Source organism: Leucoraja erinacea, chromosome 20 (assembly GCF_028641065.1).
Source record: "Leucoraja erinacea ecotype New England chromosome 20, Leri_hhj_1, whole genome shotgun sequence".
Taxonomy (NCBI): Eukaryota; Metazoa; Chordata; class Chondrichthyes; order Rajiformes; family Rajidae; genus Leucoraja; species Leucoraja erinaceus.
Window position 1 is genome coordinate 7,703,939 of NC_073396.1, and position 144,179 is coordinate 7,848,117.

Here is a 144,179-nt window from a genome sequence, read left to right on the forward strand (position 1 = left end):
ACAAAATGCTGGAGTAACTCAGCTGGACAGGCAGCATCTCTGGAGGGAAGCAATGGGTGACGTTTTGGGAGACCCTTCTTCAGTCCTACGTAAGGGGAGAGGGAGATACATAGATAAGGAAGTGTGAAGGCATGGCAACAGGGCAAAGGGAAAGCAGATCAAGGAGAATGTAGCATTGGTAATTGCCAGCTGGGAGAATGTAACGACAAAACAAACAGAGATAAAATATCGCCGGAGACAGTAAGACTGGTCGGAGAAGTGTGAAGGAGAGAGAGGGTTACATGAAGTTAGAGAATTCAATGTTCATATCACAAGGGTGTAAGCTGCCCAAGTGAAATAAGAGGTGCTGTTCCTCCAATTTGCGTTGGGCCTCACTCTGACAATGGAGGAGGCCCAGGACAGAAAGGTCAGTGTGGGAATGGGAGGGGGAGTTAATACTCATACCACTGGTTTGTAAGTTGCCCAAGAGAACTTCTGCAACTTCTTATCTCAACTCACCTCACCGGACGGGTAGCGCGCAGTGCAAATACGTTACCAGCAGCCACCTCCTCACCAGTAATTAATAGCGAGGACTAAGTAATGTCAGCATCGCCTACATCCTGCAAATGAAAGAGAAAAAAAACTTGAGAAGCAAAGGGCACCGTGCCCATAAAATAATGAGCAATTGGAATAAACTCCAATGAATCAGATGCCAAAATACTTGTATGAATGTTTGGGTAGGAATATTAATCACGGTGATGTGAATAAATGCAAGTCAAGATAATTCTCATCCAACACAATACTTCTACTGCGCCTCATATTTCACTTGGGCAGCTTACAACCCAGCAGTATGAGTATGGATATCTCTAACCCTTGCTTTCCCTCTCTCTCTGTCCCTCCCCACCCTAGTTCTTCGACTAGTTTCTCTGACCTCCTGATTAATTTTACTGTTTGTATGCCTCGTTGTCACCTTCCCCTCAGCCAACAGTGAACCATTCTACATGTCCTTGATCATCGTCTGCTTTGATCTGTCGTTTTCACACTGTACGTTCTCTTTGTACCCTTCCAGTCGCCCTCTCCCCCTGACTCTCAGCCTGAAGAAGGGTCTCGAGCCGAAACGTCACCCATTCCTTCTCTCCAGAGATGCTGCCTGACGCGCTGAGTTATTCCAGCAGTTTGTATCCATCTTTGGTGTAAACATCATCTTCAATTCCTTTCCACTGTTGGCAAATATCAAGCAATCATGGGATATGGGGAGAAGGCAGGAACGGGCTACTGATTTTAGATGATCAGCCATGATCATATTGAATGGCGGTGCTGGTTCGAAGGGCTGAATGGCCTACTCCTGCACCTATTTTTTTATGTTTCTATGTTTCTAGAGCAAAGTGACTGAAAGATGATCCGAAAAGTCAGGACAGAATTCCCGAGCATTAATGAGATTCATTTAGAAGTTTTGAAGGATGAGAGGAGACCTCATTGAAACACCTGGATAGAGTGGATGTGGAGAGGATGTTTCCACTAGTGCAAGAGTCTAGGACCAGAGGCCATAACCACAGAATATAAGGAAATACCTTTAGAAAGGAGATGAGGAGGAATTTCTTTAGTCAGAAGGTGGTGAACCTGTGGAATTCATTGCGACAGACGGCTGTGGAGGCCAAGTCGTCGGAGATTTTTAAGGCCGAGATTGACAGATTCTTGATTAGTAAGGGTCACAGCGGTTATGGGGAGGTTCAAATTTGCATTTATTGTCACTTAAGCAACTAGGGGACAGTGATATTTTAGTTACCATACAGCCATACTAAGTGAAAAGAACACTATACACACATAAAATAAAATGTAACATAAACATCCACCATAGTGGAATCAACATTGAGGGAGTGCAGCGTAGGTTTACAAGGTTAATTCCGGGAATGGCGGGACTGTCATATGCTGAGAGAATGGAGCAGCTGGGCTTGTGCACTCTGGAGTTTAGAAGGATGAGAGGGTTTCTCATTGAAACACATAAGATTGTTAAGGGCTTGGGCACGCTAGAGTCAGGAAACATGTTCCCGATGTTGGGGGAGTCCAGAACCAGGGGCCACAGTTTAAGAATAATGAGTAAGCCATTTAGAACAGAGACCAGGAAACACTTTTTCTCACAGAGAGTGGTGAGTCTGTGGAATTCTCTGCCTCAGAGGGCGGTGGAGGTGGGTTCTCTGGATGCTTTTAAGAGAGAGCTAGATAGGGCTCTTAAAAATAGGGGAGTCAGAGGATTTGGGGAGAAGGCAGGAACGGGATACTGATGGGGGATGGTCAGCCATGATCACATTGAATGGCGGTGCTAGCTCGAAGGGCTGAATGGCCTGCTCCTGCACCTATTGTCTATTGTCTATTGTCCTCTTTGCGTTCCCGTGTCCGTGGCGTTGGCAAACCTGCACTTGTCTGACTTGCAGGGTATCTGTGAATCGTTTCATTTGACGGCATGTGCCAGGTCAAAAACAAAATGCTTTGTACTCCTCTCTGATAAAAAAAAATTAATGCCTTACAGTTTTCTGCCAAGACTTGCAACATAGTGCTGGTGTAAAGGGAATACACTTGCAATGTATGTATGCTGTGTATTCTGATAACCGTTTTAAAAGGATAGGCTGATGAGTGTTTCATCAAACGCCAAGCTTCTGACAGCGCTAACAATGGACTTTTCTTTTCCAAAGTGTTGCTGCTAGATTTCTTTTCACAAGATTTTTGAAACTGGATTCTTTGTTGGAAGGTATATCTGAAAAAGTCTTGCCGTGCGTGTGTAAGAAGGAACTGCAGATGCTGGTTTACGCCGAAGATAGACACAATGAAACTGGAGTAACTCAGTGGGACTGGTAGCATCTCTGGAGAGAAGGAATGGATGTTGTTGCGGGTCGAGGCTTGAGTCTGCAGAAGGGTCTTGACCCAAAAACAAATCACCCATTCTTTCTCTCCAGAGATGCTGCCTGTCCTGCTGAGTTACCCCAGCATTTTAGAAACATAGAAAATAGGTGCAGGAGTAGACCATTCGGCCCTTCGAACCAGCACCGCCATTTAATTTGATCATGGCTGATCATCCAAAATCAGAGTGTGTGTGGGGTTTTAATGGAGCCACAGAGGAAGATGAACACAGGAGATAGACACAAAGTGCTGGAGTAACTCAGCGGGACAGGCAGCGTCTCTGGAGAAAAGGAATGGGTGAAGTTATGGGTTGAGACCCTTCGTCAGAATTTGAATAACTATATTTAGTCACTGGTAAACACACCGCCAAAACTCAACCCCGAATAAGTCAGAGATTTCACAATTATTTTAATGCACATTCCACCATTCCGTGGGCTGGAAGCTAACGTGTTCCATATACGTTTGCCATTGAGATCCTGAACTTGGTTCCCAGGGCATCCTTGCTGTAGGGGAAATGCCTGCAGCTTACCTGAAATGGCATGACTGAGGTAACTCAATCATGTTTGTAGTAGGTTGGTATCTTTCCACATCTACTGTAGATTTTTTTTAAACGTCGACAGTGTATCTTCATCCCAATCTGGCTGAGTCAACCTAGGTGGTACAGCAGTGGAGTTGCTGCCTTTCAGCACCAGAGACACAGGTTCGATCCCGGCAACGGGTGCTGTCTGGACGGCGTTTGTACGTTCTCCCCATGACCTGTGTGGGTTTTCTCCGGGTGTTCTGGTTTCCTCCCACTCTCCGCAGATGTACAGGTTTGTAGGTTAATTGGCTTCGGTTAAAAAATTGTAAATTGTCCCTGCCGTGCAGGATGGTGCTAGTGTGGGGGAATCGCAGATCAGTGCAGACTCGGTGGGCTGAAGGGCCTGTTTCAGCGCTGTATCTCTAAACTAAGCTTTGAACCCGTAAGGAGGTAAAGTTGCTGGAGTCTTCAAGGAGTTAAAATTACAATTATGAAGTTGCGACCCGTAGCATCGCCACCTCTCACCCCATCAATCCAATGTGCGCAATGTGTTACGTACCAATGTTTTACTCTGGTTAATAATTATACAGTCACATCAGGCACACACGTTACTATGGGTGGTGATGGTGGGTTACTCCATTGTACATGATAAACAATGTCGTCTGTAGAAGGGAAGGCACCGTCACCTCCCATATAAAGGGAGTGAAATATGGCACGGAAATGTCACTTTGCCCTTTGATTATTGCTTCTTTACACCACATTGTTTTGGCCACAAGGAAGGTGCCAACTCAATCACTGTCGAGCCCATTCACGTGTGTGGCTGGGGGTGGAAGGTCGGGTGCGGGTGAGTTGGGAGTAACCCGGCCATTCTTCCACGGCATAAAATTCCCAATAAAACTATTCCATTCACAAGGAAATAGCCATTGACGTCAAGGAACTCAGGATAAATGGATCTAAAGTTTGGAAACTTAGGCAGTTTAGTTTTGTTTAGTTTCGCGATACAGCGCGGAAACAGGCCCTTCGACCCACCGAGTCCACGCCGTCCAGCGATCCCCGCACACTAACACTATCCTGCACACACTAGCAACAATTTACATTTATACCAAGCCAATGAACTGACAAATCAGTATGTTTTTGGAGTGTGGGAGGAAAATTACGATCTTGGAGAAGACGTCAAGAGTCAAGAGTGTTTTATTGTCAAATGTCCTGGATGGGACAATGAAATTCTTACTTGCTGCAGCACAATACAATACGTGAATATGTAAACATAATACATAACGGGGGAAGAGAAAAAAAAAGATTCAATAAATAACAAATATTGTGCAATAATAATATAGTTTTTTGCAGTTCAGAGCTCAGAGTTTATTCATTGTTGTGTTTAATAGCCCGATGGCTGTGGGGAAGAAGCTGTTCCTGAACCTGGACATTACAGTTTTCAGGCTCCTGTACCTTCTTCCTGATGGCAATGGTGAAATGAGTGTGTGGCCAGGATGGTGTGGGTCTTTGATGATGTTGGCTGCCTTTTTGAGGCAGCGACTGCGATAGATCCCTTCGACGGTGGGGAGTTCAGAGCCGGTGATGGACTGGGCTGTGGTCACAACTTTCTGTAGTCTTTTCCGCTCCTGGACGTTCAAGTTCAAGTTGCCGAACCAGGCCACGATGCAACCAGTCAGAATGCAACATACACAGGTCACAGGGAGAACGTACAAACTCTGTACAGGTAGCACCTGTAGTCAAGAGGGCACGGGTCTCTGGCGCTGTAAGGCCGTAGCTCTACCGCTCCGCCACTGCGCCACTGGGCCACCCTATCTTATTTACTTAATTACCTTTACGTGATATTTACGTACATTCAGCTGAACATTATTATTTTTTAATTTCTTGTATTTTATCCGTGTGCATTGTGTATATAGGCCTGTTACGCTGCTGCGAGTAAGAATCACATTGTTCCACTGTCGGCGATTCAACACAAAAAAAAGACACAAAGTGTCTATTGGCGGCACGCACGGTGGCGCTGCGGCAGAGTTGCTGCCTTGCAGCGCCAGAGTCCCGGGTTCGATCCTGACTACGGGTGTGGTCTGCATGGAATTTGTACCTTCTCCCCGTGACTGTGTGGGTTTTCTCCAGGTGCTCCGGTTTCCTCCCGCAATCCAAAGACTTGCTGGTTTGTAGGTTAATTGGCTTCTGTAAAATTGTCCCCGGTGTATAGGACAGAACTAGTGTACGAGTGATCGTCGGTCAGCGTGGTTTTGGTGGCTGTATCTCTATCCAAAAAAAAAACAAAGGTCATCTTTTGCAGTTGCTTTTCATGAACCAGAGATATTCTACAACTCAATACTTCTTTCATGCAAGATGAACACTTCAGTCTGAAGAAGGGTCTCGACCCGAAACGTCACCCATTCCTTCTCTCCAGAGATGGTGCCTGTCCCGCTGAGTTACTCCAGCATTTTGTGTCCATCTGCGGTTTAAACCAGCATCTGCACTTCCTTCCGGCACAATTCTTTCATGGATGTTTATTAAAAAGATAAATATAGGTTTTATTCTTTGGGGGAAAAAAATGAGTTTCAATCAGTATATTTAATTTATAACAACTAGACTTTTAAAGGTTTAAAGTGGGGAATGTTATTAACATGTCAGATGTGAAATTGATAAACAGTCTTCACAATGCATCACCTTATAGGTATTCAGTCATTAGTATTCATATGAAGTTTGTCCTTTGTCCTTCCACTGAACAAGTTGCATCCTGTGATTAAATAAAATCGCTTGTCACTGAAACTAGGAGCTAACTAGAATATAAATTGAGGGAACGTGTACCGATTTATCAAATACATTTTCCTGCTTAAAGATTTGTTTTTGTCCAAAGTATATACCATTTTATAAGGTTTCTAGCTTCTTTACACGTATGGTTTATCAGGTCATAAAGGAGATAGGGATTAGGAGTAGAATTAGACCATTCGGCCCATCAAGTGTCTGGAGTGCAGAGACGGTTCACCAGACTGATTCCTGGGATGTCAGGACTGTCTTATGAAGAAAGACTGGATAGACTTGGTTTATACTCTCTAGAATTTAGAAGATTGAGAGGGGATCTTATAGAAACTTACAAAATTCTTAAGGGGTTGGACAGGCTAGATGCAGGAAGATTGTTCCCGATGTTGGGGAAGTCCAGGACCAGGGGTCACAGCTTAAGGATAAAGGGGAAATCCTTTAAAACCGAGATGAGAAGAACTTTTTTCATACAGAGAGTGGTGAATCTCTGGAACTCTCTGCCACAGAGGGTAGTTGAGGCCAGTTCATTGGCTATATTTAAGAGGGAGTTAGATGTGGTCCTTGTGGCTAAGGGGATCAGGGGGTATGGAGAGAAGGCAGGTACGGGATACTGAGTTGGATGATCAGCCATGATCATATTGAATGGCGGTGCAGGCTCGAAGGGCCGAATGGCCTACTCCTGCACCTAATTTCTATGTTTCTATGTTTCTATCAAGTCTATTCCGCCATTCAATCGTGGCTGATTTATTTCTCCCTCCCTCCCATTCGCCTGCCTCCTCCCCATAACCTCTGACACTCGTTCGTACTGATCAAGAATCTATCCATCTCTGCCTTCAAAATATCCACTGACTTGGCCTCCATAGCCTTCCGTGGCGAAGAATTCCAAAGAATTTATGATTTTTCTTTCTTAAGTGAACACCTCCCCTTATTCGGCAACACAACAACAATAACAACAGCTTGCATTTATTTATGTGGCACCTTTAACAAATTAAGACATTCCAAAGTGTTTCTCAAGAATGTTATCAAAATGTAATCTGACAGTGGTGGGCCATGGTGGGCAGATTGGAAACTAAAAACCCTCCTGGAGAGATGTAGAAAGGAGTTATGATTTAGTTGAGGGTTTGGAGCTCCTAAGGATTTAGTATTTCTTGATCAGTAGAGGTGCCAAAGGTTACAAGGGTGCAATGCAGGATAATGGGGTTGAGAGAGAAAGATAGATCAGCCACACGTTCATAGGTTAATAAGTTATCGGAGCAGAATGCGGCCATTCCGCCCATCAAGTCTACTCCACCATCCAATCACGGCTGGTCTATCTTTCCCCCTCAACCCAATTCTCCTGCCTTAGAAACATAGAAACATAGAAAATAGGTGCAGGAGGAGCCATTCGAGCCAGCACCGCCATTCATTGTGATCATGGCTGATCGTCCCATATCAATAACCCGTGCCGGCCTTCTCCCCGTATCCCTTGACTCCAGTAGCCCCTAGAGCTCTATCTAACTCTCTCTTAAATTCATCCAGTGATTTGGCCTCCACTGCCCCCTGTGGCAGGGTATTCCATAAATTCACATCTCTCTGGGTGAAAAAGATTTTGCTCACCTCAGTCTTAAATGACCTCCCCTTTATTCTTAGCCTGTGGCCCCTGGTAGATGGCATTCCCATAGCCACTGACACCGTCGCTAATCAAGAACCTATAAATCTCCACCGTAAAAATATCCATTGACTTGGCCACCACAGCCTTCTGTGGCAATCAGTACCACAGATTCACCACCCTCTGATTAAAGAAATTCCTCCTCATCTCTTTTCTAAACATATGTCCTTTTATTCTGAGGCTGTGACCTCTAGCCCTAGACTCTCCCACCAGTGGAAACATCCTCTCCACATTCCATGATTGAATGTCGGAAGTCAGTCGATGGGCTGGACGGCCTAATTCTTCTCCTATCCCTACTGAATAATAATATTTAATATGTAAAAGAATATGTTCCATTCTGTCTGTAGTTTGTTTGGTTGTTTGTTTGTTTGTCTTTTTGCACAAAGTCCGCGAGCATTTCCACTTTGTCATTTCACTGCACATCTCGTATGTGTATGTGACAAATAAACTTGACTTGACTTGACTTGAACACAATTTAGAGGGGGGGGGGGAATGAAATTCAGGAATCAAGTGAATCCCAAGCTGGAGAGTTATAGCCATAGCAAGACGTACAGCATGGAAATGCGGTGCAGGCTCGAAGGGCCGAATGGCCTACTCCTGCACCTAATTTCTATGTAATTTCTATGAAACAGGACCCCCGACCCAACTTGCCCACGCCAACCAAGATGCCCCATCTACACCAGTCCCACCTGGCCACATTTGGCCCATATCCCTCTAAGTCTTTCCTATCCACGAACCTGTCCAAATATTGTTATAGTTGATGCCTCAACTACCAGCTTATATCCGCCACCCTCTGTGCAAAAAAAGTTGTCCCTCGGGTACCGATTAAAATCTTTCTCCTCTCATCTTAAACTGATGTCCTTTGGTGTTTTGCCTCCCCTACTCTGTATAAAAAACGCTGAGCATTCATAAGAGTCCATCGAGGGTGTCAACCTTTGTTCAATGTGAAGTGCAGTGAGGTACTTAACAAAGTTAAAGGCACTATGTAAATACATTTGTTCCTGTCTATTGAAGAGCCCTGAATAAAACTATTTCAACGACAATGAACTATGGAAAACAAATAATTTGTATGAGTCATGGTGCAGTCTGTGGGAGTTTCATGCAAGATGTTGTTTGAATGGGAGGTCACATTTTAATTTAGTGCACAGAAAATATGAATATGTTGTCTGGCACATACTAATTAACAGATCGTGTAGGAAGGAACTATAGATGCTGGTTTACACCGAAGATAGACACAAAATGCTGGAGTAACTGTCCCGCTGAGTTAGTTCTCATCAACAAATCCTTGCTGAGTGCCTTGTCTTGCTTGGCTTGTACCTAATCTAGATTCAACACAATTAGAGGGGAAAACAAGGTCTCTTTTCAAACCACATATTACATAGAAAAGTGAGGTACAACAGTGGTGGAATTGCAGCCATATGGTGTCAGATACGTAAGTGGGATAACATAGAATTAATGTACGGGTGATTGTTGGTCAGCATGGACTCGATGGGCCGATGGGCCGATGGGCCCGTTTCCACTGTATCACTAAACTGTGCCAGGGGCAATTTACAGAAGCCAATTAACCTACAAACCCGTGCGCCTTTGGTGAGTGGGAGGAAACTGGAGCACCTGGAGAAAACCCACATGGTCACAATCTCCGTACAGACAGCACCCGTAGTCAGGATCGAACCAGGGTCTCTGGCTCAGTGAGGCAGCAACTCTACCGCTGCGCCGCCCCAATCTTCACCACTGGGTGGAAAGAAAGATCTCAGACCAGTGGCTAATGGTGATGGCGGACCGGAGAGCTGTATTTCTCTAAAGCACGGGACAGGTCTGGCTCCTGAGACTGACGCACCAGCAGCTTCGTCGACCGCCCTCTGCCACGACAGAGCACAGATCCACCGCGGCAACGAGAAAGGGAGACGTGGAAATGAGAAGATTCCCTCAAACTTCTGCGGTGAGAGTATACTGCCGACGGAACCGTTGCAGTTTGAACAACATGCCTTTTCATCATCTCTCAGTGTGGTCACATTACTGAATATGGAGCTTTATCAGAAGGAATTCCTGTGATATTCCTTCCACTGATTCACTGTTAATTAGGGCAACTCCCTGGAGAAAAATATTCCGGAATCAAAGAGTGGACAAGCCCAGCTTCCCCTCATCATGCATCACAAGATAAGCTTAGATCAATTTATTTTTGGAGTTTAGAGTTTATGGCATGAAAACGGGCCCTTTGGCCCATCGAGTCCACGCTAACTAGTTCTATGCTATCCCACTTTCTCATCCACTCCCTACACATGAGGGGCAATTTTCAGAGACCCTGCAAACCTGCAGGTCTTGGGGATGTGGAAGGAAACCTGGCCGTCTGGAGGTAACCCACACGGTCACAGGGGAGAACGTGCAAACTCCACACTGACAGTGCCCGAGTTCAGGATCGAACCCGGGTCCCTGGTGCTGTGAGGCAGGTGTCGCAGTGGTAGAGTCGCTGCCTCACAGTGCCCGGGTTCAATCCTGACTACAGATGCTGCCTGCACGGAGTTTGTACATTCTCCCCGTGACCTGCGTGGGTTTTCTCCGAGATCTCCGGTTTCCTCCCACACCGCAAAGACGTGCAGGTTTGTAGGTTAATTGGCTTGGCATCAATGTAAATTGCCCCGAGTGTGCGTAGGATAGTGTTAGTGTGCGGCGATCGGCGGTCGGTACGGACCCGTTGGGCCGACGGGATTGTCGCCTCTTTTCACTGCATCTCGAACCGAAACTAAAACCGTAGATAGACACAAAACGCCGGAGTAACTCAGCGGGACAGGCAGCATCTCTGGGGAGAAGGAACGGGTGACGTTTCGGGTCGAGACCCTTCTTCAGACCAAACTAAAACTTAAACCGTGCCTGATAGGATTCCTAATGCTTCTCCAGTAACATGCGTTTATCTGCAAACATCAGGCATTACGCATCATGCACGTACAAAAATAATATTGAAATCAAAGCTTCAATAACAACCATCATAAATTGGAAACTGAGGACATGTTGCTCGGATTTATTTCCTCGTTAAAATAGCACTGGTGAGATCAGGAGACTGACTGAGTTGTTTGATAACTGACTGCTCATTGTCTCCAGTCAATGCTAAGCAGGGAGGATATTTTGCACCGTTTAGTTGTTGATCAACTCCTTGAACGTTTGCTTCAGTGGTGACACCATTGGTAACACGCCATTGCTGGTAACGTTTTCTTTGATGTAAATGCCACCAGCAATTAGTCTTGCTCCAGACACAATGACGCTCGGCCAAGAAAACACACCAACGCCTCTACTCCGTCAGCAGCCAGCATAATCAAAGACTTGTCCCACCCCTGTGCAGGAAGGAACTACAGACGCTGGTTTACAAGGTCTTGAGGTCATTTGGGATAGGAGTATAATTAGGCTATTCGGCCCATCAAGTCTACTCTACCACTCAATCATGGCTGATCTGTCTCTCCCTCCTAACTCCGTTCTTCTGCCTTCTCCCCATAACCTCTGACACCTGCACACCTGCACTGAAGATAGACACAAACTGTTGGAGTAACTCAACGGGACAGGCAGCATCTCTGGAGAAAAGGAATAGGTGACATTTCGGATCAAGACCCTTCTTCTCCCTGCTCCCGTCTGGCAGAAGGTACAGTAGCATGAAAGTACGCACCACCAGACTCAGGAACAGCTTCTTCCCCTCTCTTATCAGGATTCTGAACGGTCCTTCCATACGTTTATTTACCTTTATCCCATTGCGGACATTGGACTTTATGGAACTGTTGCAATACAATGGTGAGCACTCTGTATCTTCCCCTTTCCTCTACCCATTCCACTTGAGTTTGATCTGACTGACAATAGACCACAGATAATAGGTGCAGGAGTAGGCCCTTCGACCCTTCGAGCCAGCACCGCCATTCAATGTGATCATGGCTGATCATCCCCAATCAGTACCCCGTTCCTGCCTTCTCCCCATATCCCTTGACTCCGCTATCTTTAAGAGTTCTATCTAACTCTCTCTTGAAAACATCCAGAGAATTGGCCTCCACTGCCCTCTGAGACAGAGAATTCCACAGATTCACAACTCTCTGTGTGAAAAAGTGTTTCCTCATCTCCGTTCTAGATGGCCTTACCCCTTATTCTTAAACTGTGGCCCCTGGTTCTGGACTCCCCCAACTGTATTTATAGGCAGTCTTAACTGTGTTTATATGCAGCATTATCTGACTGTTTGGAAAGCAGGCGAAACAAAGCCTTTGAACAAAAATGAACCTGAACTTAAACCAAAGGAGGCTCAGGAAATTTGGCATGTCTCCATTGACTCTTCACCCACGTACCATAGAAAGCATCATGGCTTGGTCTGGCACCTTGCTCTGTCCACGACCACAAAGAGCGTGCGATCCATCGCCTCCACCCATTGACTCCAGATCTCACGCTGCCTTGGGAAAGCAGCCAACACATTGAATGGCGGTGCTGGCTCGAAGGGCCGAATGGCCTATTCCTGCACCTATTGTCTATTGTCTAACACAATCAAGGATCGTTCTCACCCCAGTCATTCTCTCTTCAACCCTCTCTTTAGTTCAGTTTAGAGATACAGCGCGGAAACAGGCCCTTTGGCCCATCAAAATTAACCTACAAACCTGTATGACTGTGGAGTGTGGGAGGAAACCCAAAGATCTCGGAGTAAACCTTGGTTTTCTCCAGGTGGTCCGGTTTCCTCTTACACCCCAAAGTTGCAGCCTTACAGCGCCAGAGACCCGGCTTTGATCCTGACCATGACTGCTGTCTGTACGAAGTTTGTACGTTCTCTCTGTGACCTCGTGGGTTTTCTCCAGGTGCTCCGGTTTTCTCCCACACCCCAAAGATGTGCAGTTTGTAGGTTAACGGGCTTCTGTAAAATTAAAATTGTTCCCAGTGTGTAGGACAGAACTAGTTTATGGGGATCGCAGGTCGGTGTGGACTTGGTGGGCTGAAGGGCCTGTTTCCATGCTGTATCTCTAAACTAAACTAAACTAAAGGTACCTCACTCACTGTCTCAGGGAAAATCTGGGATCTGTGGAAGTGGCCAGGGTGCGACTCATCCTTGACTATGCTGGTGGCCTTGCCTGATAAAAACACGAGCGCAGTTGTTCCACGATACTGTGGTTAGTCAGTTCAGGTCAGTTTAGTTTTTGTCACGTGTGCCGAGGTGCAGTGAGAAGCTGTTGTTGCGTGCTCAACAGGTAGGAAGAAACTGCCCCTGAATCTGGAAGTGTGTGCGTTTTCACACTTCTGTACCTCTTGCCAGATGGGGGAGGGGAGATGAGGGGCTGGTCCTTGGTTATGCTGCCGGCTTCTTACTGGGAGGGTCACACATGAACACTTGTACGCTTGCTGTTGTGCATCATCCTGATTCCTTAGGGGCAGGGGCGGATTAACCATTAAGCAGACTAAGCACTAAGCATGTGCTTGGGGCACCAGGGCCAAAGGGGGCACCACAAAGTTGGGAAAAGGGTGAAAAGAAAAAAAAACGAATGAAGATTTGTAAAAAATTCCGTATCTCCACTTTTTATGTAACTGTTGAAAAGTTAGAAACGGAAATGAGGAGACGAAAGGTGTACACTGAAATAGCAACAGATTCTTTTCCTAATGCCACCTAACAAGGTGCTAATTCCCAATTATCAGAAAGTGAAAGGTACTCAAAGACTTGTCAGACACTCATTGATGCTTATCCAGATGACATGAACAACACTTTGTCTACAGAGTGGTGAATCTCTGGAAATCTCTGCCACAGAGGGTAGTTGAGGCCAGTTCATTGGCTATATTTAAGAGGGAGTTAGATGTGGCCCTTGTGGCTAAGGGGATCAGGGGGTATGGAGAGAAGGCAGGTACGGGATACTGAGTTGGATGATCAGCCATGATCATATTGAATGGCGGTGCAGGCTCGAAGGGCCGAATGGCCTACTCCTGCACCTAATTTCTATGTTTCTATGTTTCTAAAACAACCAAGAAAACATCTTTCCCTCACATGCAACTTTACAACACAATTACAGAAGACAAACTAGAGAGTGCCTTTCCAAATGTTGAAATTGCCTTAAGAATATTTTTAACATTACTGGTCACCAACTGCACAACAGAGAGGTCTTTCTCACAACTGAAACATATATAAAAAACCCAAATAGATCAGTTATGATTCAAGAAAGACTCGACTCACTGTGTATATTAATAATTCAAGCAGACATTCTGAGAAGTATTAATTTCGAGGATGTTATCAGCGATTTTGCGAAAATGAAATGTAGGAAAATGCCTTTCAGGTCATGAATATTGGAACTTTGATACATTTGACTTGTGAAATATTAAAATAGATGTTGTATTGCATTTTTGTAGAACTTTATGTAGCCCAAGCTTGGCTTAGTTTGTACAGTATATTGTGTTATCATATGAATACATTTTTGTACCGCTGCAACCTGCATTGTATATCTGGTCAGACATGTCAACAACTAAAATGGACTGGATCAGTGTGGAAAGGAGGGGGGCACCAAGATTGGTCAGTGCTTAGGGCACCAGTGAGCCTTAATCCACCCCTGCTTAGGGGGGTGGAGGAGGTGGGGTGGCGATCTGCAATGATGCTGTAAGGCACAAGAACTAGAAACGGTACGGCTCCAGGGTGTACATGATTTATCTGGTACAAGGCCTCCATAACCTTGTGGTGCAATGGATTTTCATTATTGCACCGTGCCAAATCCGCAAAGCTTTATTTCACTGGATTAATGACATTTTTATCCCTGTGACCAGTTGGGCGACTCATTGATAGCTCGAATAATATCAATGTCATTGATTTATTTCTAAGTTCCGTGAAATCAAACCAAGTTCAAAATCAGCTCCACACGACCACTTCCCTTACCCATTACGAGTAAAGTCTTTAAGACATAAGCTTCTGCAATTCTGGATATGGGTCTGTTCTTCATTTGATTGTACAGGGCAGCATGGTGTCACAGCGGTAGAGTTGCCGCCCTACAGCGCCCGAGGCCTGGGTTCGATCCTGACTACGGGGGCTTGTCTATACGGAGTTTGTACGTTCTCCCTGTGACCTGCGTGGGTTTTCTCCCCGTGCTCCGGTTTCCTCCCACGCTCCAAAGACGTGCAGGTTTGCAGGTTAATTGGCTCTGGTAAAATTGTAAATTGTCCCTAGTGTGTGTAGGGTGGTGCTAATGAACGGGGCGGTTGCTGGTCGGCGTAGACTCGGTGCGCCGAAGGGCCTGTTTCCTCGCTGTATCTCTAAAGTCGAAAGCTCAGTGATCGTAAAATTCCCATAATTTGCACCTCAATCACAATGCACTTTGATAATGAATGAGATGCCAAGAGTATGGTTCAATTTGCACTGAACCTGATGAGAAATGTATTTGCGATGGTATGGGAAGTGTCTCCGCCTTGCGGGAAACAACTCTTGGCTTTTGCACAAATTAAACTGGCACAGTAGCGCATCTGGTAGAGCTGCTGCCTCACAGTTTCAGAGATCCGTGTTTGATCTTGGCCTCGGATGCTGTCTGTGTGGTGTTTGCACGTTCCACCTGTGGCTTTCCTCCCTGCGCTCAGGTCTCCTCCTTCATTCCGAAGACGTACGGTTTTGCCATCGTAAATGGTCCCTTAAGTGTAGGTCGCAGATGTAACAGTGGGATAACTTAGAACTAAGGTGAATGGGTGATGAGTGGTTGCTGTGGGCATGGTGGGCCAAAGAGCCTATTTGCATGCTGTATCTCTAAATTAAACTAAACCAAACTAAACTGAACTGAATGGAACTGAATTAAACTAAAGATAGATACGAAAAGTTGGAGTCACGGGTCAGACAGCATCTCTGGAGAAAAGGCATAGGTAATGTTTTGGGTCGAGACCCTTCTGAAGGGTCTGAAGAAGGCTCTCGACCCGAAACCTATTCTTTCTCTCCAGAGATCTGTGTGACCCGCTGAGTTATTCCAGTTTTTTGTATCTGTCTCCGGTTTAAACCAGCATCTTGAATTCCCTCCCAAACGAAACTAAACTATACTACGCTGACTTTATGCACTCAGCCAGCAAAGTGCTCCCTTTTCCAGATCTGATGGACACTCTTCCTAAACAAATGGGACACTCCTTCCCTGCCACAGAACTCACTATTCTTTGAAACATACTTGGAGTTGTACCAAAGAAACTTCAAATATAAAACATTTCCACTGTTCTGTGACTAAATAGATCTCGGATGATGTTTGTTCATTGCGTAGATTGGGAAAGTGCTTTAATAAAAATGCTTGTTGCCTAACCAGTAAAATCACGGATAGATCAGTGTGTGCTTTCGCTATCTGATTCTATTGGAAAGTTGCCTGGAAAACCTCATTCCTGGCCTCCCAAGGCCCCATAATGTCCTCAAGGACAGATTACTTGTCCTGGTCCCATAGGGTTTTTTTAAAACCAATTTTAACACTTTCAATGTAAGCAAAGCTATAGCTGCGGACAAAATGTAATTCCGTTGTTTAAGGGAGAGTTCTATCCTACACACCAGGGACAGTTTACAGGAGCCAATTAACCTACAAACCTGCACATCTTTGGAATTCGTGGCCAAGTCAATGGATATTTTTAAGGCGGAGATTGACAGGTTCTTGATTAGTACGGGTGTCAAGGGTTATGGGGAGAAGGCAGGAGAATGGGGTTGAGAGGGAAAGATAGATCAGCCATGATTGGATGGAGGAGTAGACTCGATGGGCCGAATGGCCTAATTCTGCTTCTGTAACTTATGAACTTATGAATTGCAGATGATTTTTTACAAAAAAATTGCCTAATAGATTGATGTGGCCTCATCAAAACAAAAGTGGATATATATCTATTTTATATGAACCACTCTATGAACCACGAGGCATCGCGGTGTGGCAGCTGCTCCCTCACTGCGCCAGAGATGGAGATTCAATCCTGACCTCGGGTGCTTTCCATTTGGAGTTTGCACGTTTAAGCTGTGACCGCGTGGGTTTTCTCCAGGTTCTCCAGTTTCCTCCCAAATCCCAAACGTATGCAGGTTTAAAAAAATTTTTTTTTATTAGAAGTACAATCAGTTACAGTGGTACAAGCCACATATATCTTATTACATTTGTTGGACCCCTTCATTTTTTTAGCTTTAAGAAAGATAGATATAAAGGAAGTAAAGAAAGTGAGAAAGAGTTGAAAAAAAAGCCCATCAGAGAAAGAGTTAGAGAAGAAAGTTAAGACCCTGTAAAAGAAAGAGAGATAAACAATTGCTCTCTTATGAAAAACCACACAAAAAGGGATCTACCAACTTCATATTTTTTATCCCCCAATACCAGATCCTGGCACCGTTTATTTTTTAAATTACTGTTGCACCTTATACATGTAGTAAATCAATAAATGCAGACCACGTCTTTTGGAAGTGGTCTGCTTTGCCTGCAAGGAGGAGTCTCATATCTTCCAGGTGTAGTGTTTCGAACATATTTGAAATCCACATATTTATTGTTAGTATAGGAGCGTTCTTCCAGAATTAGAGTATAAACTTTTTTCCCCGTTATTAGCCCATATGCGGTCTTGTAGGTTAACTGGCCCCTGTAAAATGATCTGTGGAGGGAGTTGATGTGAAGGTGATCGATTGTCTGTGTGGACTCGATCAGCTTGAAGCGGCTGTTTCCATGTTTCATTCAATCAATCTATAAATGACGAGATAGAGTACACAAACATAATGGATTTAATTTGGGTGGAGAGGATGAAAGAGTGAAAGGACTGATCATCCAAAATAATTCACATTCTATCTTGGTATCTATGCTGGTACAGGGCACGATGGCGCGACTGTCTTACAGCGCCGGGTTCGATCCTGACCATGGGCGCAGTGTGTGCGGAATTTGTATGTCCTCCCTGCGACCAAGTGGGTTTTCTCCGGGTTCTCCGGTTTCCTCCCGCACTCCAAAGACGTACAGGTTAATTCGTAGGTTAATTGGCTTGGTGAAATTGTGCGGGGGTCGCTGATCGGCGCGGATTCGGTGGGCCGAAGGGCCTGGTTCCGCCCGGTATCTGTGTACAAAACTAATACTTCTGCTTCCACCATGAACTGATAAATATCAAGAGTCAAGTCAAGAGAGTTTATTGTCATGTGTCCCAGATAGGACAATGAAATTCTTGCTTGCTGCAGCACAACAGAATATTGTAGGCATAAATACAGAACAGATCAGTGTGTCCATATACCATAAATATATATATACGCACATGAATAAACAGAAAAAGTGCAATAGACTGTTATAGTTCATAGTTTGTTTGAAGTTGTGTTTAATAGTCTGATGGCTGTGGGGAAGCAGCTATTCCTGAACCTGGATGTTGCAGATTTCAGGCTCCTGTACCTTCTACCGGAAGGCAGCGGAGAGATGAGTGTGTAGCCAGGATGGTGTGGGTCCTTGATGATGTTGCCTTCCTTTTTGAGGCAGCGACTGCGATAGATCCCCTCGATGGTAAGGAGGTCAGAGCCGATGATGGACTGGGCAGTGTTTACAACTTTTTGCAGGCTTTCCGCTCCTGGGCGCTCAACCAAGCCACGATGCAACCGGTCAGCATGCTCTCTACTGTGCACCGGTAGAAGTTTGAGAGAGTCCTCCTTGACATACCGACTCTCCGTAATCTTCTCAGGAAGTAGAGGAGCTGATGTGCTTTCTTTATAATTGCATCAGTGTTCTGGGACCAGGAGAGATCTTCGGAAATATGCACGCCCAGGAATTTGAAGATCTTGACCCTTTCCACCATCGGCCCATTGATATAAACGGGACTGTGGGTCCCCATCCTTCCCCTTCCAAAGTCCACAATCAGTTCCTTGATTTTGCTGGTGTTGAGGGCCAGGTTATTGTGCTGGCACCATCTGGTCAATCGGTCAATCTCACTTCTGTACTCTGACTCATCCTCATCAGTGGCACGTCCCACAACAGTGGTGTTGTGTACCCATATACTAATCTTATGCGCCAATATACTATTGCCATTATATTTAGGTACTTTAAAGAGCAGCATTGAATTAGAAAAGAATATGTGTGTGTTTGGGGAAATTGTTTTTTCACACCAGGTACAAGTCTTCTTAGCAATGAATTAATTTGTGATGCTCTACAGCCTAGAAATGTAGTGATTGTTTTTGTAGCTGGTCCCAAAAATAGGCATTGACATTTTCAAGGTATTTGAAAGGAAAGAGGTAAGTGCTAAGTGGTGGCGGTGATTTTATTGCGGAGTGTCTCATTAGTTATTTAATTGAACGCACAACTTCGACAAAGGTTTCCAACACCCGCGGCTGATATCCGGGTGTTTCAATTCCTGGTAGCAATAATTCTACATTTTAGTTTTAATTGTAACACGGAAATGTCCACTTCCACCCACCAAGCCCATACTACTGCAGTTGTACAGGGTCTTGGTGAGACCACACCTGGAGTATTGCGTACAGTTTTGGTCTCCAAATCTGAGGAAGGATTATTGCCATAGAGGGAGTGCAGAGACGGTTCACCAGACTGATTCCTGGGATGTCAGGACTGTCTTATGAAGAAAGACTGGATAGACTTGGTTTATACTCTCTAGAATTTAGCAGATTGAGAGGGGATCTTATAGAAACGTACAAAATTCTTAAGGGGTTGGACAGGCTAGATGCAGGAAGATTGTTCCCGATGTTAGGGAAGTCCAGGACAAGGGGTCACAGCTTAAGGATAAGGGGGAAATTATTAAACCGAGATGAGAAGAACTTTTTTCACACAGAGAGTGGTGAATCTCTGGAACTCTCTGCCACAGAGGGTAGTTGAGGCCAGTTCATTGGCTATATTTAAGAGGGAGTTAGATGTGGCCCTTGTGGCTAAGGGGATCAGGGGGTATGGAGAGAAGGCAAGGTACGGGATACTGAGTTGGATGATCAGCCATGATCATATTGAATGGCGGTGCAGGCTCGAAGGGCCGAATGGCCTACTCCTGCACCTAATTTCTATGTTTCTATGTCTAACCACTGAACACAAGATCTACGTTATCCCAATTTCCCCTTCCATTGCCTTATGGGCCTGTCCCACTTACGGCAACTTTTTCGGCGACACCCGGCACCCGTCATAGGTCGTTGCAGGTCGCAGAAAATTTTCAACATGTTGAAAACCAGAACAAGGTACGACTCTTTGGGCGGCTACTCACGACCATACAGGCTTCTGCGAGCGACATGTCGCCAGGGTGTCGCCTGTATGGTCGTGAGTCGTCTCCTCAGTCGCCCAAAGAGTCGTAGCGTCTTTCTGGTCGCCGCTGGATTTTCAACATGTTGAACATTTTCGCCGACCTGCAACGACCTATGACGGGTGCCGGCAGTCTCTGAAAAAGTCACGTAAGTGGGACAGGCCCTTTACACTCTAGGGGCAATTTACTGAGGCCAATTAACCTACAACCCTGCATGTTTTTGGGAAGTGAGAGGAAGCCCATGTGGTCACAGGGCCGTCGTGCAAACTCCACACAGACAGCACCCGAGGTCAGGATCGAACCCGGGTCTCTCGTGTTGTGAGGCAGCGGCTTTACCAGCTGCGCCATTGAGCCACCTCAGATTCTATTTCACTTCAAATAAAATTGTTCACAAATGGAACGCTATTATTTGTAGACTGCCTTCCACTAATGTTTATACAATAAACTAGACGCCATCTCATCCTCGGTATTGATAATCTGTTCCACCGCGAATTATCCAAACAAAAGTTTGCTTCGGCCGAATTTATTATTTACGTGCAGGTTATGAGATTTATCTATGGTGTTCAAGATGGGCACGGGGGGGGGGTCAAGGAAAGAGCATTTAAGTCCCGGCCCCGTTCCCACCAATCTTTCCACCACCGCGCACAAGGACAAGAAGCGCAAGACGCAATTGTTTGCAGATGCCGGGACGTGTGTTCAGTTCAATTCTGAACGATTTCTAATCTTGAATGAAATGAAAGATATGAATGAAAGATATGCAAAAAAGTAATGATGAAAAAGGAAACAGGCCATTGTTAGCTGTTGCTGCCTGTCCCGCTGAGTGACTCCTAACACAATGAGCTAATTAGGGGTCTCGACCCAAAACGTCATGCAGTTCTTCCCTCCAGTGATGCTGCCTGCCCCACTGAGTTACTCCAGTATTTTGTGTCTATCTTCTGAGCTCACTACAGTCCCTTTCACGCCATTATCTCTTTCCTTATTCCCCTCTGCCCTGCCTTGTCTTTTCTCTCACCGCCTTGCTTCATGACCTCATGACGTCTTTCCGAAGCTCTGACTATGGAGAGGGTAAGCGGATAATTTGTCTTGATTCTCATTGCCGGCCCATCGCTTGCTCTGTTCTCCTCTGAGCTCTCCGCTGCTCCACGGCGCGCAGTGGCATATCCATGGGAACAGAGGCAAACCTGTCGCTGGGTAGCTGACACTGCTTGCAAGGAGAGCGGGAGGGACACAATTTACTAATGACCCCTTAGAGGGAGTACGTAGAGGGAGTACAATTCTTGCCGTAGAGGGAGTACGGAGAAGGTTCACCAGACTGATTCCTGGGGTGTCAGGACTTTCATATGAAGAAAGACTGGATAGACTCGGCTTGTACTCGCTAGAATTTAGAAGATTGAGGGGGGATCTTACAGAAACTTACAAAATTCTTAAGGGGTTGGACAGACTAGATGCAGGAAGATTGTTCCCGATGTTGGGGAAGTCCAGAACAAGGGGTCACAGTTTAAGGATAAGGGAGGAAATCTTTTAGGACCGAGATGAGAAAAACATTTTTCACACAGAGAGTAGTGAATCTGAGGAAATCTCTGCCACAGAAGGTAGTTGAGGCCAGTTCATTGGCTATATTTAAGAGGGAGTTAGATGTGGCCCTTGTGGCTAAAGGGATCAGGAGGTATGGAGAGAAGGCAGGTACAGGATACTGAGTTGGATGATCAGCCATGATCGTATTGAATGGCGGTGCAGGCTCGAAGGGCCGAATGGCCTACTCCTGCACCTATTTTCTATGTTTCTGTTTCCATTTGGGGGGGGGGGGGGGGGGGGGGGGGGGGGGGGAGAAGAAGAAAGGAAGAGGAGCCAGATAGCTGAGAAGGGGAGGAGGCAGTGAGGGCTACTGAAATTGGAGAAGTCAATGCTCATGCCGCTGGTGAATCGAGGAGACCAGAGGACATAGGTTTAAGGTGAAGGGGAAAATATTTAATAAGAACCAGGGGGATATTTTTCACGCAAAGGGTGGTGGTTTTATGGAACAAGCTGCCAGAGGATGTAGTTGACGAAGGGATTATCCCAACATCTAAGCAACAGTTAGACCGTTACATGGATATGACAGGATTAAAGGGATATGGACCAAACGCGGGCAGGTGGGACTAGTGTAGCTGGGACATATTGGCCGGTGTGGGCAAGTTGGGCTGAAGGGCCTGTTTCCACACTGTATCACTCTATGACTCCATGAAAAAGTTTAAAAAATATATATATTTTATTTATTAGAAGTAATGTACATTACAGCGATATAAGTCAAAAATAACATCATACATTTCCTGTACCACTTCTGATTTTAAACCTTAAAAAGAAGGAAAGTAGAGAGAGTTAAATAGGATAGTAAGTGCGTGAAAGAGTGATCGAGACAGACCCGTAGAAACGTAAAACGTGAAGAAGAGATAAAAAGAAAATCAAAGGAAAAATGGAGAAAAATAGAGAACAGAAGATAGAAGAAAGTAAAATAAGATAAAAGGGATCTACCTACTTCATATCTTTACCCACCCCTCACCAGGTCACTCTATGACTCCATGAAAAAGTTAACCCTCAGGTTCCTCTTAAATCTTTCCCCAATCACCATAGAAACATAGAAATTAGGTGCAGGAGTAGGCCATTCGGCCCTTCGAGCCTGCACCGCCATTCAATATGATCATGGCTGATCATCCAACTCAGTATCCCGTACCTGCCTTCTCTCCATACCCTCTGATCCCCTTGGCCACAAGGGCCACATCTAACTCCCTCTTAAATATAGCAAATGAACTGGCCTCAACTACCATAAACCTACATCCCTTTGGTTCCCAATTCCCTAACTCTGGGCAAGTGACTCCGCGCATCCACCCGATGTATTCCTCTCATGATTTTGTACACCATCTCTACAAGATCACCTTCATCCTCCTGCTCTCCAAGGAGGAGTGTGTGAGCCTGCTCCACCTCTCCCTGTAGCTCAGGACCTCAAGTCCTGGCAACCTCCTCTCTGCAAATCTTCTCTGCACCCTTTATCAAGTATCGCCACGTCATGATCGTTGTTCTCAGTTAGTACTTTCACGGTAATGACGGCAATGAACGACAGGCTGAAAAATCATCATTCAATCCGAATATTTGATTTGCCGTGAGTCTGCATCACAAGGAATTGATAAACTTATTAGCAACTTCTGCAACTATTTAACATTACCGTCCTGCTCTCAAAGATTACGGAGGGGTTAACTTAAGCACTTGTGATTTTGTGAAATATTTCCAATATGACAGCTTTATTAAAGATTTGTATCAATATCACCTCAAGCAAGACCAACAGAGAGATATACAGTTTTAATAACCCAGGCCAAATCGTTATTTTGTCATAATTTATATATTCAAACAATTTGCTTTCGTCCATCTGTAAAGATTTGCTAAATCATTTTATGAAGTGGTTTTATATACTTCCCATGAGAAGATGTCTTATAAACTGTGAGTAGTTGCAAAGTATATATCAGCAAATAAGGCAAGAAAAAACAAGATTTGGCCTTTAAAAATACTGTACAGTGCAGAATTCCTCAGCGTTTTGTTTTGTTTAGTTTAGCGATACAGCCCCTTTGGCCCACCGAGTCCACAACGACCAGCGATCCCTGCACATCAACACCGTCCTACACTAGGGACAATTTGTTCAAAACCAGTACGTCTTTGGATTGTGGGAGGAAACAGACATTCTCGGAGAAAACCCACGCAGGTCACTGGGAGAACGTACAAACTCTGTAAAGACAGCACCCGTGATCAGGATCGAACCGGGGTCTCTGGCCCAGTTTCATTCCACCAGGGAGGTCTTACCTTCCTCTACCTGCAACCTCCGGCAACCACCTTCAACTAGCATCGCAACCGGCTTTGACAAAAAAAATTACCGGTTTTTAAAACGGCAACCTATTTTTCGTCGAGGCCGGTTTTGAATTTTTTGAAATAATCGCCGGAACATAGATGAAGCGGAAACCACCTTCCACCATTAGGGAGACTGACAAAAACCTCCGGGAACGGCACGGAAACCTTGGGTGGGGCGCAAAGTCTGCAGAGGTTTCCGTTCAGGTTTCCTAAGTGGGACAGGGCGTTAAGGCTGCAACTCTACTGCTGTGCCACCGTGACCGCCCTCAGTAGAGGAGATGTATTGAAATACATCTCAGACAACAGACTGGTTCCACCAAGGTGCAGCACAGAACGCCACAAGAGATCCTTCTTCCCTGTGGCTATCAAACTGTACAACTCCTCCTCCTTCTGTCATAGGGTAGACTGACTCCCCTTCCCTCTCATTCATATCACTCCAGCATGGTCCAACATATGTATCCATGGAGAAATCAGAAGTTCTTTGCAAAATGGTTTGAACCCAACTTTAATCTTCCTATTCTCAATCTATCTGAGATCAAGACTAGGAAATGGACAGAGAATTGAGTGCACAAACTTCCTTTGAAGTGTCTAAGACATGTAACACAATGTAATGCAATACTTCTTATCTATGGAATGCAATGTGTATTCTAAATTTAAAATGGCGTTATTTGAAATTTGCTTTTGCCATCTAAACACTTTATTTTGTTTTTGAAATACTTCTACACCGAGCATGTCTGCATAATATTTAAGTATTAAGAATGCAAGTGGTTGCGAATAAAAGATTAATAATGGAGTCGTGGAATCACGGGGTCACTCGGCGTGGAAACAGGCCCTTCGGCCCAACTTGCCCATTGCCACCCAAGGTGCCCCACCTATGCTAGCCCCACCTGCCCACGTTCAGCTCATATCCCTCTCAACCTTTCATATCCATAAATGCTAGGTGGATGATTTTATTGAACAAAGTGATAGATTCATAAAGATACAGTGTGGAAACAAATCCCTCAGGCCAATGTGCCCATTCCGACCAACATTCCCCATCTACACTAGTCCCACCTGCCTGTATTTGCCTTTCATTTCACTGCACATCTCGTATGTGTATGTGACAAATAAACTTGACTTGACTTGGCCCAAATCCCTTGAACCCATCCTATCCATGTACCTGTCTAAATGTTTCATAAACATTGTGATAGTGCCTGTCGCAACTACCTCCTCCAGCAGCTCGTTCCATACACCCACCACCCTTTGTGTAAAAAAGTTACCCTTCAGGTTCCCAGTAAATATTTCCCTCCCACTCCTTACCTTAAACCTATGTCCTCTGGTTCTCGAATCTCGAAAATTACCTGAGGTATTCCTCTCATGTTTTTGTGCACCTCTGATAAGATCTATAATGCCCCTCATCCTCCTGCGCACCAAGGAATAGGAGGATGAGGGGTGATGTTAAAGAGGTGCACGCTCCGAGCCTGCTCAACCTCTCCCTGTAGCTCACTCCTGGCTACACCCTCGTGAATCTTCTCCGCACCGTGATGCCTAGTGTCTGCTGAGGTGTCGGATTCTACTGAAGAAAACAACACAGTTTAAGCAAATTAATCTTTTTATAGTTTACTACATCCAGTCGGGATTCACATTACAATTCTCTGCAACATTAGTTGAATGATTCACGAAAACGGCAAATCCAGTGTTATTGGAGGGTGACTCCCCAGCTGCCTATAAACCGTTATAATAAAAAGTAATAATAATAATTCTTACAGATTATATTACCTGGTGTGAAAACAGCACCACATTCAGAAGAAATTAATACAACATGGTTGGCATTACAAGAATGTTTTTTTACAAATTTATCATGGACATAACAATACAAAATGACCTACTTTGAAGTTATTGGTTTACTGGATACAAATGACATGATTTGATAATTTTGGTTTAATAACCAGTTCGTGAGTTAATAGACCAAACACCCTGTGGCTTATTCTATCTTTGCACATCATGGTGAACGATGCAGTGTTTTTTTACTTCATTCTCAAACACGAAAAAGCCATCGTTACTATCTCTCCGTAAATTACAAGGAATCACGAGAAGAAAAGGATTTAAAAAAAATGATTTTCACATCTGGCAGTGGAAATTTAATTAACGACAAGTGGCATAATTGCCAAGGTACTACTTTGATAAAAAATAATTAATAGTTACTCAATACCAGAATACATTCAGAAAAATCACTGCGAATTTCCAAAACTGAATCAAAACAAGCGGCCCGTCGCCTATTTAAGATAACATCCACTTGACAAAGTGTCCCAGTTATTCACTTGCTCTTCATGTTCTTTTCTTTTTGACGATATACTTCCTCTGTGAATGGCCTGACATTATAAGAAAGAAAAAGGGTTTCACATATTCTGATCAAATAGAGTAACAATAAGAATAAGGCATATAACTGAAAATACTGTTCTATAGCTCCAAATATTGAACGTGGCCAGATATTAATAGGTATGCATCTACGAGGTCAGATGCATGGTCATAAGATCATGTGATGGTAGCATTAGGCCATTCGGCCCATCAAGTCTACTCCACCATTCAACCATGGCTGATCTATCTCTCCCTCCCAACCCCTTTCTCCTGCCTCATCCCCATAACCTCTGGCACTTGTACGAATCAAGAATCTATCTGTCTATCTCTGCCTTAAAAATATCCACTGACGGCTTCCACAGCCTTCTGTGGCAAAGAATTCCACTGATTCACTGGCTTGAAGGTGGAGTTGCAGGTAGATGGGGTGGTGAAAAATGCTTTTGGCACATTGGCCTTCATCAGTGAGAGTATTGAGTAGAGAAGTTGGGAGGTCATGTTGCAGTTGTATAAGACTTTGGTGAGGCTGTATTTATAGTATTGTGTTCAGTTCTGGGCACCATGTTGTCAAGCTTGAATGGGTTCAGAAAAGATTTACGAGGATGTTGCCAGGGCTACAGGGACTGAGCTGTCGGGAGAGGTTGAGTAGGCCGGGAATCAATTCCTTGGAGTGCAGGAGGATGAGGGATGATCTTACAGAGGTGCATAAAATCATGTGAGGAATAGACTCACAGTGTCTCTTGCCCAGAGTAGATGAATCGAGGACCAGAGTACATAGGTTTAAGGAGAAATGATTTAATAGGAATCTGAGAGGTAATTTTTTCACACAAAGGGTGGTGGGTGTATGGAACAAGCTGCCAGAGAAGGTAGTTGAGGCAAGGACTCAAAACATTTAAGAAACAGTTAGATAGGTACATGGATGGGACAGGTTTGGAGGGATATGTACCAAACGCGGGATGGTGGGACTAGTGTAGCTGGTGCGGGCAAGTTGGGCCGAATGGCCTGTTTCCACACTGTTTCACTCAATGACTATAAATACATATATAAATGACTAAGATAGTGCCTGGTATGGATCAGCCATGATCAAATGGTGGAGCAGGCTCGATGGGCCGAATGGCCCAATTCTACTCCTATATCTTATGGTAGCATCCCTTGCCAGTTTTTTTGGCCTTCCATCACAGCGATGTGATGGATGTTTATGTAAATTATGTTGTGTCTTGGGTCTATTTGTTTGTGATGTATGGCTGCAGAAACGGCATTTCGTTTGGACCTCAAGGGGTCCAAATGACAATTAAATTGAATCTTGAAAAAGGCAAAATTCATTGAACAGGTGAAAAATCGTATTTCCCTCTCCCCTGATTCAGTCTGAAGAAGGGTCTCGACCCAAAACGTCACCCATCCCTTCTATCCAGAGACGCTGCCTGTCCTCGCTGAGTTACTCCAGCATTTTGTGTCTATCTTTGGAAAAACAATCATCACTTTTATAATACGATATCTCATGCCTTCACCAAAATTGGTTTTGAATTCATAGATTTTTTAAATTTCCATTTCTTTGACAAGTCTGAGCAGCGATGTATAACCATAGAATATAGAAGATGACACATTTTCTTTAGAATGCTTTTCCCTCTCCTTCTGCTGAAAGCAGTGGTTATTTTTGGAATCATGGTCCCTCTGTGAACTTTAAATAGATCTCTCTCAGACACTGGAGAAACTATTTTTCAATCTTGTGAGGATGTTTTCAGACAAAACGAGGGTCCAACTCTGACAACAAGGGAGTTGACCTGAGAAGATTAACTCCCAGAGTGCCGTCACAAAATAAAACTGCTACCTCACAGCGCCAGAGACCCGGGTTCGATCCTGACCTCGGGTGCTGTCTGTGTGGACCATGTGGGTTTCCTCTGGGTGCTCTAGCTTCCTTCCATATTCCAAAGACTTTAATTGACCTTTATAAGTTGCCCCTTGTGTGTAGAGTGCGGATGAGAAATTGTATTCAATTTATTGACTTTATCTCTTAAGAGACAACGAAATGGAAAAGTGGGGCAACATAGAGGTAGAATTAGGGGCGGCGCGGCGGTAAGGTTGCTGCCTTACAGCGCCAGAGACACTGGTTCGATCCTCACTACGGGCGCAGTCTGCACAGAGTTTGTCCGTTCTCCCTGTGACCGCGTAGGTCTTTTCCTGGTGCTCCGGGTCCCTCCCACACTCCACAGACGTTCAGGTTTGTAGGTTAATTGGATTCGGTAAAAATTGTAAATTGGCCCTGGCATGCAGGATAGTGATAGGGGTCGGCATGGACTCGGTGGGCCGAAGGGCCTGTTACCATTCTGTATCTCTTAACTAAACTAAACTAGTGTAAACTAGTGCAATCGACGGTCAGTGTGGACTTGGGTGAGCCATTGTCTATCTGTAAAACCTAACCAAAACACTCAGGAAAACTATAGTTTTCTAAATTTGTTTACATTGACCTGTTATATTTTTTAATGTCCACATTTTGGATATGTCTAAAAGAGCTAGTTAGATTGGGTAGGATAGCTGGTGATAGGTGGTCATGTTGAATAACTCCAACTAGAGTTAATACGTTGTCTCTTCTGTTCAACAAAATGTCGAAACAAAGAACTGCAGATGGTGGTTTACACCAAAGACAGACACAAAGTGCCGGAGGAACTCAAGGGGTCAGGCAGCAACTCTGGAGGAGAAAGATGGCTGACAATTTGGGCTGGATCCCTTCAAGGTCCCAACGAGAAATGCCAACTACCCTTTCTCTCCATAGATGGTGCCTGACCCCTTGAGTTCCTCCGGTACTTTGTGTCTAGCTTCCGTTAACAACACTCTGCAACGTAAAAGCTGAGATAATTGGAGTCCTAATGATAAGACAACAAGATAGACAATAGACAATAGGTGCGGGAGTAGGCCATTCGATCCAGCACCGCCATTCAATGTGATCATGGCTGATCATCCCCAATCAGCACTCCGTTCCTGCCTTATACGCATATCCCCTGACTCCACTATCTTTAAGAGCCCTATCTAGCTCTCCCTTGAAAGTATCCAGAGAACCGACCTCCACCGCCCTCTGAGGCAGAGAATTCCCCAGACTCACAACTTTTTAAATTGTGGGATCTCCAGGCACTTATGTGCTCTCATGCACAATAGAGGAGTGGGGGGGGGGGGGGGAACAAGGGCCCCCACGGGGCCGAAGAGGTGGAGCTGCCGCCTTTATCCTGTATCTGAACACTGTGGACAGCTCGATTGTAATCATGTACGGTCTTTCCGCTGACTGGATCGCACGCAACGAGAAAGATTTTCATCGTAACCTCGGTGCACGTGACAAATAAACAAAACTGGAGGGATATTTTGTTTAAGAAGGAACTGCAGATGCTGGAAAATTGAAGGTAGACAAAAATGTATTCATGTGTGTATATATATTTATATTATGGTATATGGACACACTTATCTGTTTTGTAGTAAATGCCTACTATGTTCTGTGTGCTGAAGCAAAGCAAGAATTGCATTGTCCTATACAGGGACACATGACAATAAACTCACTTGAACTTGAACTTGAAATGCTGGAGAAACTCAGCGGGTGAGGCAGCATCTGTGGAGCGAGGGAAATAGGCAACGTTTCGGGTCGAAACCTGAAGAAGGGTAATGACCCGAAACTTTGCCTATTTCCTTCGCTCCACACCCGCTGAGTTTCTCCAGCATTTTTGTCCAATAGAGGAATATTTCATTCAGTTGTACATTTGTAAATGGTCAGCTATGAAGATTCATTTAAAGTGGATGCTGTGATACATACCTTTCAAACAGGATTGCCACTTTGTACACAGCTGCTACCCAGGCAGTAAGGACCAGTCCAGTTGGACTAGCATTCCTGTTTATTGGCACAAGGGAAAATAACGTTAATCAAAAGGAATATATATGAATGCTGAATTCATCACCTTCAAAATCCCAATCGTTCTCTGAAAGTAAGTGGGTAATAAAAACGGTTTCCTAAAAACAGTTCAGCCATCCACCACTAAAACAGAGTAATTCATGAGACAACATCAGCCTTTTCACAGTTGACAAGCTTTTTCGTGTAGTTTAGTTTGGAGATACAGCGCGGAAACAGGGAGGAAACCGAAGATCTCGGAGAAAACCCACGCAGGTCACGGGGAGAACATACAAACTCCGTACAGACAGCACCCGTGGTCAGGATCGAACCCAGGTCTCCGGCGCTTCATTCGCTGTAAGGCAGCAACTCTACCGCTGCGCCACCATAAAAGTAATGGATATTACGTGATAAACCCTGATACAGGAAACATCCATTTTTACAAGCTATTTTAGCCACTTGCGGCTTGATCAATTTGTGTTTCAGAAATATTGCTGTTTTAAAATCTAAAATGCAAGAAGGATTTGCAAATTGGTTAGCTTAGTTTAGTTCAGGGATACAGCATTGAAACAGGCCCTTCGGCCCACTGAGTCCACGCCGACCAGCGATCCCCGCACATGAACACTATCCCACACACGCTAGGGCCAATTTACAATTTTACCAAAGCGGATTAACCTACAAACCTGTACGTCTGTGGAATGTGGGATGAAACCTGAGCACCTGGAGAAAACCCACACAGGTCACAGGGAGAACGTACCAACTCTTCCCAGCTGTTTTCAAGCAACTGAACCATCCAATCACCAACTGGAGAGCTGTCCTGACCCACCTTCTACCTCATTGGAGACCCTCGGACTACCTTTAATCGGACTTTACTTGACTTTATCTTCTTATTCCTTTTATCCGACACCTGTACACTGTGGACGGCTAGATTGTAATCACATATAGTCTTCGTTGACTGAACAGCATACAACAAAAAAGCTTTTGACTGTACCTTGAAGATGCTTAAGTAGGCACAGGGAAGATTAGCAAGCTCCACACTATCAGTACCAGGAGTCAGGATCAATCCCACATTAATTATAGTCAGAAATTGCAAAATGTGGGGAGGGGTGGCACGGTGGCACAGCGGTAGAGTTGCTGCCACAAGGGCCTGTCCCACTTAGGCGATTTTTAGGCGACTGCCGTCGCGACTGTCATAGTCATAGTCATAGCAGATCGCTGAAAAATCAGTGACTGGACACCCCTTCGACATAAAATTTGTAATAGAATCATTACTTTACCAACAAAAAAAAAAACGAAGTCAGCACCGTCGACAACCTATGTTAACCTGACGACAACTACGACAGCATCTACGTCAGGAGAAGTCAAGCTACGCTCATTGGCGTCAAACCCACTGTCCCTGACTTTCTCCGAATATTTTTGAACATGTTGAAAATCCAGCGGCGATCAGAAAGACGCTACGACTCTTTGGGTGACTGAGGGGACTACTCACGACCATGCAGGCGACACCCCGGCAACCATGTGGCTGGCGTCAGCCTAGTCGCCTTTAGACGCCTAAAATCGCTTGTGTGGGACAGGCCCTTTACAGCGCAAGAAACCCGGGTTCGACCCTGCCTGCAGGTGCTGCCTGTACGGAGTTTGTACGTTCTCTCCGTGACCTGCGTGGGTTTTCTCTGGGAGCTCCGGTTTCCTCTTGCAGGCCAAAGACCTTAATTTTTAATTTATTAGAAGCAAATGTAGCACAATCGGCATATAAAATGATACAGTTAATGGACAGCTTCAATTTTAACTTTTTAACTTAAAAATAGAGGAATAGAAAAGGGAAAGAGCAAGAGAGAGAAAAAGTGAGAGGTGCAAAGATAAGACCCCGAGTTGCGTAGCCAAAGAGTGGGTAAAAGAAAGAAAGAAAAGAAGAAAAAAAAGAAAAGAACATCTGTGTCATCTTGAGGAAATGCGATTCCTCCTAATGGATAAATCAGACCAATTCATAACGAGTTGGTCTCCATTCGTCGTTTTTTGGAATCATAGAAACAAGTGGTGACATACCTGCCTTTCATCCCCCCCCCCACCCACCTCACCCAACCCATAGTTGGATTTAAATCCAAAGTTATGCTGAGCCATACTACCGTTGTAAAAATTCGGTGAAGGTTGTCCATGTCTTGGTAGAATGATCTGCTTTTTCTGCCAAGACAAGTCTAATATTTTCAAGATGTAGTGTCTCGGACGTGTTTGAAGACGGAGAGGTTTGTAGGTTCATTGTCCCTAGTGTGTGTAGGATGTACGTGGCAATCGTGGGACGGCATGGAGTCGATGGGCTGAAGGGCCTGTTTCCGTGCAGTATCTCTAGACTAAACTAAACTAACAATGACCTGGCTCAGCATGGCAACCTGGACACACTGCAGCAGAGCCACTGTCGTGCCGCTGCCGATCGGAACGCCTGTTGATGTTTAGTAGAGAGTAGAGTGTTAATTTGTTCATGATATATGTATTTTTATTTCTATTTATTTTTACTACACACTGAATGGACACTGGTTGAGCAATGTTTTTTTGTTTCCTCTGGGTATGTGAGTACTCAGGAATATGACAATAAGGATATACAATGCAACCAAACCACAAAAACTGATTGTTTCGAACAGATTGTTTTTCAAATATTAATCTTAAGAAGTTATTAGAGACTGTTCGTTACCCATGAATATTCAATGTATGATAATTATTTGGAATGCCGGTCCAAGAAAACTAATTCCATCTCAAAAACACTGTGGTCTATTAGGTGGTTGGTACTCAATGTTTAATTATGTGTGTGGAGAATAGGGTGAATATGATGGGACAGACTGTAAAGTTCGCGAGCAGACTGGTGGGGATTTTTTTCACATCAGCACCAGGTTAAAATTGACAATTATCCTAGATAATGAGGATAATTAAAACACTAATTCATCACCACTTGTTCAGCTGACGAGGAGTGGAATAATATGTCTGCGTTCAGTTACAACTTCATTAACTCCACAGAGAACTGGAAGTACTGTCTGTGAAGCAGCCAGTATAAAATGAGACACACATACTCGACATCAAAGCACATCACGTTTAGAACAATAATGAACGATCAATAAAGATGCTGAGCAAAACACAACAAAATCAGCCTCAAATGATCAACCCAAATGACAATACCATTGATTTGGGATAAAATCCTTCACTGTGTCAAAAATACTTCAGCACATAAGATGATAAGGAGCAGAATTGGGCCAGTCTACCTATCAAGTCTACTCTGCCATTCAATCATGTCTGATCTATCTTGCCCTCTCAACTCCATTCTCCCGCCTTCTCCTGATAACCCTGACCCTGATCAATCAAGAATCGGTCAATCTTTGCCTTTCAAATGTCCATTGACTTGGCCTCCACAGTCATTTGTGGCAATGAATTCCAGTCCCCGACTAAAGAAATTCCTCCTCATCTCCTTTCTTAAGGAACGTCCTTTTATTCTGAGGCTTAGACTCTCCCACGACTGAATACATCCTCTCCACATCCACTCTATCCAAGCCAATCGCTATTCGGCAAGTTTCAATGAGGTACCCCCTCATCCTTCTAAACTCCACTGAGTAGAGACCCAGTGCCGTCAAACGCTCATCGTATGATAACCCACTCATTCCTGAGGACTAGCGATCCCCGCACACTAACACTATCCTACACACACTAGGAACAATTTACACATACACCAAGTCAACTAACCTACATACCCGTACGTCTTTGGAGTGTGGGAGGAAACCGAAGATCTCGGAGAAAACCCAGGCAGGTCACGGGGAGAACGTACAAACTCCTTAAAGACAGCACCCATGGTGGGGATCGAACTCGGGTCCCTGGTGCTGTGAGGCAGCAACTCTACCACTGCACCGCTGTGGGACAGGCAGCATCTCTGGAGAGAAGGAATGGGCGACGTTTCAGTCTGAAAAGGGGTCTCACGCCGAAACGTCACCCGTTCCTTCTCTCCAGAGATGCTGCCTGTTCCGATGAGTTACTCCAGCATTTTGTGCCTATCTTTGGTTTAAACCTGCATCTGCAGTTCCTTCCAACACACAGGTCTTCGAGGGAGTATGGGATGGAGCCTCACAGAATGAGGAACAAATTGGCTTCTTCTATGAATTTGCTCCAGAATGATATTGTTTTTCTCTGAGCGGCACAGTGGCACGGCGGTAGACCTGTGGCCTCACAGCGCCAGAGACCAGGGTTCAAAGCTGACCTTGGCCAACATGTCCCATCTACATGTCCCACCTGCCTGCATTTGACCCAAATCCCTCCAACCCATCCTATCCATGTGCCTGTGTAAATGTTACTTAAATATTGTGATAGCACCTGCTTCAAATATCTCCTCCGGCAGCTCGTTCCATACACCCTCCAACCTTTGTGTGAAAAAGTTACCCCTCAGGTTCCCATTAAATCTTTCTCCCCTCATCTTAAACCTATGTCCACGGGGTCTTGATTCGATTATTTTTGGCTTTTACACAATCTATCCCCCTGATGATTTTTGTACAGCTCTCTAAGATCATCCCTCATCCTCCTCCGCTCAAAGGAATAGAGTCCTAGCCTGCTCAACCTCTCCCTATAGCGCAGGCCCTTGAGTCCTGGCAACATCCTTGTAAATCTTCGCTGCACACTTTCCAGCTTGACAACATCTTTCCCATACCAGGGTGACCAAAACTGAACATAATACTCTCGAGTCTAGATCCTCTCCACCAAATGCTCTAAACATGGTCTCATCGACATCTTATACAACTGTAACATGGCCTCCCAGCTCCTATACTCTAAAAGATAGACGCAAACTATTCCTGGGATGTCAGCGGACAGGCTTATCCTGGAAAGGCTGACGATAGGGTCGAGACCCTACTCTCTAGAATTTAGGAGATTGAGAGAGGGATCTTATAGAAACTTACAAAATTCTTAAGGGGTTGGACAGGCTAGATGCAGGAAGATTGTTCCCGATGTTGGGGAAGTCCAGGACAAGGGGTCACAGCTTAAGGATAAGGGGGAAATCCTTTAAAACCGAGATGAGGAGAACTTTTTTCACACAGAGAGTGGTGAATCTCTGGAACTTTCTGCCACAGAGGGTAGTTGAGGCCAGTTCATTGGCTATATTTAAGAGGGAGTTAGATGTGGCCCTTGTGGCTAAGGGGATCAGGGGGTATGGAGAGAAGGCAGGTACGGGATACTGAGTTGGATGATCAGCCATGATCATATTAAATGGCGGTGCAGGCTCGAAGGGCCGAATGGCCTACTCCTGCACCTAATTTCTATGTTTCTATGTCTAAAATGCTGGAGTAACTCAGCGGGACAGGCGGCATTCCTGGAATGGCTGACGCTTCGGGTCGAGACCCTACTTCTGACTGAGAGTCAGGGGAGAGGGAGACTCGAGATATGGAAGGGGAAGGTGTGAAAACGACAGATCAAAGCAGACGATGCTCAAGGACATGTAGAACGGTTCATTGTTGGCTGAGGGGAAGGTGACATCGAGGCATACAAGTCAGAGTGAAACTGGTCAGAGAACTCGGGTGGGGGAGGGACGGAGAGAGAGGGAAAGCAAGGGTTACTTGGTTAGAGAAATCTAATTCATTCCGCTGGGTTGTAAGTTGCCCAAAGCGAAATATGAGGTGCTGTTCCTCCAATTGGCATGTGGCCTCACTCTGACAGTGGAGGAGGCCCAGGACAGAAAGGTCAGTGTGGGAATGGGAGGTGGAGTTAAAGTGTTTAGCAACCGGGAGATCAGGTAGGCCTAGGTGAAGGTGTTCAGCGAAACAGCAGACTTGTCAATGGATCTGAGACTTGAAGTTTGTATGTAATGCCCCTGTCCCACTTAGGAAACCTGAACTGAAACCTCTGGAGACTTTGCGCCCCTCCCAAGGTTTCCGTACGGTGGGGCGCAAACCTTGGGTGGGGCGCAAAGTCTCCAGAGGTTTCCGTTCAGGTTTCCTAAGTGGGACGGGGGCATTACTTGTCTATGTGAAGAATGGCAGGTTGATATCCTGCCCTGAATGATCTTGCTTTACAAGTCGGCAATGTTAAAGTAAAAAAATTATATAAATCTCTGCTTTTAAATGTGTGTTTTTGGGCAGACCATTTGAACAAGATATACTTTTTTGATGGCTTTGTTTTTAACGACCATACAAAGAGTCACGTACATCGGATCAATCTAATTTAACTAGACTGCAATCATTTGCAACTCTATTGACGTAAAGGTGACAGAGACCAGTGTCCCTGAGTTAACAGGGTACTGCTTCAATCTTCATGGATATTTTCAGTGCCTTCCCTCACAGTGAATTCTGCTGTGGGGGGACGTTTCTTGTTGATTTCTATAGTGTACTGTTCTGTGTCTTTTTCATTTTCCTTTTTCTTTTTTTTATTTTGTATGAATTTGTGACATTTAATCTATTCAATTAATTTGATCAATCTCTGTAAAGCACTTTGGTTCAAAGTGATTTTGTTTAAAAGTGCTATATATAAATATTATTATTATTATTATCATGGTAGTGATTTTTGGGAGTGATATATATAGTAGTGGAGTACAAGGATTCAATAACCTCAGCAACTGAAACAAGCAACTGTTGTACGGACTGGTCATTACTTTGACATTAAGAACAAATTTAGATCCAATTGATCATGTTAGTTTAGTTTAGAGATACAGCGCGGCAACAGGCCCTTTGGCCCATCGAGTCCGTGCCGACCAGCGATCCCCACACATTAACACTACCCTACACGCACTAGGGAGAAGTCAATTAACCTACAAACCTGCGCGTACTTGGAGTGTGGGAAGAAACCGAAGATCTTGGAGAAAACTCATGCAGGTCACGGAGAGAACACGCAAACTCCATACAGACAGAACCCGTAGTCGGGATTGAACCGGGATCTCTGTCGCTGTAAGGCAGTAGCCAGTGTCAGTGAGGGATATTGACCAGTGGGAATTCCAGTTGGGGACTGACATACGCTGGTGTGGAAAATGTGGTGGTGCATGCTCTAGATATTGAATGGTTCTTGATTAGGAAGTGTACCACGAGGATATAGGGGGAAGGCAGGAGAATAAATGGGGTTTGAGAGGGAAAGATAGATCAGCCATGATTGAAATGGCAGAGTGGACTCGATGGGCAGAATTGCCCGATTCTGATCCACTGTCTTATGGTTTTATGATGGTGTTTGTTAATTTTTCTGATATTTTTTTTAAATGGACAATCTTGTTGCCAAGTGACTACACAAATTCTCAAGTGCACAGGCCACAATATTCGCAGAATACCAGACCTCTGAAGCGCTGTTTTGATCTCTGATGCAGCTAGAGAGAACTAGGTGAAGCTACAATGCTTCCAGGAGCTGCCCGGTAGTGAGAGACTGCATGGAAATAGGCCCTTCAGTTGAAGTCCATCAGATCATCAAACAGCCATCTATACACCAATTCTATCATCTTTCATTTCATAGTCATGGAGGATGGAAACAGGCCCTTCAGTCTAAGATCTTCAGACCATCCTACAGCCGTCTTTGCACTAATTTCATATGTCATTTTAACAAGTGATAGAGTTTGGGAATAAGCCCTTCAATAAACAATAGACAATAGGTGCAAGAGTAGGCCATTCGGCCCTTCGAGCCAGCACCGCCATTCAATGTGATCATGGCTGATCATCCCCAATCAGTACCCCGTTCCTGCCTTCTCCCTATATCCCCTGACTCCACTATTTTTAAGAGCCCTACCTAGCTCTCTCTTGAAAGCATCCAGAGAACCAGCCTCCACCGCTCTCTGAGGCAGAGGATTCCACAGATTCACAACTCTCTGTGAGGAAAAGTGTTTCCTCGTCTCTGTTTTAATTGGCTTACTCCTTATTCTTAAATCTTAAAGCCCGTCTTTGCTGAATATCAGACAGCCATATTTACTAATTCCATGTATATTTTTTATTTTAAAGAGTTATAGAGCGTGAACAGGCCCTTCAGCCCGTCTATACTGAGTAACAAACAGACAACTTTACACTAATTTTACCATATTTCATTTTGTAGAGTCAGAAAACATGAAAACAGGCCCTTCAGCCCAACTCCAGACTATCCAACAGTCATCTTTACATGAATTCTCAATAGTGCTTTCTATGTCACCTGTGCAACTGCACAATGCAATTCATTTAGTTTAGTTTATTGTCTCATGCACCGGGGTGCAGTGAAAAGCTTTTGTTGCGTGCTAACCAGTCAGCTGTCATTCTAATATATTTCATTTCAAAGTGCCACAGAGCCTGGGAACAGGCCATCTCTACAGTCTAAAGTCTAAAGGTCCTTCAGTCCAACCAATAGAGTAGGCAAAGGACATTAGTTTAGTTTAGTTTAGAGATACAGCGCGGAATCAGGCCCTTTGGCCCACCGAGTCTGCACTGACCATAGAGGGGAGACCAGAACCAGGGGTCACAGTTTAAGTATAAGGGGTAAGCCATTTAGAATGGAGACGAGGAAACACGCTTTCTCACAGAGAGTTGTGAGTGTATGGAATTCTCTGCCTCAGAGAGCGGTGGAGGCGGGTTCTTTGGATACTTTCAAGAAAGAGCTAGATAGGGCTCTTAAAGATAGCACGGGGGATATGGGGAGTAGGCAGGAACGGGGTACTGATTGGGGATGATCAGCCATGATCACATGGCGATGCTGGCTCGAAGGGCCGAATGGCCTACTCCTGCACCTATTGCCTATTGTCTATTGACCAATGACCCCCCCCACATTAACACACACTAGAGACAATTTACACATATACCAAGCCAATTAATCTATAAACGTATATGCATTAGGAGTGTGAGAGGGAACTGAAAATTTCGGAGAAAGAGTCAATTGCAGGTCACGGGGGGAATGTCCGTACAGACAGCACCCATAGTCGAGAGCGAACCCGGGTCTCTGGCACTGCAAGCGCTGTAAAGCAGCAACTCTACCGCTGCGCCACCGTGCCGGATGGGGAGCAGTCAAAACAGCATCCATAACTTACCACAAGGTGATTTTACGGCAGATCTGAAGAAAAGTAAGAAATGAAATAGACTGGGGAGCAGAAAGCAAGAAACTGAGGGAATACATTGCGGATTTACATTTATATACTTACATGATAGCCCAGCCCAAGTAGATTAGCGTACTGCCCCAGTACATAGGGTTCTCCATAACGTTGAATGGAAATGTCAGCACCTTGGCTTCCATCAAAACTCCAAAGTAGTCTCCTGTGAAGAGTGTGGATATAATCAGTGCAATTCACTTCTTCACCACAGCCCTATCTAAATCCGGCCCGCTGTGGACCCACGACAGAGGGCCAGCCTGGTGGGCCCGGCAAGGGCAAAGGTGGGACACGGCGTGAGGGGGCCGCTGAGAACAATAGGGGACCCAGCATAGGGGTGTGGTGGGCCACAGATAACAAAGTGGGAATTGGGGGGGGGTCGCCAAGAAACAAAGGGAACCCAGCGTGGGGGGGGGGGGGGGGGGGGAGGAACAAAGGGGGAACAGGGGGGGAAGCCGGCGTCGGGGGGGGGGGGGGGGGGGGGGGAACAAAGGGGGGCCATAGGGGGGGGGGGGGGGGTGGAAAGCGGAGCGGGGCCCCGCTGCCATAGTCGGTGGCAGGCAGTAGATAGGACCTTTCGGTACATTTGCAATGTGCAGGAAGGAACTGCAGATGCCGGTTTAAACCGAAGATAAGACGCAAAATGCTGGAGCAACTCAGCGGGACAGGCAATGTTTCCGGAGAGAAGGTCTGAAGAAGGGTCTCGACCCGAAACGTCGCCCGCTCCTTCCCTCCGGAGATGCTGCCTGTCCCGCTGAGTTGGTCCGCCATTTTGTGTCTGTCTTCGGTACTTTTGTAACTTGGTCGGCGCCAACACGTGGCGATTCTTGTGTACTGGCGAGGTTGTACGCAGCACAAAACATTTCACTGTACCTAGGTACATGCGGCAATACTGCAGCATTCATTCATTCATTCATTCATCCATTCATTCAATCATTCATTCATTCATCCATCCATCCATTCATTCATTCAATCATTCATTCAAGTCCATATATAAAATGGTATAATTTAAAACTGCCATATCTAGTTTGTTTTATGTGCTGGTGTGAAAAAAATTATCACGAAACAGGACTTTCATTATGGTTGGGAAAGAAAACTCCCACATTAAACAAGTGATAAATACCAAGAAGCACTGTTTCAAAATACTTTGCTAAAATCAGCGAAATAATGTTGCAGCTTTTGTCACAATACGAACGTGGGCAAATATGACAGCTCATTTATCCACAACCAGCTCCCACAAAAATAAATGAGGTAAAAGAATCGGATGACGTGTCTGGTCGAGACCCTCTTTCAGATGAAAAAGGGTCTCGACCCGAAACGTCACCCATTCCGTCTCTCCAGAGATGCCGCCTGTCCCGCTGAGTTATAGACATCTACCTTCGATTTAAACCAACATCTGCAGTTCTTTCCGACCTAAAAGAATTGGATTCTGTGATGTTGTTTGATCTATAAATACAAGACAAAGCACCAGGGACATTAAGCCAGTGAGTGAGTGTCACGGGATGGTTTACAGATCCTCAGGGAGCTGACAAGGCCTGAAGAAGCTGATGTGAAAATTCCACAGATACAAGGCATGCATGAAATTTAAAATGCGGGTATCTGGCCAACTGTCCATACTGGAGGCAGACACAAAAAAGCTGGAGCAACTCAGCGGGTCAGGCAGCTGGATCTCTGGAGAGAAGGAACAAGTGACGTTTCGACCTGAGACCCTTCTTCAGTCTGGGAGTCAGGGGAGAGGGATATGAGAGATGTAGGCAGCGCATAGAACAAATGAAAGACATGCTAAAACCAACGATGATCAAGGAAAGGTGGAGCCCACAATGGTCCATTGTTGGCTGTGGGGAAAGTGGGTAATAAGTGAAGACAGACACAACATGCTGGAGTAACTCGGCGGGGCAGGTAGCATCCCTGGAGAACATGGATAGGTGACGTTTCGGGTTCCAGTCTGAAGGAGGGTCCCAACCCGAAACGTCGCCTATCCATGCGGGTGCAGCAGCATCTAGCGGGTGCAGCGGGTGCAGCAGGAGGAAGGAAGACTAGGAAGGAAGGAAGACTCCAACCGAGTTTTTCCAGGATATGGGGTGGCACGGCGGCGCAGCGGTAGAGTTGCTGCCTTTGCAGCACTAGAGACCCAGGTTCGATCCTGACTACGGGTGTTGGTTGTACAGAGTTTGTACGTGGGTTTTCCCTGGGTGCTCTGATTTCCTCCCTCACTCCAAACATGTACAGGTTTGTAGGTTAATTGGCTTTGGTAAATAAATTGTCCCCAATGTGTGTAGGACAGTGCGCAGCGTGGACTCGGTGGGCTGAAGGGCCTGTTTCTGCGCTGTATTTCTAAAGCTAAAACTAAAAGTTAAACTCAATGAAAACTAAGATAAACGCACTCCAGCACGGACCACTACAATTTCAGATTACAAAGGAAGGTAGTTGAGGCCAGTTCAATGGCTATATTTAAGAGGGAGTTAGATGTGGCCCTTGTGGCTAAAGGGATCAGGGGGTATGGGGAGAAGGCAGGTACAGGATACTGAGTTGGATGATCAGCCATGATCATATTGAATGGCGGTGCAGGCTCGAAGGGCCGGATAGCCTACTCCTGCACCTAATTTCTATGTATTTATGTTTCTAGAAGCTTTATGGTACACGTCGAGAAGAAAAATAACATATTTCCTATTGTTCTACTGAAGGCATATTGTTACGCTCTGTTTCTAAAATGATAGATTATAAGGATGACAGTGAAAAACCAAACAAGAACAAATTGACAGCTCTGACGGTTGTTGATTGTACAGAGTTTGTACGTTCTCCCTGTGACCGCGTGGGTTTTCTCCGGGTGCTCCGGTTTCCTCCCACATTCCAAAGATGTACAGGTTTGTAGGTTAATTGGAGTCATAGTGTCACAGAGTTATACAGCGTGGAGACAGTTTCTTCGGCCCAACTTGCCCACACCAACCAACATGTCCCATCTACACTAGGCTTCAGTGAAACTTTAAACTGTCCCTAGTGTGCAGGATAGTGCTAGAGTACGGGACTGCTGGTAGGCGCGGTGGGCCAAAGACCCTGTTTCTCTAAACTTAACTAAAAGTAAGGAGTTTTATGACGGTATGCCTCAGATGCCTATTAAATCTTTTCCCCTTCACCTTAAACCAATGTCCTCTGGTCCTTGATTCCCCTACTCTGTGCAAGAGACGCTATGCATCTACCTGCCCTATTCCTCTCATGATTTTATACACTTCTAAAAGATCACCCCTCATCCTCCTGCGCTCCAAGGAATAGAGAGCCAGCTTACTCAACCTCTCCCTGCAGCTCAGACTCTCCACTCCTGGCAACACCCTCGTAAATCTTCTCTGTACCCTTTTCAGCTTGACAACCTTTTTCTGAAAACACGGTGACCTGAACTGAATACGATACTCTAAATGTGGCATGACCAGCGTCTCATACAACTGCAACATGACCTCCCAGCGTCTACAATGCTCTGACTGATGAAGGCCAATGTCGGTCAACAAGGGCAGGGGATGAGTATGTGGAACATGATACTGGTAAGTAGCGGTTTGGACGATCGCCCGGTCCTGGAGGGACGGAGCAATGGCGGCCGGCCACAAATCCATCGGAAAAAAAAAAAGACGTCAACTGCCCCAAAGGCGTGCACGAGATTTTCCACAGCAGGGTTTTTTGTGGCGGAGTTGTGTATTTGTATAAAAGTATGTGATGGCATCGACTCGTGACTGAAAAAACATCTCAAAGGGTCTTTTGGTTTCGAAAAGACGCCTGGCAAAAAGACTGGAATTAGTGACCAGGGAACAAAGCTTCTGGCTGTATAATATTATAATGTAAAATATTTCCATCACAGCTATCAATTTGTTCTTGTTTGATTTCCACTGTTATCCTCTTAATCTATAATTTCATAAATAGAAACTGCCTTCAGTGGTAAAAATAGGAAATGTGTTATTCTTCTCCTCGATTGTACCGTAAAGCTTCTGAAATTGTAGTGTACAATTACACAAAATGCTGGAGTAACTCAGCGGGACAGGCAGCATCTCTGGAGAGAAGGGATCTGAGGAGCCTGAAGAAGGGTCTCGACCACCAATGGCACCCATTCCTTCTCTCTAGAGATGCCGCCTGTCCCGCTGAGCTACTCCAGCATGCTGTGTCTATCTTGGGTGAAAACCAGCATCTGCAGTTCCTTCCTTCCCGTTCACGCTAGTTCTATCCTACACGCTGGGGACAATTTACAGAAGCCGATGAACCTCCAAACCGCTCATCTTTGGAAAGTGGGTGGCAACTGGAGCACCTGGAGAAAACCCACGTGGTCAAAGGGAGAAAGGTAACAACTCCGTACAGACAGCACCCGTAGTCTGGATCGAACCCAGATCTCAAGGCGCTGTAAGACAGCAACTCCACCGCTGCGCCACCGTGCCGCCCAATGTATGACATATGTCGCATGCAATACATGTGGATGGCATAATTTAACACAACCCTGAATCTAATAATAATAATAATAATAATAATAATAATAATAATATCTTTTATTGTCATTGCACATAAGCGCAACGAGATTTGGTCAGCGGCTTCCATCCGATGTCATAACATACATAACTAATACAATTTAGATTTAGATACCCCGAGAACATGGATGAACGTGAACTCTCTCCATGGATGTTCCCTGATCTGCTGAGTGTTTCCAGCGAATTTTGGTTTTATTATTTCACTTTCACAATTTGAAGACTTTGTTTTTTTTAAAAGAAATGGCCAGTTATTCCACACCAGGTTTTCGATAACAATCATTCGCATCACCTACACTTGTAGCATTCCCACTGTGGGAAAACAACCCAATGTGCTTTAGAGAAACTTAACCAAACAAACTTTAACATTTAGTCATATCAAAAAAAAAGGGTGGCACTGTGGCGGGGCAGTAGAGTCGTTGCCTCACAGCGCCAGAGACCCGGGTTGAATCCTGACCACAGGTGCTGTCTGTGCAGTGTTTGTACCTTCTCCCCGTGACCTGCGTGGGTTTCCTCCTTTCCTCCCACACTCCAAAGACATGCAGGTTTGTAGGTTAAATGTAACTGCAGAAGGAACTGCAGATGCTGGTTTACTCCGAAGATGGGCACATAATGCTGGAGTAACTCAGCGGGACAGGCAGCATCTCTGGATTGAAGGTATACGTGTCAGTCTGAAGAAAGGTCTCGACCCGAAACATCACCCATTTCTTCTATCCAGAGATGTTGCCCGTCCCACTGAGTTACTGTAGCATTTTGTGTTTATCTGTTGTAGGTTTGTAGGTTAATTGGCTTTGTTATAATTGTAACGTTTTCCTTTGTGTGTAGGATAGTGCTAGTGTGCGGGGTGACCACTGGTCGGCGTGGACTGGGTGGGCCAGGGGGCCTGTTTGTGCACTGTATCTCTAAAGTCTAGAGTAAAGAAGATATGAGGCTGGATGGCAAAAAGCTTCATCGAAGGTTGTAAGGAAAGGCTGGGAGAAAGGCGAAATAAGGAAGCAGAAATGTTGATGTGGAGTTCACCAGGGTTGATGGACAAGGATCTCAAAGTGAAGAAGGGTCTCAAAGTGAGACGTCACCTGTTCGTTCTCCCCAGTGAAGCTGCCCGTCCCGCTGAGTTAGTGCAATATTTTGTGTCTTGTTAAGGGACATTGGAGACGGAAACGCGCATTCCAAAGGAGAGAACACTAGCGTGACGATTGTCCAGTGGTCATAGTGGAATCGTTGCAGGGTTAAAAAAAGATGACAAGAAAGAGAGGGCTGAGGAATGGAGTGCCAGGAGAAGAATTTTACAATCGAGCTGTTATTTAGGGGCGAGCTATCGTACATCAGTACAGGCAGTGGATGAGTGAATGGAGTTTAACACGAGACTGGAAAGTAGCGGCTTGGATGGCGTGTGTGTCAATGGAGAGCAGTTGGAAAATTCTCACAGCCCCCCCACACGCCTGGATGAGAGGCAGGAGGCAGGAGCAGGGGAGTTGGGATGTGGTACAAAAGTGGAAGCAGATGACAGAATGGACTGATGGCTGCAAGTACGTCACATAGTGTGAATTGGATTCGGACGGACGCCTGGAGAAAAGGGATGGAATTAGTGACTGGGGATCAAAGGCCATTGCTTCAGGCTGTGAATTACATACGGTCGATGTGGAATATTTCCGGCTGCAGCTGCCAATTTGTTACTGCCTGTTTTGCGTTGTCACCCTAAATCTATCGTTTCATAAGTGCAGCGTAGCATTATTGTTTCAGTAGAAGTATCACTGTGGTCCTCCTGCTCGACATGCAATGCCTCCAGAATAGCATTGATCTTCTATATGTGGACCAGGCTGGAACACACATACAACATCAGGCTGGCGAATGTGTGTGGATGACATGTGTGGATGTACGCGGGCAAAGGGGGTTCGAGGACGGGACCACGTGGGTGCCAGAGATCGGACGCGCGCCGAGGACAAAGGAGGACCCGGCGTGCAGGGGCACCACCGAGAGGGAGAACAAAGGGGGACATAACGACGGTGGACACGGCGTGGTAGGAACGGCCAAGAACTAAGGGGGGACCACAAATGGAATGTGTTAAAAATGGTTGGTGTTCAAACGGGATACTTGTTACTTTGTTGGTGCCCTTTATGTGGCGACTCTTTGCATACCTTTGGTATGTAAAACAAAGAATCTCACTGTGTCTTTTCACGTGTGACAATTCATCATCATCATCCTCATCATCATCCTCATCGCCATTATTTAACATGTAACATTAATGTGGAGCAGAAAATGAAGTCACCTTATTGAGCTTTGTGAACATTTCCTAGTGACACCGAGAGCCAGGTTTTTACAGAACGCCATTGTTAGCTGCCGTCCTGCTAAATCTTGGCTTCAATAGTTTAGTTTAGTTTAGAGATACAGCGCGGAAACAGGCCATTCGGCCCTATGAGTTTGCACCAACCCGCGATCCCCCGCACATTAACACTATCTTAAGTTACCTACACACACTGGGGACAATTTACACTTACACCAAGCCAATTGACCTCCAAACCTGTACGTCTTTGGAAAGGAGCCGAAGATCTCGGAGAAGACCCGCATGGTCACGGGGAGAATGTACAAACTCCGTACAGACAGCACCCGTAGTTGGGACCGAACCCGGGTCTCTGGCGCTGCAAGGCAGCAACTCTACCGCTGCGCCACCGTGCCGCCCGTATAGACTGGGGAGTTAAGAGTTAAGAGACAATAGCGTTTCATTGCCATGTGTTTCGGGATCAGATCAATGAAATACTTACTGGTTGCAGCTTTACAGGTACATACCAGCAAGATCGTAATAAGTATGTATACTTTAAATTATCAGCTATTCTAGGTGCGCCTTATTAGCTCAAGGCGATGTACAGTACGCCGTGCAACTGGAGTAGGGCAAGATCAATAGTGGCTCAGTGCTGATTTAGGGTTGTGGTTAGGGTTGTGCAGGGTTGTGCAAGGGTGATTCATGTGGTACAATGCGAGCAGCAGTAAAGCTGCTGCCCTCGCAGCCAGAGACCCCGCGTTCTTACGGGTGGCTAATGATATCTGACGGGTGCTTGTCTGTACGGGTTTGTACAAAGTGAACTGCGTGGGTTTCCCCGCGATCTTGTATCCAAAGATGTACAGGTTTGAGGTAATGGAACTGTCCCCAGTCCTTAGTGAACTTGTGCGACGGTGGGCGGACCCTTAAAGAGCGTTCTTTTAGAAACGTAGGGGAAATTGATTTTGTCAGAGGGTGGGAATCTGTGGAATTCTTTGCCCCAGAAGGGTGTGGAGGCCAAGTCAGTGAGTATTTGTACAGCAGAGATAGATACAGTACATGACCGAATGGCGGAGTAGACTTGATTCCACTATTCCTTATGAACTTATGACGGTGGTCCCCTGAAGAAAACGTAGGTGATCACAGGGGGAGCGTACAAACGCTGTACAGACAACTCATGTAGTCGGGATTGCACCCGGGTCTCTGGCGTATTACAGCAGCAACATTACCGTTGCATCGCCCTCTGGTATGGTCCTCCACAGCAAAATGAGTGTACGAGCAGCCTCCTAGACACTGGCGGATTTGCTTCTCTAGTTGTCGTGCCTAAGTACAGACTGCTGGAGCCAAAGTATTATCCAATGTGAAATGCTTTCAACCTTGGCTCCTCAAACACTCACCATCTCACTATCTGAGCTGGGCAAACTGTTGCAATTCCACGTTGATAAGGCGATGAAAATGAAAAGGTACTGGTGACGTCAAGAGTGAATGGAATGCCCGAGAGATACACAGAAAGAACATTCAGTCCTATGGTGCAGACAATACTTGACAGAACAGGTTAGAAACTTGCATAGCTTCTTCCCCTTGGAGATCCTCTTCTCCTGAAGGGATAACTCACCAGGTACCCCGCATCTGCAGACACCACTCCTACTGTCTACTCATTCTTTGGCACAGGATTCCCACAACTTTAGTTTTGTTTATTGCCACTTGTACTGAGGTACAGTGGCGCAGCGGTAGAGTTGCTGCCTTTCAGCGCCAGGGACCCGGGTCTGATCCTGGCCACAGGTGCTGTCTGTATAGAGCTTGCACGTTCTCCCCGTGACCCCGTGGGATTGCTCCGGTGGCTCCGCTTTCCTCCCCCACTACAAAGGCGTGCAGGCTTGTAGGTTAATTGGCTTCTGTAAAATCGCAAATTGTGTGCATGACTGTGGTAGATCTCAACACGGCTCAGATTTAGTGCTAATCTTTAAGACGGACACATTTCCAGCTATCCAAACTTGTTATAGTTTACTACAGTTTTTAGTTCATTTTTGCTTTGTTATTGAACATCAAATTGTAGAATTGTAATTCAATGTGTGCATTTCAATGTGTAGGAAGGAACTGCAGATGCAGATCATTAGACAAAGTCAGCATGGATTTATGAAAGGTAAATCATGCCTGACGGATCTTATTGAATTTTTCGAGGATGTAACTAGTAGAGTGGATAAGGGAGAACCAGTGGATGTGTTATGTCTGGACTTTCAGAAGGCTTTCGACAAGGTCCCACATAAGAGATTAGTTTACAAACTTAAAGCACACGGTATTGGGGGTTCAGTATTGATGTGGATAGAGAACTGGCTGGCAGACAGGAAGCAAAGAGTAGGAGTAAACGGGTCCTATTCAGAATGGCAGGCAGTGACTAGTGGGGTACCGCAAGGCTCAGTGCTGGGACCCCAGCTATTTACAATATATATTAATGATTTGGACGAGCGAATTGAATGCAATATCTCCAAGTTTGCGGATGCCACTAAGCTGGGGGGCAGTGTTAGCTGTGAGGAGGATGCTAGGAGGCTGCAAGGTGACTTGGATAGGCTGGGTGAGTGGGCAAATGCATGGCAGATGCAGTATAATGTGGATAAATGTGAGGCTATCCACTTTGGTGGCAAAAACAGGAAAGTAGATTATTATCTGAATGGTGGCCGATTAGGAAAAGAGGAGATGCAACGAGACCTGGGTGTCATGGTACACCAGTCATTGAAAGTAGGCATGCAGGTGCAGCAGGCAGTGAAGAAAGCGAATGGTATGTTAGCATTCATAGCAAAAGGATTTAAGTATAGGAGCAGGGAGGTTTTACTGCAGTTGTACAGGGTCTTGGTGAGACCACACCTGGCGTATTGCGTACAGTTTTGGTCTCCAAATCTGAGGAAAGACATTCTTGCCATAGAGGGAGTACAGAGAAGGTTCAGCAGACTGATTCCTAGGATGTCAGGACTTTCATATGAAGAAAGACTGGATAGACTCGGCTTGTACTCGCTAGAATTTAGAAGATTGAGGGGGGATCTTATAGAAACTTACAAAATTCTTAAGGGGTTGGACAGGCTAGATCCAGGAAGATTGTTCCCGATGTTGGGGAAGTCCAGAACAAGGGGTCACAGTTTAAGGATAAGAGGGAAATCTTTTAGGACCGAGATGAGAAAAACATTTTTCACACAGAGAGTGGTGAATCTCTGGAGTTCTCTGCCACAGAATGTGGTTGAGGCCAGTTCATTGGCTATATTTAAGAGGGAGTTAGATGTGGCCCTTGTGGCTAAAGGTATCAGGGGATATGGAGAGAAGGCAGGTACAGGATACTGAGTTGGATGATCAGCCATGATCATATTGAATAGCGGTGCAGGCTTGAAGGGCCGAATGGCCTACTCCTGCACCTATTTTCCATGTTTCTATGGGCCAGGCAGCATCTCTGGAGAAAAGGAATAGGTGACTTTTCGGGTCGAGACCCTTCTTTAGACCCATCTGTTTTCTCCCGAGATGTTGTTTTCTCCAGAGATGCTGCCTGACCCACTGAGTAACTAGCTTTTTGTGCCTATCTTTTTTACATTTCAATCTTCTTTTAAACTAGTTTTCTATTTAACAATAAAATGGTTACGTAATTTTCGCTCAAATACTCGTGGTTTGGACTTCACTCGAATTAAATTTCCCTTAGGCAATACATTTTTGTGCAACTTTAAATGAACATTAAAGATAGACTTGGTTCTGATAATAGATAATAACTTGTACACATTACGGTTACATAAACCTTATCTGTATTTGAAAATATTGACATATTGATTTCTTGTTTTTTTAGTACTTCACTCGTCCACCTATATTTAAGCATTGCAAAACTTGAAGATTTTGGCAAAGAATTTGTATTTTCATAGTCTGTTTACATGTAAGCCAGGATTGTTGTGTGTTCACATTTCTCCTTATCATTTTCATTACACTGGTTCTTATGTCTTGAGTAGAACTTTGGTATCAATACATTGCACACGTTAACATTTACTTGACCCTTCACGTCAGTAAAGGTGGCGCAGTGGTGCAACAATTGGCTTCGGTAAATTGTCCCTAGTGTGGAGGATGCAGTTAGTGAGGGGGTGATCGCTGGTCAGCGTGGACTCAGTGGGCCGAATGGCCTCTTCCACGCTGTATCTCTAAAGTATATAAAGCGTGGAGACAGACCCTTCATCACTAACCACCAAGCACTCACTTACATCAATCCTACACTAATCCCATTTTATCCCACTCGTATCATAAGAACTATAGTCATGCAACGCAGAAACAGGCCCTTCAGCCCAACTTGTCCATGCCACCACGATGCTGCTTCTAAGCTCGTCCCATTTGCCCGCATTAGGCCCATATCCCTCTAAATCTTTCCTATCCCTGTACCTGCCCAGGTGCCTTTTAAATGCTGGTATAGTAAATACAGTCAAGAGAAGAGTGGCGCAGTGGCATAGCCGTCGAGTAGCTGCCTCACAGCACCATAGACCCGGGTTCGATCCAGATTAAAGGTGCTGTCTGCGCGGAATTCGTACATTCTCCCTGTGACTACATCGGTTTTCTCCAGGAGCTACACTTGCATCCCTCATCCCAAAGATGTACAGGTTTGAAAATTAATTTTTCTCGACAAGTTGTATAAAATTGCCTGTTGCTTAATGTATGGGGTGATCACTGGTTGGCATGGACTCAGTGAGCCGAAGGGCCTGTTTCCGAGCTGTATCTCTAAAGTCTCAAGAACACATTTTTGTATGAACCATAATAACTTGGGAAGAGGCACATTAGAATTTATGTTCATTCATAATTCATGATGGCGGGACTGACATACGATGAAAGAATGGATCGAATGGACATATTCATTGCAATTTAGAAGGATGATAGGGGATCTTATAAAACAAGTACAATTCTTAAGGGATTGGACAGGCTAGATGCAGGAAAAATGTTCCCGATGTTGGATGAGTCCAGAACCACAAGGGTCACAGTTTAATAATAAGGAGTGGACAAAAATGCTGGAGAAACTCAGCGGGTGAGGCAGCATCTTTTGAGCGAAGGAATAGGCGACATTTCGGGTCGAGACCCTTCTTCACACTGGTAGGGGTAGGCCATTTAGGACTGAGATGAGGGGGAAAAAAATTAACCTAGAGAGTTGCGAATCTGTGGCGTTCTCGGCCACAGAAGGCAGTGGAGGCCAATTCACTGGATATATTCAAGAGAGAGATATAGCTCTTAGGGCTAACTGATTCAAGGGATATGGGAGAGAAAGCAGGAACGGGGTACTGATTTTGCATGATCCCAGCCGTGATCATATTGAATGGCGGTGCTGGCTCGAAGGGCCAAATGGCCTATCTCCTGCACCCATTTTCTACGATTCAATAGTGTTCTCTGAAAATACATGTACAATTGCATCGAGTATTCCTTTGCAGATGTACAAGAGAAAAAAAAGAGAACATTTGGAAAGAGGTTAATGATAGTGTTTACTGAATAGTGCCTCATGCCACATCATTTCTTTTATTGATAACTTTAGGATAAAAAATATTTTATTTCTGGGAATATCTGGGTTCAACACAGTAATAAAACATTGAAGCTTTGGCTTTGAAGCACAGAAGGGCAGCACGGTGGCGCAGCGATAGAGCTACTGCGTCATAGCGCCAGAGACCCGGGTTCGATCCTGACTACTCATGCTTGTTTGTGCGGCATTCATACGTTCTCCCTGTGGGTTTTCTCCGAGATCTTCGGTTTCCTCCCACAATCCAAAGACGTACATGTTTGTAGGTTAATTGGCTTGGTCTAACTGTCAAATTGTCCCTAGTGTAGTGTAGGGTAGTGTTAATGTGCGGGGACCGCAGCTCGGTGTGGACTCAGTTGGCTGAAGGGCCTGGTTCCGCAATGTATGTCTAAACTAAAACAAAATTAAACTTTTGAGATTATAGCGATGGTTTATCAAGCGCTGCAAGTCAGAATGATTAATATCCTAGCTTGTTCAACTGCAACATTTTGCAGCTGTCTTACACTGTTGGACTTTAGACTTCAGAGATAGAGTGTGGAAACAGGCCCGTTGACCCACCAAGTCCACGCCGACCAGTGATCACCACGTACACGAACACTATCCCACACACTAAGGACAATTTACAATCTACAGAAGCCAATTAACCTACAAACCAGTGGGAGTGCGGGAGGAAACCTGAGCACCTGGAGCAAACCCACACGGTCACAGGGAGAACGTACAAACTCTGTCCAGACAGCACGCGTTGTTAGGATCGAACCTTAGTCTCTGGCGCTGTAAGGCAGCAACTCTACTGGCACCCACAGCAGTGATTTCCCGGGGGGTTGTTTAGAGATACAGCATGGAAACGGGCCCCTCTGTCCACTGTCCTGGCTGGCCATCGATCAGTTAACGCAGCTTAATCGGTTTCGGTAAAATTGTAAATTGTCTCTAGTGCATGCAGGACAATGTCAATGTGCGGGGATCGCTGGTCGGCACGGACTCGGTGGGCCGAAGGGCCTGTTGCTTGTAGTTTTTATGCTTGCTGTTCTAACACTTTACTGTTCTAACACATTACAGCAAATACTCCGCATGAGAGATTAACTGCAGAAAGATTAACTCTTCCCTTCACGCCGTTCTGTTCTGTTGCTTGGCTGTTTCCATGGCAACCTGATATTCCTGCCACTGGACTGATGGATAGCTCAAAGGGTGAGACGCAATTAGGCCTCATTCAAGCAGCACCAGGGTATTTTAAATGATGTCGATGAAGGATCCGGTGGACTGTAGTCGCATTCTTGTGGCGAGGCAGTGCGTGGCATTTTACGTCACCGTGTATTACTCTGCATCCAAAATGCAAAGTAAAAATCAACCCAGTGCTTCAACCTCACTTCATCTCATTACTAACAATTAGTACACCCTGTGCGTAGGGGAGAGGGTAGAGCTGAAGATGTCCTGGTTGGGTTGCTCCTAGGCCTGGCCAAGCTGGCCATCTGTGCAGGCAGAAGAGGGCTCCGCCCGAACCCGCTGTCTGCCCCTTTCCCGGGGTTACGTCCACGTCCGGGTGTTACTAGAAAGGGACTACGCGCAGCCCATGGGCACCCTGGGAGGTGGAATGTATCCTAGATATAGATTGTAACATCGTTGGTCAATATTTGATATTCAAGGATATTTGTCTTACTTTGTACTAAGGTGGTGGGTTTGTTGGTATTGTTTTGTATTTTGTACATTTTATGCTCATAATAATTGATTACATTTATTTTGGGTTAAAAGAAAATTGTGTATGATTTAACCAGAATTCTGCAAAACATAATAGATTATGCAGACTTACCGCATGTTTTGATGATAGTGAATACTGTTCAGTTTAGAGTTAGTTTAGATGAGTTTAGTTTATTGTCACATGTACCGAGGTATAGTGAAAAGCTTTTGTTGCGTGTATTCCAGCCAGCGGGAACACAATGCGTGATTACAATCGATCCATTCGCAGTGTACAGATACGTTTAGGGCAAGGTAAAGCCAGTAAAGTCCCATCAAAGATAGTCTGAGGGTCACCAAAGAGATAGATAGTTCAGCCGTGCTCTCTGGTTGTGGTAGGATGATTCAGTTGCCTGATAACAGATAATATAATACACAATATACATTAGGTGCAGGAGTAGGCCATTCGGCCCTTCGAGGCAGCACCGCCATTCAATGTGATCATGGCTGATCATCCACAATCAGGACCCCGTTCCTGCCTTCTCCCCACAGCTGGGAAGAAACTGTCCCTGAATCTGGAGGTGTGTGTTTTCACACTTCTATAACCTTTGCCCGATTGGAAAGGGGAGAAGAGGGAGTGGCCAGGGTGCGACTCGTCCTTCATGATGCTGCTGGCCTTGCAGAGGCAGCGTGAGGTGTAAATGGAGTCAATGGAAGGGAGGTTGGTCTAGGAAGGGAGTTTGGAGATACACCACGGCAACTGGCCCTTCGGCCCACTGGGTCTGGCCTGCCCCGCGCGCCCTCGTGGTCGGCTGCGGCAGGCGCCCACACCCGGGGAACAATGGTGGACGGGCGATGAGAGCGATGTAGCGTCCAAGGAAGGAGACGGCTGGAAGCCCCCGCACCAGCCTGGGACTTGCCTGGAACAGAGCGCTGACTTTGAAAATGGCGCCAAAACATGTCGCCTCGTGCATGCGTGCTCAGTAGATTATTTCCTAATTACTTGCTAATCGAGGATCGGGGGATATGCCAATACTCTACTGGACTATTTGTACAAAATAAAACTTCACTGTGCTCGCACGTCACACACGTGACTATAAAAGCACCATTGATCCGAGACCACACCAATAATCGATCACCCATGCTTGCCTACTCAAACGTCACCTAATCCTATTCTCCAGAGATGCTGCCTGACCCGCTGAGTTACTCTAGCATTTTGCTTCTATCTTAGGTATCATCGCACTTGACCTATATTCACGCTGTTAAAACAACACAATTTCACAGAGGGGAGTCGCTTGTGGCTTCTTTTACCTCAGTTAAGCATGAGTCCGCACTGCGGGGGGTTATTCAATCTGATAACCGCTTTGCTATGTCTCTTTAGCATGTGCTGTGTCTCTGCTGGAGGCTTGAAATCAGGAGTGACGTGGCAGGTGGCAAACACTAAATACCATCAGACAACAGAGCTTAAAGCAGAGGAAGTTGTCAAATGACTTTATAATTAAAAGACCATGGGGATATCCATCCACAGGTATAATTTGTGCTCAATTGTCTCAATTGCCTCAGTGCTCTACTGCTAAGGGAACAATATACTTTTGTGCCACTGAAGTGGAATTCGTGTTAGAATTACAAGGATGACTTCCATGCAGCTAACTTCATAGTTCATTGAAAAAAAATAATTCTCCGTTGCAGAAAGCTGGAAAAATAATACAGGCAGATAATTCAAAACATACAGTTATTTGTTAAATAATATATACTAAGTAGATGAACAGTCTGAAGAAGGGTCTCGAACCGAAACGTCACCCATTCCTTCTCTCCAGAGAAGCTGCCAGTCCCGCTGAGTTACTCCAGCATTTTGTGTCTACCTTATAACAAGTACATATTAGTCATCCTGTACTTTGCGTGGGAGCACGTATTTTAACCCTGAACGGTCTCCTAAAAAAATGTGAATATGCATTGGCGGCACGGTGGCGCAGTGGTGGAGTTGCTGCCTTACAGTGCTTGCAGCGCCGGAGACCAGGGTGCGGTCTGTAAAGCTTTTGTACGTTCTCCCCGTGACCTGCGTGGGCTTTCTCTGAGATCTTCAGTTTCCTCCCACATTCCAAAGACGCACAGGTTTGTAGGTTAATTGGCTTGGTAAATGTAAAAATTGTCCTGTGTGTGTAGGATAGTGTTAATGTGCGGGGATCGCTGGTCGTCACGGAACCGATGGGCCGAAGGGCCTGTTTCTGCGCTGTATCTCGAAACTAAAATAAACTAAACTTGCATTAGAGATGGGGTCAAGGAAAGAGCCTTCACGTCGCGGCCCTGTTTCCACCAATCTTTCCACCCCCACGCACAAGAAGCACCAGAAGCGACAAGACAGACACCATTGTACGCAGATGCCGAGCCGTGCGTTTAGCTCCGGCTGAGCAACGTCTAATCTTGTGTGTGGACTTGACAAGAAGAAGAATAGAGATCATATCAAGTAGACACAAATCTATTGTAAAATTATAGCATGTTTAAATCAGACGAGATGAACTTAATATTAAACCCCAACTTGTTTAGCTATAATAACAGCAAAAGTAAGAAGCAATTGTCTCACCTAAAAATGTCCCAACGAATCCCAGTACAAAGAAGCTGCTCATGACAAAGATGGTGCCGATCAGGAAAAGACCAGAGCCCATGTAAAAACTTGCAGGGTTATCAAGTAGTTGAAGCTTTGGCTGAATCTTCATTGCTTCTGTGAAACTATAGAAAAAAGATACAGAGAGCATTTGTTACACAATAAATGAAATGTGAATCAGCTTTGTTGCTTGACTAATGCATTTTCTTTCAGCTTGGCATCTTTTGACAACTGCACAATCAATTCAGAAGTGAGAAAGTTATTACAGATAGTTCTGCCACAGCGCAATAGTTGTATTCCAACCAAATGAATGATGTTATTAAAACAGAATGTGTAGGAAGGGACTGCAGATAGACTCAAAATGCTGGAGTAACTCAGTGGGACAGGCAGCATCTCTGGAGAGAAGGAATGGGTGGCGTTTCAGGTCAAGTCTGATCACTGATGAAGGGGTCTCGAGATGCCGCCTGTCCCGCTGAGTTAATCCAGCATTTTGTGTCTATCTTCAATTTAAACCAGCATCTGCAGTTCTTTCCTACACAAGGAACTGCAGATGCTAGTTTAAAGCAAGGTCAAAGGCCAATAGCTCGTTGCATATATCCACCACCCTTTGTGTTAAAAAGTTACCCCTCAGTTTCTTATTAAGTCTTTCCCTCATCAAAGTTCTTTCTCCAGTAGGATTTTTGAATGCAAAGGTTTTTTCAACAGCTATAAGTAGCTTTTTGTTATCGAGAATACTAAAGTGTATGTTTCATTATTTCACAGAGTATTAATGCACAAGTGACAACAGAAGCAAATACTGCCAATTTTGCTGGCAACTCACAGTGAAACCAGCAGCTGTATTCTTAAAAGACAATAGTGTTGGATTGCTGCGGGGAGGTTTCATGGAAAGTTTTTTTTCCCCTCTAGACTGTTTTTACCTCAAGGCAGCTGTTTTTCTGCTTCTATTTTTTCCCAAAGTAACTTTTAAGTGGTTCTCTGGTTCCTCACAAAAGTTCTAATCAATTCAGCTTGTGAGATATAAACATTATTCCCTAGTTCAACACTTGTGTTATTTCCAATTAGTGTTATAGAAATACACATTACCCCAGGACTATCTGTAATTAATGAACTCAAAATTATATTACAAATGAAATCTGGGGGACTGAAATGCCAATAAGATTAAATTAACAGCACCATTTCAATTTAAACAAAATCCATTATTTCTTAATAAAAGTGTATTTCTTTTTGTAAACCAGCACCTACAAGTTCCTTGCTTCAATCACCGGTTCCCCATCAGTGAGTTCTAGCCCAATGTTTTTAGTGACAGCAAGTCATATTGAAGCAAAAAGATAGCAAAATGACTCAGCAGGCCAGCCAGCATATATGGTGAGAGAAACAGAGATAATGATCTCTCGTCAGTGATCTTTAGTTAGGTCGATTCATTCAACTAGAGTCGTAGAGTGATACAGTGTGGAAACAGGCCCTTCGGCATTAACTTGCCCACAATGTCCCAGCTACACGAGCCTCACCTCCCAGCATTTGGTTCATATCCCACCAATCCTAGCCTTTCCATGTACCTGTCTAACTGTTTCTTAAATGTTGTGATAGTTCCTGCCTCAATGACGTCCTCTGGCAGCTTGTTCCATACACCCATCACCCTTTGTGTAAAAAAGTTACCCCTCAGATTCCTGTTAAATCTTCACCCAAATCCTATGTCCTCTGGTCTTCGATTCACCTACTCTGGGTAAGAGACTCTGTGCATCTAATCGATCTATTCCTCTCATGATCTTCTACCCCTCATCCTTCTCTATAAGGTCTGCCTATAGCCCAGACCCTCCAGTCCCCAATATCACTGTACCCTTTCCAGCTTGACAACATCTTTCCTATAACACGTTGCCCAGAACATGGAGATACAAAGGACTGAGAATGGTGGAATCCTGTGCAAAACACAAAGGGCTGGGGCAACTCATTGGGTCAGGCAGCATTTGTGGAGGGAATGGATAGATAACGTTTCAGGTTGGGTTCCTTCTTCTTAGTTTTGTTTAGTTTAATTTAGAAATACCAATACAGGCCCTTCGGCCTACCGAGTCCATGCTAAACAGTGATCCCCACACACTTACACTACACACACACACTGGGGACAATTTACAATTATACCCCAAGCCAATTCATCTACAAACCTATACGTCTTTGGAGTGTGGGCGGAAAAGATAGATCTCGGAGAAAACCCACGTAGATCACATGGAGAACCTACAAACTCTGCACAGACAGCATCCGTAGACAGTTCTTTAGACTGAAATGTCGTCCATCCATTCTCTCCGTAGATTCTGCCTGAGCCGCTGAGTTACTCCAGCGCATTGCCATCTGATCTGATCGTATACCTTGCAAAACAAAGCTTTATATTCTACCTCGATACATGTGACAATAATATACTATAGCTAATCATGCTTAAGAAAGAACTGCAGATGTTGGAAAAATCGAAGGTGGACATAAAATGCTGGAGGAACTCAGCGGGTGCGGCAGCATCTATGGAGAAAAGGAATAGGCGACGTTTCGGGTTGAGACCCTTCTTCAGACTGACGTGGGGGGGAAGAAAGGAAGAGGCGGAGACAGTGGGCTGTGGGAGAGCTGGGCAGGGTGGAGTGGAAGAAAGATCAGATTAGGAATGGGAGGGTGAGTTGAAGTGCTGAGCAACCGGGAGATCAGGTTGAACTGAGTGGAGCTGTTAGGCAAAGCGATCGTCAAGCCTGCGCTTGGTCTCATCGATGTAGAGTAGTTGACACCTGGAACAGCAGATGCAGTAGCTGATACCTGGAACAGCAGAGGATGCTGTTGGGTTATTGACAAAAAGACTGGCCCAAGCTGTTTGCCGTGACGACTGCAAAAATGAACCAAGGGAAATAATCAGGGGAGCAGAAATACTCAGCGTGGTTTGTTGGGCTCGCTGTGAAAGCAACATGAGGTGCTCGAGTTAAGTGTCCATATGATGCACGAACAAAGCATCAAAAACGTCAAGAGAAAGGGATACAATAGGAAACAAGAGCCCGATTTGTTTCTGAGTGCAGATGACTCTGCATAAACGTTCAACAACACAACTCATCTCTCGGGCTTTAGATCATTTGCCAGACAGTATGTGTCTCATTCTCTTGGATGTGAAATATCAAGTCTGACGTCTGTTGCTGAGAGCCTTGCGGTCCCTCACACAAATATTACGTGTGAAGCCGAAATTCTGCTCAACTTGAAGCTGTCTACGGACAAATACCGCTGGGAAGGAACTGCAGATGCTGGTTTCTTCAGTCTGAAGAAGGGTCTCGACCCGAAACGTCACCGAAGTCATCTCCAGAGATGCAGCCTGTCCCGCTGAGTTACTCCAGCATTTTTGTGTCTCTCTACAGATAAATAATAATGTCTAACACGTCATTCACTCCTGAACTAACTCAGCCCTGCACGGCTAACACACACTTATTGGTATTTTTAAAGTGGACATTGAAAGATTCTTGGTTGTCGGAGGTTACGGGGAGAAGGCAGGAGAATAGGGTCGAGATTCTGGGTGTCAGGGGTTATGGAGAGAAGGCAGGAGAATAGTGGGGAAGATAGATCTGCCATGGTTAAATATCAGAGTGGACTCTGCCAAACTAACCAAGGTGATTGACTTCAATTTCAAGTAATCATTAGACACCCTCTCTCTCCATCCCTTCCCCACCCTAGTCGTCTTGCCAGTTCCACTGTTCGCATCCATATCTCCCTTCGTTATCACCAGTTCCACAATGGACCATTGTGGGCTCCACCTTTCCTTGGTCATCGGTGCCGGCTCTGATTTGTTCTGTAACTCCAGTTTCCCCCTCCTGTGACTCCCAGTCTGAAGAAGGATCTCAACCCGAAACGTCACCTGCTCCTTCTCTCCAGAGATGCAGCCTGACCCGCTGAGTCACTCCAACATGATGTGCCTTTTTTCTGTGTAAACCAGCATCTGCAGTTCCTTCTGGCACATTGACTTAATTATCTCTTCAGTTCAGGAAAACATAGCCTTGTTGCATTAGGATATGAATCACAAAAAAAACTCCACATACAGATAATAAATGTAAAAAAGTATTTTGTTCTCGCTTCCTGCTAACTTTTAGCAAATTATTTTAAAATCTGTGACATGTAGTAGCGTTGTTACAAAACCTACCATTAGCGCCGCTACAGATCTGCCACTGTGTGATACCGGAGGCTCGGGGGGGGGGGGGGATTAAAATGCAGGCTTGTATTGGTCGTCAGAGAGGAATTTCCTCGGGCTGCTAGCTGATGAAGAAAAATCGTTCAGGATCCATTCCCAGTTTATTTGTGAAAAATTTGCTGGATGATTATTTAATCACCGGATCGAACTTAAACGTGACTAAAGACGCCTTCAACATCACGGATCACAATATCAGGACAAAACAAAAGGTATGTCGTTTATTTAACATATTATCTTGCTTTTTTATGTGGCTTCATTTGAATCTTATGATGCGAAAAATATTATTTAGGCCCCATATGAATTGGCCGTGTCTTGCCTGCCGAAATGGGCTTAAATATATGGCAACGGCAACATTCCAATCGATCACATTCCATTGCGGGATCAAGTGGTACCCAGAGCAGCAGCAGTGCAGGAGTGTAACATTGTCAGAGGTGAAACATTAAATACAACTTTGGGCTCCTTGGTGGAAACTTAAGATTTCAACTTTCAAGATGAACGGGGGGGGGGGGGGGGAGTTGGGTAATCGATAATTCTTTATAAACAAACTGCATCATTACAAACAAACCATCCGGTTCATATCAGCTTGTTGATTGTTGTGTTTGTGCACATTCCAGCTGCTGCATTTCCGGACTGATTATCAGCGGCTGCACTCAAGTATTTCCTTGGCAATGAAGGGTTTTGGGCCAACAAGGCAGCTGTTACATGAGTTTTTGTTTTCTTTATCAAAATCCTTCCCAACACTACCTTCTCCCTGCTTTATGGCAAACAATCCCAACTTCTCCACATTTGACACAGGGCTGGACCTCCTTCCTAAAATACAACGTTCAAACAGAGGCAAAACTAGAGATGTCGCCTGTCCCGCTGAGTTACTCCAGCTTTTTGTGTCTACCTTCGGTTTAAACCAGCATCTGCAGCTCCTTCCTACACAACTATCTAGTTCAGTTTAGTTTAGTTTAGAGATACGGCGCGGAAACAGGCCCTTCGGCCCACTGGGTCCGCACCGACCAGCGATCCCCGCACATTAAACCCTATCCTTCACACACTAGGGACAAGTTACACTTGCAGCAAGCCAAATAACCTACAACCTCCTGCACGTCTTTGGAGTGTGGGAGGAAACCGAGGATCTCAGAGAAAACCCACGCGGTCACGGGGAGAACGTACAGACAGCACCCGTAGTCGGGATCGAACCGGGTCGACGGCACCTTAAGCGCTGTAAGTCAGCAACTCTACCGCTGCGCCAGTGCCGTGTGCACAAATATGACAAACAACAAGATGATAAGAGCCAGATAATTAAAGTTTGATGGAACTGGCAAGCAAAAACCGTTCAGCAGTCTCCTTGATGTTGCAGTTTCCTGGGTTTTAACCACATTTCCCAGTGCTTTATCACAATTCAACGGTCAGGAAACTCCCAAACATCTGCTCCACCCCCTCCTGCAGGAGTAATTTTGGAGAAGGTTAGGGAGATAAGGCAGAAGATTTGAGCTGGACTCCAGCTCCTTTCACAACTTAATTGGAAATTCCTCTCTGCGGGCGGGTCCAGGAGCAAGCTGTTTGGAAGGTTAAAGATCCTGACCCAGCTCAGGTCACAGCATTCTGTGGGTGGAACAGGAACAACTTTGTAAATTGTTGGATTGATTTGGAGATAAAAAGTACAAGTTTGATTTTGTTCTTGTCTGAGCATCAACAAACCATGAGACTGGATTCACCGCAAGCCACGGGACACCAGTGTACAACTTAATGTGTAGTTTTGACCCCAGATTCCTTCTATCCAGATATGTTGCCTGTCCCATTGAGTTACTCCAGCATTTTGTGTCTACAATGTTCAAGTAAACCTATAACAGAACCATTTATCTAGATTATTTATCCAGCAAAATGCAGTAAATTGAGGCTTATTGCTTAGTGCAAATTACATGCGTGACAATTAATCCCAGTCAATTAAAACCATTTATTTCTCGATTCAGGTTAAGATCATACAACAATCTGGTAAATTGGACCCTAAAACAGCATGATATTAATAATGTAATAGTAAGCTGAGGTTGATGCTTTTGTGTTGTTTTTGCGGTATCTGGAAGCTCTTAACCACAGCGGTCACGGTGGCGCAGCGGTAAAGTTGCTGCCTCACAGCGCTTGCAGCACCGGAGACCCGGGTTCGATCTCGACTGTACGGAGTTTGTACTTTCTCCCCGTGACCAAGTGGGTTTTCTCCGAGATCTTCAGTATCCTCCCACGCTCCAAAGATGTATGTAGGTTAATTGACTTGGTGTGTGTGTAAATTGTCCCTAGTGTGTGTCAGATAGTGTTAATGTGCGGGGATTATGACCCAAAACGCCACCCACTCCTATCCAGAGATGCTGCCTGTCTCACTGAGTTACTCCAGCATTTTGTGTTTGGATTCACCGGGCGGTTGCCTGGGGCGAGGCATTTCAGTTATGTGGGGAGACTGGAGAGGCTGAGATTGTTTCCCTTGGAGCAGAGCTGGATGAGGGGTGGGTTGGCCAGATAGAGACAAGCAAAGTGATGAAACTCCCCGTTGGATTGCAACCTTGTCATGGTCGGGGAGCTTGTGTGGCTCAGTGACCCCCAGAGCTATTCCAGTGGGAGATTCATCTCCTGTTAGGGTCTCCCATGCTGGACAGGTCGAAGGGTAGAAGCGAGTCGAAGAGCGATCCACTGGTCTTCCAGGTTGGAGGTCGAGCACAGGGCTGACAACCCCGTCTCGTAAAACAACAAATATGTTACGGAAACAGCAACTGAAGGAATCAACACTACTGGGAGTGATGGCTAGCCCAGAACAGACAGGAGTGGAGGATCTTCGGTGCTGCCCTACATGCCAGGAGGGGTAATAGGCAGTTATGCCCCTGTCCCACTTAGGAAACCTGAATGGAAACCTCTGGAGACTTTGCGCCCCACCCAAGGTTTCCGTGCGGTTCCCGGAGGTTGCCGGAGGTTGCAGGTAGTGGAAGCAGGTAGGGAGACTGACAAAAACCACCGGGAACCGCACGGAAACCTTGGGTGGGGCGCCAAGTCTCCAGGGGTTTCCGCTCAGGTTTTCTAAGTGGGACAGGGGCATAATTAAGTAAGTAAGCAAAATGATGAAAGGCAGAGATAGGGAAACCTTTCCCCATGGCAGAGTTGCCTAAAACTGGAGGATATAGGTTTAGAGCAACGTCGAAGATGTTGAGAGGATCTGAAAAAGAGCTATTACATTGTGAGGGTCCTCGACAACTGGATCTTGCTACCAGTGAAGATGGCAGAGGCAAGTACTGTCACGAACGTACAAGTATCTTAATGAGCACCTCACTTGACAAGGCACAGAAGATTACAGACCCAATTGAATTAATCTGGGCATTGACTTCACCATTGGCATGGACATGGTGGACACAGGAAAGACACAAAGTGCTGGAGCAACTCAGCGGGTCAGGCAGCATCTCTGGGGAAAGGGGACGGGTGACATTTTGGGTCGGGACCTTACTTCAAACTCCAAGGGACACTAGGCATGTTACAGTGATGTATTATTGCATGTAGCATGGAAACAGCCCAACTTGCCCATGCAAACACAATGTCCATATTCAGTGGTCCCATTTGCTGCACTTTAGACGCATATACATCTATACATTACCTATCCATGTACCTGAACAAATGTAATTTATATTTTGTTATTCTCCCCAGACACCGCCCGCCCTCCCTTTCGTTCCCTCTCCACACTCCGCTCCTCTGAACCCTGGCTGACCTTATACCGGCTTCTCCCCTCCCCCACCCCTCCACCGACATTCCTTCCTCCAGCTTCACAATTCGCAACTCTTTTATCCATTGGGCTCACATCTGCTGATATCTTCTCGTTGGCCTCTGTCCAACAACCTGCCTATAAAAACAAACCCTCGCCTGCATTCTCCTATAACCGGCCCTGCCCTGTCCCACCCCTCCTCTCTTCTGGCATTCTTAGCCGCCCACCCCACTCCCTGCAATCAGTCTGAAGAAAGATCCCGAGCCGAAATGTCACCTATCCATGCTCTCCAGAGATGCCTGTTGAGTTCCTCCACAATTTAGTGCCTTTCTCCTATATTACAGTACATGCCTCAATCCCTGCCTCTGGCAGCCCCCCTCCCCTATACATACCACCATCTGTGCGCAAATAAAAATTGCCTTTCAGGTTCCTTTTAAATCTTTCTCCTCTCACCTTAAACCTATTCCCTCCAATTCTTGATTGTGGGGAAAAGTCTGTGTGGATTCACCTATCTATGCACCTCATGATTTCATGCAGCTCTATAAGATCAACCCTGACTCCTATGCTCCAAGGAATAAAGTCCTAGCCTGATCAGATGGTTTGTTGTGGGTTGTACAGTATATTTGGTTTCATGTTGCTGTTGGAAAAATCAGCGAAAAAGACTCTTTAGTTTGCTGTAAACAGATAATGCTGCAAATCATGCCATGACACTTACCCCAGCTCCAATTTACACAGTTTAACTCAGTGACTGACCCTGCGGTATCCAGTTTACTTTATTCGCTTTGTTTAAATGAAATGTGAAATGAATGATTCAATTTATTGTCCTGTCAGTGTATCAGACAACGAAATTTTTACTTTATTCTCGCTTTGCCTCTCCATCAATAGTGTTGCCCAAGGACACAACGACAATATGATCGAAAAGTTTAGCCCAGTACTGCAGTATTTCAGTACTGATTTTGATGGGGAGTCCAGAACCAGGGGCCACAGTTTAAGAATAAGGGGTAAGCCATTTAGAACGGAGACCAGGAAAACACTTTTTCTCACAGAGAGTTGTGAGCCTGTGGAATTCTCTGCCTCAGAGGGCGGTGGAGGCCGGTTCTCTGGATACTTTCAAGAGAGAGCTAGACATGGCTCTTAAAGATAGCAGAGTCAGGGGGATACGGGGAGAAGGCAGGAACGGGGTTCTGATTGGGGATGATCAGCCATGATCACATTGAATGGCGGTGCTGGCTTGAAGGGCCGAATGGTCTACTCCTGCACCCATTGTCTATTGGGGTTAGTGAACCATTTAATCTATTAATAAAGCAGTGTTTTGTGTTCCTTTCCTGACGGCCTTGGACACCAGGTCGCTTAAGCCCTTCAAAGCGAATTGATATTGAACAGAGGTGTAGCTTAAGAATGATTGCAAAATGAATTATTTTAAATCCTTTATGTCTTTGTGACACTCCCTGTCAATGCTAGCGTGAACTTGTAGAGGTCAGGTTGTTGTTCCTCAATGTCTTTCATGATAACAGGCTGGAGGCCAATAGAGAGCTTTGGTGGTTCTGTTGTCAAATGAATGGTTTTCTTTACACAGTATCAGCCATGGCTACGTGAAAAAAAATGATTCTGAAGCTTTTCATTTTCTTGAAACAGGTTAGCCTATCGATTGATAAATCGAAAATTGCCGACCTCTGGGTCAAACAATCCACTTTGTTTTTATATTTCAGTTTTGCATAATTTTATCGTTGGCATAAGATGGGAGTCCAAGCGCTTATGAAATGATATCAAATGTCATGTCTTTCATTTTCAGTCTAATAGTCCAGATTACTTTGTGTGCAAGGTCATGTTTTGGCTCACGGGGAACAAAGATTACTTTAGAAAAATGTTTTTTTTGCAATAGGAATCAGGAAAAGTAGATTAGGAGGATGTTTACTTCAGGGGTAAGGTTACCAAGAAATCAAATGGAGAATCTTTAAACAGCAAATGGCTGTGATTGATCTCAAGAGTCATAGAGTGGAAACAGGCCCTTCTGCCCAACTTGCCAACACCGACCCACATGTCCCATCTACACTATTCCCGCCTGCCTGCATTTGGCCCTTATCCCTCTAAACCTGTCCAATCTAAGCACCAGTCTAATTGCTGCTTAAATGTCCCTGCCTCAACTACCTTCTCCGGCAGCTCCTTCCATACACCAACCACTCTGTGCTCTGAAAAGTTATCCCTTAGATTCCTAGTGGCGGCAGGATGGTGCAGCAGCAGAGACCCGGGTTCAATCCTGGCTACGGGTGCTTGACTATTGTACGTTCTCCCCGTGACCTGCGTGGGTTTTTCCCAATTCAGTTTCCTCCCACACTCCAAAGATACACAGGTCTGTAGGCGAATTGGCTTGGTATATATGTAAAAATTGTGCAAAGTATAGGATAATGTTAATGTGCTGGAATCGCTGGTCGGTGCAAACTCGGTGGGCTGAAGGGCCTGTTTCTGCGCTGTATCTATAAAAAAAGCTAAACACAAAAAATCGCTATAAAATTTTTCCCCCTTCATCCGTGGACCAATTTTATTTACTTCGCTGAATGAAGATCGACTTTAACATCGTGGAGCTCACGGTCCCTGGTTAGAGACCGACTTCGGGAGCTCCAAGCCGCAGGAATCGACCGCCCCGACTAGGGGGGGCTTCAATCACGGGCTGCGGGAGCTTCGATCGCCCCGACGGATGGTTCAACTGCCCCGACCGCGGGAGAATAAAGATGGAAAAAGATTGGACTTTATTGCCTTCCATCACAGTGAGGAATGTGGGGAATCCACTGTGGTGGATGTTTATGTTAACTTTTATTTAGTTGTGGGTCTTGCTGCTTTTTTGAGTATGGCTGTATGGTAAATCGACCTACACTGTACCTTAATTGGTACACGTGACAATAAAAGACCTTTGAAACCTTTGAAGTGCCTGAACTGTGGCACAAATCTTAGTAAGAAACTAAATTTCACTTTGCATGGTACAATTTTTTAATATTTAATATCTAGTTTTCTCTCCATTCTTGAATACAACAATATGCGGATAAAACCTTAAAGTATCATTTAATTTATTGATCAACCTCCCTTTCATTTCGCAACTGTAAATTCTACCTCAGCATGAATTTAGATTTGTTAAATATATTTTTCATTTGTGTTTAATCTATTTTTCATGCAACTTGATTTCTTCATGCACTCATTTTCTTCTTTGAGGAACATATCCACATAGTTTAGTTCAGAGATCCAGCATGAAAACAGGAGGCCCTTTGGCCCACCGAGTCCATGCCGACCAGCAATCGCCCATACACACGAGTTCTATCCGACACACTGGGGACAATTTAGAGAAGTCAATTAACCTACAAACCTGCTCGTTATTGTAACAAGGGAGGAAACCGGAGCACCCGGAGAAAACCCACGCAGTCACAGGGGAGAACGTACAAAGTTCATACAGACAGCACCCACAGTCAGGATCAAACCAGGGTCTCTGGTGCTGTGAGGCAGTAATTTTACCACTGCTCCATTCATCACACTATCAGAATACCATTTTCATCTACATGCCTCAATAATTTGGGTCAGCTCTTCAAAATCATTGACTTTCTTCTTTCAAGCCAACAGTTACATACTTAACTGTTCATTATTTTTTTCCTCTTTATAATTTTATTAAATCATTTTATTATTCATTTATGGTTCTCCCGCTAAGAGACAGATCTAGTTTCAAATGAATTTATCATCCTCTGTATTGCAAGTTGGATCCAATTTTTAAACTGGCATAAACTAATAGACTTGTATGAAGGAACTGCAGATGCTGGTTTAAACCGAAGATAGACACAAAAAGCTGGAGTTACTCAGCGGACCCAATGAGTTACTCCAGCTTTGTGTCTATCTTCTCTTTAAATTAATAAATGATGATTCACCTCACTCATGGAATCCATTCACGGGATTAAGGGATACGGGGAGAAAGCAGGAACGGGGTACTGATTTTGGATGATCAGCCATGATTATATTGAATGGCGGTGCTGGCTCGAAGGGTCGAATGGCCTACTTCTGCACCTATTTTCTATGTTTCTATATATTCCATCATTAATAGCTGTAACCTCCTAATGGTACAGATGGAAAAATTTGAAAAGTTCATACTAATATTTTTTTTCCAATTATACTCTTGCAAAAAGATACTGAATACAATGATGTAAACCAGGTAAGACATATTACTGATTTTTGCATATTGTTTTACATTTTAACAGGTGATTACATAGAAAGGAATTGATAAACTTTCTGCCTCACTTGTCTGGATTTTACTTGTATGGGGATTAGTATCTGTGATGTAAACTCCACTCTCCTGAACATGGAACACAGCTGATTCTGGAAGACAGATACTGCTTTCCCCACATGGTTCAGTTTAGCTGATAAGATACAGGGGGTCAGAACTGGCTCCAGCTACAAAGCACATCTGGAATTCTTTGACCGTCAGCAAACACCCAGCAGCACCGTATTTACTGCTCGTATATCTGCTCATATTTACTGGCAGAATCCAGGCCTATTGAAGCCATTGATATAATGATCTGCATGCTATAATCCCACGGTGGCACAGTGGTAAAGTTGCTGCCGTACAGCACCAGAGTCCCGGGTTCGATCCTGACTATGGGTACTGTCTGTACATTCTCCCTGTGACTGCGGGTGCTCCGGTTTCCTCCCAGACTCCAAAGATGACAGGTTTGTAGGTTAATTGGCTTCTGTAAATTGTCCCTAGTGTGTAGGATAGTGTTAGTTTACGGGGGGGGTTTGATCGGCATGAACTTGGTGGGAGGAAGGAAGGACCTGTTACCATGCTGTCCCTTTAGTGTTTGATTTTTTTTTCCATCCTGGGAAAAAGATTCTGACTGTCTACCCTATCTATGCCTTTCATAATTATATATTATTTTATCAGGTCTCCCCGCAACCTCCCTCCAGAGAAAATAAGGTCTGTTCAACCTCTCCCTGTAGCTGATACCCCATAATCCAGGCATTATTCTGGTAAACTTTTCCAAAGCTTCCACATCCTTCCTGTAATGGGGCGACCAGAACTGCACGCGATACTCCAGATACTTGAAGACCGCCCTTTATTTCTCTGGGAATATCTTGGTGATAACTAACTTTCTTTTCCATATTAGCCACAAGCTTTTTCTCTCGTTTTGTTTATTGAATAGCTAAGCATTGGGCTGCTAATCATTGCTAAAGAAGTTGCTGTACAAGAATATAATATCAACTTAACAAAACAAATGGGATTTTTCCTGAAAGATTTTCTTGGCATTTATTTTTCATCTGTTCTTTATTTTCTACTACTATTTTTCATAGCTTACTCCCTTATGTTCCAGAATCATCACTCCTGCTGATTCCTGCACTTGCTGATCTCTCACTTTGGCACTAAAAAGGGGTGGGGGGGGGGGGGGGGGGGGGGGAAAACAACTTGAGTTATATTTTTGGATTCTAGATCTTCTGATGCAGCCATCTTGACCATGATGGAAGCTTAATCCTTCTCTAATCAATCCCCATTCTTGGAGGAAACGCAGACTTAACCTCTAGCCTGGTGATTCACCGGGAGCAGCGTACACAGCTCAAAAAGTGTCGTAGTTAGGACAAAAAGAAATAGCATCACGTTTATGAACAAGTCGGGTTCTCATGCTCTTAGTACTTCTAAATCACCGTGACGCCAATAATGATGCATTTAAATGAAATTAATTTGTGTCACTCTCATTCTCTAACCCAATTTGCAAATCTGATTTGGTGTAAAATGAACTGTGACTAATGTCCGTTTCCAAATAATTATGAATGTTCTTCGCTCTGCACAGGAATTTTAAGTAATAGAGCAGCTTCTAGCCAGGACTGTACGCTCTGCGAATCACATTAATACCCACTCATGTGCAAATGTATTCAAACAGTTCAGGGAGGGAAAGCAAGGCAGTGACTTATTCACAATGTCACTGGAGAACAAGATGTCCGACTGGTAATGTGCAGGAAAGAACTGCAGATGCTGGTTTAAATCGAAGATAGACACAAGATGGTGGAGTAACTAAGCGGGACAGGCAACATCTCTGGAGAGAGGGAAAGGGTCTTGACCCGGAACATCACCCATTCCTTCTCCAGAGATGCTGCCCCAGAGACTGCTGCCTGTGCCCGCTGTAGTTGGGCAGGGGGAAGGAAACTCCAAGAAAGAATATATACTAAATTTGCCCAACTTAAGGTATTGGAAAATGTTTGTGCACTTTTTCAGGGGCATTTAGCTCTAGTGGGTCTGGCCGTATTTAACCAGGCCCTGGGGATTTTCTATTTCAAACAACAAAAAGACCATGAACTAAGTTACAGAAATATATACATAAATATATTATGAAGAATATATTATTGGTTCATCACTGCTTAAGGTATTGTATGAAAAATGACAGAGTTTGTGCACTTTTTCTGAGGGGTATTTTAGCATTTAGTACTAGTGGCAGTCTGGCCGTATTTAACCAGGCCCTGGGGATTTTCTATTACACAAATGCGAATATGTTTTCCTTTCTACCCAAACTGTCTTTCTAGGTGAGGTTTCACTTGCACCTCCTCCAACCTCATCTAATGTGTCTGCTGTTCCAGGTGTCAACTTCCTTACATTGGCGAGACCAATCGCAGGCTCGGCGATCGTTTCACCGAACACCTCCACTCAGTCCGTCTTAAACTACCTGATCTCCCGGTGGCCCAGCACTTCAACTCCCCCTCCCAATCTGACCTTTCTGTCCTAGGCCTCCTCCATTGTCAGGGTGAGGCCCAGCGCAAATTGGAGGAACAGCACCTCAAATTTTGCTTGGGTAGCTTACACCCCATCGGTATGAACATTGACTTCTCTAACTTCAGATAGCCCTTGCTTTCGCTGTCCATCATCTTACCTTTTCCAGTTTTCCCACTAGTCTTACAGTCTCTGCCTACATTCCATCTCTGTCCCGCCTCCTCCCCAGACATCGGTCTGAAGAAGGGTCACGACCTGAAACGTCACCCATTCCTTCTCTCCAGAGATGCTGCCTCACCCGCTGAGTTACTCCAACATTTTGTGTCTACCTTTGATTTAAACCAGCAGCTGCAGTTCTTTCTTACACAACCTATAAACCTGTACGTCTTTGGAGTGTGCGAGAAAGACTTGAAGAAAATTCACGTGCCGCAGAGAGAATGTCATTAAGGAAGAAAGTAAGTAAGAATTTCATTGTTCTATCTGGGACATGTGACAATAAAACACATTTAGCTATGTACAGACTCCATACAGACAGCAGTCGAGGTAAGGTTCCACCCTGGGTCTCTGACGCAGTAAGGCAATAACTGCACTGTGCCACCCTCAACAAGGGATAGAGGAAAATAAGCAGGTGGAATGTGACTATCGGAGTTGCAATCCTGGGAGCCAGCATGCACCCAATCTTGCAAATAGCCTTGATCTGCTTTGTTATAGGTAAAAGAAATCCACCGGCAGGACAAGAAACCTACATCATCATCCTCTCTCTGGACAATGTCCCCACTGAAGAGGCTCCACATGCACTCGTTTGGGAAGGATGAGCAGACAACCCACATATTCCTGACAAGACATTCCTGATAGGAATACTAACTTTAGGTGGTCTGACAAGGCAAAAAATTACCAGCTGGACAGAAGAAATTATTTAACAGCATTCTCAAAACCTTCTTGAAATGATGTAACATTCCCACCAACTAGTGCGAATTCTTTGCCAAAGGCCAGTCTTACTTGTTGGTCACCAATAAGCAGGTACTATGCAACGGGTAAAAAAGCTGCAAAATTATCTTAAATATTTGAACAAATCAGAGTTGGGTCAATTTGAACTTTGTGATGTTTAAGAAAGAACCGCAGATGTTGGTAAATCAAAAGTAGACACAAAATGCTGGAGTAACCCAGCAGATGAGGCAGCATCTATGGAGAGAAGGAATTGGCGACGTTTCGGGTCGACACCCTTCTTCAGACCGATGTTAGGGGAGGGGCGGGACAAGGAAAGAATGTAGGCGGAGACAGTAAGACTAATGGGAGAGTTGGGAAGGGGGAGGGGATGGAGAGAGAAAAGGCCAGTTCATTGGCTATATTTAAGAGGGAGTTAGATGTGGCCCTTGTGGCTAAGGGGATCAGAGGGTATGGAGAGAAGGCAGGTACGAGAATCTGAGTTGGATGATCAGCCATGATCATATTGAATGGCGGTGCAGGCTCGAAGGGCCGAATGGCCTACTCCTGCACCTAATTTCTATGTTTCTATGTTTCTAAAACAAGGGCTACCTGAAGTTAGGAGGTCAACATTCATACCACTGGGGTGATTTCAGTTTCTTTGCCATTAGGATAGACATGCAAGATGTGTGATACCAAGAACTAAAATGCATAACGCACAATATAACAAGCTGCCTAGCAAGTACAATATTATTAATGATTTCAGAAGTAATCAGGTTTAGTTTAGAGGTACAGCGCGGAAACAGGCCCTTTCGACCCACGCCGACCAGCGATCCCTGCACATTAACATCCTACACCCACTAGGGACAATTTTTACATTTACCAAGCCAATTAACCTTCAAACCTGTACGTCTTTGGAGTGTGGGAGGAAACCGAAGATTAAGTTAATTCATGGATTTCATTGCAAACTGAACATAATTTACCATTAGTGGTGTCAACTATATGTGCCAATAACTTACTAAGGACAAGGGGTCGGGAGGGAGAGATCAAAATAACAGCACATAGCTTGCAGCGCTACTAACAAGACTAAGTTGCCAGAAAGTGTTACCTCTATTCACAGGAGTGGTACCCTATCGAGTAATAAAAAACAATGGGCGGCACGGAGGTGCAGCGGTTGGCAATGCCATGCAGCGCCAGAGACCTGGATTGGAACCAGACTATGTGAGCTTGTCTGTACGGAGTTTGCACATTCAACCCGTGACCTGTGTGGCTTTTCTCCGGGATCTTCGGTTTCCTCCCACACCCCAGGTTTGTAGGCTAATTGGCTTCGGTAGAATTGTAATTTGCGTAGGATGGTGTTAGTGTGCGGGGAGCGCTGGTCGGCACGGACTCGGTGGGCCAAAGGGCCTGTTTCCGCACTGTATCTATAAACTAAACGTAAACTCAAAATTCCCCTACGTTTCACAAAACAAATGCCTTATTTGTGGCAATAAAATGGGTATTTTAATTTTAAGCACATTGGCATTAACTAACGAACCCCACTGTCCTTTGTTATAACCTTTAATAGCTTGTCACTAACTCAAGCATTCATCTTCCACATATTTTGTATTAACAACAAAACTATTTTTTCTGGAAGATCATTCCTTTCACGTTGTTACAAGTAATTGTGGATTGCCATCTCACCTGTAACTCCTGTGGACATTCAGCAGTAGAATGACAACTGCTACAGAATAACATGCAGTGAAAGGGGAACCAAAGAGTTTAGTGAGAGACCTCGTTCTGTGCTCCCAATGACCTACCTGCCAATTTAAAACAGAAAGGAGAAACAGAATTAGAAATGCACGAAGAAACAAGGCTCCACAATGTATCGCATGTCATGAGGAAGGAGAACACATTGGTTTTCATCTGTAGGAAAGAACTGCAGATGCTGGGTTAAATCGAAGACAGACACAAAATGATGGAGTAACTCAGTGGGGCAGTCAACATGTCTGGAGAGAAGGAATGGGTGACGCCTCAGGTCAAGACCCTCTGAAGAAGGTTCTGAAGAAGGGTCTCAGCCCGAAACGTCACCATTCCTTCTCTCTAGAGATGCTGCCTGTCCCGCTGAGTAACTCCAGTATTTTGTGTCTATCTTCGGTTTTTATCAGTATATGTTTGACACTGAAACAGCGTGGCATTCTTGCAGCATGTAAGACTGATCTTCTTCTTCTTGCAGATGACATGCACATCCTAAAGTTGTAGGACAAGTTGTTCTATTTGATCTTATTTGATTGTGCACGCCAGGTTGATTGCATTCGTTGAAACAGGACGGACCCTGCCGGTTGCAATCTCCCACCCCAAGACTGATCTAAAACAAAAGGATGAAATTTAACTTTAATGATGGTCCGATGCTATTCATCAACCCAAAGGCACTGTGCAGTTTGTTCATTCGGAGAAAGAAGATATGAATCTCAAATTACATGTCCTGTGCTAACATCACACAAAACATGATCTAAACAAAACAATTCAGTGATTGGATTCAACGCTACTTTATTGTCACATGTACCGAGGTACAGTGAAATGCTTTGTTTTGCATACAACCTGGTAAAATGACCTGGTAAAAAGTGGCAACACTTTTAACCTGGTAAAATCAAAGAGCAGACCTCACCTTGGCAATACACCTAGGTCGCCACTTTTCTGGCCCCAAACAAAAAAGTAAAAAAGTATGGTACACAAAGGTTACTGATGATGGAAGGATACTCAAAGCTTCCTGTATTGAAACCTTACAAACGTGCTATAATTTTGTATATTTAAAGGTCATTGTTAAAGAATCTTATCATTATTTTCATTAATAATGAGTCTTCTCATTATTACTTTAGTTTTTGAACGTAGAAACATAGAAAATAGGTGCAGTAGTAGGCCATTCGGCCCTTCGAGCCTGCACCGCCATTCAATATGATCATTGCTGATCATCCAACTCAGTATCCTGTACCTGCCTTCTCTCCATACCCCCTGATCCCTTTAGCCACAAGGATCACTTAACTCACTCTTAAGTATAGCCAATGAACTGGCCTCAACTACCTTCTGTGGCAGAGAATTCCACAGATTCACCACTCTTTGTGTGAAAAAAAAATTCTCATCTCGGTCCTAAAAGTCTTCCATCTTATCCTTAAACTGTGACCCCTTGTTCTGGACTTCCCCAACATCAGGAACAATCTTCCTGCATCTAGCCTGTCCAACCCCTTAGAATTTTGTAAGTTTCTATAAGATCCCCCCTCAATCTTCTAATTTCTAGCGAGTACAAGCCGAGTCTATCCAGTCTTTCTTCATATGGAAGTCCTGCCATCCCAGGAATCAGTCTGGTGAACCTTATCTGTACATGTGACACAAGTGTCAGCAGAAACCCATCCTTTTATGGGACTCAAATCTATTTTGGCTCTTTATGCAACTTCCAAACATTTACTTCAATCTTTGCTTTTGAATGACGTAGACATTAGTCAGTAAGGTTGCAAAACGAGAGCTTCCAAATTTAGGTACCAAACTCCGTCAGAGGTCATCTGCTATACATAATGTCACTCAATCAACTCATCAATATTTATATAAAAATATAAATGTTCTTTGAACAGGGAGTTGACCACTTGCTTAATCTCAATTTAGTGCCTGTAAAGATTATCTTCATCCAAACGATGTAAACATTAGCATGAAAGCAACACTCTCTTGAATAAGTTAAACAATTTACTGTTCCCGACCAAGACTCAAATTATCCTGTTAAAATCTTATTGTAGACTGAGAATTCAACAGGGCGTTACTTGAAATAAAACTGCAAGGTAAAGGTCCTCTTCCAAACTTGTTGTACTCATCTTGTGCAGGTTGTTCCCAGGTTAAGGGCCTGGGAACAACCTGCAATACGAGGTCATTCAAGAACTTTCCCGTGTTTTAAAAAAATCAAACTTGTGGTAAGTGCGTAGAATGTATGTAGCAGCTACGTCGGAGCTCGTGGAAGTCTCGTAGCGACTCGTAACGCTAACGGTAGGTACTCGGGAAACGCGGCAACTTGTGAAGATTTTTCAGCACTGTGAAAAATGTCCACGAGAGCCCCGTGTACCTACGAACGGCTTTTACCATAATTCTCCGAGTTCGAATCAGGGGAAACTCGGGAGAACTCTTGAATCACCTCGTACAGTGGGACAGGCCCTTTAAGAAAACACAATTGATGTACAGCCCATACATACGATTGAGCATTTGAGAGACTGACTGGCAGGATGGACTTGCCGGCTGCTATGGGACTAGCAGGCATCTTCTGCAGTTCCCAGCTGCATTACTGACCTGCGAACGGAACGGAGACAGTAGGAACTATGGTTTACCAAAAAAGACCAAGAGCTGGAGTAACTCAGCGGGTCAAAAGGCAGCATTTCTGGACGTCATGGATTGGTCCCGTCTCAGGTTGGGACCGACATTATCTATCCATGTTCTCCAGAGTTGCCTGAACCGCCGAGTTACTCCAGCACTGTGTGTGTTCTCTGGAAGAGAACCCTGCCATAACCTGGGGATATCCTGTTTTGAGAAGATGTCGAAAGTGGGGTGTAGAATAACTTCTGGTTTAGCATCTTGCATTGCCGCAGCATCTCCTAGGTTACATGGAGCATTCAGAAAAAAAATGATCTCCACACACACGCCTTTTGAAACCAAATGCAAAAAAGCACCCCAGTACAATACAGTCCATCCCCCACCAGGAGGGTCTTAAAGCCCTCCGTTTCTTCCTCGACCGCAGAATCGACCAATCCCCGTCTACATATATTGTCCTCTGCCTAGACTGGGTCTTACCCTCAACAACTTTTTGTTTGACTCCTCCTATTTCCTCCAAATCCAAGGCGTAGCTATGGGCACGCGCATGGGCCCCAGCTATGCCTGCCTCTTTGTAGGGTACATCAAACAATCCCTGTTCGAGGCATACCGTGGGCCTATTCCCGAACTCTACCTCCGCTACATTGACGACTGCATTGGTGCCACCTCCTGCACCCATACACAACTCACTGACTTCATCCATTTCACCACTAACTTCCATCCGTCACTCAAATTCACCTGGACCATTTCCGACATCTCCCTACCATTTCTAGACCTCACTATCTCCATCGCAGGTGACAGACTACTGACTGACATATACTATAAACCCACTGACTCCCATGGCTATCTGGACTAGACTTCTTCCCACCCTGCTCGCTGTAAAGACTCTATCCCCTTCACCCAATTCCTCGGTCTACACCGCATCTGCACCCAGGATGAGGTGTTCCAAACCAGAGCATTGGAGATGTCCTCATTCTTTAGAGAACGGGAGTTCTCCTCTTCGACTATATGAGGCTCTCACCAGGGTCTCTTCTATACCCCGTAACGCTGCTCTCACTCCCCATCCCCTACTCGCAAGAAGGGCAGAGTCCACCTTGTTCTCACCTTCCACCCTACCAGCCGTCACATACAACAGATAATCCTCCGACATTTTCGCCACCTCCAACGGGATCACACCACTGGCAACATCTTCGCATTTCTTCCCCTTACGGCTTTCCGCAGAGACCGCTCCCTCCGTAACTCCCTGGTCAATTCGTCCCTTCCCACCCAAACCACCCCCTCCCCTGGTCCTTTCCCTTGCAACCGCAGGAAATGCTACACTTGTCACTTTACCTCCCCCCTGGACTCCATCCAAGGACCTAAGCAGTCTTTCCAACTGCGGCAGAGGTTCACCTGCACCTCCTCCAACCTAATCTATTGCATCTGCGCTGCTCTAGGTGTCAGCTACTCTCAGCTGCTCTACATCGGTGAGACCAAGCGCAGGTTTGGCGATCGCTTCGCCCACACACCTCCACTCGGTTCGCAATAACCAACCTGATCTCCCGGTGGCTCAGCACTTCAACTCCCCCCTCCCATTCTGAATACTCCATGGCCAGAGTGAGTCCCACCATAAATTGGAGGAGCAGCGCCTCATATTTCGCTTGGGTAGCTTACACCCCAACAGGATGAACATTGACCTCCTATTTCAGGTAGTCCTTGCTTTCTCCCTCTTTCCCCTCCCCTTCCCAGCTCTCCCAGAGTCCAGTCTCCGCTTCTTCCTTTCTTCTTCCCGCCCCCACAACAGTCTGAAGGAGGGTCTCGTCCCGAAACGTCACCTATTCCTTCGCTCCATAGATGACGTCTCACCCGCTGAGTTTCTCCAGTATTTTTATCCACCCCAGTACATTTTGTCATTTCCCACATTAGCCTTCGAGTGAATCTGTGGATTTAGTGCCAGATTCATATTGGTTTACTTCATCTGTCTGAAAGACAGATTAAATAAACTTTCGCAGAAGTTTAGTACTTCTGCAGCAACTTCTGCCATTAACTTTGACCCAAATTCCTAATGCAAAAGGTCAGTGTTAAATTACTTGTTGACATTTAAAGTCCCAGTACAATACACTTTTACTGGGATCAAATTCACATCAACTTCCCACAATTTAAAGGACTGGAAGTACCACAACAAATGAAACTATTCAGCAAGTTTGATGCTTAGGATACGTACAAGACGTCCAAAGACGACAATATGTCCAAAGACGTCCAGGTTTGTAGGTTAATTGGCTTGGTAAATGTAAACAAAATTGGCCCTAGTGGGTGTAGGAAAGTGTCAATGTGCGAGGATCGCTGGTCAGCGAGAACCCGATGGGCCGAAGGGCCTGTTTCCACGCTGTATCTCTAAACTAAACTATAACTAAAAATGTAGTAAACAATCATCTGAAGTTACACCATTCTGTTTGGAGTTTCTCTGTTTAAATTCCTCATTTGGAATCGAGAAGATAAACAATATGAGTACTAACTGCGTGCCATGAGGTATTAACTGAAGACCCATCTTTCTACGTCTTAGAATGCAAAAATTCCCATGCGGTTAAATGGAATACGACTTCTGGGGTCTTTGCCAAACGAACAAAAGCAAACAGAAATCCTGGGAATAGTGCTCCTTTTAGGCAATCCCTTGGGATTAAGAATGATTTAAGGGTACATACAAAATTGGCGCAGTGGTAGAGTCACAGCTTCTGAGACCCGGGTTCGATCCTGACTACGGGCGCTGGCTGTACGGAATTTGTACGTTTTCACCCTGGGACCACACGAGTTTTTTCTGGGTTCTCCGGTTTCCTCCCACACTCCAAAAACGCACAGGTGCGTAGGTTAGTGTTCAAGAAGGAACTGCAGATGCTGGAAAATCGAAGGTACACAAAAACCTACGCACCTAGGTACACAAAAATGCTGGAGAAACTCATCGGGTGCAGCAGCATCTATGGAGCGAAGGAAATAGGTAACGTTTCGGCCCGAAACGTTACCTATTTCCTTCGCTCCATAGATGCTGCTGCACCCGATGAGTTTCTCCAGCATTTATGTGTACCTAGGTGCGTGGGTTAACTGGCTTTGGTAAAATTTGTCAATTGTCCCAAGTGAGTAGGACAGCGCTAGTGTTTCGGATCGCTGGTCGGCACGGACTCTGTGGGCCAAAGGGCCTATTTCTGCGCTGAGATCGCCAAACTAAACTCACTTCTACTCCAGTTTTGTGGGTTGAGGTGACCGACGAGGCATGCATGAGAAACAGACAGAGGGCAAGAGACACCTGATGCGATGGGGCAAGTGTGGCGTTTGCGGTGGCATGCGATTTGTTCTATTTGAACAGGGTTTTCCTGTGCTCGCAATGCAGAGAATCGCAGTACGATCTTTTCCACTTCGACTGGTCACGGTGTGAGGGTTCCCAGGAACGCGTGGGGATATTGAAATTATTTGCAAGGAGCCTTTGAACACATCCATGAATTTTTCCTCCGTCCACCTGCTCATCCCATGAAAGTGTCTGCATCATCTCATGCTTCACATTACTCTGATAATCAAACAAAAATGTAGATGTTGGAAAAACCAAAAGAAAAATATGCTGGAAACATCGAATAGGTCAGGCAGCATCTGCAGAAAAGAGTCAAAAGCCAATCTTGAGAAGTAGGAAAAAAAGGGAAGTTTAGGAAAGAATAGATCTCTGATAAGGGATTGCTTTCTCCGATGTAGTGGAGTCAACAATATGAACATTGAGTGACCCTACCTGATATCCCGGTTGCTCAGCACTTTAACATTCCCACATTGACCTTTCTGTCCTGGGCCTCCTCCGTTGTCAAAGTGAGGCCCAGCCCAAATTGGAGGAACAGCACCTCGTATTTCGCTTGGGTAGCTTACTGCTCAGCAGTATGAACATTGACCTTTCTAACCTCAAATAGCCCTTGCTTTCCCTCTCTCCATCCTCTCCCCCTTCCCAGTTCTCCCAACAGTCTTACTGTATCCGACTACATTCGACCTCTATCCCGCCCACTCCCCTGAAGAGTCTAGACCCGAAACGTCACCCATTCCTTCTCTTCAGAGATGCTGCCTGTCCTGCTGAGTTACCCCAGCATTGTGTCATGAACATTGACTGCGCACTACATTGCAATTTGTTCAACCTCTGAAGAAGGGTCTCAACCTGAAACGTCACCCATTCCTTCTCTCCGGAGATGCTGCCTGTCCCGCTGAGTTACTCCAGCTTTTTGTGTCTATCTTCTCTTTAATTAATGATTGTTAAACCTCACAATAGGACCAGCGGCTCTACACTTTGTTTCGCAACGGTTTATTCTTGAATCCCCTACACTGAATATAAATGAATTTCTGAAAGTTCTGACAACAGGTTTAGATGCAGGCAGGTGGGACAAGTGTAGAAGAGACATGTTGGTCGGTGTGTGCAAATTGGGCTGAAGGGCCTGTTTCCACACTGTATGGCTCTATGAGTTAGAAGCATGTCCAGATAATTTTACTGCAACATTTCAAACATTCCTATTTGCTCTCACCTTTTGTTTCCCCCCAGATTTCACCACTTTGAGATTTCATGTTATCCTGTATCTGCAAACTGTGGACGCCTTGATTGTAATCATGTATCGTATTTTTCATTGACTGGATAGCACGCTACAAAAAGCTTTTCACTGTTCCCCGTTACACGTGACAATGATAAACTAAACTGATACACGCTGATGGCAAAATTCTAAACGGGTTGTTCTTAAATCTGTGGCGTTAACTGCAATCTCAAAGCATTTCCATAGATCCTCAAAACTAATACAAGGCAGCAGGATGAATTTTTCAATACATTACACGGCTTCATCCGAGCCAAAAATGTAAGTAGGAAGGAACTGCAGCTACTGGTTTAAATCGAACATAAACATAAAATGCTGATGATGTTTTGGCCGGTCCCGCTGAGTTACGCCAGCATTTTAGGTCTATCTTCATCCAAAATTTTAAACTAGATCATGTCAGCGTTAAGAAATTTGGCACTATGACGAAGGGGTTTCTGAAATAAAAGTGTGAAATAAATGCTGAGTCATCCACGGTAGATCAACTGTTAACACTATTATTCACCTTCACACTACAAATTAAATGGCTTTAAATATATTTTTAGTCATTTCTGACTCGGTATAAACATCTTTGGGTTTGGGTTCACTGAAATAATTGCACATTTTAATCTTTTTAAAAAAGATCGAGCTGCAGTCCGGATCAATATTTTTCTATTTAATAAAGTGATAATAGATGAAAGTTATGAAACCTATCACCTCGGAAATGAACCCTGCATAAAAGGTTCTGTGTTTTGCCTTCGGTCCAATCGATGGTGAAAGCGTTGCAAAGTAAAAAAGATAAGCTTTCTCCACATACACCAAAATTAATTTCCACATCCAAATGTGATGTTATTCAATTAACCGCAGACTACTCCAATTGCAAGCTTGAAATTGATTAAAATGCACAATGCATTGTCTCCCTCCATAACTATTCATGAAGACTGATTAGCAATATTGTTCTTGAACAAAATTACCGCGCAAGAGGAATAATTTTACATGCAAGCAAATTCACAAACAACAATTGTAATCGCACAATCACAATAATACTTTATTAGCCAAGTATGTTTTGCAACATACGAGGAATTTCATTTGCCATACAGTCATGCAAATAAAAAGCAACAGAACACACAAAATACATTTTAACATGAACATCCACCAGTGACTCCTCCACATTCGCCACAGTGATGGCAAACGAAAAAAGTTAATTCTCTTCCCTTCTTTGTTCTCACACGGTCGGGGGGCTCGAGCCTTTCGTTGACGGGCGACCTTAGCTCCCATAGCCAGTGGTCAAGCCCTCCTCGTCGGGGCGGGCAAGCTCCCGCATCGTGGGGGGGGGGGGTTTCAGCTCCCCTGCGCCGGGCGATCAGACCCCCGGGTCGGGGCTACTCGAACCTTCTGCGTCGTTGGAGCTCCCGACATCTACTGTCTCTACCTGAGACTGCAAGCTCCTTGATGGTGAAATCCACAGGCCGAGGTTGGAGCATCGATCCCAGGCAAGGAATCGGCTGCGATGTCGTCCGATGGGGCTCAAAGCCAGTCCCGAGCAAGGTCTCCAGCTCCATGATATTAGGCCGCAGAGCGACCGGAGTTACGACCCGGAAAAGAATTGCATCTCCGGCATGGTAAGAGAACGAAAAATAGTTTCCCCCCCCCCCCCCCCCCCCCCTCACAAAACAAACCGGAAAACATTAACACAAACTTTTAAAACACACTAAAAATAACAAAAAAAAGACGAAAAGACAGACAGACTGTTGACGAGGCTGCCGTCGTCGGCGCCCCCTGGTGTAAGTTGATCTTAAGGATGTCCTGCATTCATCAGATAATAGGCAAGCATAATGTAATTCATTGAAAAGTGTGAAATTCTTGAAATAAAGACATTAGCTATTATTTCATTGAGCACATGAAAGCATTTTCTGCATCACTGTTGCCCCCAAACTGATCAGAACTGATCAGTAAGTGATTCCCTATGAAGTGCATGATAAAACAATGATAAGCTAAAGCAGTGTGTGTAAAATGTATAGTATATGATGGGGTTTCAATGGGGAGGTTGCAAACTCATTTTGCATTGGAATTTAGATTATTGACAAAGATAGACACGAAACGCTGTAGTAATTCAGTGAGACAAGCAGCATTTCTGGATGGATGGAATGGGTGACGTTTGAGGTCAAGACCCTTCTTTGGACTGAGAGTGAACAACTCTCAGTGTGAAGAATGGTCTCTTCCAAAAACGTCACCCATTCTTTCTATCCAGTGGACAGACGGGGAGAGCATCTGAATCATAGCAGCCAAAATGGAAGCCAAAAAAAATGTAATTGAATCCTGGAGAAGGACAAACAAAGGGAACGCATGATGACCTGGTAATGTTTAAAAGCAGTGGAAGGAGAATTGCAAAGTGTACCTTAGCTGGGAGATTGAGAAACAATGGAGAAGGGAATGCCCAATGCCAATGAGAGGAGGCCTAGGGCCAAAAGTACCGACACTAATAAAGTCACACGTCGCAAACAATTCTGTGTCCTAGTGCAATCAAGGCAGTTGGTCAATAACCATATAATATAACCATATAAACGAATTACAGCAGTGGATTCACTCAAGGTTACATCAGAAACAAGCCGATAATGGCAGCATTGCTTACCCTGAAAGCCACACGTTGCAGAAGGTGCCCCAGATACAGCCGGACGCCACTCAGACAGTTACTCAATGAGTTATTGAGAATCTGACTTACAAATATCTGACTAATCTAAGGGTTCGTGGAGTGAGGGTGGTAGATGGGGCAACCATCTATCTTGTTGGTTTTATGAAGTCGGCATACGGGATGATAAAAAAAAAAGATGAGAGGAGATCAAGAGAAACTTTGAAATAGGCAGGAGGAAAGGGCCTGCACCACTGATCGGCCCCTATCAATCCATGCCTGTACTCGACACTCCACCTCGGTCTTAAATGACCTCCCCTTTATTCTAAGACTGTGGCCCCTGGTTCTGGACTAGGCCAACATTGGGAAAATTTTTCCTGCATCTAGCTTGTCCAGTCCTTTTATAATGTTATATGTTTCTATAAGATAGCCCCTCATCCTTCTAAACTCCAGTGAATACAAGCCTAGTCTTTTCAATCTTTCCTCATATGACAGTCCCGCCATCTTACTTCCCGTCCATGAATACTTAGGCTGAAATACAGCGGGTGGATAGAAATAAAGCAGTATTTATGAAGTTCATTATGCACAAGCTTATTTAGTTATTCAAACCATATGAATCATTAGCTTTAATGATAACATGGAGCAAATGTAATCAAAGGTCTTGACATCCAAAATATAATCTGCAGCATTGAATGCGATTGAACAGACTCGTGTTCTGACCATTAATTCTGAAATTCCATCCTAATTTACATTACTAAATGGAATAGCAATGGGATCATTTAAGTAATGGCAGACACATCTGTTAAATACTTGATAATTGAAAGCATAGAAACAATACGATAAACTCCAATCTATTAAAGCAGCATCTAAATGAGAATCATTCATCAGACCAATGGGTACAGCAACATCCTCACCCAGCTGAGTGACTTAGTCATACAGCACGGGAACAGGCCCTTCGGCTCAACTTGCCCATGCTGACAAAGATGCCCCATTGACAGTAGTCCCACCAGCCCGGGTTTGGCCCATATCCCTCTGAACTATTATAAATCTCAGCCTTTGCTCAGTCACATACAATATCTGATTATTTTTTACTGATTGGCATTTCTTCCTTTCTTATAACTTTTTGGATGTTACAAATTTTATCTGCTCAGTTCCTCTACCCTAATTGGCATGGTTTTCACCACCTAAATAGCTAAGTGGCAAGAGTGCGCCATTTTACAGGTACGGCGACAGGTATAATTTCACTGTTCCAGTTGGCCACTATCTCCGGAAGTGTTACTCCAACTGCAGAACAGATACAACATTTGACTCAACTGAAGGCATTGCAATGCCATCTCAGATTCTCTCTCCAGAAAATATTAACAATCTCTAAAACCTTATGTGAAAACATTTTCAGATGTGTAGTAAATTCATTTATCCTCAACATGTAGAATGGCAACATTCCCAGGTTTACTAGCTGAAAAATATGCTGACAAACACTGTATCTCACACTTTAAGCAATTACAGGCATCCTCAGGTTACAAACGCCCAATTTATGGACATCAGTATATACGAGAGAGCTCTCGTATTATCTATCTATTATATATTAAAACTGTGTGGCTGCCGCCTGCCGTCCGCGTCTGGCTGCCTTTCTGCCTTTTGATTCGTTGATGGCTGCTCCTTCCTATCAGTTTCCAACACAATTCAAAACAAAGTTGCAAGCCAGGAACACTCTGAACTTTTCACCTCAATGGGATATCACAGCAAGTGCTTCAACAGGAGGGGGAGGGCCAATTGGTATTGCAATTGCAACTGATGCAGCAGGCAGGGAAGGTGCAATTGGAATTTTTTTTAAATCCACTGCTGAGGGAGGCAGGGAGTGCTGGAATCTTACATTTGGGAACGGCTTCAGTTCCGTTGGAGGAGACGGGTGCATGGTGGAATATTGGGTTGGGGGATCACACCATTGGGGGAGCAGACCCAACGGGTCTGCACTTGGTCTAATTAAAATACAAAGGTCCGACATCCATATATGAACTAGTTTCTCTCTCCCCGGTTTTAATAATTGATCTTTCTTTTCAGTCTTATGTTTTTTTTGGTGCAATTTATTACAATACTGTGAAGGTTACCCTTATCGAATGATTTTAGTATTTTTTGAGTCGCAGACAAACATCGATTTGTGGATGTCTGTGCAAATGAAACTGTTGGTTATGCAAGGCCAGCCTGCAAACAGATCCTTTCATAAGTAAACTTAACCAAGACCAAATACAGAAGGCTTTACTGGCTTGCAATAAAAAGACTGATTTCATCTTTAACTTGAAAGAAGTCTGTCGGGAAAAGCATGAAAAAAGTTTATGGTGTTTAAGTTAGCTCATCAGACATTTTCAACTTCTGAGTGAAGTACAAGATGGCTCAAGAAGCTGTCATCCATGATAAAAGTTTACTATTTGATTATTTTTCAAAGTCAACACTGGAGGATCAAAGAGAATGCAGTAACATACACAAATGTCAAACGGTAAATCAATTCACAGCTCAAAAATTGTTTCAGATTGTTGAATAATGTTCGCAGTCGTACAGCAACAAGTAGTCACTTCAGAAAGGATTACATTTCAGAATGGTATAATCAGTCTCAACTATCGCTAAAGCTTTCACTGGTGTACATGGACAGAGAAGACATTCTCCCAAGAGGTCTTGGCTTGAAGTAAATGGGATGAATTTTAGATACTGTTTCCAGAATAAATCAAAATGAGTAGGAAGGTACTGCAGATGCTGGTTCACACCAAAGACAGATACAAAATGCTGGAGTAACTCAGCGGGACAGACAGCATCTCTGGATAGAAGGCAGGGGTGGCGTTTCGGGACAAGACTCTTTTGAAGAAGGGTATCGACCCAAAATGTCACCCATTCCTTCTATCCAGAGATGCTGTCTGTCCCGCTGAGTTACTCCAGCATTTTGAGTATCTTTTAAATTGAAATAAACTATGGTCAGCCATCCAAATCCTATAAAAAGATTATGACCTAATTTCAATCCACATACTTTACATCAAGGGTTCCCAACCAGGGGTAAATTGCACCTACCCAGGGGGTAAATTGCACCTACCCAGGGGGTAAATTTGTTGATTCTACCCAGGGGGTAAATTTGTTGATTCTGGATTTGTACATATTTTTTCTCGTTGACTGATTGCGTTTTTATCTGTTCATCATTAGTTGTTCATAAATAAGTGAAATAACATCGTTATGTGCTATTAAAGTTGCCTGGGATAAACGGGACGGAAAAGGTTGGGAACCCCAGCGACTAGAGATTTCCAAGAATGGGAATTCTGCATTTTGCACATTGTCAACAACCTTGGTTGTTTTCTTCAGTCCTCTTGGTAAAACCTTCCTGTGACAGAATGCAGAATGGGATTGTTTTACTAGTCCCCCGTCAGATATTCAATCATGGTCGGCTGTTCAACAGATCTATATTTAGAATTTAATTAGGGCTTCAATGTTGTGGATATTGGACTGGATAGGTGGTCGATATTGGATTGCTTCTTCTGTCAGGATTTTGCAGTATTTCGCCAATTGCGACTGCCATAAGTAGTTTGTCTCAGAAACATTGCGGAGATCAATAATCTCTGCTTCCCAGAGACCATGAGCTTTCTGGTGGGCTTGAGATCCTGATCCTCAAACACCTTTCCTCAAACGGTCACAGGGTACATTGGTGCACTGAGCGCGATAGTGACTTTCATCAACAATATCTACTTTTGCTGAAATATGACACCAGGGATATTCCAAGGACTTACCTCACTTTGGTGGCTTTAATTCGCATTCCCTAATCGAACAAACTTATGGCACTGAACTGTTGAATAATAGGGAATTGGAATTACACATGCCGACATCTTCAGCCACTTCTTTGACATTATTGCTATTGAGGGAGAGTAACGTAGGTCCACCAGGTTAATTCCCGGGATGGCGCGACTGACATATGATGAAAGAATGGGTCGACTGGGCTTGTATTCATCGGAATTCAGAAGGATCTTATAGAAACATATAAAATTCTTAAATGATTGGACAGGCTAGATGCAGGAAAAATGTTCCCGATGTTGGAGGAGTCCAGAACCAGGGGCCACAGTTTAAGAATAAGGAGTAGGTCATTTAGGACTGAGATGAGAAAAAAAATGTCACTCAGAGTTGGGATCTGTGGAATTCTCTGCCACAGAAGGCAGTGGAGGCCAATTCACTGGGTGTTTTCAAGAGAGAGTTAGATTTAGCTCTTAGGGCTAAAGGAATCAAGGGATATGGGGAAAAAGCAGGAACGGGGTATTACTTTTAGATGATCAGCCATGATCATATTGAATGACGGTGCTGGCTCAAAGGGCCAAATGGCCTACTTCTGCGCCTGTTTTCTATGTTTCTATGAATAGTCCACCTTGGTTGCTGCACCACTTCTGACTTCCATGTTCTTATCCTCCTTAACCTAAAGTGGCAGCTCCATGCAATAGCTACTTCCTTATTCTTAAGAGAAAAGATTAATATACAAACTTTGTAGCTTTTTACACAATCATATTCTAACCGATTAATGTTTGAACAAGCTGGAGTCTACTTTTTATCCGACTGCGTGTTTGGTGGCTCAAGTCTATTTTGTATCCGGTTCTGTATCAAAGTGATATCCTTCTTCAGCACATGATTTCTTTGAACATTTACAATTCTTGGATCATACCTGTTTGGGACCTTTAATACCACACTTGTGCTGCCTTTGTACTATTTTTTATTAAAATCCAAAACAGGTGCGAGAAGAGCACCATGAATAATTTGTTTAGTTTAGAGATACAGCACAGAATAATGCATCAAGTACCTTTGTATCCAAGTCCCACCAAGTGCAATGGATGCATACCTACCCCTGGAGTTAACAAATTTTAATGGCAACACAACAACAGTGCACAATAAAAAGAATAACGTCACTGGAGTTCACGTCAAGAGTGCTCAGTCAAATTTCCGTAGTGACGCGAGATGAGCTAGAAATGTTGTCACTATGTTGTGCTTTGCGTAAAATGCATTTTTAATTGCACAATGGTAAAGCAAACAACACCGCACCATTGAATATCTTCCATGTAAGCTTTTAAACATGAAAATAAATGTTATGGGTCATTGAGTTCTTAATAACCAAAGTTCGCAAAAATAATTAATCAGCCTTACTCAATTATTTAAAAAAATTCACACAAAGATATAAGTGAGCAGTGGCCTCAGTACATGCTTCAGAATACTGTAGAATCTTAACCTTGTAAGGGCGGTATGGTGGCATAGCGGTAGTGCTATTGCCTCAGAGCGCCAGAAGATTGTACGTTCTCCCCCGTGATCTGCGTGGGTTTTTTCTGAGATCTTCGGTTTCCTCTCGCACTCCAAAGATGTACACGTTTGTTGGTTAATTGGCTTGGTATAAATGTAAAATTATCCATAGTGTATGTACGATATTGATAATGTGCGGGGTGGGCCAGTGGGCCGAAGGGCCTGTTTCCGCGTCATTCAATTCAATTCAATTCAACTTTAATGTCATCGCACAAATACAAGTATCAGTACAACGAAATGCAGTTTTGCGTCAGTCCGTAGTAGTTGTACATAAAGAAAAACAAAAAAAATAGAAAGAGGGAAGATACAGAATAATCAGGAAATACAGAATGATTAAACAAAGGGGACGGAGGGACCAGAGAAATGTATCGTCGGGACTCCGAGTTCAGCAGTGTGATTGTGTTGTTATAGAAGCTTTTCCTCATCCTACTAGTACGTGACCCGAGGCTCCTGTACCGCCTCCCTGATGGGAGGAGGGCAAACAGTCCATGGTTGGGGTGTGAGGGGTCTTTGATGATCTTCCCAGCCCGTCTCAGACACCGTTTTCGGTGGAGGGCATCCATGGCAGGGAGCAGGGCACCGATGATGTGCTGCGCGGTTTTCACCACCCGTTGTAGTGCCTTCCTGTCCGCAGCAGTGCAGCTGCTGTACCATACCGTGAAGCAGGTGGTCAGGATACTCTCTATGGTACAGCGGTAAAAGTTGGTCAGGATCTGGGGGGACAGGTGGGCTTTCTTGAGCCTCCTAAGGAAGTAAAGGCGCTGCTGTGCCTTTTTGATCAGCTTGGAGGTGTTGAGGGACCAGGACAAGTCCTCCGAGATATGTACTCCGAGGAATTTATAGCTGGAGACGCGCTCCACCTCAGTCCCATTTATATGGATGGCGGTATGACTGCCTTCTCTGGTCTGCCTGAAGTCAACAATAATCTCCTTCGTCTTTTTGGAGTTGAGGACGAGGTTATTGTTGGCACACCAGGTGGTCAGGTGCTGGATCTCATCCCTGTAGGCTGACTCATCGTTGTCGCTGATCAGTCCTACTACCGTGGTATCGTCAGCAAACTTAATAATGGTGTTGGATCCGTACTTTGGGATGCAGTCGTGGGTGAAGAGGGAGTAGAGGAGAGGGCTGAGCACACAGCCCTGTGGCACTCTGGTGCTCAGTGTTATAGTGGAGGAGGTGAGGTTATTGACCCTAACAGACTGTGGTCTGTTAGTGAGGAAATTCAGTGTCCAGTTTCATATCTCAAAACTAAACACGAGGAGAAATTGAAACAAAGGGGAGTTTCTCCAATCACATAAAAATAAACGCATTGCTTACTCTGATGCACAATATCTACTATTTCTTTACATTCCATCCATCTAAGCCATTTACTAATATTCTTACACAATTCTTTTGCCTCCAACTCTTTCTACAAATGCCCTGCAAGAGCAAGTTAGAGGGAAGGAAAAATATTAATATATTACAGGATAAGTGACGCTAATGTGGCTTAAAGGGCCGAATGGCCTACTCCTGCACCTATTGTCTAATATTAAAACTGAGGTCAATTTCTATGAAATTGCTCATGAGGTTTTAAAAAGTAAATCTACCAGTAGACAATTTCTTTTCTTATCCTTTAATATTCACCCTCACTTTAGCTTTAATATACTAATAACCTTAAAATATTTTTTTGTTTGGTTTGAATTTTCCATTCTTTATTTCTGAACAGTTTTTTTTCTGAACCTTATTGTGTGTTATGCCTTTAATATCATCCAGAAAACTCTTTTTAAAGTTACAACTGTAAGCGTGGCTTAAACTTCTGCCCAAACTGAACTGAATGTATTCATGATTTAAACCACTTATTGACCTTAGAGATAATACTACATGAAGCAGAAACTTCAGAACCCAAGTCAAGGTACTTGAGCGGAGGCACAGAAATATCGGACCTGATTTTGGAACAATATCTGGGAAAGGATCAAGGGTAACTGTTGGCGCAGCGGTAAAGTTGCTGCCTCACAGCGCCAGAGATCTGGGTTCGATCCGGACTGCGGGTGCAAACTGTACAGAGTTTGTCTGCCCTCTGACAGCGAGGGTTTTCTCCAGGAGCTCTGGTTTCCTCTCAACTCCAAAGACATGCCAGTTGATTGGCTGGAGTAAAGATTATATATCATGCCTATGTAGGATAGCGTTAGTGCGCGGGGAATGAGGATCGCTGGTCGGCGTGGAGTCAGTGAGCCGAAGGGCCTGTTTCCGCGCTTCATTCCTAAAACTGAAACTAAAAACTGACAGAAACAGAAGTTATTGAAAGGATTTGTGAGAAGAAGTGAGGCATTAAAAGAGAAATAAAATCACTTGAAAATGTTTAATTCTACATCACAAAAGTTTGACGGCATCTTCAAAGATGAACATTGGGAAACGGTCAACAAATATGGTCACTGGAAAGACTGCAAATGCATTTTCAGTGAATTAATGGTTAGTTTTATGATTGCCAATTGTTCACGACAGATGAATATGTACTTCAGAAATGTACTTCAGTCTTGCTGCACTGGAGGCTTGTACATAAAGTGTTAAAAAATGTAAAAGCATATAAGCAACAATAATACTCACAATATTCCAGAACAACGGGTTGAATGCAACCGCAAGGATAGCTAAATTAAACTTCAAGTTGGTCCAGTCACAGTAGCTGAAAATATCTGCCATTACTGAAATATCGACCTGAAAGAAATTATTTTTAAATTTATATTTCCAGTAAAAGGAGACTTACAAAAATTACAAAATTCTTTTAAGCGTACAAAATTCTTAAGGGGTTGGACATGCTAGATGCAGGAAGATTGTTCCCGATGTTGGAGAAGTCCAGAACAAGGGGTCACAGTTTAAGGATAAAGGGGGAAATATTTTAGGACCGAGATGAGAAAAACATTTTTCACACAGAGAGTGGTGAATCTCTGGAATTCTCTGCCACAGAATGTAGTTGAGGCCAGTTCATTGGCTATATTTAAGAGGGAGGTAGATGTGGCCCTTGTGGCTAAAGGGATCAGGGGGTATGGAGAGAAGGCAGGTACAGGATACTGAGTTGGATGATCAGCCATGATCATATTGAATGGCGATGCAGGCTCGAAGGGCCGAATGACCTACTCCTGCACCTATTTTCTATGTTTCTATGTTAACATTTCCAAAGGATCGTAAAAACTTAAGAGTACAGCTTGTAAAACAGTAGGCATCACAGCCACAGAGACCAGAAAAAACCGCAACTACATAGATAACTGTGCCAAGTTAGTTGATCTTTGCTGGGGTACAAATCGCATGTTTGAAATTAACAAGTGCCAACTCTTATCAAAGGTGAAAATAACAAATGAGATGTGGATTGGCTATGGATGTATTCCACAATCCTGCCACAGTACTTACTTACATGGTAAATGGTATGGCCTGGAGTGAATTGTGACTTGCAATACTCAAGCCATCGTCCACCCAGGCCAACATAGTGTTTGCTTCTTAAGTACTTGGTACATTTACACGTTAAATTTTCAGTGATTGTGAACAAGGACAATAAGGGAGGGACCTCTGGCTCTCAACTCTTCTCCCTGCATCCACCCTGTCAAGCTCCTTGCTGGAGAATGCGTGCCTAGTCTACTCAAATGCTTCTCAGAGAAAACCCACCATCTGAAAATAATCTAGTTAATCTTCAATGTAATCATACATAAAATTAGATCAAAAACTTCACATAATATAGTAGCTATGGTCCCAACAATTGCCTATATACTTACAATAACACATTTATTTATGTAATCAAATAATCCGGTAACGAAAACTAACGTACTATTTACTTTAAAAGCACACAGAGTTCTGGAGTAACTTAGAAGGTCAGACAGTATCTCTGGACAACATAGAGAATTTATTTACCTGCCAAGTCACAAAGAACTTGCTCGTTGGCATTCAGCGATTTTATGAAAGAGGCCACCCAGGCTTCCTTAAACACCAGCATTACAGGTGACGTTTTGGGTTGAGACCCTTCATCACCTCGACCCGAAACGTCACCTATTCCTTTTCTCAACAGATGGTGCTTTTTGTGTCTATTGTCGGTTTAAACCAGCATCTGCAGTTCCTACCTAAACACAGGTCTTCCTCGTCTATTCTACTGCTCAATAGATTATTCAAATGTGATTTCTCCTTTCTAAATCCAAATCCAACTAACTCTGCTAATTTCTGCTCCTATCAAGGTGTTGGGGTGGATATACCTTCAGTATAGAATCTAGCATTTTCCATATTCTTAATGTCAGATTAAAAGGTTGATAGTTGACTGTTTGTTTACACCTCCACCCCTCCACCCCCCACCCACTTTCTTAAATGTCCACCAACGGCACAAGATTCTGAAAAGGACAAACAACATAGAAAATAATTTGTAGAAACTGCACAAAGTGTGAAGAAAGTAATCATGAAAGGGAAAGAGGTGTTGCAGATTGCTCTCGGATCAATTACGGTGTGAACAGAGGTATGATAATGGAACTAAGAGAGGGGTGGTTCATTATCTACACCATAAGTTGTTTAGAACAACATCTGTATTGTGCTCAATACTATTTATACTGCAGCGTAATTTATACAGAGTTAGGAAATTCACGATGAAGGCACATATTGTGGTGAATCATTATATGGCCAGCACAATTTGTAAATACACTTAAATATATAAAAAAGCACGATTCATACGAGTCTAAAGATATGGTACTTCAATACTCATGATCTGCTTATTGTAACTTATCCAGTAGTTTTTAAAAACAAAAGAGGACTCAAATATTTAGGGAAAAATTATTGAACCCGAGTGTACTAATGTTAAATGTGCTTAATTTTTAACATGCATGAAAAGTATATTCCTCAGGACAAGTAATATTCTGGCAGTAAAAGCAAAGGGCCGGAAAACCTCAGTTAATCAGGTAGCACCCTGAGAGAAATGGAATGAATGTTTCAGCTCAATGAGGTTTCAAAACCCAAATATATTAAGGTGGTAATTCGTATGGGACAGGGACTCGGCAACAGTAATATAAGCAACATAACATTAATAAAGAAAATAATGGCATTAAAGATAACAACACTTCGGACAAAAGAAGATTTCCCTGTAAGGTTCTACACCAGACTAGGGTAAATAGATTTTTTATATATTATGAGGGAAATCACATGATCTGGCGATCACAATAAAAATGGCACCAAGGAGAAAAATCAGCCAAAATCTTATTGAAAATGTTAGCAAACAGAAGGGGTCAAATGTCCTACTGCTTCTAATTCTTGTGTTCTATCTTTATGATGCAAGTAAACATGAATAAATGGATTTTTATGTTTACAAGCAAGTCAATGTATGCTGCAAATTGTTGATGGCCCACTACTAGCTGGACACCACTCATATTGCCAATTTGAGTGGAATCCTCCTTTGTCAATGAGGCTAAACACAAATTGGAAGAACAGCATCTCATATTTCGCTTGGGCAGCTCACAACCCACTGGTATGAATATTGAAGGTAGACACAAAATGCTGGAGTAACTCAGCAGGACAGGCAGCATCACTGGAGAGAAGGAATGGGTAACATTCTGGGTCGAGACCCTTCTTCAGAATCTGATTTACCTTCGAATTAAACCAGCATCTGCAGTTCTTTCCTACAAGGTACAAATATTGATTTCTCTAACTTAAAGTAACCCCCCACATTCCCTCTCTCTCCATCTCTCCTCCACCCAAGTCGCAACAGCTTCTCGTTCTCACCTAGCAAACAGCTAACATTGGCCTGTTTTTTCTTTATCATTGTTACTTTTTTGCATATCTTTCAGGGATTTGTTGTGTATATATATCTACATCACCTCTATATCTCTCGTTTCTCTTTTCCCCGACTCTCAGTCTAAAGAAGGGTCTCGACCCAAAACGTCACCCATTCCTTCTCTCCAGAGATGCTGCCTGTCCCACTGAGTTACTCCAGCATTTTGTGTCTAAGACTGTTAATATTATCCGACTGAGATGTTGGGCTAGCTAGTTGGTAACTGCCGGTTTTCCACCTGTCATGTTTGTTAAGTTTGAGAGCAATATTCACAACTTCAAACCAAATTGCAGTAAAGGTTTTTATAATGAAATTCTGAGGGATTTCATAGGTTTGGTTGAGTCTTTTGGAATTAGAAAATGAGGGAAATCCATAAAATTAATGGGTGACCCAGAAGCTTAGAAGTGCGGCTAAGAATCTCAATCTAACCAGTTTGACAAGAAATACATTGCAATTAGTTCAGGTGAAGGAATTAGTTCAGGCAAACAATTCAGAATATCACAACGACAGCTTCCAATAAGCAAAAAAATATCTTGCATCTAACAAAGATGTAGGAGTCATTTGTTCTTTTTAGTTACTGTTAATTTCATCTCAATATTGAAATAAAAGTATAAGAAAATTCGATTAAAATTTCTTTTTACGTACCATGATACAAGGCGTGGATCAAGTTGAAACCTGATGATTTGGAACTTAGCCTCAGAGTGTGCACATAAGATAGAGCTGTCTGGTTAGTCCTTTCTAATTCCAAAGGGCTCAACCAAAGTTACGTAATCCCTCGATGATAACTTAATCATATAAACCTTTGCTGCAATTTGGTTTGAAGTTGCGAATATTGCTCTCAAACTTAACAAACGTGAGAGGTGGAAAACCAACTAGCTAGCCCAATATCTCAGTTGGATAATGTTCGAGTTGGATTGCATTCATCACAGGACATAATAATGCAGTAAAAGTATAGAAAATCCTCACTAAATCAGATAGCACCCTGAGAGAAATGGAATTAATGTTTTACTCAATGATGTTTTCAAAACCAAAATATATCAAGGTGGTAACGAATCAGGGACAGGGACTCGGCAGAAGCAACACATGCAACATAGTTATAACGTACCATGATATAAGGTTAAAACTTGATGATTTGGAATTTAGCTTCAGAGTGTGCATAAGCTAGTGCTGTCTGTATAAACAATTGACCTGGCAGTGACTATACTTATGGAGTGGAGGTTTTGGATTGGCTCCACTCCAATGGGGAGTTTGTTGGAAGCAAAGTGCAATATTGGAGCAAACAAGGTTTCAGTCAATATTGAAGTTCTGTCACAGCTTGTACAATGCAGGCTGGGGTCATGCAAAGCTATCATTGATAACCCGGGTTCAATATGTACGGAGTTTGTACGTTCTCCTTGTGACCTGCGTGGGTTTTCTGCGCGATCTTAAGTTTCCTCCCACACTCCACAGTTTTGTAAGTTACCGTAATTGGCTTGGTATAAGTGTAAATTGAGAAGAACTTTTTTCACACAGAGAGTGGTGAATCTCTGGAACTCTCTGCCACAGAGGGTAGTTGAGGCCAGTTCATTGGCTATATTTAAGAGGGAGTTAGATGTGGCCCTTGTGGCTAAGGGGATCAGGGGGTATGGAGAGAAGGCAGGTACGGGATACTGAGTTGGATGATCAGCCATGATCATATTGAATGGCGGTGCAGGCTCGAAGGGCCGAATGGCCTACTCCTGCACCTAATTTCTATGTTTCTATGTCCCCCAGTGTGTATAGGATAGTGTTAATGTGCGGGGATCGCCGGTTGGTGCGGACGCGGTGGGCCGAATGGCTGGAACTCTGGAATAAAATTAGAAAACATTGGAGGAGGGAAAAAGATCAAGGTAGAATGGGTTGAGAGATTGTTCACATATCAGTCTGAAGTATCTTCTGACGTGAAACGTCATCTATCCATGCCCTCCAGAGATGTTGCCTGACCTGTTCAGTTACTCCAGCAATGTGTTTTGTTCATGATCCCAAGATTGTTCTAAGATTGCAGTTCATTTTCTCACATATTTGGTCTGAAACCAGGTGTCAATTCAACCTAATAATACATTAACTGATCCTCTTTCCAAAGATGCTGCCTGTCCTGCTTAATATTCCAGCATTTTCTTTTTTATCCCTTATTTAAGGGAGTGGATTCCCTGACAAAATCCCTCCTTTATTATAAGGAATTTCACATCATAAAATAAGGAGAAAAATTAAACTATGTTAATCTTCAGAACACCTTACATTTTATATCAGCATATTGCTGTGGTATCTTAATTTGTAGGAACGGCGATGCAATATCTAATCGTACCAGTTTCCTGCCAATGGAAATACAGTGCCCTCCATAATGTTTGGGACAAAGACCCATCATTTATTTATTTGCCTCTGTACTCCACAATTTGAGATTTGTCACAGAAAATAAATCACATATGGTTAAAGTTCGCAGTCAGATTTTATTAAAGGGTATTTTAATACATTTGGTTTCACTATGTAGAAATTACAGCAGTATTTATACATAGTCCCCCCATTTCAGGGCACCATAATGTTTGGGACACATGGCTTCGCAAGTGTTTGTAATTGCTCAGGTGTGTTCAGTTGCCTCCTTAACGCAGGTATAAGACAGCTCTCAGCACCTAGTCTTTCCTCCAGTCTTTCCATCACCTTTAGAAACTTTTATTGCTGTTTATTGACATGAGGACCAAAGTTGTACCAATGAAAGTCAAAGAAGCCATTATGAGACTGAGAAACAAGAATAAAACTGTTAGAGACATCAGCCAACCCTTAGGCTTACCAAAATCAACTGTTTGGAACATCATTAAGAAGAAAGAGAGCACTGGTGAGCTTATTCATTGACTACAGCTCGGCATTTAATACAATCATCCCCTCCAAGCTGGTTACCAAGCTCTCAGAACTGGGTCTCTGCGCATCCCTCTGCAATTGGATCCTCGACTTCCTCATTCACAGTCTGTTCGTATTGGTGGAAATGTGTCAGCCTCGATAACAATCAGCACGGGAGCACCCTGCTGTACTCACTCTATACTCATTGCAGCGTAGCCGGTCATAGTGCGAACTCCATCATCAAGTTCGACGAAGACACCACTGTTGTGGGACGTATCACTGATGGGGACGAGTCTGAGTATACAAATGAGATTGACCGATTGACCAAATGGTGCCAGCACAATAACCTGGCTCTCATCACCAGCAAAACCAAGGACTTTGGAAGGAGTAGGATGAGGACCCACAGTCCTATTTATATCAATGGTGGAAATGGTCAAGAGCTTCAAATTCCTGGGCGTGCATATCTCTGAAGATCTCTTCTGGTCCCAGAACACTGATGCAACTATAAAGAAGGCACATCAGTGGCTCTACTTCCTGAGAAGACTACGGAGAATCGGTACGTCAAGGAGGACTCTCTCGAACTTCTACAGGTGCACAGTTGAGAGCATGCTGACCGGTTGCATCGTGGCTTGGTTCATGACAATAAACTCTCTTAAACTCTCAGACCTGTCCCAGACCTCTCAGATCGTCTGGGACAGGTCTGCTCTGTGTCCCCAGAGTCAGAATTAAACATGGAGAGGCAGCATTTAGTTTTTATGCACCACATATCTGGAACAAACTCCCAGAAAACTGCAGGTCTGCTGCAACTCTCAGCTCTTTTAAATCTAGACTGAAGACTTTTACAATTACAATTTACAATTACAATTTACAATTTACAATTTTCTGTTTGCCGCTGCCTTTCAGTAAACAATACCATATAACCATATAACAATTACAGCACAGAAACAGGCCATCTCGGCCCTGCAAGTCCGTGCCGACACCATTTCTTTTCCCCTTAGTCCCACTTGCCTGCACTCATACCATAACCCTCCATTCCCTTCTCATCCATGTGCCTATCCAATTTATTTTTAAATGATACCAACAAACCTGCCTCCACCACTTCCACTGGAAGCTCATTCCATACCGCTACCACTCTCTGAGTAAAGAAGTTCCCCCTCATGTTACCCCTAAACTTCTGTCCCTTAATACAATTTATCAATTACCTATACTGCACTGTAACTTCTATTCCTGGTTTAATTCTATTTTAAATATTTTATTTGATTGCTTTTAATTTTGTAATTATTTTATCTGAATAATCTAATAATCGTTTTACATCTAAATGTCATTTTATATGTGTTTCTTTCCAATGCTTTTAATGTTTTATGTAAAGCACTTTGAATTACCTTGTTGTTGAAAGGTGCTATACAAATAAACTTGCCTTGCCTAAAATCTTGAATCTTACTGATCGCAAAGGGACTAGCAGGCCAAGGAAGACCTCCACAGCTGATGACAGAATAATTATCTCTATAATATAGGAAAAAAACAAACACCTGTCTGACAGATCAGAAACATTCTTCAGAAGTCAGGTGTGGATTTGTCCATGACCACTGTCCACAGAAGACTTCATGAACAGAAATATAGAGGCCATACTGCAAGATGCGAACCACTGGTTAGCTGCAAAAATATTATGGCCAGGTTACAGTTTGACATGAAGTACTTAAAAGAGCAACCACTTGTTCTGGAAAAAGGTCTTGTGGACAGATGAGACAGAGATTCACTAATATCAGAGTGATGGCAAGAGCAAAGTATGGAGTAGGGAAGGAACTGCCCAAGATCCAAAGCATGCCACCTCATCTGTGAAACAAGGTGGGGGGGGTGGGGGGGGGTTATGGCTTGGGCATGTATGGCTGCTGAAGGTACTGGCTCACACCTTTATTGATGATACAGGTGCACAACCTTTTATCCGGTGTTCCGGAAACCGAAAAACTCCGAAAACCGGCCATTTTTTCCAGATGTCGTCTGCGCACCAAAGCTCGCGTTTGGCGCCAAACTTGACCCGAAACGACCCACGGTCAACCCAGGTCTGTACTACTGTAGTGGCTGCCTCCTCCCCGGAGACCGGGAGACGCTTAAACATCTGTAAATCATTGCTTAAATGTTAGTCAGTTAGTTTGGAGGGCTTTTATGTGAAGGGGGGGTGAAGGGGTAAACTTTAATTCTTAGTCCCCTACCTGGTCGGAGAGGCGGGGAGCGGTCAATGCCTTACCGGGTCGCCGTGCAGTAAGCTCCGCAGCGCTGTAGCCGCCAACTCCCAGCTGGGGCTGCGGGCGGCGCCGGTTGTAGCTCCGACCCCGGCAACTCTACCCCTGGCTGCGAGGCTCCGCAAATGTTGGGAGTCGGCTGCGTCGCAGCGCTGGGATACCAGCGGGAAGCGGGCAATGCCGGGTCGCTGTGCGGTAAGCTCCAGGGCGCTGAGGCCGCCTTCTCCCAACGTTCGCGGAGCTGGAGGCTGGGGGCTGCGGGCGGCGCTGGATTTGGAGCGCCGCGCAGCCAGGGCTGGAGTTGCCGGGGTCGGAGCTACAACCGGCGCCGCCCGCGGCCGGACGGAGCCCCCAGCTCCGCGATGTTGGGAGTCGCCGACCAGGTAGGGGACTAAGAATTAAAGTTTACCCCTTCACCCACCCACCCCACCACATAAAATCCCTCCAAACTAACTGACTAACATTTATGCAATGATTTACAATGATTCCCCGGTCTCCGGGGAGGAGGCAGCCGCTCCAGACTTTTCAAACCGCCCGCGCTACCTACCTAATCTACGCTAAAAATCTTCCATTCGGAAATCCGAAAATGTCCGAAATCCGACAAGTGTCTGGTCCCAAGGCTTTCGGATAAAAGGTTGTGCACCTGTAGCGTAATGAATTCTGAAGTGTATAGACACATCCTATCTGCTCAAGTTCAAACTAATGCCTCAAACAATTCCACAGCAAGACAATGATCCCAAACATACTGCTAAAGCAACAAAGGGGTTTTTCAAAACTAAAAAATGGTAAATTCTTGAGTGGCTAAGTCAATCACTCGATCTGAACCCAATTGACCATGCCTTTTATCTGCTGAAGGGAAAACTGAAGGGACTAGCCCCCAAAATAGGCATAAGGTGATGGTGGCTGCAATACAGGCCTGGCAGAGCATCAGCAGAGAAGACCCAGCAACTGATGAAATCCATGAATCGCAACTTCGAGCAGTCATTGCATGCAAAGGATATGCAACAAAATACTAAACATCACTACTTTTACTTACATGACATTGCTGTGTCCCAAACATTATGGTGCCCTGAAATGGGGGGACTGTGTATAAAAACAGAGCTGTAATTTCTACATGGTGAAACCAAAATGTATAAAATCTGAAAATGTACACTTTAACCACGTGTGGTTTTTTTTTTCAATTGCAAATCTCAAATTATGGAGTACAGAGGCAAATTAATAAATGATGGGTCTTTGGCCCAAAACATTATGGAGGGCTGTCCAATAATTTACATTGTTTAAATGTCTCAATTTCGGTATACAGTTAGCATTAAAAGGAAAGGCACTGATTGTGTAGCCCAGTGGGTCAGGCAGCATCCAGCTTTTTATTTAGGTTTAGTTTTAGAGATACATCGGGGAAACAAGCCCTTCAGCCCACCGAGTCCTTGTTGACCAGTGATCCCTGTACACTAAGACTATCCTACACACATTAGGGGCAATTTACAGTTTTACCAAGTCAATTAACCTACAGACCTGTACGTCTTTGGAGTGTGGGTGGTAACCAGAGCACCCAGAGAAAACCCACGCGGGTCACGGGGAGAAAGTACAAACTCCAAACAGACAGCACCCGTCGTCACGATTGAACCCGGGTCTCTGCAGCAACTCTGTCCCTGCCCCACCGTGCCGCTCCATCTGTGGAGGACATGTTCTTCAACAACCATCGAAACACGGAATGCAGATTTGGTTTACAAAAAAACACAAAGTGCTGGAGTAACTCAGCAGGTCAGGCAGCATCCCAGGAAAACGTGGATAGGCGACATTTCAGGTCGAGACCTTTCTTCAGACTGATTTCAGGGGCGGATGGGGCAAGTAATAGGTGGATATAAGTGAGGGGGATTTATGATGGTTGGACAAAGGCCAGTGATGAAAACAGGGGTGTGAAACAAAGGATAAACGAGTTACAAATTGTGAAGCTGGAGGAAGAAATGGAGGTGGGAAGTGGGAAATAAGTGCAAGTCCAGGTGGGGTACAGAGGGAAAAGGTGCCAGGGAACAATGAAAGAAAGGGGGAGATATTCTCCGGAGATGCTGCCTGACCCCCTGAGTTACTCCAGCACTTTGTGCCTTTTTTCCTGTAAACCAGTATCTGCAGTTGCTTGTGCCTAAGAGGTTGTGTCTCGGGTACATGGGCTGGGACGGAGTGAATAGACACCGTTGCCTGGTGATCAAGGCACCCCCGGCCCCCCTCTCCTCACAGGTTATAGTAGAATTAGCCCATTCGGCCCATCGAGTCTACTCCGTCATTCAATCATGGGTGATCTCTGCCACATACCATTTTCCTGCCTTCTCCCCATAACCCTTGACACGCGTTCTAACCCCATCTCCCCTCCTCCCCTTCCCTGTCCCCCTCTCCTCCCCTTCCCTCTCTCTATCCTCCCCCCCTTCCCTCTCCTTCTCTCTCCTCATCTCCCCCTTCTCCCCTTCCCTCTCTCTATCCCTCTCCCTCTATCCTCCTCCCCCTTTCCTCTCCCTCTCTCTTCCCTTCCTCTCACTGTCTCCCCCTCCTCTCCCCTCTCCCCCATCCTCTCTTCTCTCCCTTTCTCTCTCCTTCTCTCTGCTCATCTCTCCTTCTCCCCCTCTCTCTCTCTCCCTCCCTTCCCCTCTATCCTCCCCCCCCCTTCCTCTCCCCCCCTCTTCTCTCTCCCCCTCCCCTCTCCCCTTTTCCCTCTCCCCTCCCCCTCCCTCCACCCTCCCCCCTCGCCTCCCCCTCTCCCCCTCCTCCCTCCCCTCCCCACCCCCCTCCCTCTCCCCCTCTCCCCCCCTCTCCTCCCTCATCTCCTTCTCCCCCTTCTCTCCCTCCCTCTCCCCCCTCTCCCCCCCTCTCCCTCCCCTCTCCCCATCCTCTATTATCTCCCTTTCTCTTTCCTCTCCTTCTCTCCCCCCCTCTCTCCCTCTCCCCCCCTCCCCCCCTCTCCCTCCCTCTCCCTCTCCCCCTCCCCCCCCCCCTCCCCCCCGGCCACACAAGACACTCCAGGCAGGCGGGGGACAGGCGGGAGTGCGGCCTACCTTGGTGATGTCCAGCATGTCGAGGCCTCCACAACAGCCGGCCTCCCGCAGTCTGGGAGCGGCCACCGTGCCCCCGGCGCCCGGCCCGGCCCGGCCCGCCACTGCGCACGCGCACCCCGCGGTGCGCCATGGGACTTGTAGTTTCACCAGAGTTGCAAAGACACACACACAGAAGCTGGAGTAACACATTTACACATACATACAGATAGGAAGGAACTGCAGATGCTGGTTTAAACCGAAGATAGAAACAAAATGCTGGAGTAACTCAGGAGAAACTCAGGCAGCATCTCTGGAGAAAAGAAATGGGTGACGTTTCGGATCGAGTCCCTTCTTCAGAATGCGATCAGGAAAAAGGGAAACAAGATATCCAAATCAAATCAACCTTTATTGTCATCTTGCAAAGCAACAGTTGTACAGTGCAGAATGAGAAGACGTTTCCCAGGGAATATCGGAGCATCGCACGTGAAACTTGAAGCATTTTACACATAATAACAATAAAAACAATCCAGTCCCCTTTCCTCTCCCTCTCTCCTCTTCCTATCCCCCCCCTCCCTCCTCTCCCCTCTCAATCGCAATCAAAACAATCACAATATAGATGGTGATATAGAACAAATAGAACAAACCAATATTGTCTATTGTCTATAAACTAGACTAAGTGGGACCCGGAGGGTTGGTCCCCCAACGCAATATTCAATCTTCAGTCTGAAGAAGGGTTTCGGTCCGAAACGTTGCCTATTCCCTTCGCTCCATAGATGCTGCTGCACCCACTGAGTTGCATTTCATTTCATTTCCATTGCAGTTTCAAGCACAGAGCAGGCCAACAGCTCATTGCATTTTCATTTCATTTCCATTTCCATTGCTGTTTCAAGCATAGGCCAGGCCAAACAGCTCATTACATTTTCATTTCATTTCTATTTCCACTGAGGTTTCAAGTACAGGGCAGGCCAAACAGCTTATTGCATTTTCATTTCATTTCCATTTCTATTGTACTTTCAAGCACAGGGCAAGCCAAACAGCTCATTGCATTTTAATTTCAGAAACAGGGACCACCGTTTAAGAATAAGGGTAAGCCATTTAGAACGGAGACGAGGGACCACTTTTTTTCACAGAGAGTTGTGAGTGTGTGGAATTATCTGCTTCAGAGGGTGGTGGAGGCAGGTTCTCTGGATGCCTTCATAGAAACATAGAAACATAGAAAATAGGTGCAGGAGTAGGCCATTCGGCCCTTCGAGCCTGCTCATCCAACTCAGTATCCCATCCCTGCCTTCTCTCCATACCCCCTGATCCCTTTAGCCACAAGGGCCACATCTAACTCCCTCTTAAATATAGCCAATGAACTGGCCTCAACTACCTTCTGTGGCAGAGAATTCCACAGATTCACCACTCTCTGTGTATAAAATGATTTTCAAGAGAGAGCTGGGTAGGGCTCTTAAAGATAGCAGAGTCAGGGGATATGGGGAAAAGGCAGGAACGGGGTACTGATTAGGGATGATCAGCCATGATCACATTGAATGGTGGTGCTGGCTCGAAGGGTCAAATGGCCTACTCCTGCACCTATTGTCTGATAACAGCTGGGAAGAAACTGTCCCTGAATCTGGAGGTGTGCGTTATCACACTTCTATACATTTTGCCTGATGGGAGGGGGGGAGAAGAGGTAGTGGGGAGGGTGCGACTCGTCCTTGATTGTGCTGCTGGCCTTGCTGGGGCAGCGTGAGGTATAAATGAAGTCAATAGAAGGGAGGTTGGTCTGTGTCATGGTCTGGGCTGCATCCACAATTAGCTGCAATTTCTTGCGGTCTTGATTGGAACTGTTCCCAAACCGAGCTGTAATGCGTCCTGATAAAATGCTTTCTATGGCGCATCTGTAGGAATTGGTGAGTGTTGTCGGCGACATGCCGAACTTCCGAAGCCTTCTAAGGGAGTAGAGACGTTGGTGTGCTTTATTCGTCGTTACTTCAATATGGGTGGTCCAGGAGAAGTTGCTGGTGATATTGACTCCTAGTATGAGTATGATGTAATGGAAAAGGTTTGAAACAGAAATTGTTCCATTTAACCAGGTGTAGCTGAGGTCCATCTTGTGCCATCTGTTGATATGCAGATAATGAGCGGAAACAAAAGAGAAGTTACTCAGGTTAAGAACAATTTTTGTCAGATGGGTGAAAATGTTGGTGAGTGGGGTTGGGAATTGGTTGGAACTTTGCTGTAAAAAGAACCGGAGGGCTTTAAGAACTTTGCGATTGGGATAGATGTGTATAAAGATTGGACATGTATAGCTAACATGTGGCGGTAGGAGCCAAGAATTGGAAGTTATCAAAATGTTGGAGGTGTGTGTGGCAAGATGTCCCAGGTGTAGGTGGCGAGTGAGTGGACAAGAAGAGACAGGGAAGAGTTACTTCGGATGCTCCAGTTTTCTCCCACACCCCAAAGACATGCTGGTTTGTAAGTTAATTGACTGTACACCAAGTCTTTGAAAGAGGCAGGAGAAATTCAGAAGATTTTTTTTTAAAGTTACATTGGGTGCAAGATTTGGTGCCATAGATGAGGCTTTGTGTCAGACCTGTTGAATGATTTGTAGGAAGACATTTTTGCTATGGATATGGCAAACGTGACATCTTTGGTGTAAACCGGCATCTGCTGCTCCTTGATATTGGACAGGGTGTTAGTATCATGTATCTAGCACTTTGGGTGCTTTCAGAGGATGAAGATGAATGCATGTCTAACACAGATCTAAGGTCAATATTGCCAGATTTGGATTCCGATACATCGGAGTCCAACCCACATCAACCCGCATGGAGAACGTGATTGTTAGTAGAAGAGAAATTGTCCTGCATCCTCTTTTAAAAAGAAGGTGGATGGTTTACCTTTCCTGATTCTCAAGGTCAGTGAAATGTTTTGTAGCACTGAATCCACATTCAGGGAAACTCACTCCTGTAGAAACAAGGAACTGTGGATGCTGGTTAATAAACAAAAGGACACGGAGTGCTGGAGTAACTCAGCAGGTCAGGCAACATACCTGGAGAACGGCAGAGTCTGAAGAAGGGTCACAACCAGAAAAGCAAACCATCCATGTTCTGTAGAGATGCTGCCTGACCCATTGAATTACTCAAGCACTTTGTGTCGTAAGATCACAAGACATAGGAGCAGAATTAGACCATTCAGCCCATCGAGCCTACACCATTCAATTATGGCTGATTTAGCTTTCTGTTTAGTATAGTTTTTATAGTTTAGGGATTTAGCATGGAAACAGGGCCTTCAGCCCACCGAGTCCGCACTGAGCAGCGATTCCCGCACACTAACACTATCCTACACACACCAGGGACAATTTACATTCATACCAAGCCAATTAACTTAAAAACCTGTAAGTCTATGGAATGTGGGAGGAAACTGAAGATCTCGGGGAAAAGTCACGGGGAGAACATACAAACTCCATACAGCCAGCAACTGTAGTCAGGATTGAACCCGAGTCACTGGCGCTGTAAGACAGCAGCTCTAGCACTACGCCACTGCGCTACTCTTTGTCTCAACCGTATTCTTCTGTCTTTTCCCCATAACCCATGAAACACCCTTACGAATCTCCACGTCTTGCTACTGACTTCCATGGTTAACTCTAGCCGTCTGCAGGCTCTTTCCTTCCATCATCTGCAATACGGTTAGTCTGAAGGCTGCGACAAGATAATGTATGAGTAAATCTGTGAGCAAAGTTGTTGTGCCCACTGCTATTTTACTCTGACATCTTATGGAGTGCAGTCTGTTCCAGAGTTCACAATGCATGCTTCAATGTCCCATTAAGTACCCAAATGGAAATTGATTTACCCACACTAACAGTATGCTCACTGTGTTTAGTTGGTCAGGGAACCCGGGGCTATTAACTTAATTGAGTGACTACATTAAATCCCCTCCAACAGATCTCCTTTTGATAAAATTGTATCTTTCTCCTGCTGATACAGTATCTCCCCGGGGTGGGAGATTGCAAACTTCTCGTGGCCCGCCCTGTTGCGACTAATGCAATCGACCCGCGTGCACAAACAAGATCAAATAGGACAGGTTGACCTACAACTTTAGGCTGTGCACCCCATACGCACAAAGAAGAAGTATCTCCCTCTCTTTCCCATCGTATCCCTCTTAATCCCACCATGATCCCTCCCTTCCCACTCCCTTGCATCCAGCACATCAGAGAATTAGTTGCCCCGCCCCCTTCCCCCTTCCCACCCTTCCCTCCCCCTCTCGACCAGATACACACCTTGGGCGGAACGGTGGCGCAGAGGTAGAGTTGCTGCCTCACAGCGCCAGAGACCCGGGTTCAATCCTGACCACGGCTGCTGTCTGTGCGGAGTTTGTACGTTCTCCCCGTGTGTCTTCTCCGGGTGCCCCACACTCCAAAGACATACAGATTTGTAGGTTCATGGGCTTTGGTAAAAATTGTAAAATTGGCTCTATCATGTGTAGGATAGTGTTAGTGCAAGGGGGTCGCTGGTCAGCACGGACTCGGTGGGCCGAAGGGCCTGTTTCCATGCTCTATCTCTAAGCTAAACCAAACTGCAGGTCAATAGAGCCACCGAGAAGTCGGAGTGAACAATGAATGTGTTGAAAACATCCATAAATAGCAAACTATCTGCACGCGTATAAAGACGCATAACAGAAGAGAAAGACAAAGAAGGAAACAAGACATTAATTAATGGAAATGCACATCTAGTGATATGTTTTCCACAGAGACAGCGTGGCACAGAATCACTGTGGCTGTTTCTGGAATGGGATTGATCAGATAATGTTGAGCTGAATGTTGTTTATTGACCAGCAACTTGGAACCTAGGGAAATGACCTTATGTTACTAAGGTGACTTCCAATTAGTAATATACTGCCATGGTGACAGTAGTCTTATGAAAACTATGAGAGCAAATGACTGTGTGAGGCACAAGGACTCAATGCAAAGTACATGTGATGGAAAACAAAAGAGTTATCCCATTTATTTTTAGTTTAGCTTAGGGACACAGCGCGGAAACAGTCAATTCGGCCCGCCTCGTCCGTGCCGACCAGCGCTCCCCGCACATTAATACTATCCTGCACACAATAGGGACAATTTACAATTACACCAATTAACCGACAAACCTGTACGTCTTTGGAGTGTGAGAGGAACGTGGACTCGTCGGGCCGAAGGGCCTGTTTCCATGCTGTATCTCTGAACAAAACTAAACTAAACACGTGTCCTTGAAAGCTCTTGAGAAGATCATGATGAGCCACCTAGTCTGAGAGCTGGTAATTGTAAAGTTCAATAAGGAGATCAAGATTTTGACACAGCGGGGAGTTATTCCGGCACTTTGCGGTTTGTACAATTGTACAACTGTACAGTCAACAATTGTTGATTAGAATGGGTGTGAGGGTTTATGGGAAGAAGGCAGGAGAATGGGGTTTGGAAGGAGATAGATCAGTCATGTGTGAATGCCAAGTTAGACAATGGGCTGAATGCATAATTCTTCTCCTATCATTTATGGCCTTATGACCTTTTGAACTACACCATCTGGAGGTCCTTGTGTCTCCGAGCCATGAGCATCCTGCTTTGGTAGATCATAATTCAAGGACATTGTGTGTTGCCTGTGAAAAAAAGCTCAAAGCTGTCCTTGGACATTTTGAACAAGCCAGCAGCTATCATCTGGCAATGACTGCTGTCAAGCCTCACGTTAGCTTTTGTGGAAATTCTGTCAATTTATACAGATCACTGTGTTCTGTTGTCATAGCTTCAGGATGACATCAGCATAGGTGATGGCTCCTTCTAAAACTGGAAAGCTCAGAAATCTCATTGGAGGAATAGATCAGATAGATGCACAGAGTCTCTTCCCCAGAGAGGGGGAATCGAGGACCAGAGGACATAGGTTTAATGTGAAGGGGAAACGATTTAATAGGAATCTGAGGGGTAACTTTTTCACACAAACGGTGGTGGGTGTATGGAACGAGCTGCCAGAGGAGGTAGTTGAGTCTGGGACTAAGAAACATTTGCACAGGCACAGATAGGTCAAGTTTGGACGGATATGGACAGTCACTTAGGCCCCCCCGTCAGTCTGAAGAAGGGTTTTGGCCTGAAACGTTGCCTATTTCCTTCGCTCCATAGATGCTGCTGCACCTGCTGAGTTTCTCCAGGATTTTTGTGTACCTTTGATTTTCCAGCATCTGCAGTTCCTTCTTAGTCACTTAGGCCCACCTAGTCTGCGCCGACCAGCGATTCCCGCACATTAACACTAGCCTGCACACAACAGGGACAATTTACAATTACGCCAAGCCAATTAACCTACAAACCTGTACGTCTTTTGAATGGCCCTTACCTTGGAGGACTTATACAGTTCCCGCTGCATCAAAAAATCCCAGAGTATCATAAAGGACATTTCCCACCCCGGACACTCCCTGTTTGAACTGTTGCCGTCAGGCAGACGGTACAGATCTACAAGGACAAGGACGAACAGACTAAAAAACAGTTTTTACCCCACTGCTATAAAAGCACTAAATGTAGCCGCCAAGGAACGCAGGGGCGATACATACTAAGGGACTGTGGTACACTGTGAAATCGACAGAAGGATGGAGGGTTGGGTGTTTATGCGTGCTATTTTCATGATATTTATTTTAGTTGTTTATCTTTTAATATTTTATCTTGTATGTATCGTTAGCTTTTAGAAATGTTTGAATGGTGCACTGACTGGCTGACATTTTTAAATTTTGTTGTACATGGTTCATGTTACAATGACAATAAATAAACTATTCTATTCTATTCTATGTGTGAGGAACGTGGATTTGGTGGGCTGAAGGGCCTGTTTCCATGCTGTATCTCTGATCAAAACTAAACTAAACACCTGTCCTTGAATGCTCTTGAGAAGATCATGATGAGCCACCTAGTCTGAGAGCTGATAATTGTAAGTTCGATAAGGAGATCAAGATTTTGACAAGGGGGGAGTTATTCTGGCACTTTGTGGTTTGTACACAACTAATTGTTGATTAGTACGGGTGTGAGGGGTTATGGGGAGAAGACAGGAGAATGGGGTTAGGAACAAGAGATAGATCAGCCATGATTGAATGGCGTATTAGATGCTTGTAATAAGGCTCGTACGACGACGTAAACAGAGTATACCTTTAATCTGTACAATAACAGCAGCTACAACAGCCTCGTGTGTAAGCCCAGGCAACTCCCTAACTGCCCACACCCTGGGTTCCAGTCACCTCCGGTTACTGGAGCCTGGCTTCTGGCACACAGGGTCCTAGTGCCCCTCTGCTCAGCCTTACACTATTATTGCATAATACCACAAGACGAAGGGCAGAATGGCCTAATTCTGCCCCTATCACTTATGGCCTTGTGACTTTTTGAACTCCAGCATCTGGAAGTCCTTTTGTCTCCAAGCCATGAGCATCCTGCTATGGTAGATCGCAATTCAAGGACATTGTGTGTTGCCTGTGAAAAAAGCTCAAAGCTGTCCTTGGACATTTTGAACAAGCCAGCAGCTATCATCTGGCAATGACTGCTGTCAAGCCACACGTTAGCACTGTGGAAATTCTGATCATTAATACAGATCACTGTGTTCAGTTGTCATAGCTTCAGGATGACATCAGCGCAGTTGATGGCTCTTTCTATACGCACTTTCTATACTCACTCTATACCCATGACTGCATAGCCGGACACAGTGCAAACTCCATCATCAAGTTCGCTGACGACACCACCGTGTTGGACGAATTACAGATGGTGATGAGTCAGAGAATAGAAGTGAGATCGACCGATTGACCAAACGGTGCCAGCACAACAGCCTGCCTCTCAATATCAGTAAAACCAAGGAACAGATTGTGGACTTTGGAAGAGGAAGGATGAGGACCCACAATCCTGTTTATATTAATGGGACGATGGTGGAGAGAGTCAAATTCCTGGGCGTGCATATTTCCTGAAGATCTTTCCTGGACCGAACACACTGATTTAATTAGAAATAAAGCACATCAGCGCCTCTACTTCCTGAGAAGATTATGAAATTTAGTATGCCAAAGAGGATTCTCCTGAACTTCTACAGGTGTACAGTAGAGAGCATATTGACTGGTTGCATCATGGCTTGGTTCGGCAACTTGAACGTCCAGGAGCGGATAAGACTGCAAAACGTTGTAACCAATGCCCTGTCCATCACTGGCTCTGACCTCCCCACCATCAAAGGGATTTATCAGAGCTCTTTCCAAAACTGGAAAGCTCCGATATCTCATTAGAGGAATAGATCAGGTAGATGCACAGAGTCTCTTGCCCAGAGTGGGGGAATCGAGGACCAGAGGACACAGGCATAAGGTGAAGGGGAAATGATTTAATAGGAATCTGAGGGGTAAATTTTTACGCAAAGGGTGGTGGGTGTATGGAACAAGCTGCCAGAGGAGGTAGTTGAGGCAGGGACTATTGCAATGTTTAAGAAACATTTGGGCAGGCACATGGATAGGACAAGTTTGGAGGGATATGGGCCAAGCGCAGGCAGGTAGGACTAGTGTAGCTGGGACATGATGGCTGGTTTGGGCAAGTTGGACTGAAGGGCCTGTTTCCACACTGTATCATTCTATGACCTTATGACACAAAGTGCTGGAGCAACTCAGCGGGCCAGGCAGCAACTGTGTATGGAATGGATGGGCAATGTTTCGGGTCGGGATCCTTCGCCAGACTGATCGTCGGGGGGGGGGGGGGGGGGGGGGAGAGAGAAAGCTGGAGAGGGGAGGTGGGGGCAGGAGAACTCCTGGTGAGTGATAGGTGGATACAGATGAGAGGGGTTTGATTAGCAGATGGACGGAGAAAGGCTTGAGATAAAAAAAGGAAACAAAAGGGTGTCGGTCTGAAGAAGGGTCTCGACCGGAAACGTCACCCATTCCTTCTCTCCAGAGATGCTGCCTGTCCTGCTGAGTTACTCCAGCATTTTGTGTCTATCTTCAATGGCAAATAAACTTGGGTAGCTTACAACCTGATGGTATGAACATTGAACTCTCCAATTTTAGTTAGGTAACCAACGAAGAAAAACAATCCCCCCTCCCCCCCCCCCCCCCCCCCCATTTTCCCCCTTCTCGCCCCCATGCCCCCATGTCCCCATGCCCCATCTGAACCCACTTCTCCCACCATCTTGCTTCTTTACCTCCCCCACCCCCGTCCCTGCCCCCCCTTCCCCCAATCAGCCCCTCCCATGTACATCCCATATACACATATATATATGTGTCAATGAAAATTACACATATATATAGGGGTCAATGAAAATTGACTATAAATGTGCTATATAAATAAACTTATTATTATTATTATTATTATTATTATTATATATATATAGCGTCTGACTTTACATTTCTCTCCTCTAAGTCATTGAGTATTTTTAAAACGGGGATTGGTAGATGATCAATATACTCAATGGGAATAGACTCGATGGGCTGAATGGCCTAATTCTGCTCCTCTGCTTTATGGTCTTATGGTTTTTACTTCAGAACTCCAGTATCTGTGGAGGAAGAAGTACATTGAAGACTTTCCATCAGTGAAGTTTTCCATCTGAAGTAATGAGGGAAATCGAAAGGGCAATGCATGATTCATTTAAATGTATTTCCATTAACATTTACTCCGAGAACAATATACTTTGAAGGTTTCATTTGCTTTCTCTTTGTAACCTTTGCTTCAATTCACAGAAAAGTACAACGGGCACTTACGCTTGGCTCTCCTAGTCTAACGGGATCTGCTGGTTGCCAACCATTTCAGCTCCCCTTCCCATTCCCTCACTGACCGTTCTGTCCCGGGCCTCCTCCATTGTCAGAGTGAGGCCCAGCGCAAATTGGAGGAACAGCAACTCATATTTCGCTTTGGTAGTTTACACCCCAGCGGTGTGAGCATTGGATTATCTAGCTTTAAGTAACTTCATCATACACGCCCCACCACTTCCCCACCCTCCTTGCCCCCTTCCTCCACCCTGGTCGTTCTACCAGCTCCACAGTTCTCCACACCGTTTCTCTTGAGATCAGACCTTCCTTGGCCAACAATGGGCCAATCAGCCTGGGGTTATTTGTGGCCAGCCCTGAATGGCCCTGGTCTTTCTGCGCCTCCAGATCTTCACTTCCACCCCCCTGCCCCCCATCCGTTAATTTCAGTCCGATGAAGGATCCCGACCCAAAACGTCACCCATCCTGTACCACCAGAGGTGTTGCCTGACCAGCTGAGTTACTCCAGTACGTTGCGTCTACGCCTGATTTAAACTTTTGTACTTCCATGCATCTCAAAGGACAAGGGGCAGTCACGGTGGCACAGCGGTAGAGTTGCTGCCTTACAGCGAATGCAGCGCCGGAGACCCGGGTTCGATCCTGACTACGGGTGCTGTCTGAACGGAGTTTGTACGTGACCTGCGTGGGTTTTCTCCGAGATCTTCGGTTTCCTCCCACAATCCAAAGACGTACAGGTTTGTAGATTAATTGGCTTGGTGTAAATGTAAATATTGAAATGAAATGAAATGAAATGAAAAAAAATGAAATGATTCAATTTATTGTCATTGTCAGTGTACAGTACAGAGACAACGAAATGCATTTTTAGCATCTCCCTTGAAAGGGAGACACAGGGCGTCGCGGTGTGCCCGCGCCTGCCGCCGTAACATTCCATTACAGGCAAAGGTGGGTGAAGTGTCTTGCCCAAGGACACAACGACAGTATGCACTCCAAGCGGGATTTGAACCGGCTACCTTCCGGTCGCCAGCCGAACTCTTAGCCCATTGTGCTATCTGTCGTCCATATTGTCCCCAGTGGGTGTAGGATAGTGTTAATATGCGGGGATCACTGGTCGGCACGGACCTGGTGGGCCGAAGGGCCTGTTTCCGTGCTGTATCTCTAAACTAAACTAAAAGCATCAACTCTAGAAACATCAACTGACCAGATTGTACTTTCCATTATTGGCAATTGTCTCGCCCTGTCTTTGTGTTTCTTTGTGCCTCTACAGTGGCTTGTGGAAGGCTGCTGTCTTTCACTAGATGAGGCTGCATATGGTTTTACACGTCACCTCAGCTAGCTCAGGATCAAAAAGCTCTGGTTTTGGAGAGCATTTTAGGGTGGCATGGTGGCGCAGCGGTTGAGCTGCTGCCTACAGAGATCCGGGTTCGATCCTGACAAGGGGACGCTGTCTCTGTGGAGTTTGTATGCTTTCCCTGTGACCTGCGTGGATTTTCTCCGAGATCTTTGGTCTCCCCCCACACTCCAAAGACCTACAAGTTTGTAGGTTAATTGGCTTGGCATAAATGTAAACTGGCCCCAGTGTGTGTAGGGTAGTGTTTGGGATCGATGGTCAGTGCGGACTCGGTGGGCCGAAGGGCCTGTTTCTGCTCCATCTAAACTAAACTCAACAAAGCTAAACTAAGCATTATCCCATCATGACAGAGGATAATCGGGATAAATGGCAATAGCAGGAAAAAATGATAAAGCGAAAGGAGATAGAGGAATGCTGGAGTAACTGAGTCGGAAAAAGAGTCCCAACCCGAAACATCACCTATCCATTTTCTCCAAGAGGGGCTGCCTGACCCGCTGAGTTACTCCAGCATTTTGTGTCTATCTTTGGTATAAACTAGCATGTGCAATTTATTTGCAGTACTGTAGGTGAAAAAGCTACTTATCTTAACTACTAAACCAGGTTCGCTTCTTAATAAACAGACACCACACAAACTGTTTGGTAGACCAGTTCAAAACTTTACTTAACATCGGCCGATGGAAGGGAGGGAGAACTCCAGTCAAGTGACCAACACAGACACTTGACTGTGCTCAGCCACCTTCTCTTAACAACAGAATTACATTGCCTTAAATAGGGTTTTTTTGTCCCCTTTGCACATTCCACAGACATTAGTCATGGTCAGAGGTACAGGAAAAGGTTTCCACAGAATGCATCACATCAAACCTTTTGTTTACATGGTACAAGATATACTAAAAACATTGGCCATTTGCTTTAGGTCCAAATAGACCACCCTAGCTCTTTTCGCTGCTTCCTCTGTCATTTGGTCCCTCATAAACATAGGTCATTTGTTTACAAAGATGTGACTGGCTATTTCTCTCTTCCTTTATTGCCTCCTCCCCATAAACATTGGTAATTTGGTTTATGGCATCTTACTTCAAAGATATCTCTAGCTTCTCCAATGTTATAGGATTTATTATCTCACACACCCACAACCTAAGGCAAGCCTAATTTGAGACTAAATATAAGCTGTAAGCTAGCCCAGAAGTCAATTTAATATCTTCTTATATTTTTAACTAAAATTCGGCTTCATCATTGGTACATGGATAGGAACGATTTAGAGGCATGTGAGCCAAATGCAGGGTAAATGTGATTAGCTTAGATGAGGCATCTTTAGTTGACATAGACTTGATGGGCCGAAGATGCTGTTTCTATGCTACATGATTTATTATAAAGAAATAATGCAAAGGGAATGATGTGAAAGATTTCCAGTTGCACGATAATTGTACATTAAAATGTAAGAAAGTGCCATGTAAGATTACCTAAAGCAAGCCAGATATTAAAAACATAAAACACTTCAAAGCTACAAGGCTGCAGGCTGGAGATGTGTCTGAGACCATCAAAACTTAATGTTCATCCATTCCTAGAAATCAGTCAGTAGTTGGTCGATGTTTACAAAATGTTGAATAAAGTTTCATAATTTATTCTAAAACTAGTGTTTTTCGGATTGGGATTTTTTTTAAAGCACGTTTAGTTTAATTTAGTTTAGTTTAGTTTAGAGATACAGCGCGGAAACAGGCACTTCAGCCCACCGGTTCCTCGCCAACCAGCGATCCCCACACATTAACATTATCCTAACACACACTAGAGACAATATACACTTATAACAAGCCAATTAACCTACAAACCTGTACGTCTTTGGAGTGTGGGAGGAAACCGAAGGTCTCAGAGAAAACCCACGAAGTCAAGTCAAGTCAAGTCAAGTGAGTTTATTGCCATGTGTCCCTGTATAGGACAATGAAATTCTTGCTTCACTTAGCACACAGAACATAGTAGGCATTTACTACAAAACAGATCAGTGTGTCCATATACCACAATATAAATATATACACACATAAATAAATAAACTGATAAAGTGCAAATAGTAGATAATGGGCCACCAATAATAATTTTTGGCCGAGCCAGGTTTAATAGCCTGATGTCTGTGGGGAAGTAGCTATTCCTGAACCTGGTTGTTGCAGTCTTCAGGCTCCTGTACCTTCTACCTGAAGGTAGCAGGGAGATGAGTGTGTGGCCAGGATGGTGTGGGTATCTGATGATACTGCCAGCCTTTTTGAGGCAGTGACTGCGATAGATCCCCTCGATGGAAGGAAGATCAGAGCCGATGATGGACTGGGCAGTGTTTACTACTTTTCGTAGTCTTTTCCTCTCCAGGGCGCTCAAGTTGCCGAACCAAGCCACGATGCAACCAGTCAGCATGCTCTCTACTGTGCACCTGTAGAAGTTAGAGGGAGTCCTGGGAGAATGTACAAACTCCGTACAGACAGCATCCGTAGTCAGGATCGAACCCGGGTCTTGTAAGGCATCAACTCTACCGCTGCGCCACCGTGCCGCCCTATTTACTTGAAAGCTCAAGGCACTTTAACCCATAGGTTGAGATAAATATAATTTAATGACATTCTATTTTTAGATGAAACAAAATGAAAATGATAAACCTTCGTTCTCCGACTAGTATAACTAGCATCATTTTAATGCTGTAACATTTTCTGACATTTTCAATGCTATTCTAATCGTGTTCTGTGTTGGGAAATGGTGTTCACCAATTGATCCTTGCATGACTCATTGTCAGAGTAATAGCTTTGTGGGTGTCGTTGTGTTGCATCTACAGCTCGATAAAAAAATATTTCACCGCTGGAAATAATAACCTTTTGCCCACAAAGCCCAGGAATAACTGTAGCACTGAGGGTTCTTTTTTTTTAAGGAACGTTTTATGGAGTTGTATAAGATGTTTTTGATACATATGCAGAGTTTAGAGGGCTATGGGCCAAATGCAGACAAATTGGAACAAGCCCAATGTTCCAACTTGGTCACCCTGGACAAGGAAGGCTGAAGGGCCTGTTTCCGTGCTGTAAGGAGACAAAAGGTTATATAATAATAATAATAATAATAATAATAATAATAATAATAATAATAATAATAATAATAATAAATACTTTATTGATCCCCTCAGGGAAATTCAGATGTCCAGAAGCCCCCAAACAACAAACCCACACATTCAAAACAAACGCAGACAGAAAATACATAAGATACAACGTGAACAATACCTGAGAGCAATAAATACTTAAAAAGACCAATAATTAACAATTAAAAAAATGCAAAAAGGCATCCCCCTACAGCCTAGCGGTCCGTATTATAAAACCTAATGGCTGCAGGGGTGAAGGATCTCCTGAACCACTCCGTTCTACAGCGCAGCGGGAGAGGAGCCTCCCGTTGTTGTTCCGTGTGTTTTTTTGACTCTCCAGAATTACATGGAGGGAGTGCCCGGGGTTTTCCAGGATGAGTTCAAGATCAAATGTTCAAGAGAGTTTATTGTCATGTGTCCCCGTATCGGACAATGAAATTCTTGCTTTGCTTCAGCACACAGAACATAGTAGGCATTTACTACAAAACAGATCAGTGTGTCCATATACCATAATATAAATATATACACACATGAATAAATAAACTGATAAAGTGCAAATAACAGAAAATGGGTTTGTTTATAATCAGAGTTTTGTCCGAGCCAGGTTTAATAGCCTGCTGGCTGTGGGGAAGTAGCTATTCCTGAACCTGGTTGTTGCAGTCTTCAGGCTCCTGGCTCCAACCGGTCAGCATGCTCTCGACTGTGCACCTGTAGAAGTTAGAGAGAGTCTTCCTTGACAAACCGACTCTCCGTAATCTTCTCAGGAAGTAGAGGCGCTGTTGAGCTTTCTTGATAATTGCGTTAGTGTTCTCGGACCAGGAAAGATCTTCAGAGATGTGCACGCCCAGGAATTTGAAGTTCTTGACCCTTTCAACCATCTGACCCGTTGATATAAATGGGGCTGTGGGTCCCCCTCCTACTCCTTCCAAAGTCCACAATCAGTTCCTTTGTTTTGCTGGTGTTGAGGGCCAGGTTATTGCGCTGGCACCATATGGACAGTTGCTCGATCTCCCTTCTATATTCTGACCCATCCCCATCAGTGATACGTCCCACAACAGTGGTGCCGTCAACGAACTTGATGATGGAGTTCGCACTGTGACTGGCATCGCAGTCATGAGTATAGAGTGAGTACAGCAGGGGGCTGAGCACACAGCCTTGAGGTGCTCCCGTGCTGATTATTATCGAGGATGACCTGCACCTTGCACCTCATACGCCTCTCAAGCACATCCATCCCAGAGTCCACTCTCCCCTCCAGCACTGAGCTAGCCCGTTTTACCAGTTTGTCCAGCTTTTTGTTGTTTTTCGCACAAGGGGAAACATATAAGGGGAGAAGAGAAGACTCCAAAGACGTGCAGGTTTGTAGGTTAATCGACTTGCGTAAATAGGAAATTGTCCCGAGTGCTATTGCGTTTTGCTGATCAGCTTGGACTCGGTTGGCTATTTCTAAAGTCTAAAAAGTCTAAAGAGTGCATTATCATAAGATCAGATGTCTGATCCTAGACATCGGGGTCAACATTGGGACATTTGGCCCATCAACTCATGCTAGAGGCTGGAAACATGTTCCCGATGTTGGGCGAGTCCAGAACCAGGGGGCCACAGTTTAAGAATATGGGGTAAGCCATTTAGAACAGAGATGAGGAAATACGTTTTCATACAGAGAGTTGTGAGTCTGTGGAATACTCTGCCTCAGAGGGCGGTGGAAGCCGGAAGAGAGAGTTAGATAGAGCTCTTTAAGATAGCGGAATCAGGGAATATGGGGAGAACGCAAGAACGGGGTACTGATTGTGGATGATCAGCCATGATCACATTGACTGGCGGTGCTGGCTCGAAGGGCCAAATGGCCTACTCCTGCACCTATTGTCAATTGTCTACAACTATGGCTGATCTATTTTTCTCTCTGAACCCCATTCTCCTGCCTTCTCCCCGTAACATTTGAAGCCCGAGTCCACTCCGCCATTCAATCGTGGCTGATCTCTGCTCTGCAAATCCCATTTTCCTGCCTTTTCCCCATAACCCTTGACACCCGTTCTAATCAAGAATTTGTCTATCTCTGCCTGAAAAAATATCCACTGACTTGGCCTCCGCAACCCTCTGTGGCAATGAGTTCCACAGATTAACTACCCTCTGACTAAAGAAGTTCCTCCTCACTTCCTTTCTAAAAGAACGCCCTTGAATTCTGAGGCCATGACCTCTGATCCTAGACTCTCCCACCAGTGGAAACATCCTTTCCACATCCACCCTATCTATGCCTTCCATTATTCTGTAAAGTTTCAATGAGATAAATAAGCTTCCACTGTGAACACCTTTTATTTAACGTGTGATTGTTAGGCAGTGATAAAGCAGTCTGAAGAAGGGTCTAGACCCGAATCGTCGCCTAGTACTTTTCTCCATAGATGCTACCTCACCCGCTGAGTATCCCCAGCATTTTTTGTCTGCTTTCGATTTTTCCAGCATCTGCAGTTCCTTCTTAAACAGTAGTCTCCAATACTCTGTCTGGCAGCACTGAACTGACCTGGTCAGACAAGGTCCGGGCCGCTGAGGAGGAGGATGCTCACCGTTGGGGTTCGGCGTCGGCGTTCCACCAGCCCGGCGTGAGGGCCTGAACATCGGGCCATCCTTGGCGGCGACTGCGGGTGCTCGGAAGGCCCCGACCACGGATGAACACGGAGGGGAGGCTGGCTGGACTATGGTGCCATCCTCACCTTGGTGCCATTTATGTTATGTTGTGTCGTGGACTTTCTGTGTTTGTGCTTTTTTTTATTATTTATTTATTTATTTATTTGCCCGTTTATTTATTTATTTATTTATCTGTTTGTTTGTTTATTTATTTATTTACTTATTTACTTATTTTTAATGATTTTTTTTTTAATTTTTTTTTTTAATTTTTATGATACTGCCTGTAAGGGAAATTCATTTCGTTTGTCTCAAATTGAGACAATGACAATAAATTTGAATACAATACAATACAATACAATGACCACTGACTAGTCCATTATTTGACAATAAATGTCACGGTTGCACCTGTCTGTCTCTCTCTGGTCCCTGGCAGCTTTTTACCAAATATGCTGAATTCAGCAAAAGGCAGAAAGGATATGTAATCTCACAAAGGATCAGCGAAGGGAGACATAAATGGACAGAGCAAAGACCAACATCGAGGACACTTATCTCAATCCTGGTTACCGTTGTTGATGGGCGAAATGATTAAAATGATTTTTTTTTTCCCACTGAATCAAGTGAAGCATTCAAAGATAGAGAGCTCAGAGTTTAATTTAAAATCTTTTTATTTGAATTTTGAATTGAACAGCAATTTGCATACATACAATGATGACAGACAGTGATAGTCAGGACATAATTGTACAACAGTTGGTAAACGACCCTCAAAACCCTTGCCCTTACCCTTACCCACCCTCGCCACCCGGGGACAAACAACACTCACAGACGTACACATCCACACAAATACGATAAGAAAAACAAAATTAAAAAAAAAAAAAAAAAAAAAAAGTGTGAGGGGGGGGGGGGGTTGAGGGGATAACAGCTGCAATAAGACAGAGCAGTGATAGAGGGCACTCAGTCCTCTTCCGAGTCCGGAAACAAGTTAAGAGAGTTAACAAGTTCCAGGAAAGGGTTCCATGTATCTAGGAATGTCTTGGTAGCGCCTTTAGAAACATAGAACATAGAAACATAGAAATTAGGTGCAGGAGTAGGCTATTCGGCCCTTCGAGCCTGCACCGCCATTCAATATGATCATGGCTGATCATCCAACTCAGTGTCCCGTACCTGCCTTCTCTCCATAGAGTTCCAGAGATTCACCACTCTCTGTGTGAAAGGTTCTCTCTGTTTGAGAGAGAACATACGTTTTTCAAGCTTTAAGTTGTAGAGTTCAGAGTTTAGAGATACAGCGTGGACACAGGCCCTTCTGCCCTCCATGCCCATGACATCCATCGATCGCCTGTACACTAGTTTGATGTCATCCCACTTTTGGCATCCTACAGTATATAGTTCAGCGTGGAAACAGACGCTTTGGCCACCGAGTCCACGCCGACCAGCGATCACCCCGCAACACGAGTTCCATCCTGCACACTTGGGAGATTTTTTATTTACAGCAGCCAGTTAACCTACAAACCTGCGCATCTTTGGGATGCGGTGGGAAACCGGAGCACCCGGAGAAAACCCACCTGGTCACAGGGAAGAACGTACAAACCCAGCACGGACAGCACCCGTAGTCGGGATCGAACCAGGATCGGAAGCTCTACCAGCTCTGCCACTGTGTTGAGCATTGTGCCAATGTACCACCCATCTACCGTATTCCATCGTTACCTCGCGTGTGGAGTTTGCATGTTCTCCAAGTGTTTAAGAAGGAACTGCAGATGCTGGAAAATCGAAGGTAGACAAAAATGCTGGAGAAACTCTTTCTTCCCAATAACCCTTTCTGGCTTAAGCCCTCCCTTCACCACCTCCAGTTTAAATTCCATTTGGAATATTTTGGATGGCCAAGAAACCAAGAACCAAGAAGAACCAAGCGGGTGCAGCAGCATCTATGGAGCGAAGGAGATAGGCAACGTTTTTTTTGGCCTTCCATCATAGCAATGTGATGGATGTTTATGTAAAATGTAAATTATGTTGTGTCTGGGGTCTATGTGTTTGTAATGTATGGCTGCAGAAACGGCATTTCGTTTGGACCTCAAGGGGTCCAAATGACAATTAAATTGACTCTTGACTCTCTTGTTTCGGGACGAAACGTTGCCTATCTCCTTCGCTCCATAGATGCTGCTGCACCCTCTGAGTTTCTCCAGCATTTTTGCGTACCTTGCATGTTCTCCATGTGACCACGTGGGTCCGCATTGGGTCTCTGGCGCTGTGAGACAGCAGCCCTACCCCCGCGCAACCGTGCCGCCCGATACGATTTTCCACAAAAACGAGGTTTTCTCTCGAATTTGGCGGGTGATACGTTTGGCTCCTTTCACCAGCAAGTAGTTCTGTTGCGGCTGTTCACCCTAAATCACCTCATCCAAGCTTTCATTAGCCAGCACACAGCTCCGAAACTGAACGCCAGAAGAATGAAAGAGACATTAATGCCCGCTGAGCCAAGAGCTTATTGTCCACTGCAGTTTAAACCACATGTTCACTCCCATTTGCCCCGTTTCCTGTAATAATTATCCAAAAACAAATCCTGCCAAGCAGTGAGCGAAACTAAAACATCGAATCAACTACAGGATTTAAACAAACTCTGTGTTAGGCAACTTTAATCACAATGTCAATGTCACCAACAAAATACTTATAGTTGATATTTTGGACTTAATTGTTCGATTAGACACACGTAATTATTTTTAAGGTAGACAAAAATGCTGGAGAAACTCAGCGGGTGAGGCAGCATCTATGGAGCGAAGGAAATAGGCAACGCTTCGGGCCGAAACCCTTTCTAAAGTTTATTTTTCTAAAATTCAAATGTCTTAATATTTATAAATTATTTTATTCATTTGCAATAATTTTCAATGTTTTTATTTGCTGGAGCAGCTTTGTAGGTGTAGCTTTCCCTGGAAGAATTTTCAGTTTAGTTTATTGTCACATGTAGCGAGGTACAGTGAAAAGCTTTTGTTGCGTGCTAACCGGAATGTAGAAACAAAGAAGGTAGACAAAAGTGCTGGAGAAACTCAGCAGGTGCAGCAGCATCTATGGAGCGAAGGAAATAGGCAACGTTTCGGGCCGAACCCCTTCCAAAGAACTGCACATGCTGGTTGATACCAAAGATAGGCACAAAAATGGTGAGGTAACTCATCAGGTCAGGCAGCATCTGCGGAGAAAAGGGATAAGTGCCATTTGAATCACGTGCTTTCACAGGTGGGTGTGAGTGGCCCTGTGTACGGGCAGCACGGTGGTGCAGCGGTAGAGTTACTGCCTTACAGCAGCAGAGAACTAGGTTCAATCCTGATTACGGGTACTGTTTGTACGGAGTTTGTCCATTCTCTGCGTAACCGCCTGGGTTGTCCCCGGGTGCTCCGGCTTCCTCCCAACCACCGAAGACGTACAGGTTTGTCGTTTACTTGGCTTCGGTAAAAATTGTCCCTAGTGTGTGTAGGATAGTGCTGGTGTATGAGGATCGCTGGTCGGCGTAGGTTCAGTGGGCCCAAGGGCCTGTTTCCACACTGTACCTCTAAACTAAACTAAACTAAACTAAACTAAACTAAACTAAACTACTAACTGATCAATTTAACTTAAATTATATTTATATACTTCGGTCTCTGATCTACTGCTGTATGGAAATTGTCTGTTCAAGTCGTGGAAAAGCTTTTCCCACTGAGAGTAGGGAAGATTCAAACAAGGGGACATGACATGAGAATTAAGGGACTGAAGTTTAGGGGTAACATGAGGGGGAACTTCTTTACTCAGAGAGTGGTAGCTGTGTGGAATGAGCTTCCAGTGAAGGTGATGGAGGCAGGTTCGTTTTTATCATTTAAAAATAAATTGGATAGTTATATGGACGGGAAGGGAATGGAGGGTTATGGTCTGAGCGCAGGTATATGGGACTAGGGGAGATTATGTGTTTGGCACGGACTAGAAGGGTCGAGATGGCCTGTTTCCGTGCTGAAATTGTTATATGGTTATATGGTTATAAGTCACACAGCATGGAAACAGGCCCTTCGGCCCAACTTGCCCCGCCGGCCAGGAAGCCCCTCTACACTAGTCCCACCTGCCATGTTTGCCCCACATCCCTCTAAACCTTTCCTATCCATGTACGTGACCAATTGTCTTTTAAATGTTTTTTATAGTACCCTGTATCAACTTACCTCTTCTGACAGCTCGATCCAAAAACCCATCACTCACTGTGTAAAAAAAAAATCCCCCTCAGATTCCTCAAAGTTAATTGTGTCATTTTTGAAAATAATAGTCCTATTTATTCGCCACGGATGTTGTCTGTTCTCCAAGGATAAAATAAATTATCTTCTTGTTCTGATAATCAGTCAATTCAGATAAATGTTGCCATTCTGTGTATCTTCATTTATTCCCCTTTATACTCCAGTTAATTAGTCTTTTCTGTGGAGAGAATTGCATGAAATAAAAATAACTTCAAAGACTTTTAGCACTATTAATATCCACAGGCAACAGAAATAGTAACCAAAGTCCAAATCAAATTACAAAAATCAGATATAAATTAATGACCTCCCAGCTGAGATCCAGTCTTGGAAATGTGTAGGAGTGTCTCGACCCAAAACGTCACCCTTTCCTTCTCGCCAGAGATGCTACCTGTCCCTCTGAGTTACTCGAACTTTTTGTGTCTATCTCCAGTCTTAAAGCCCCGCCCCACGGTACGAGTTCATTCCAAGAGCTCTCCCGAGTTTAAAAAAAAATCAAACCCGTGGTAAGCATGGAGAATGAACGTCGTCGGAGCTCGGGGACGTCTCTTAGTAACGGCAGGTACTCGGGAAGACTCGCTAACGGCAGGTAAGCACGGGAAGACTTGAAGATTTTTCAACATGATGAAAAATGTCCACGAGAGCCCCGAGTACCGACGAGTGGCCATTACCGTGAATCTCCGAGTTCGAATCAGGGCAAACTCGGGATAACTCCTGGAATGAACTCGTACCGTGGGACAGGGCTATCAGAAACCCAGAACACAGCTACAAACTGCTGGAGCTTGGGAATGCTGCATATGATAGCAGATGCAGTCATTTAAGCTTTGTCCTTAAATATCATGTAGGAGGCAGCACGGTGGCGCAGCGGTAGAGTTGCTGCCTTACGGCGCCAGAGACCCGGGTTCAATCCCGATTACGGATGCTTGTCTGTACAGAGTTTTACGTTCTCCCTGTGACCTGCGTGGGTTTTCTCCGCGTGCTCCGGTTTCCTCCCACACTACAAAGGCGTACAGGTTTGTAGGTTGACACACAATGTTTAACTCAGCATCTGCAGTTCCTTCCTACAGGTTCGTAGGTTGATTGGATTTGGTGTAATTGTAAATTGTCCTTGGTGTGTAGAGTTAGTGTGTGAGGATCGCTGGTCAGCATGAACTCGGTGGGTGGAAGGGCCTCTTTCTACAATTTATCTCGAAACTAAAAATCATGGGTTTTTTTAATCCTTCGAAATCATCTCCATAATAATTTTATTATACCCATCCCTTGTTTAGTTCAGTTTAGTTTAGTTTAGAGATACAGCAAGGAATCAAGCCCTTTCGGCCCACCGGGTCCGCGCCGACCAGCAGTCCCCGCACATTTAACACGATCCCAATTTTGACATTTACCAAGCCAAATAACCTACATACCTGTACGTCTTTTGAGTGTGGGAGGAAACCAAAGATCCCGGAGAAAACCCACGCAGGTCACGGGGAGAACGTACAAACTCTGTACAGACAGCACCCGTAGTCGGGATCGAACCCAGGTCTCTGGCGCTGCATTCGCTGTAAGGCAGCAACTCTACCGCTGCGCCACCGTGCCGTTCTCCGGCTGTTGCTGAGGACACTGACATCTTTGCGTCCAACCAGAATCTCTAAGTGATGGCTGGTCGCCATGGGTCCTGCGTGTATCAGAGATATGGATGATAATGCTGTCATTTAATGGTCGATTTTTGTAAACTGCATTGCAGTCGTGATCCATGCAGTACTTTGTAATTGTTATAAAAGCTCCTTGTTAAGGAAAATAAGACTCCCTCAGAGTGTGAACCATTAATCTAGTCTAATGTATCAATCCAGAGTGCATTTCTTCAAGAATTCTGACAATTAAAAAAAATAATTTCAAGGGATGCGCTTTGAAACGTTTGCTAGTTGCCAAGACTGAAACAGACAGATGAACATATTATGCAGTCAGCATTCTGGAGTGAATGTTTGCCTTGTTCAAAGAGACATCTCTAATGTAACATGCTCCATTTCTCCTGAATACTGTAATGCATTCAAATTTCAAAACAGGAGATAAAATGCTGGCTGAAGATAAATCTCACCATTTAATTCAATTGTACTGTTCCAGGTATCACACATCATGATCCTAGGGAGATACGGCGTGGAAACAGGCGCTTCGGCCCCACCGAGTCCGTGCCGACCAGCTGTTCATCCCGTACACGAGCATTATCCTACACGCTGGGGACAATTTCCAGAATCCAATTAACCGACAAACACTTCCCCGCCAACCAGCGATTCCCATACACTATCCTACACATTAGGAACATTTTACACATTTTACCGAAGCCAATTAACCTACAAATGCTGCACGTCTTTAGAGTGTGGGAGGAATCTCATGTGGTCACAGGAACAACATACAAACTCCACACAGACAGCACCTGTAGATTGGGTCGAACTCGAGTTTGTGACACTGCAAGACAGCAACTCTATCTCTGCGCTCCTATGCCACTGTGAAAGCCTTTAACAAAAATGAGTCAAGGCTTATTTGTTCTATGTTTAAAATGTCCTTTGACGTTTTTAATTTTATACATATAATTTCTTCGATGGCGCCCATCCTGGTAACAATTTGCTTTGATACAATTGTTGAAACAAGGAGGAGTGTGTTGTGACTTCCCGCCCCATCTGGTCATTCCTTCCTGTTACTTGAGACCTGGGTTCGAGCCTGACCTCGTCTGCTGTTTGTATGGAGTTTGCACAATTTCCCTGTGACTGGCGGCAATACGGTACGGTGGTGCAGCGGTAGAGTTGCTGTCTCACCGCGCCAGGAGTCCGGGTTCAATCCAGGGTGCTGTCTGTGCGGAGTTTGTACGCTCTCCCCGTGACCTGCATGAATTTTCACGAGATCTTTGGTTTCCTCTCTCACACTCCAAAGACGAGCAGTTATGTAGGTTAATTGGCTTGGTGTAAATGTAAATTGTCCCTAATTTGTGTGGGATAGTGTTAGTGGGCGGGGATCACTGGTCAGTGTGGACTCGGTGGGCCGAAGGGCCTGTTTCCGTACTGTATCTCTAAACTAAACTAAAAGACTATGTGGGTTTTCTCTGGGTGCTCCGGTTTCCTCCCCCAGCCAAAAGACGTGGCTTTATAAGTTAATTGGCCTAGTGCATAACCAGTGACTGCGTAAATGGGATAATATAGGTGTGAAAGGGTGATTGATGGGTAGGGTGGACTCGGTGGGCCGAAGGGCCTGTTTTCATGCTGCATCTTTCAATCAATCAAGAACCCAATCCCCACTTTCCCAAGATAAGAGTCAAGATATGAACTTCTTATGTGGAATAATCTTATTCAATAATACCTTTAAATGTGCTAGGACTTTGTACATGGCAATGAATGGTCAAGAAATGAAACTTGCAACGCAGTTGAAAAAATGTTTAATGTTTTATGTGTCATTCCTAACTGTCACTGTATGTCATGTTGTCACATGCGGGCGGAGCACCAAGACAAATTCCTTGTATGTGAATACTTGGCCAATAAACTTATTCATTCTAATGTGCTTTGAAATTGTGCTTAATGGACCTAAATTCATATTGTTTATTTTGTAATTCCCAGTAAACATTTGTTTGCTTGCACGCTTCATGTTACAATTAAGACTAGTATTGAGTAAAGGTTCAAGCAAGTGCCACAATTAAATGGATGGAATGAATTCAAGCAAAACATTTACATTTGGTGTTAATTTCACTGATATAATCAAACATCAAAACATCTGAAGAAGGGTCTCGACCCGAAACATCACACATTCCTGATGCTGCGTGTCCCGCTGAGTTACTCCAGCATTTTATGTCTATCTTTGGTGCAAACCAGCAGCTGCAGTTCCTTCCTACACATCAAAATATCATCTCTAGATATTAGGAATGAAAAGGAAAAAAAATGAAATAGAAATGAGTTGCAGGCTATGCAGGTATCAAACTTTTAAACTAAGCACGGAAAGAAGAAGATAGGTCCCAACACAAAACATCACCCATCCATGTTCTCCAGAGATGCTGCCTGACCCGCTGAGTCACCCCAGCACTTAGAGTCTCTTCTCTTAAAGAAAGTAGGGAAGATTCAAACAAGAGGACATGACTTCAGAATTAAGGGACAGAAGTTTAGGGGTAATATGAGGGGGAACTTCTTTACGCAGAGAGTGGTGGCGGTGTGGAATGAGCTCCCAGTGGAAGTGGTGGAGGCAGGTTCATTGGTATCATTTAAAAATAAATTGGATAGGCATATGGATGAGAAGGGAATGGAGGGTTATGGTACGAGTGCAGGCAGGTGGGACTAAGGGGAAAAAAATTTGTTCGGCATGGACTTGTAGGGCCGAGATGGCCTGTTTCCGTGCTGTAATTGTTATATGGTTATATGGTTATATGGTTAAGCCCGTATATTTAATGTGCGTCTTAAAGTGGCCCAATTTTGCAGTGGTAGAGTTGCTGCCTTACAGCGCCGGAGACTCGGGTTCGATCCGAACAGTAGGTGCTGTCTGTACGGAGTCTGTACGTTCTTCCTATGACCGCGTGGGTTTTCTCAGGGTGCTCTGCATTTCCCTCCACGCTGCAATGACGTGCAGGTTTGTCGGTTAATTGGCTTTGGTAAAATTGGTAATTGTCCCTAGTGTGTTGGATAGCGCTGGTGTACGGGTGATTGCCGGTTGGCGCGGACTCAGAGTGACGAAGGCCTTGTTTCAACGCTACATCCCTGAAGTCTAACGTGAAGTCCAAAGCTGTATCGTTTTCCCACAAAGAAAGGCATAACCTCGGGATGAAGCAAAGATGATGTAAGGGCTGATATGACAAGTGCTTAATTTGGTAACTGTGCCCTGCCAACCTACATCAATCTGCTTTGAGCCGATTAACTTGACATTTATAGTTTTGTGATATCATATCACTTAGAATCGTAATTGCATGTTTGTTCAATACTGATGTTGGAATAATGATGCTGCAGTTTGCAGAAGGGGCTGATACCAGCCCAGCATGGTGCGAAAGGACATCATTTATGAAATCAGTGGGGAAATGGGCTGTAAAACCTCAATCTTGGCTTTAGTCACTGCCTTTACACCAGGCAGAGTTATACTGTTTGATAGAGCTAAATTTGTTGTTTAAGCTGCTCCTTGAAACATAACACCATGCACTCTGTACGATTAAAATGTCAAGTAGATACAATAATGCAGGAGAGAACATTACACAGGCACAAGGAAAAAGAACTTACCAGAAAAAGTAGCAGAGAAATAGCAGAGCCTAGATACAAGGAACTGCAGATGCTGGTTAATTCACGAAAAGGATGCAGTGCTGGAGTAACTCAGCCAGTCAGGCAGCATCTCTGGACTGGAGATAGATATAGATATGCCATTTATTGTCACTATACATGTACAGTGAAATTGAAAGCTGCTCGTACTCAGTGCATACATATAATTTAGTACAAAAAACAAGAAACAGAAAAACAAAAAACAGAAGGGAGAAGGGGGGGGGGGGGATAGGTGCACAATTCTGCGGCGCTATATACATATATACATATATACAGATGGAAGTCCGGGTGTTGGGCGGTGTGAAGTCAGTGCATGTGTGAATTTGAATTAAGAGTAGTTATAATTTTCGGAAAGCAACTATTTCTGAGTCTATTTGTCCTGGATTTGATGCACCTATAGCGCCTTCCAGAGGGCAGCAGGTCGAACAGTCCAAACGCAGGATGGGAGCTGTCTTTGATGATCTTCTTTGCCCTGCTAAGGCAGCGGGAGGTGTAGATATCCATCAGGGAGGGGAGAGGGCAACCAATGATCTTCTGTGCTGTCCTAGTTACCCTCTGAAGCCTCTCCCTGTCTGCCATGGTGCAGCTGCCATACCATGCTGTAATGCAGTATGTCAGTTTTCCCGTGCAGGAGAACATGGATAGGTGACGTTTTGGGTCGGGATCTTTCTTCAGACTGATTGGAGTGGGTTGGGGGGGGTGGGTGGGGGGGGGGGGGGGGGGGGGGGGGGGGGGGGGGGGGGGGGGGTTTAGTGGGGGGAGTGGGGAGGGGAGTGGAAGAGAAGAGACACACGACAAGGCATGGCAGGTGGACACAGGCGACGGGACTGATTAGTCAAATGTCATCTATCAATGTTCTGCAGGGATGCTGCCTGTACCAGCTGAGTTACTCCAGCACTTTGTGTCCTTTTGAGCAGTGGAGGCTACCTGATGTTTGTGGAACGTGTTCTTTCAAAGAAAAAGAACACGATAGAGAAATATTAAAAGAATGGACCTCTCCCAATGCAGTTAATTATAGACACAAAATGCTGGAGTCACTCAGAGACCCGAAACGTCACCCATTCCTTCTCTCCAGAGATGCTGCCTGTCCCGCTGAGTGATTCCAGCTTTTTATGTCTATCTTAGAAACATAGAAACATAGAAATTAGGTGCAGGAGTAGGCCATTCGGCCCTTCGAGCCTGCACCGCCATTCAATATGATCATGGCTGATCATCCAACTCAGTATCCCGTACCTGCCTTCTCTCCATACCCCCTGATCCCCTTGGCCACAAGGGCCACATCTAACTTAAATATAGCCAATGAACTGGCCTCGACTACCCTCTGTGGCAGAGAATTCCAGAGATTCACCACTCTCTGTGTGAAAAAAGTTCTTCTCATCTCGGTTTTAAAGGATTTCCCCCTTATCCTTAAGCTGTGACCCCTTGTCCTGGACTTCCCCAACATCGGGAGCAATCTTCCTGCGTCTAGCCTGTCCAACCCCTTAAGATCTTTGGTTTAAACCAGCATCTGCAGTTCCTTCCTACACACAGATAAATATTGATCTGCCTCAGATGGCTGTGGAGGCCAAGTCGATGATATTTATTTGATCGATTTTTGATTATTAGGGGTGTCAGGGCTTATTGGGAGAAGGCAGGAGAATGGCATCAAGAGGGAAAGATAGATCAGCCATGATTGAATGGCGTACTAGACGTATTGGGCCGAATGGCCTAATTCTACTCCTAGAGCCTAGGAACTTATCTTGGATGTGTAGCAACTGAATGCTGGAGTTTCGTGTGAAATTGCTAGCACACAAAAACAAGTCTTGCAAAATAGGTTTGCCCTCAGAAAACAGAGGGTGGTAATGAAGGGGTGTTTCTGAAGAGCTGTGACCGTTGGACTTCTCTTGTTTGTTATATAGATAAACGATTTGGATCAAAATTAGATGAACCGATTAGCAAATTCTGGGATGACACAATAATTTTTGGAGTTGTGGATAATGAAGGCATTTTAAATGAAACGGCAAGATATTGGTTAATTGGATAAATGGACAGAGAAATGACAGATGGAGCTTGATATGAATAAGTACAATGTGTCGCATTTGATGTGTCAGGATTACTTTAGTTTAGTTTAGAGATACAGCAGGCCCTTCGGCCCAACTAGTCCACTGCGACCCTCAATCACCCATACACCCTAGTTCTAGTTCACATCCTCTTCCTACAAACTCACACGCCTCTGGGATGTGGTATCTCTGTACCTGGGACATTAACTTAACTAAACTAAACTAAACTAAACCTGTTAATTAGAAACATCGAAAATAGGTACAGGAGTAGGTAATTCAGCCCTTCGAGCCTGCACCGCCATTCAATATGATCATGGCTGATCATCCAACTCAGTATCCTGTACCTGCCTTCTCTCCATACCCCCTGATACCTTTAGCCAAAAGGGCCACATCTAACTCCCTCTTAAATATAGCCAATGAACTGGCCTCAACTACCTTCTGTGGCAGAGAATTCCAGAGATTCACCACTCTCTGTGTGAAAGATTAGTTCCAGCATTTCTGTTTTTACTGGAATAGATAAGGTAGATACACAGAGTCTTTTACCCAGAGTAGGAACATCAAGAACCTGTTGACACAGGTTTAAGTTGAGAGGGGAAAAATGTAATAGGAATCGTAGTGGCAACCTTTTCACACAGAGGGTGGTGAGTGTATGGAACGAGCTGCCGGAGGAGGTAGTCGTTGCCTATTTCCTTCGCTCCATAGATGCTGCTGCACCCGCTGAGTTTCTCCAGCTTTTCTGTGTAACCTGCCGGAGGAGGTAGTTGAGGCAGAAGCAATGGCAACATTTAAAATAGATTTGGGCAGGTACATGGCTATGAAAGGTTGAGAGGGATATATGTACCAGACGCAGGCAGGTGGGTATTAGTGTAGAGGGGGCACCATGGTCTGCACGGGAAAACTGGGCCGAAGGGCCTGTTTACTGCTGTGTGACTGTATCTATGACTTCAGATTTTCGCATCTCCAGTATTTTGTATTTGTATATTGGTCGTGTCATTTTCTAAATATATAAAGTTTCAAGCCAGTGGAAAACTGCATGTGGCACTCACCCAAATCTATGGAACCCAAACCTACCGAGTGGAATATAAAGTGGAGAAAATGACACAGGTAATTCTTCCATTCTCTGGTGCACTCCAATTACTTGAATGTTAAGATACCTAATGTTCCAAAGTTCGTAAAGGTCACTCTGCCACAGAAGAGTTTCAGCAGCATAAACATGTGGAATTTTCAATAATCGAATTGTTGAGAGGGAATTTAGGTGAAGCTTGGAAGGAGGGTCTCGACCCGGAACATCACCCATTCCTTCTCCCCAGAGATGCTGCCTGGCCCGCTGAGTTAAGGGGCTGTCCCACTGTACGAGGTAATTCAAGAGCTCTCCCGAGTTTAAAAAAAAAAATCAAACTCGCGGTAAGCACGTAGAATGTACGTAGCGGGTACGTCGGAGCTCGGGACGTCTCTTAGTGGCTCGTAACGCTAACGGCAGGTACTCGGGAAACGTGGTAAGCTTGGGAAGGCTCGTGAAGACTTTTCAACACGTTGAAAAATCTTCACGAGTCTTCCCAAGCTTACAGCGTTTCCCGAGTACCTGCCGTTAGCGTTACCAGCGGCTATTACCGTAATTCTCCGAGTTCGAATCAGGGGAATCTCGGGAGAACTCTTGAATACAGTAGGACAGGCCCTTAACCATATAACCATATAACCATATAACAATTACAGCACGGAAACAGGCCATCTCGACCCTTCTAGTCCGTGCCGAACACATAATCTCCCCTAGTCCCATATACCTGCGCTCAGACCAAAACCCTCCATTCCCTTCCCGTCCATATAACTATCCAATTTATTTTTAAATGATAAAAACGAACCTGCCTCCACCACCTTCACTGGAAGCTCATTCCACACAGCTACCACTCTCTGAGTAAAGAAGTTCCCCCTCATGTTACCCCTAAACTTCAGTCCCCTAATTCTCAAGTCATGTCCCCTTGTTTGAATCTTCCCTACTGTCAGTGGGAAAAGCTTTTCCACGTCAACTCTGTCTATCCCTCTCATCATTTTAAAAACCTCTATCAAGTCCCCCCTTAACCTTCTGCGCACCAAAGAATAAAGCCCTAACTTGTTCAACCTTTCTCTGTAACTTAGTTGCTGAAACCCAGGCAACATTCTAGTAAATCTCCTCTGTACTCTCTCTTAACTCCAGCTTTTTGTGTCTATCTTCGGTTTAAACCAGCATCTGCAGTTCCTTTATGTCCACATTAAATTCCTGTTCCCTTGAATCCCTGGTTAACTCAGCACAAACAATACCTGTCATCTCAGGTAACCAATGTTTTTTTTTTGAAGCGTGCTTCTGAGCTTTTGTTTTTCCCTAATGAAATTCTCAGTACAGTTAATACCGTTCTGTCGTTTGGATAAAGAAGAAATTAGTCACAGAGCACTAGCAGAGGGCACCAGGGACATGGATTTAATAAGCAGTGTTCTGTTGGAGTACGCTCATTAACTCCTGGTACTTTGCCTATTAAATGGCATCAATTTTACCAGTGTTTTTTTGCTGCTGGTTTAAGCAGCTGCCTGTGTGGGTGTACACTGGCCCTGCTTGAACCTTCACAAAATAAGCTTAGTTACATGCAGTAACTTAAGTTGATAAGTTCTGATAATGCCCCAACAGCTGTGTTGTTAACATCCCTAAGAAGGGCCTCGACCCGAAACGTCACCTATTCTCTGCCACAGAAGGCGGTGGAGGCCAATTCACTGGATGTTTTTCAAGAGAGAGTTAGATTTAACTTCACATAGCCCTTGCTTTCTCTCTCCATCCCCTTCCCCTTCCCAGTTCTCCCACTCGTCTTACTATCTCCACCTACACTCGATCTTTGTCCCGCCCCCTCCCCCGACATCAGTCTGAAGAAGGGTCTCGACCCGAAACGTCGCCCATTCCTTTTCTTCAGAGATGCTGCCTCACCCGCTGAGTTACTCCAACATTTTGTGTCTACGTTAGATTTAGCTCGTAGGGCTAACAGAATCAAGGGAAATGGGGAAAAAGCAGGAACGGGGTGCTGATTTGGGATGATCAGCCATCATCATAATGAATGGCTGTGCTGGGCTGAATGGCCTACTCCTGCACCTATTGTCTATGTTTCTATGTTTCTATTTCTTTTCTCCAGACCTGCTGGGTTACTCCAGCTTTTTGTGTCTATCTATGGAAAACATCAAGCATGATAACAACTTACAAATTGATTGGAATGAAATACCCTTTAGAATGAATGTTGTCCCATCTTCTCATTTTGCTTTGCTTTGAGCTGGTGACATAGACTATGTGAAGATCCTGTACACTGGCTGCTCACCAATATCTCCCGTGAGTGACCATCCTTTGAGTGTTACGGGAAGGTGGCGCTGTGGGTGAGGCCCAGGTTCGATCCTTTAATACGGGCGCTGACTGCACGGAGTTTGAACGTTCTCCCCGTGACCTGCGTGGGCTTTCCCCGGGTGCTATAGTTTCCTCCCACACTCCAAGGATGTACAAGTTAATCGGTTAATTGGCTTCGGTAAAAGTGTAAATTCTCACTAGTGTGTGTAGGATAGTGTTAGTGTGCGGGAGGGTGAAGGGTCTGTTTCACTAAACTAATCCCTGGACAATCAGGCTATAATTGAACGGGACTGGAGAGAAGGAATGGGTGACATATCGGGTCGAGACCCATCTTCTTGAAAGACCCTTCTTCTCCCATAGATCTCCATTGGTTCAACAATAGACACAAAATCTGAAGAAGGGTCTCGACCCGAAACGTCACCCATTCCTTCTCTCCAGAGATGCTGCCCGTCCCGCTGAGTGACTCCAGCATTTTGGGTCTATCTGCCAGCATCTGCAGTTCTTTGCTACACAGTCTATAATTGAAGAAGGGTCTCGACCCGTAACGTCACCCATTCCTTCTCTCCAGAGATGTTGCCTGTCTCGTTCAATTATTCAATGTTCTCCAGAGATGCCTGGTCTGATGAGTTGCTCCAGCACTTTGTGTCTTTTTAGGTTATAAATAAGGCAAGCAAGGGGGAATTTCAAGGGACTTCAAGAGAGAGAATGTGACGTTTCGGGTCGGGACCCTTCCTCAGACTGAATGTTGATGGTGGGGGCAGAATAAACTGGAGGGGAGGAAAGGCCAGAACAAATCATGGCCGGCAACAGATGACCTCAGGAAGGGTGGAGCCCACAATGGTCCATTGTTGGCTGGGATACAGGGATGGGATAGGTGGAACTGGTTGGACAACTAAGGTGGGGCAAGTAGTGTGAGACAGGAGAGAGGAGGGATTGAAAAGCTGTTTTGTTGCGTGATGTCCAGTCAGCGGATAGAGTGTAAGTAATTACCGTCAAGCTGTCCACACGGGTCCAGGATAAAGGGAAGAACGCTGCGTAGCCTAGTTAGAATAAGATAAAGCACGGTTGGAGCAGAGGTTTAATAGAGTGGAGCGATTAGGAGGCAGAGATCAGCCATTGCTTGAATGGCAGAGTGGACTCGATGGGTCTAATTCTACTCCTACACCTTGTGAACTTGTGATTGTAATGAATGATTGCAGATCTACTTCTGCGACCAGCATGCTGAGAGTCACCTGACTTTGACGCCAACGTTGCACTCTCTGTTGTACCTCTTTGGTCGTTCTTGCAAACATTGCCAGCCAAGGTCCGACTTTTCATAAGTGAAGACAGACACAAAGAGCTGGAGTAACTCAGCGGGTCAGGCCGCATGGCTGGAGAAAAGGAATCTCTGGATAGAAGGAATGGGTGACATTTCAGGTCAAGACCCTTCTTCAGATTTGTCCGGGAAGAGGGCGATACAGAGATAAGGATGCGTTAGGTGTGAAAATGAGACAAAAGGTGATGGAGATCAAGGAAAATGTTGTTAGCTTGGAGATGGGAACAACAAAACAAACAGAGATGAAATAAATTTAGAAGATTGAGGGGGGATCTTATAGAAACTTACAAAATTCTTAAGGGGTCGGACAGGCTAGATGCAGGAAGATTATTCCCGATGTTGGGGAAGTCCAGAATAAGGGGTCACAGTTTAAGGATAAGGGGGAAATCTTTTAGGACCGAGATGAAAACATCATTTTTTACACAGAGAGTGGTGAATCTGTGGAATTCTCTGCCTCAGAAGGTAGTTAAAGCCAGTTCATTGGCTATATTTAAGAGGGAGTTAGATGTGGCCCTTGTGGCTAAAGGGATCAGTGGGTATGGAGAGAAGGCAGGTACAGGATACTGAGTTGGATAATCAGCCATGATCATATTGAATGGCGGTGCAGGCTCGAAGGGCCGAATGGCCTACTCCTGCACCTATTTTCTATGTTTCTATGTAAACAAGGACAATCCCTGGTTAGTTGGAGAACTGGGAAGGGGGGAGGGTTGGAGAGAGAGGAACGGCAAGGGTTACTTGAAGTTAGAGAAGTCAATATTCATGCCGCATAAGTTGTCCTCATGCATCTTATCTTATTTTTCTTACAGATTGAAACTTTAATCAAACCATCCCTTTATCTTTTAATTTTCGTGGAATGAATCCCTGGTTTGTGCCCTCGGTTTTGCAATTTTCCTTGAAAAATAACCTTTAGATTCTAAGTAATGCTCTTGTAATCGACGCCACCGGCTCCCAAGGCTGATATATCCCTAACTCAGAGCGAGGCTCAGAAAAGGACTCACTTCTCCAGGTGTGGTCTTTGCATGGGTTTGTGGAGCAGCTTTAGAACTCGTTGCTTGTTAGCTCTGGAGCTGTGAAGGTTAGCGGACAGTTTCTTCCCAGCTGTTATCAGGCAACTGAACCGTCCTCCCACCAGCTAGAGGGTGGTCCTGGCCTCCTATCCACCCCATTGGAGACCTTTGAAATATCTTTCATCGAATAATCTTTAATCGGACTTTACTGGACTTTATCTTGCACTAAACGTTATCCCTTTAGCCTGCATCTGTACACTGTGGACGGCTCGATTATAACCATGTCAGGGCAGCGTGGTGGTATAGCAGTAGAGTTGCAGTCTTGAAGGTCCAGAGACTGTGGTTCTTCTGCGGAGGCCAAGTCAGTGGATATTGTTAAGCCAGAGATGAATTCTTGATTGAAACAGGTGTCAAGGGTTATGGGGAGAGGGCAGGAAAATGGGATTAGGAGGCAGAGATCAGCCATGATTGAATGGGCCAAATGGGCTAATGCTACTCCTAAAATGCTGGAGTAACTGGAGTAAATCCGCCTGTGCATGTTCTCCAAAGATGCGTCCTGACCCGCTGAGTTACTCCAGCACTTTGTGTATTTGTGTTTTGTAAACCAGCACCTGCAGTCCCTTGTTTCCATGGTTCTATAAATGTTATATCTTGGGCCACTTGCATTGTAGAAGTCGTTTAAACAGGGGCATCGAAAACAATGGTATGGGGGACTCACACAGAGTCCCATCCATGAAAAACAGAAAAGATTCCAGGATACTTATAGGGCGGCGCGGTGGACGCAGCGGCAAAGTTGCTGCTTTACAGCCCCAGAGACCCGGATTCGATTGTGACTGCGGGTGCTGTCTGTACGGAGTTTGCACGTTCTCAGCGTGACTGCGTTAGTTTTTCCCGCGCACTCCGGTTTCCTCCCACACTCCAAAGACTTACAGGTTTGTAGATTAATTGGCGTCAGTAAAAATAGTGCGTGTAGGATAGAGTTAGTGTGCGGGGATCACTGGTCGGCATGGACCTGGTGGGCCGAAGGGCCTGTTTCCATGCTGTATCTCTAAACAAAAAGATACTGAGCTGACATCGGGCTGGTGTCCATTTCTCTGCAGTGTCTGTAATAAATTTCTGACCGCATCTCGATTGCCTTCTATTTCAATTTATTTACAATTATTCATTATTCTTCCGACCGCTTTCACCTAAGCTCACCCTGTTTCTAATCCCCATCTGTCAGCCCAATATCCTTCTGATTTCTCTGTGATTAACCATATTACCTGAGCAGCTGCGTTAAAAAATTCATCTCCTCTGGGATCTACACTGACCACAGATCAGAAGCACTTAGTTGGCTGTGAAGTGTTTTTTATAAGTCTTGAGGCTATGAGTTTTGTTTTTACATAAAATGCCAGTTCTTTCACAGAAGGAAAAAGTTTACGGTTTAATTTAGAGTTTCGCGATACAGCGAGGAACCAGGCCCTTCGTCCCACCGAGCCCATGCCGGCCATTGGTCACCTGCATAGACACAAAATGCTGGAGTGGCTCATCGGGTCAGGCAGTATCTCTGGAGGAGCCTGATGATGACGAGTCAGTCTGACGAAGAGCCTCAACCCGAAACGTCGCCTATTCCTTTTCTCCAGTATCTAAGTGATAGGTGGATACAGGTCAGGGGAAGGGTTGACTTGGGAGATGGGTGGACAAGGGCTGGGGAAGAAAAGGAGACAAGAGCATGACAAAAGGAGAGTAAAAGGTGACAAGGGGGGAGAAGAATGTCAGATAATAGAAAGGAGTGAAATGTAAAGTCTAAGAGAGGGATATGTATCATTTTCATGTGGGTCCTAACTCCTGGATAAGTATTTTGCAGTTAAGTTGTTGAGTTGATTTATTTTGGTTCTCATATGACTTTCATGCTGACAACGTCATGTATTGTACTCAATCTCCAAGTGAAACGAACATTCATCATTCAGCATTTCAACAAGATGAGCTTTGTAAAAGAGATCTTTTGTATTTTCTAGAATCTTCCATCTGAGGGTATTGTGATCAGGGAGGGAGGCTGGACGATGAGAAACATCAAAAAAAAAGTAAGTACAGGAGTAGGCCATTCGGCCCTTCGAGCCAGCATCGGTATTCAATATGATCATCCAAAATTAGTATCCCGTTCCTGCTTTTTCCCCATATCCCTTGATTCCATTAGCACGAAGAGCTAAATCTAAATCTCTCTTGAAAGCATCCAGTGAATTAGCCAACACTGCCTTCTGTGGCAGAGAATTCGACAGATTCACAACTCTCTGGGTGAAAAAGTATTTCCTCAGTCCCAAATGGCCCATCCTGTATTAACCATATAACCATATAACAATTACAGCACGGAAACAGGCCATCTCGACCCTTCTAGTCCGTGCCGAACACATAATCTCCTCTAGTCCCATATACCTGCGCTAAGACCATAACCCTCCATTCCCTTCCCATCCATATAACTATCCAATTTATTTTTAAATGATAAAAACGAACCTGCCTCCACCACCTTCACTGGAAGCTCATTCCACACAGCTACCACTCTCTGAGTAAAGAAGTTCCCCCTCATGTTACCCCTAAACTTCAGTCCCTTAATTCTCATGTCATGTCCCCTTGTTTGAATCTTCCCTATTCTCAGTGGGAAAAGCTTTTCCACGTCAATTCTGTGCTTTTCCACGTCAACTCTGTATTCTTGAAAGATTGACTCCTCAGTTAGGGAAGGTACCATCAGGAAGCAGTACTGATGACAGCAACGAGATCACACCTGTGCACGTGACCTTACCTCCAACGTAGCTCCGGCAAAGATTGCACAAGGTGAACAAACCGAGGGAGCTTTTCCCAGTGTCGATTTCCCAATATTTTGAATACTGTTGTACTTTGCTTTAATATGTCATCCGGGGGAGACGATAGGAAGAGGTTTGGGCAGGCTTGGACTTTATTCCTTGGATCGCAAGATGCAGAGGAGTGATCTTATTGAGGTGTGAAAAACCATGAGGAGAATAGATTGGGTGAATGCATGCAGTAGACTTTAGACTTTAGAGATACAGCGTGGAAACAGGCCCTTCGGCCCACCGAGTCCACGCCGACCAGCGATCCCCCCCGTACACTAGCACAATCCTACACACTTGGGTCAATTCACAATTTTACCAAAGCCAATTAAACTAACAAACCTGTACATCTTTGGAGTGTGGGAGGAAACCAGTGCACCAGGAGAAATCCCACACGGTCACTGGGAAAACGTACAAACTCCGTGCAGACAGCACCCGTAGTCAGGGTCGAATTTTTCAGATGCTGCATAAAAAACTTGCCTAGGTTGATGTCTCTTTAACAATTAAATGAAGAAAGATAAGGGATCAAGTTTGTCAGATGCAATTATTATCGGCGCTGTGTTACCGTGGCAACTCACATCCCACACTTTGGGAACAATGGGCCGTGACGTCACCTCAGAGGTCTACCAATAACTCACAAAATAATGGCTCGACTATCAAGGAATCCTTCTAGATTGGAGACATTCTTTCTGGTTCATTTTATTTGCTCGTTTTACCTTACACCGTGGAAGGAGACATTCAGCCCAGTTATTCTCTGCCAGCCCTCAGAACTGCCTGAGGCTCTATAGGACACTGGTCAGGCCGCTTTTGGAGTATTGTGAGCAGTTTTGGGCCCCATATCTGAGGAAGGATGTGCTGGCATTGGAGAGGGAACTGGGGCAGTACTCGCTGAGGTTTAGAAGGTTGAGGTTGGGACCTCGTTGAAACTTACCGAATAGTGAAAGGCCTGGATAGAGTGGATGTGGAGAGGATGTGGAGAGGACGTTTCTACTAGTGGGAGAGTCTAGAATCAGATGCCACAACCTCCGAACAAAGGGGGAACTGGGCAGGGGGAGTTTCAGTCTGGGGGGGGGGGGGGGGGGGGGGGGGGGGGGGGGGAGGGGGGGGACAATAAAGTATAATTCATTCATTCTTCCAGAGACGCTGCCTGACCCGTAGATCCAGCAGTTATTTTGTACGCTTGCATCTGCAGTTCCTTGTTTCCCCAATCTGCAGGAACCCCTGTGTACCAATCTATTTAACACTATCTGTTATATATTTGGAAATATTATACAATTGTCATATTGAGTAAATAATAGATTGCAGGATGTAGGTTTAGTTTAGTTTAGAGGTACAGCGTGGAAATAGGCCCTTCGGCCCATTGTGTCCATGCCAGCCAGTGATTACCCTGTACATCAGTTCTATCCTACACCAGTTCCATCCTGCTATCCCTGTGATCACCCCATACACTACACTATCCTATTTCCAACAACATGATTTATAGGTTAAATAGATTGGCACAAATGACTTCCTGCAGGTTGACAATAAGGAACTGCAGATGCTGGTGTACAAAAAAAGTGCTGGATCAGCAGGTCAGGCAGCGCTTCTGGACGAATGAATGATTGATACTATATTGTCTAATTTTGAAGGCCAATTAACCTACAAACCTGCACATCTTTGGAGTATGGGAGGAAACCGGAGCACCTGAAGAAAACCCACACGGTCACAGGGAGAAAATACAAACTCCGTACAGACAGCACCCGTAGTCAGGATGGAACCCGGGTCTCTGGCGCTGTGAGGCAGCAACTCTACCACTGCGCCGCTCTCATCTCTCGTACATGTTTACGACTGGTCTACACACTGTGTTCTGAGGCTGTGTACCGGATCATTCAGCAGCTTATGGCAAGATGTGTGAAAGAAAAAACTACGCCGGAAATCTCATTAACAAGTTCCCTGGGGAACAACAAGCTGAAAAAATAGTAGCAGCTGTAAAACGAGTAAAGTGAAAAACTAATCTATTGAATGATTTAAAAAAAAAATGCTGTAGTAACTCAGCGGGACAGGCAGCATCTCGGTGGATAGGTGGTGTTTCGGGTCTGGGCCCTTCTTCAATCTGCTGGTGATTGGGGTGGGAGAGAAAGCGGGAAGAGAGGAGGTGGCAGGGCAAAATCTGGTGAGTGAGAGGTGGATACTGGTGAGGGGGATTCCTGATAGGTAGATGTTTGGACAAAGGCCAGAGATTAAGCGACTAAAAGTGTGAGATAAGGATAGAAGAGGTACGAATTGTGAAGCCAGATGAAGGAATGTAAGTGGAAGGAACCATGGGGACGGGGGAAGGGGAGAAATGGACGAAAATCCACGTGTGGCATAGGGAAGAGGGGGGGGGGGGAGAAAGAAAGGGGGGAGGGGGATTGTTAGTTTGGTTGCTTCTCCCACCACTCACCTGTATACACCTATCTCCTGCACCTATCACTGAACGGTGGCGCAGCGGTAGAGTTGCTGCCATATAGCTCTTGCAGCACCGGAGACCCAGGTTCGATCCCGACTGCGGGTGCTGTCTGTACAGTTTGTACGTTCTCCTCGTGACCTGCGTGGGTTTTCTCCGAGACCTTCGGTCACTTCCCACATTCCAAAGACGCACAGGTTTGTAGGTAAATTGGCTTGCAAGTGTAAAAAATGTCCTAGTGTGTGTAGGATAGTGTTAATGTGCAGGAATCTGTCAGCAATTATCTTGCGGGGATCGCTGGTCAACATGGACCCGGTGGGCCTAAGGGCCTGTTTCCGCACTGTATCTCTAAACTAAACTAAACTAAACTAAACTAAACTCTAAACTAAACTAAACTAAACTAAACTAAACTAAACTAAACTAAACTAAAACTGAACTTGCTGGGCTTTGATCTAACACTCCTCTCCCCACCCAACCGTAATCTGACTGAAAGGTTCCGACCTGAAATGTCATCTATCCATGTTCTCCAGAGATGCTGCCCGACCTGCTGAGTTGCTCCAGCGTTTACTGTCTATCGTCGGGGTTTGAAGAGGGGGTGCTGACCCGAAATGTCATCTCTTTCATTTCTCCAGAGATGCTGCCTGACTCACTGAGTTACACCAGCATTGTGTGTCTCTCTTTGGTGTAAATCAGCATCTGCAGTTCCTTCCTGCACATGCTGCCTGACCCGCCGAGTTACTCCAGTTCTTTGTGTCTTTTTTAAAAACTAGCATCCGCACTTCCTTGTGCTTTCTCTCTATTTAACAAATGGTATGTGTGCAGTTTTGCAAACTGTGGACACCTTAGGATGATGAATACCAACAGCGACCGTGGATACTGCACCAATCCAAACCCCATGTTGATTGTGTGTGTAGGGGGTGGGGGGGGGCACCAATGTAGCAGAATTGTTCACAAAGGTTAAACAGAAAAATGTAAACTAGCCTTCCTGGGGATCTGAAAGCCTTGAGTGATGAAGGGAAGGTCAACGATATCCTCTTGTGCAGGAAGGAACTGCAGATGCCGGTTTACATAGAGGATAGATACAAAATGCTGGCGTAACTAAGCGGGCCAGGCAGCATCTCTGGATAGAAGGAATGGGTGACGTTTCGGGTCCGAAGAAGTGTCTCGACCCATTCCTTCTATCCAGAGACGCTGCCCGTCCCGCTGAGTTACTCCAGCATTTTGTGTCTATATCCTTTTGTGAGCAGGAGGGAAAGGAGTTGTGGACGCAGCCCAGACCATCTCCCTTCCATTGACCCCATCTACACTTCACGCTGCCGCGGCAAGGCCGCCAGCATAATCAAGGATGAATCTCATCCCAGCGACTCCCTCTTTTCCCCTCTCCCATCAGGCAAGAGGTGCAGAAGTGTTAAAACGCACACCTCCCGATTCAGGGACAAGTTCCTTCCCAGCTGTTATCAGGCAACTGAACCATCCAACCAACAACTGGAGACCTACCCACCTGATCTACCATGTACCTCAATGGTGACCTGCGGACTATCTTTATCTTGCACTAAACATTATTCCCTTTATCCTGTATCTGTGCACTGTGGACGGCTCGATTGTAATCACGTCTCGTCTTTTCGCTGACTGGATAGCACGCAACAAAATAAAAAGCTTTTCACCGTACCTGAGTACGTGTGACAATAAACTAAACTACATTATCTGCTGCCAGGTTAGTGGTGGGGGTGGGGGGGGGGGGTGAGGGGGGGGGGGTGGGTAAGGGAAGAGATGAGTGCTTGCGAAACGAGAACCAGATAGTCTCACCAACGTCACGCCTACCAGCGATCCCCGCACACTAGCGCTTTCCTACACACTCAGGACAATTTACAATTTACAGAAGCCAATTATTAAACTATAAACCTGCACGTCTCTGGAGTGTGGGAGGAAACCGGAGCTCCCGGAGGAAACTCACACAGGTCACGGGGAGAACGTGCAAATTCTGTACAGACAAGCACCCGTGGTCAGAATCAAACCCAGCTCTCTGGCGCTGTATGGTAGCAACTCAATGCGCTGCCCTGCTGTTGTTGAAAGCCACTCTCATGCTGTGCCAGAATCGATGAAAGGCAAACCTCTTAAGACTTTAGAGATACAGCGTAGACACAGGCCATTCAGCCCACCGAGTCCGTGCTGACCAATGATCACCTGTACACACTAGCACTATCCTACACACACGAGGGATAAGTTACAATTTACAGAAGCCAATGAACCTACAAACCTGTACCACTAGGGGCGCCGGTGATTGCAGCCTCTGCCTACAGTCTGTTTGGTTTTCTGTCTTTTTTTAATTTTTAGTTTGTTAAAAGAATGTTCTGGAGGATTTTTAGAGTATTTCTATGTGGGGGAGGGGGGTAGGGTGAGGGGGACTATTCTCCGAGTCGCGTTCTCGCCCCCCTCTTGCGGCCTACTAACTGGATTGGCGCGGCCTTTCCTGCCGGAGACCAGAGACCGGACCAGAGCTTCAGCAGCGGTGCAGCACTGGATTCATGGCGGAGCAGGCGATGCCTTACTTGGATCGCCGTTTGAAGCTCCGGAGTGTTGGGCCTGCTGTTTCAACATCGCGGAGCTGTGGTTTGCGGAGCTCCCAGCGCGGGCGGCGCTGACTTCAACATCGCGGAGTCCTGGGACCTTTTGCCGAGGGCCGCCAGCGTGAATCTCCCGCCCAGCTCGGCCTGTGGCCGATTCGGACGTCCAAGCCGCTGCGGATGTTCTCCCGTTCCGACGTCGGCGTTCCATCATCCCGGCGAGTGGGCCTGAACATCGGGCCTCCCCGTAGCGGTGACTACGGAGGGCTCGGGAGGCCCCGGCCACGGGTAAACAACAGAGGAGGACTGAACTTTGGTGCCTTCCCTCACAGTGGGAAGCTTTGATACGGCTGTGTGGGGATTTCTGTGTTAAAGACTATCGTGGTCTATGTTCTTTATTTTATTCGTATGTCTGTATGGTGACCACAAATTTCACAAATGTACCAATTGGTACATGTGACAAATAAATGTCTCTTGTCTCTTGTCTTTGGAGAGTGGGAGGAAACCGGAGCACTCGGAAAAACCTTGGAAAAAATGGAGG

At 44.8% G+C, this 144,179-nt stretch overlaps 1 protein-coding gene across 4 annotated transcripts; it reads right to left on the bottom strand.

The window, feature by feature from the left end:
- Positions 1-17,057: 17,057 nt before the first annotated feature.
- Positions 17,058-102,089, bottom strand: pemt (phosphatidylethanolamine N-methyltransferase). Of its 4 annotated transcripts, none has more exons than XM_055651134.1 (7): positions 101,886-102,089; positions 90,568-90,675; positions 72,853-72,968; positions 55,576-55,721; positions 39,116-39,227; positions 29,959-30,033; positions 17,058-17,440 (listed from the first exon to the last, which is right to left on the bottom strand). In XM_055651134.1, the coding sequence occupies exons 1-7, from the start codon at positions 102,072-102,074 to the stop codon at positions 17,428-17,430; spliced, it is 759 nt and encodes a 252-aa protein (XP_055507109.1). In that variant the 5' UTR covers positions 102,075-102,089; the 3' UTR covers positions 17,058-17,427. The 4 variants fall into 4 exon arrangements, with proteins under 4 accessions (XP_055507109.1, XP_055507108.1, XP_055507111.1 ...); XM_055651133.1 differs by lacking the exon at positions 17,058-17,440 and adding an exon at positions 25,405-26,182; XM_055651136.1 differs by lacking the exons at positions 17,058-17,440; positions 101,886-102,089 and adding exons at positions 25,405-26,182; positions 94,857-94,875.
- Between the last annotated feature and the right edge of the window lie 42,090 nt (positions 102,090-144,179).

Coding starts and splice junctions, on each gene's coding strand:
- pemt (XM_055651133.1), bottom strand. CDS start 102,074: ATGTGTTACTCCAGCTTCTGTGTGTGTGTCTTTGCAACTCTGGTGAAA. Junction 90,676..101,885: donor ACATGCTGGACATCACCAAG/GTAGGCCGCACT, acceptor AATTTCTTTCAG/GTCGATATTTCAGTAATGGC. Junction 26,183..29,958: donor GTGGCAATCCTGTTTGAAAG/GTATGTATCACA, acceptor TTATAATGTCAG/GCCATTCACAGAGGAAGTAT.